Source organism: Oncorhynchus kisutch, linkage group LG23, assembly GCF_002021735.2.
Source record: "Oncorhynchus kisutch isolate 150728-3 linkage group LG23, Okis_V2, whole genome shotgun sequence".
Taxonomy (NCBI): Eukaryota; Metazoa; Chordata; class Actinopteri; order Salmoniformes; family Salmonidae; genus Oncorhynchus; species Oncorhynchus kisutch.
Window position 1 is genome coordinate 14,560,501 of NC_034196.2, and position 127,935 is coordinate 14,688,435.

At 43.2% G+C, this 127,935-nt stretch overlaps 7 protein-coding genes across 23 annotated transcripts in view; 6 read left to right on the forward strand and 1 right to left on the reverse strand.

Annotated features, from left to right (window-relative positions):
* The first annotated feature begins 871 nt into the window (after positions 1-871).
* gnaz (guanine nucleotide binding protein (G protein), alpha z polypeptide) lies at positions 872-42,254 on the forward strand. Of its 3 annotated transcripts, XM_031802397.1 has the most exons (4): positions 888-1,146; positions 9,371-9,476; positions 27,510-28,953; positions 40,231-42,254. In XM_031802397.1, the coding sequence occupies exons 3-4, from the start codon at positions 28,231-28,233 to the stop codon at positions 40,573-40,575; spliced, it is 1,068 nt and encodes a 355-aa protein (XP_031658257.1). In that variant the 5' UTR covers positions 888-1,146; positions 9,371-9,476; positions 27,510-28,230; the 3' UTR covers positions 40,576-42,254. The 3 variants fall into 3 exon arrangements, with proteins under 3 accessions (XP_031658255.1, XP_031658257.1, XP_031658256.1); XM_031802395.1 differs by lacking the exon at positions 9,371-9,476 and having other exon boundaries at positions 872-1,146; XM_031802396.1 differs by lacking the exons at positions 888-1,146; positions 9,371-9,476 and adding an exon at positions 27,193-27,305.
* An 8,957-nt stretch (positions 42,255-51,211) lies between these two features.
* On the forward strand, positions 51,212-56,152 carry rab36 (RAB36, member RAS oncogene family). The gene is made up of 11 exons (XM_020458169.2): positions 51,212-51,787; positions 52,311-52,430; positions 53,368-53,453; positions 53,573-53,647; positions 53,746-53,847; positions 53,971-54,035; positions 54,285-54,336; positions 54,441-54,522; positions 54,710-54,800; positions 55,228-55,344; positions 55,548-56,152. Exons 2-11 carry the CDS (start codon positions 52,353-52,355, stop codon positions 55,607-55,609), a joined length of 810 nt encoding a protein of 269 aa, XP_020313758.1. The 5' UTR covers positions 51,212-51,787; positions 52,311-52,352; the 3' UTR covers positions 55,610-56,152.
* A 1,395-nt stretch (positions 56,153-57,547) lies between these two features.
* On the forward strand, positions 57,548-85,972 carry depdc5 (DEP domain containing 5, GATOR1 subcomplex subunit). Of its 14 annotated transcripts, XM_020458450.2 has the most exons (43): positions 57,580-58,043; positions 58,330-58,394; positions 58,502-58,589; positions 58,676-58,722; positions 58,880-58,965; positions 59,069-59,152; positions 59,266-59,315; positions 59,439-59,508; positions 59,634-59,712; positions 59,889-59,950; positions 60,295-60,364; positions 60,462-60,534; positions 60,699-60,802; positions 60,910-60,984; positions 61,096-61,230; positions 62,884-62,945; positions 64,390-64,463; positions 64,649-64,718; positions 64,813-64,849; positions 64,948-65,065; positions 65,160-65,392; positions 65,543-65,743; positions 68,764-68,899; positions 68,996-69,099; positions 69,255-69,314; positions 70,677-70,860; positions 71,319-71,479; positions 71,708-71,828; positions 71,930-72,097; positions 73,240-73,477; positions 73,653-73,786; positions 73,911-74,010; positions 74,559-74,621; positions 78,194-78,324; positions 78,450-78,530; positions 78,692-78,824; positions 78,946-79,054; positions 79,426-79,665; positions 82,300-82,469; positions 82,795-82,966; positions 84,708-84,768; positions 85,120-85,202; positions 85,367-85,972. In XM_020458450.2, exons 2-43 carry the CDS (start codon positions 58,340-58,342, stop codon positions 85,663-85,665), a joined length of 4,821 nt encoding a protein of 1,606 aa, XP_020314039.1. In that variant the 5' UTR covers positions 57,580-58,043; positions 58,330-58,339; the 3' UTR covers positions 85,666-85,972. The 14 variants fall into 14 exon arrangements, 13 of the variants coding, with proteins under 13 accessions (XP_020314044.1, XP_031658264.1, XP_020314039.1 ...); XM_020458452.2 differs by having other exon boundaries at positions 57,580-58,394; positions 70,704-70,860; XM_020458449.2 differs by having other exon boundaries at positions 57,581-58,394.
* A 3,810-nt stretch (positions 85,973-89,782) lies between these two features.
* On the forward strand, positions 89,783-93,012 carry ywhah (tyrosine 3-monooxygenase/tryptophan 5-monooxygenase activation protein, eta polypeptide). The gene is made up of 2 exons (XM_020457752.2): positions 89,783-90,261; positions 91,492-93,012. The coding sequence occupies exons 1-2, from the start codon at positions 90,175-90,177 to the stop codon at positions 92,143-92,145; spliced, it is 741 nt and encodes a 246-aa protein (XP_020313341.1). The 5' UTR covers positions 89,783-90,174; the 3' UTR covers positions 92,146-93,012.
* A 5,488-nt stretch (positions 93,013-98,500) lies between these two features.
* On the forward strand, positions 98,501-110,447 carry slc5a1 (solute carrier family 5 member 1). Of its 2 annotated transcripts, XR_004204957.1 has the most exons (15): positions 98,501-98,722; positions 99,933-100,004; positions 100,557-100,661; positions 102,136-102,195; positions 102,319-102,423; positions 103,252-103,357; positions 105,253-105,333; positions 105,780-105,991; positions 106,661-106,904; positions 107,911-108,061; positions 108,206-108,374; positions 108,776-108,991; positions 109,142-109,256; positions 109,366-109,642; positions 109,779-110,447. XR_004204957.1 is itself a non-coding variant. In XM_031802406.1 (14 exons), the coding sequence occupies exons 1-14, from the start codon at positions 98,591-98,593 to the stop codon at positions 109,578-109,580; spliced, it is 1,983 nt and encodes a 660-aa protein (XP_031658266.1). In that variant the 5' UTR covers positions 98,501-98,590; the 3' UTR covers positions 109,581-110,447. The 2 variants fall into 2 exon arrangements, 1 of the variants encoding a protein (XP_031658266.1); XM_031802406.1 differs by having other exon boundaries at positions 109,366-110,447.
* Positions 110,448-113,111: 2,664 nt separating this feature from the next.
* rnf208 (ring finger protein 208) lies at positions 113,112-123,288 on the forward strand. Its single transcript, XM_020458159.2, has 2 exons — positions 113,112-114,182; positions 120,918-123,288. Exon 2 carries the CDS (start codon positions 122,092-122,094, stop codon positions 122,881-122,883), a length of 792 nt encoding a protein of 263 aa, XP_020313748.1. The 5' UTR covers positions 113,112-114,182; positions 120,918-122,091; the 3' UTR covers positions 122,884-123,288.
* A 1,972-nt stretch (positions 123,289-125,260) lies between these two features.
* si:dkey-106l3.7 (uncharacterized) overlaps positions 125,261-127,935 on the reverse strand; it is a 12,023-nt gene continuing 9,348 nt past the window's right edge. The window contains exon 6 of the mRNA XM_020457616.2: positions 125,261-127,140. Within this exon, the coding sequence (XP_020313205.2) occupies positions 127,056-127,140 (85 nt within the window). The 3' untranslated portion in view covers positions 125,261-127,055. The remainder of the gene's footprint in view (positions 127,141-127,935) is intronic.

Below are 127,935 nucleotides of genomic sequence, written 5' to 3' on the forward strand. Positions count from 1 at the left end.
TATTGATAGCATGGTATAGGTGTTCTAATTACAGTTCTCATTTCCTCACTACATCCCCAGCAATCTGATACTGGGTTTATTTCCCCTAGCCAGGGGTATGTGTGTGGCGGGAGGAGGCTCCTTACACACAACCCTTATTGATGGATGTGCAGTTAGCCTCATGCAGCGGCTTAAGCACTATAACCTGTATGTATATGTGTGTGTGTGTGTGTTACCTTATTATGGGTATAAACAGGCCACAAAAGGCCCGTTTTTACCAAAGATAGATGAGAGCTGAGGAGAACAGGAAGCCCTACCCTTTCACATCGCATAGTAGGTAGAATTTTTTATTTGTCAGCATATCTATTTGTTCTTGGTTAGAGCCAATAGCAGTAAAGGAAGTGGTCCCTCTGTCACAGAAACAGTTGGCACGGAAACAGCACATTACACCATTATCCAATCCCCCTCCCAGCCCCATATCATCATCACTCCTCTCCCTCCCTTCCTCTCCTCTCTTCTCCTCTTCCCACTCTCTTGCTCTCTCTCTCTATCATGCATGCTATTTCAGCCATCAATGAAATCACAACCAATCTTGCTGTTGACTTGTCATAGACCAGAGAAATAGAATAAGCAGGGCTGTTATACATTGAAACACACACATACGCTGTCCTTTCCATTGCTTCTCATAGGGGTCTCTGTCTGTTTCCCCTTCTCATTGCATGCAGCAGACAGCTTCTATTGTATCCTGTTTTTGTCACAGCCCAGTGTTCTGTTTAGCTTGGTGCCCTTTTACCTCTTTCTCTGTTTCTCTCATGATTTAATCCTGTCCATTTTCCCCTTCTCTCTCTATCCCCCGCTGACTCCTCCCTTCATTTCTCTCTCCCTCCACTCTCTGACACACTCAAACACGCACGCACGCACACATACACACACACCCTCCTCCCCCACCGCTGCAGTGTCTCAACTGCCTTGGAGCAAACAAGAGAGGAAATAGAACACAGACAATAATAAGAAAGGCGAGAAAGAGGGGAATAGAAAGAGAGAGAGAGAGAGAGGGTGTGAAAGACAGGAGAATGTTGGACTAAGGGTGGAGTGCACACAGCCGTTCTCTTCCAGCAAGTGTTTGTCTGCAGTATCCCTGGTGAATGGATGCTGGACGGTGAAACGGTAAGCCTGCCTGCTTTATTTTCTCACACACCCTTTTTTCTGTTATCACTGCTATGTTGGCCTCCTTTGGGCCACCTTTGTTTTTCTGGGGGGGGGGGGGGGGGGTGAGGAATTGCTATGTGACTGTATTCATAATACGGAGGAACAGAACATTTTTCCTCTCCGCTGAGCTCAGGATGGTGATGTTCTGAGATGGAGCCAAGGCAAGGCTGCTTCTCCTGTCCCCTCCTCCACCCTGCCTGCTCTCTATGTAGACCTAGACATGTACAAGGAGAGCTGGTGTCTGCCTGTCTGTGGTGCACATCTCCTCCTTGATACATCCTTGATACATATGGTTGTCTGTAATGTTGGGTTTACGTGAAATGGGAAGGATACCTCAAAGGTGTATGTGTGTATGCTCTGTCCATCCCAGTGACCATGAAAGAGAGAGAAGACAGCCAGTAAAAGCACTGTCACGTAGGAGCTGCTGTATGGCTCTCATGACTGCCTTAGTTAGACAGTGAATGTGACACTGCGGTGGGAGGAGCACACACCCCGTGGAGCGTTGCTCTGCAGGCAGGCACTGGACTGGACATTGGCTTCACATCGGCATTTAGCAGCACTCCGCCTGCCAGCCCACATCAACAATAACATCAGCACTTCGATCGATAACCGTTTTGACCCAGGATGGGTGTGTGTGGAGGTGTATTTGTGATGTGTGTGCATGAGTGTGATTCTGACAAAGTGAGAGAGTGTGTGTGTTCGCTGCTCTCCATCGGCCACAGCACTGAGGGTCATTTGTTTTATTTTAAAAATCCCTCATATCTCTAATGAGGCATTACCGTGGCTTGTGGAGAGGGGTCAGAGTCAGCAGTGCAGTGCCAGGAGTCTGTCTGTGTGTGTTTGTGTGTATGTGTGAGTGAGAGAGAGAGAGTGATAACCTGCGCAGGGAGGGGTCGAGGGGCTAGGGGGTTTAACAGCGGGGAGGCAGATGAGGTTGATGCAGTGGAGAAAGAGAGAGAGAGAGAAATGGGGAAAGAGAGAGAGAGAAAAGGAGAGAGAACAAGATTGGGAAACAGGAGGAAAACAGGACAAGAGAGGAGAGATGGAGAGAATGTAATGAGAAACATTGAGGGGACAGGGCTGTTTAGCTGAGTGTCACCGGAGATGATGGATGATGCAGACTAAAGAACTGGCTGCGTGCGATAGTCCGAAAGAATGAAGTGAAACAGCCAACAGACATCTAAAAATGGAGGCACAAATAGTGGAAGAAAATCGCACAATGCTTTGGGATCTCTGGAGGAAGACAGATCAAATCAAATCAAATGTTATTAGCCACATGCGCCCAATACAACAGGTGTAGACCTTACAGTGAAATGCTTACTTACGAGCCCCTAACCAACAATGTAGTTTAAAAATTCAAAAATAATAAGAAATATGAATAAGAAATAAATGTAACAAGTAATTAAAGAGCAGCAGTAAAATATCAATAGCGAGACTATATACAGGGGGAACCGGTACAGAGTCAATGTGATGAGGTACCGGTTAGTCGAGGTAATTGAGGTAACATGCACATGTAGGTACAGTTATTAAAGTGACTATGCAAAGATGATAACAGGGAGTAGCAGCGGTGTAAAGGGGGGGATAGCCATTTGATTAGATGTTCAGGAGTCTTATAGCTTCGGGGTAGAATCTTTTTAGAAGCCTCTTGGAACTAGACTCAGCGCTCCGGTATCTCTTGCCGTGCGGTAGCAGAGAGAACAGTCTATGACTACGGTGGCTGGAGTCCTTGACAATTTTCAGGGCCTTCCTCTGACACCGCCTGGTATAGAGGTCCTGGATGGCAGGAAGCTTGGCCCCAGTGTTGTACTGGGCCGTTCACACTACCCTCGGAAGTGCCTTGCGGTCGGAGGCTGAGCAAATGCCATACAGGCAGTGATGCAACCAGTCTCGATGGTGCTCTTTGAGGATCTGGGGACCCACCCCAAATCTTTTCAGTCTCCTGAGGGGGAATAGGTTTTGTTGTGCTCTCTTCATGACTGTCTTGGTGTGCTTGAACCATGTTGGTGATGTGGACACCAAGGAACTTGAAGCTTTCAACCGGCTCCACTGCAGCCCTGTCGATGGGAATGGGAGCATGCTTGATCCTCTTTTTCCTGTAGTCCACAATCATCTCCTTTGTCTTGATCACATTGAGGGAGAGGTTGTTCTCCTGGCACCATATGGCCAGGTCTCTGACCTCCTCCCTATAGGCTGTCTCGTCGTTGTTGGTGATCAGGTTGTATCATCGGCAAACTTAATGATGGTGTTGGAGTCGTATCTGGCCGTGCAGTCATGAATGAACAGGGAGTACAGGAGGGGAGGGAGCACGCACCCCTGAGGGGCCCCTGTGTTGAGAATCAGCGTGGTGGATGTGTTGTAACCTGCCCTTACCACCTGGAGGTGGCCCGTCAGGAAGTCCAGGATCCAGTTGCAGAGGGAGGAGTTTAGTCCCAGGGTACTTATCTTATTGATGAGCTTTGTGAGCGCTATGGTGTTGAATGCTGAGCTGTAGTCAATGAATAGCATTCTCACATACTGAAGGTGTTCATTTTGTCAAGGTGGGAAAGGGCAGTGTGAAGTGCAATAGAGATGGCATATCTGTGGATCTGTTAGGTCGGTATGCAAATTTGAGTGGTCCTTTTGTTCGATTATTCCGTCAATATATATCCAAAATGTCCATTTATTTGGCGCGTTTGATCCAGAAAAACACCGGTTCCAACTTGCGCAACGTGACTACAAAATATCTCAAAAGTTACCTGTAAACTTTGCCATAACATTTCAAACTACTTTTGTAATACAACTTTAGGTATTTTTTAACGTAAATAATCGATAAAATTGAAGACGGGAAAACAAACTGTAGCATGCTTTCTAGTCACATGCCTCTATCTAACAGTACACTTCAAGTGACCCACGTTCAAGATGGCCGTACTTCTTTATTACACAAAGGAATAACCTCAACCAATTTCTAAAGACTGTTGACATCCAGTGGAAGCTATAGTAACTGCAAGAAGGTCCCTTAGAAATCTGGATTCCCAGTGAAATACCATTGAAAAGAGAGTGACCTCAAAAAAATAACATCTGAATGGTTTGTCCTTGGGGTTTTGCATGCGAAATAAGTTCTGTTATACTCACAGACATGATTCAAACAGTTTTAGAAACTTCAGAGTATATCCAAATATACTAATAATGTGCATATCTTATCTTCTGGGGATGAGTAGCAGGCAGTTGAATTTGGGCATGCATTCCATCCGGACGTGAAAATACTGCCCCCTATCACCAAGAAGTTAAAGGTCTTACATCGGCTTCGGAGAGCTTGATCACACAGTCTTCTGGAACAGCTGGTGCTCTCATGCATGTTTCAGTGTTATTTGCTTCGAAGCGAGCATAGAAGTAGTTTAGCTCGTCTGGTATGCTCGTGTCGCTGGGTATCTTTTGGCTGTGCTTCCCTTTGTAGTCTGTAATGGTTTGCAAGCCCTGCCACATCCGACGAGCGTCAGAGACAGTGTAGTGCATTTTGATCTTAGTCCTGTATTGGTGCTTTGCCTGTTTGATGGTTCGCCGGAGGGCATAGCGGGATTTCTTATAAGCTTCCGGGTTAGAGTCCCGCTCCTTGAAAGTGGCAGTTCTTGCCTTTATCTCAGTGTGGATGTTGCCTGTAATCCATGGCTTCTGGTTGGGTACGGACAGTCACTGTGGGGATGACGTGATTGATGCACTTGTTGATGAAGCCAATGACTGATGTGGTGTACTCTTCAATGCCATCAGAGGAATCCCGGAAAATATTCCAGTCTGTGCTAGCAAAACAGTCCCGTAGCTTAGCATCTGCTTCATCTGACCCCTTTTTTATTGATTGAGTCACTGTTGCTTCCTGCTTTAATTTTAGCTTGTAAGCAGAAATCTTAAGGATAGAATTATGATCAGATTTGCCAAGTGGAAGGCGAGGGAGAGCTTTGTATGCATCTCTGTGTGTGGAGTGAAGGTGGTCCACATATTTTTTCTCTTTGGTTGCACATTTAACATGATGATAGAAATTTGGTAAGACCGATTTAAGTTCCCCTGCATTAAAGTCCCCGGCCACTAGGAGCGCCGCCTCTGAGTGAGTGGTTTCCTGTTTGCTTATGGCAGAATACAGCTCATTGAGTGCGGTCTTAGTGCCAGCATCAGTCTGTGGTGGTATGTAGAGAGCTACGAAAAATACAGATGAAAACTCATTAGGTAGATTGTGTGGTCTTCAGCTTATCATGAGATACTCTACCTCAGGTGAGCAAATCCTTCGAAATTTACAAAAATACATAGTCCGCCGCCCCTTGTCTTAAAAGATGCCGCTGTTCTATCCTGCCGATACAGCATATAACCAGATAGCTGTATGTTGATAATGTTGTCGTTCAGCCATGACTCTGTGAAGCATATAAGATTATAGTTTTGAATGTCCCGTTGGTAGTTTAATCAAATCAAGCCAAGTCAATATGGAACATTTCAAGAACTTTGAACGTTTCTTCTTTGAATGTTGCAGTCGCAACAACCATCAAGAGCTATGATGAGACTGGCTCTCATGAGGACTGAAACAGGAAAGGAAGACCCACAGTTACCTCTGCTGCAGAGGATAAGTTCATTAGAGTTACCAGCCTCAGAAAATGCAAGCCAAATAAATGCTTCACAGAGTTCAAGTAACAGACACATCTCAACATCAACTGTTCAGAGGATACTGTGTTAATTAGGCCTTCATGGTCAAATTGCTGCAAAGAAACCACTACTAAAGAACACTAATAAAAAGAGACTCGCTTGGGCCAAGAAACATGAGCAATGGACATTAGACTGGTGGAAATCTGTCCTTTGGTCTGATGAGTTAAAATTTGAGATTTTTGGTTCCAACAGCTATGTCTTTGTAAGACGCAGAGTAGGTGAACGGATGATCTCCGCATGTGTGGTTGCCACCGTGAAGCATGGAGGAGGAGGTGGGATGGTGTGGGGGTGCTTAGCTTTATTTAGAATTCAAGGCACACTTAACCAGCATGGCTACCACAGCATTTTGCAGCGATCCCATCTGGTTTTCGCTTAGTGGGACTATCATTTGTTTGTCAACAGGACAATGACACAACACACCTCTAGGCTGTGTAAGGGCTATTTGACCATGAAGGAGAGTGATGGAATGCTGTATCGGATGACCTGGCCTCCACAATCACCTGACCTCAACCCAATTGAGATTGTTCGGGATGAGTTGGACCGCAGAGTGAAGGAAAAGCAGCCAACAAGTGCTCAGCCTATGTGGGAACTCCTTTAAGACCGTTGCAAAAGCCTTCCAGGTGAAGCTGGTTGAGAGAATGCCAAGAGTGTGCAAAGCTGTCATCAAGGCAAAGCGTGCCTACTTTGAAGAATATAAATATTTGTTTAACAGTTTTTTAGTTTCTACATGATTCCGTATTTGTTATTATATAGTTTTGAGGTCTTCTAATATTCTACAATGTAGAAAATAGTAAGAATAAAGAAAAACCCTTGAATGGGTAGGTGTCCAAACTTTTGACTAGTAGTGTATGTCTAGTGTAGATATTCAGATATTCATGTTAAATCTAAATGGCTATCATATGGCTATCACATACTTTCTTACACATTGAAGTTGAAACTATCATAAGGTTCAGTTTACACGTAGAAGGTACTAGAACACACAGAAGGACCGGGTAGGGTAAAAATTAGACGTGGACCAAGCAAACGTAATAACGTCAGGTCAGACATTTCACATAGTTAAAAATCTTTGTGTGCTTTACGTTATGGAGGTATGTCAACAATTTAAACTGGTAACTCTACAGAGAAGAAATGTGACCCATAGTGATGTCACTTCTTGGAAGGTTGGTGCAACCATGTCAGACACAGCTCCTTCTGCACTATGGGAGATGTCCACCAAAGACAGAACCACATGCCTAATCAGTCCTACAGTACATCATATCACCTCAAACAAAAACCTCATGTAGCCTAGGACCCAGCATTCTGTGTCTGTATTTTCTGTTACGCAATAATAAGTATATCTCAGGAAATAACTACCGGACCACAGGTCAGAGATCTGAAAAATATTTCCTCACATATCCCATTTTCCCATTTCTATTTGCAGATTTGCTTTTCAAGCTAACAGCCTAGATGACACTCTAATATGATGTAGCTTGATAACCCATGCAATTAGAGTGGGATTGAAGCCTGAAGTTGGACTGAGAGGAGAGGGAATTGGAAAGGGCAGTAATGGGACTTAACACAAAGTCAGAGGTCTCTGGTAACCTTGGCTGTAAGAATGGATGACAGGGATGATATCACAGTAAATCACATCCCTTCATTGAGCGCTCTCTAAGGTTTTGCTGACACAAATTGGTTAAACTCACACACTCACATGATGCCATTGCCCATGTGGTGTCATACAAGACACAAACTAATATAATTGCCATATTGGTCTACAATATATCACATACTTGGAATTTGGGCACAGCAGTACTAGCATAGCACAACACATTTCTGCCATTTTGAATGGGGCTTTTAATAACATGCCAGTAAAGTTCCCCAAAGAACATATCCAGTAGGAAAAACAATGGTTAAGTTCATTTTGACCCCTCCTAAACCTTCTGTAAGGTTGCCTCTGCCCCTCCATTGTGAGACATAATGGCTTGGGACAGCTGTAGCTTTATAGTGACAGTGGCCGGTTTGTCTCTATGTTTTTTGGTCTGAGAAGGACAATGGGGTTGTATCATATGCTTCCCTCATCTATGCCCTTGTAGGTTAGAAGACTTGGCTGACTTTACCACTTAAATTGATTATATTATAGTACGGGGAAATGATACAATATGTCCCTCTCCTCTTACACTTAAGAACAATGATTTATGTGGACACATTTAATGTTATACTGTATCATATTACTCTAGGCCTGCAGGTTGTGGGAATATTCACCAAACCGGCCTCTATGAAATTGTTCTGCTAATTCCTTTAGCAATTGGATAACTCTGATAACCTACTCTGGAATGCAGTAAACACAGAAATAACGACTACTGTGAACCCTTTTTTGAGCAGGATATACCTTTATTATTTGTTATTCTGCTAGGTCCAATACTGTGCCAAGCCTCTTGTGACCCATCATGCTGACTGGCTTCCTAGATTTCTGACTGTCAACTGGACTGAACCAAATTAGGGTGGGGCTTTGTCTGTTTGTAGTAACGTTACAGTAAGTAAGGATTAGGTTATCGTTAAGTTTTATGTGAATCTACAGAAATGAATTTCTCTTTCTCTCCTTCCCTCCTTTCTTTCTCCCTCTCTAATCTGTGCTGGCGCTCAGAACTACGACCCTGTGTGTGTGCCTGAGGACGATGGGCCCTCTTCCCAGCACTAATTACTGAGGGCAGAGCAAAGGAACTAACAGAGCATCTTTGTGTTCCATTCCTCACACATAACATCAGTCATATGATAGAGTACAAGGAGGAGGTGGTGGAGGAGGAGTGGTGGAGGAGGGGAGGAGGTAGTGGAGGAGGGGAGAAGAAGGAGGTGGTGGAGGAGGGGAGAAAGAGGTGGTGAAGGAGATGAGGAGGTAGTGGAGGAGGTGGTGGAGGAGGGGAGAAAGAGGTGGTGGAGAAGAGGAGGAGGTAGTGGAGGAGGTGGTGGAGGATGGGAAGAGTGGAGGAAGAGGGGAGGTGGTGGTGGAGAAGGAGGAGGTGATGGAGGAGGGGAGGAGTGGAGGAAGAGGGGAGGAGGTGTTGGAGGTGGTGGCGGAGGAGGAGGAGGTGGTGGAGGAGGTGGAGGAGGTGGTGGAGGAGGTGTTGGAGGTGGTGGCAGAGGAGGAGGAGGTGATGGAGGAGGGGGGGAGTGGGGGAGGAGGAGGGAAGGAGATGGTGGTGGAGGAGGGGAGGAGGTGGTGGAGGAGGAGGTGATGATGGGGAAGAGGTGGTGGAGGAGGGGAGGAGATGGTGGTGGAGGAGGAGGAGGTGGTGGAGATGGTGCTGGTGGAGGAGTAGAAGGTGGTAAAGGTGGTGGAGGGGAGGATGTGCTGGAGGAGAAGAAGGAGGAGGAGGAGGAAGGGAGGTATGGGGGATGCTCTGGACTGAAGGACCATTGGGGGTGTTGGAGAGGGTTTGAGAGGTGACAGTTTTTGAGTGTGTGTGTTTGAGTATGTGTATGTGTATGTGGGTGGGTACACTATGTTTGTGTGTGCTGTGACCATACCTGCTACTGGCTTTAGGTCAGGAACCTCGACAGCACATCCAAAGTGTCCCAGAACAACACATGAAGCCTGCATACTGATGGAAGGTGGCAAGTCTGCAAGGACACCACTGTCTGCAGGTCTAGTAAGTTTTAAGTTTTAAGTCTAGTAAGTTTTAAGTAGTAAGTATTAAGTTGATGTGGAGGTCATGGGCCAACAGAAGTCTGTAACTGTGTGTATGTTTGTGTGTGTGCACACGTGCATGTGTATAGATACCCTTGAACACTACGTTAAATTGGATAATGACATATCATTCTTTGTCTGCATCAGAATTTAAAAAAACATCAAGGTTTGGAGGAAACAAAGTATGTCAGATTGCCTTGTCTTATGACTGATAGCCTTGTCTTATGACTGATAGCCTTGTCTTATGACTGATAGCATCTGCTGTCAGCATGATCTATGGAAGTACTTATGGATACATTTGACTGAGGGCTTATCCACTGTGGAATAATACGCTTTTTGTGAGTTGGTGTATATGGTGCAAAGTTTCCCTGTATCTTAACATGCCATAAATTTGATTTATACATATCTGATACTGTAACGGCTTTCCTCTTCCTCTTCTGAGGAGGAGTAGCAAGGATCAGACCAATACGCAGCGTGGTAAGTGTTCATCTTGGTTTTTAATAAGAACACTGAACATAACAATAAACGACAACGTGAAAAAACAAAACCGAAACAGTTCCGTGTGGAAACAAACACTGACACGGAAAATAATCCCCCACAACTCAAAAGTGAAACCAGGCTACCTAAGTATGGTTCTCAATCAGGGACAACGATTGACAGCTGCCTCTGATTGAGAACCATACCAGGCCAAACACAGAAATCCCAAAACATAGAAAAAGGAACATAGACAACCCACCCAACTCACGCCCTGACCATACTAAAACAAAGACATAACAACAGAACTAAGGTCAGAACGTGACAGATACTGCTCGTCACTAACCTATACTGCACATTGATTGTAGTCTTTTCCATAGTCTTGCTTGCCAGACTCGTGACGCGGCAGCTGTGTGGAGAGACTGCCCTACACTGACCAGTATTCTTTCAATACGGCACCCATATTGATGACCCTGTTGCTATACTGGTGTTTCCTATTGCAGTGTATTCCAGCTAAGTTTCCTCATCCTGACCCAATGATGAAAGCACCAACTGCAGGATGTTAACTAACAGTCAGTGGCTTACAGCAGACACAAAATGGCTGTTCACCCACAGTTTCCCTTCTGTTCCAAGAAAACAGCCTCCACTGGTCGTGAGAAAAATATAACTGTGTTTGTGCCTGTGTTAGTGGAAAGATAAGTAGCCTGAGCCTTGTCCTGAAATATGATTATGTTAAATAAGAATACTATCAACTGGTATTGAGCAGGTTGAAGAGTGAATAAGCTACAAAGCAGCCTGACTGAGTGTTTGCTTTGTCACTCAAATAACTATCCCAGTTTTGTTTCACAGACATTGAGACACACACACACACACACACAAGTAAGTGGACAGACAGACATAGATACAGGCACATATAGACAGACACAACACACGCACACACAGATTGCTGGACTTGCTCCACCTTCTACCATCCTTTCCCTTGAGTGGGCTGGCTCACGGCTCTGTCTGTGCACAAATGTGCCATTGTCAGCGCCGGCTGGCCTTGTGACTCAGTGTGACCCGCTCCATCGGCGGGACGGGAAGGCAGAGGGGCACAGGCAGGCGCTGAGGCGAGGCACACCAAACACAGTCCCTTATCACATAGGATCTGCTAGTAACTACACTGAGCCCCCACCACTACCCTGCTCCCAACCCTCTCTACAGCCCACTGTTTTGGAGGGATGAAAAATGAACACTGCCTTTCATTGTTTACCATGATGTAGGAACAGTGTACCCATGTGACCTACTTGTTGTGTGTATGTACTGTCATGTATGTGTAACTGATAGATGCACACACAGACCCGAGTAAGACTAGCTGTCAACATTGGTGTCGGTTAATGGGGATCCTAATCAATCAAAACCTAGTATCTGCCTCCCACCCAGGGCCAGAAAGCGAGAGAGTGAGTGTACCAAATCATGAACAAACACAATGGTCAAGGCCAGATCTTCAGTCTAAATTTTAAGTGGTCCATGCACAAATGTTCTCAAACAACTGAATGATTGTCGGGGTTAAAAACCAAAACATTTATCAAATCATTCAGTTAAATAACTATTATTACGGCTCCTGGGGATATGTGTGGCGCAAAAGCCCCCAGCATGCAGTGGGTGTTTTGAGAGAAGCTGAGCCAGAGTACTGGCTGAGGAAGCATTCCTTTATACTGTGTGCTTTCTGTGTGTGTGTCCATATTTGGGATGTGTGGGGTGAGGCAAGGACAACAAAAGTATTTTTTGTATTCTTAGTTTAAGACATGGGTTTGGTAACACTTTATTTGAATGTTTCATCCCAATCCCTACATAAGATAATCATGAACACGGTTTAGTTATACTTGAATTGTAAGTCTAACAACAGTTCATGACAACAGTATATCACATTGTTAGTCTGTGCGGTAAACATGTTCTGACAGAACAAGTGTCATTTCAGCAATAGCCATATTCCCTCCATGATGTTATCCCTGGTAATAAAGAGTAATTGTGAAGTTGGCCAGAAGTCCTACCCCAGCAGCCTCAATAGCCATATTCCCTCCATGATGTTATCCCTGGTAATAAAGAGTAATTGTGAAGTTGGCCAGAAGTCCTACCCCAGCAGCCTCAATAGCCATATTCCCTCCATGATGTTATCCCTGGTAATAAAGAGTAATTGTGAAGTTGGCCAGAAGTCCTACCCCAGCAGCCTCAATAGGGGAGTAAATGCTCTCACTATGACCCAATCCCACACATCCTACACCCAGCTCCCAGAACATGGGAGGACGCCTGGGATTTCCTGAGGCCAATTAAAAGTTCTGGCACGAGTCAGGAGACAACAGAAAGAAACTTATGGGCGACCTCTGATGTACCCCAGAAGGTTTAGGAAATGAATGATTATAATACATTTATTGAACTTGGGCCCAGATATGGTTACAGCACTGATTAATTTATCCATATAGGATCTAAGGAGGCTGCCAGAGACCCCTCCCCTCACCTCATCTGACAGGAATCCTGGGTCATTCTGGGGGGACTTTGTCAGATGACACATCTTGGGGCAGTAACACACACTCCCCCCTCTCTCCCCCTAATCACTGTCATACAAACACACACCCCCTCTCCCCCCGTAATCACTGTCATACAAACACTCCCCCCCTCTCCCCCTAATCACTGTCATACACCCCCCCCCTCTCCCCCTAATGACTATCATACACACACACACCCTCTCTCCCCCTAATCACTGTCATGTACACCCTCTCCCCCTAATCACTGTCATGTACACCCTCTCCCCCTAATCACTGTCATGTACACCCTCTCCCCCTAATCACTGTCATGTACACCCTCTCCCCTAATCACTGTCATGTACACCCTCCCCCTAATCACTGTCATGTACACCCTCTCCCCCTAATCAATGACATGTACACCCTCTCCCCCTAATCACTGTCATGTACACCCTCCCCCTAATCACTGTCATGTACACCCTCTCCCCCTAATCAATGTCATGTACACCCTCTCCCCCTAATCACTGTCATGTACACCCTCTCCCCCTAATCACTGTCATGCAACTCTCCCCTCTCTCTCCCCATAATCACTGTTATGTACACCCCCCCCCCCCCTAATCACTGTCATGTACACCCCCCCCCCCCCTAATCACTGTCATGTACACCCTCTCCCCATAATCACTGTCATGCACTCTCCCCCCCTAATCACTGTCATGTACACTCTCACCCCTAATCACTGTCATGTACACCCTCTCCCCCTAATCACTGTCATACACTCTCTCCCCCTAATCACTGTCATGTACACTCTCCCCCTAATCACTGTCATGTACACTCCCCCCTCTCACTCCCCCTAATCACTGTCATACACTCTCTCGCTAATCACTGTCATGTACACCCTCCCCCCCTAATCACTGTCATGTACACTCTCCCCCCCTAATCACTGTCATACACTCTCTCCCCCTAATCACTGTCATATACTCTCCCCCCTCTCACTCCCCCTTATCACTGTCATACACTCTCCCCTCCTAGTCACTGTCATACACTCTCCCCCCCTAATCACTGTCATACACTCTCCCCCCCTAATCACTGTCATGTACACTCCCCCCTCTCACTCCCCCTAATCACCGTCATACACAAACTCCCCTCTCTCTATCATGTACACTCCCTTCTCTCTCCCCCTAATCACTGTCATGTACACTCCCCCTAATCACTGTCATACACACACTCCCCTCTCTCTGTCATGTACACTCCCCTCTCTCTCCCCCTAATCACTGTCATGTGGAGAGCGAACGCAGACCCAGTTTGATGTTGGACTCATTTGGGGCTCTTTGAGAATTCACTGGTGCTCTAAATGTACAGTCTAGTCAAATGAAGTATTCTATCTGTACATATTCTGGGTGTCTGACAGTTGCACTAATGTCTGATAATGTGCTCTGATACTGTATATAGAGGCCTGTTTAGAGGCCTGTTTCTAACGGGTTGATCTATTTTAGCAGCATTTCATTCCTCAAGGATAAACGACATTGAGGACGTCAGGATTGTGAACTGGGATCAGATCTGGGTTATTATGGGAAACCCAGAGCTAGTAGGGAACCAACTAACCAGCATATTGAAGCAACAACTCTATTCAGGCCAACCTCTCAATCTTGCATAATGCAACACAAAGTGCTGAGTCCTGAAGATCACTCAGTCTGCGACCTACATCTACTATGGCTCTGACGTAGGATGGTATGAGTGAGCTCACCGGCAGTGACTCACTACAGCGATACAGGACATTTTTTAGGTTGAAACATTTGCCTCAAGCATGCAAAGCATTCTCATGAAATGTCCATGTTTATTGAACATGTGAAGCCAGTCATAATTTTTGGAGGCAGGAGGACATTGTGCTGTCTGTTTGTGATGGAAGGTTGTAGTGGAGTGACATTGATCTTTTTCTCTGCTGCCTGAGGGATATTATATTGACTTTCTGGTTGTTCGAGTTTTTTGAAGGCAGCCTGCTGGTATCTGCGTTTTGGTATATGTGTTTTGGTATGTGTGTTTTGCCTCATTTTAAAGCTATATTTTAACATACTTTTTGAGTGAGCATTTCCACTTTATTGGATCAAATTCAATACACTTTGAATTATTATACAATCCAACACTAATGAAACCAAAGTTGAATTACGCCTCAGAACATGTAGGGTGGTCATGGGTCATTTCTCCACCAGCTCTTAACCAAATACTGTAAATCAATCATCTCCAGTTACTGAATTGCAGGCTATGCATCGATAATTAGTCATTTCTCAGTGTTCCAGTAACAGCGAGTTTATCTTTGAAAGTTTTCACCACAATCTCAATCTCAGTACTTTTCACTCTGAATCAGTTATTATTTTGTGACTTGGTCTTATTTTCTTATAGCTACAGATCAAATCAATTTTCGGGTTTTGCTCCCTCTAAATTCCCAAGATCCAGCACAGCTCCTAATCTGTTATTAAACTGTAGTGAGGTTAACCCCCCAAATATTGAATATTAATCATACCAGCATTATGTTCTTAATAATCTAGACCTTTTGTACCTTTAAAGGGATACTGCGAGATTCTGGCAATTAAGCCATTCTCTATTTCTCAAGAGGCAGATGAACTTGTGGATACCATTTGTATGTCTCTGTCTGCAGTATGGAGGAAGCTGGAGGTAGTTTCGCGAGCCAATGCTAGCGCAATGAATGGAAGTCTACAGGTACGGTAGCATATGCTAGATTAGGCCTGCCTATAGATTTCCAGTCACGCACAAACGCTAGTTAGCATTAGCTCGTGAAACTACCACTTACAGTACTTCTGCACTAAACATGATAGGGGGTGATGCAACAATGTAGGTCCAAATGTAGGTCCTGCCTTGGTTGCGATTACTTGCCTGTGCTCGCATCGCCCAACGGACCCCCGCCCATTTTGCTTCTCTTCCATTGAAAATGAATGGCTTTCTGTAGTTTCATCGCCCACCTTGTATTCTATTAATACGTACCATAACTTCCTTCATTCTGCACACAGAGACATACACATGGTATCCACAAGTTCATCTGACTCTGGGTAAGTAGAACAAATATTACAGAAACAATAACAAAGCATTTCCCACCTGTTTCAGTAACAAGCTGAGGGGTGGGTCTGGAGAAATGTAATCACTCTCAAATTCATAGACAGAGTTATGGACGCAAGGACTGGCAAACCATGATTGAACCATGTTTTGAGGCTATATAGTGTTTGTTTACAGTCACATTGATTACAAACATTGGAGTAAGACAAGTTCATGTTTTGGGTTCTGATGGGGTACGACAGTTGAACTATGCTCATTTGGCATTTGTAAGTACTATTCTTCACAAATAAATTCCCATTAATTTATAAGTCCAAAAATGGATGTAGCAACTGCAGATTGCCCCTTTAAACACAAATAGTGACCACCCACTTAAAGGTGTTTTTCCCCACCCCGGCTCTAGAACTAAGACCACTGCTTGGTAAGGTCAGTGGGATTTGTGTAAGTAATACAGATGTAGGATCTTAACCTGTTGCACTAGAACTTTCCTGCAATGCAGGAAATGTAAAACCTGTAGTGTATTTGAGGTTTTAAAAAGCTTCTGAAGTTTGGAATTTCCACTTTGAAATGTCAGACTTGATTTTCCCTTACAAAAAATGTATCAACCCTTCTGTCTTTCTCTAAACTCTATATGTATCTTCCTTTGCCTCCCTGTCCCAGAGTGCTTTGCTCTGAACTGGAGTTATCAGGAACAATTAACTGGCTGATTTAAGTCATGTGTACTGTCTCAATCAGTCAGACGTCACAGTGCGCCTCAGAATCCCTAGCTTGTTGCGGAGAAAGATAGAAAACTTGTGTCTTCAATCCAAAAAATAAATGCTCTATAGACCAGAAAATTCCAGGGCCCTGCTTTTTCAAAGTAATTGAACAACATATACTTTATGTGCCTCTGATTTATCGGAACAAAAGGCCTGTGTTGGCTAAAATGAAGGCCCAGATCCATCTCATGGGAAATGTATTGATTTAAAAATTTTTATTGCATTACTAGTTTGTTGACAATGGTAACATTGGTCAGTTGGTTGGTCACAAGGCTGGCAAGCCATCATCTCCGTGTCCTTTACGGGTGTTAAACATTTAAAATAAATTGGGATCGTTAACAACTAGGAAAAAAACGTTTTTTGATGGGGTTTTACACAAAATGTAAATCAGAGTACAGGGAGGTACTGTGAGACCCAAACCATTGCTGGCAGTAGCACAGGCCCCCAACAACAGACATTAGACAGGTAATCACAGTGCTGATTACAGAAATGATTGCAGTTCAAATGCAGCCATTGTCATTGGTAGAGGATGTCGGCTTCAAAGCCCTGATGGCATATCTAGAACCAGACTGCAAGATGCCATGTCGAAAAAAACTGACGGCCCGGATGGAGAAAGTCCTCTTCTGGCTGTGCCGGGTGGAGATTATAACAGTACATGGCCAAGATGTTCAAACGTTCATAGATGACCTGCAGGGTCAAATAATAATAATCACAGTGGTTGTAGAGGGTGCAACAGGTCAGCACGTCAGGAGTAAATGTCAGTTGGCTTTTCATAGCTGATCATTCAGAGTTAGAGACAGCAGGTGTGGTAGAGACAGAGTTGAAAACAGCAGGTCCGCGATAAGGTAGCGCACATCCAGTGAACAGGTCAGGGTTCCATAGCCGCAGGCAGAACAGTTGAAACTGGAGCAGCAGCACGACCAGGTGGACTGGGGACAGCAAGGAGTCATCAGGCCAGGTAGTCCTGAGGCATGGTCCTTAGGCTCAGGTCCACTGAGAGAAGAGAAAGAAAGAGAGAGCGAAAGAAAGAAAGAGAGAGAGAGAATTAGAGGAAGCATACTTAAATTCACACAGGACACCGGACAAGACAGGAGAAATACTCCAGATATAACAGACTGACCCTAGCCCCCCCAACACAAACTATTGCAGCATAATTACTGGAGGCTGAGACAGGAGGGGTACCATGTACTAACCACTTAGAACATGGAGGAGAGGCACACAGAAGAGAACGTAAAAACGGCATTAACCACTATCGTTGCTGAGTGGGAGGGGGTCTAATTCAATCACTTTATTCAATATGGAAACAATCTGATTGGCATCTTACTTTTAGTTTGACGATGACGACAAAGAATAGATTTAAGGACATGTTAAGCTGATTGGATCTCATTTCTAAGTCTAAGTCTAAAGGCCGTTTGGACAGCCTCACGCACACCAACATGTATCTGTCTAAATGATCACGAGTCCCATCAGGTCAGCTCTTCTCACTCCCAACTTTCTGTTCCCGTAATGTCGTTCACCAAGCCAAGCCTACTCACAACCTATTTAGGTTGCGCTGATTTTCTTGTTATGGTATTTTAGTATTTTATTAGGATCCCCATTAGCTGTTGTAAAAGCAGCAGCTACTCTTCCTGGGATCCACACAAAATATGGAACATTAATAGACAACAACAGCTGAAGGACAGAACTACATAAAAACGTTTTTTAAAAGGCACATGTAGCCTACATATCAATACATACACACAAACTATCTAGGTTAAATAGAGGAGAGGCGTTGTGCCGCGAGGTGTTGCTTTATCTGTTTTTTGAAACCAGGTTTGCTGTTTATTTGAGCAATATGCATGGAGTTCCATGCAATAATGGCTCTACATAATACTGTACGCTTTCTTTCTTGTTCTGGTTTGGGGACTGTGAAAAGACCCCTGGTGGCATGTCTGGTGGGGTAAGTGTGTGTGTTAGAGCTGTGTGTAAGTTGACTATGCAAACAATTTGGTATTTTCAACACATTAATGTTTCTTATAAAAAGAAGAAGTGATGCAGTCAGCCTCTCCTCAACTCTTAGCCAAGAGAGACTGGCATGCATAGTATTCATATCATCCCTCTGATTACAATGAAGAACAAAACGTGCTGCTCTGTTCTGGGCCAGCGGCAGCTTAACTAGGTCTTTCCTTGCAGCACTCGACCACACGACTGGACAATAATCAAGATAAGACTAAACTAGAGCCTGCAGAACTTGCTTTGTGGAGTGTGGTGTCAAAAAAGCAGAGCATCTCTTTATTATGGACAGACCTCTCCCCATCTATACAACCATTGAATCTATGTGTTTTGACCATGACAGTTTATAATCTAAGGTAATGCCAAGTAACTTAGTCTACTGTTTTGTCTTTGGCTATGCCAGATTAAGTGATATGACATGCTATTCTATAAAATCCTTTCTCTGTAATTGATATTACCTGATTGAGGTAATTATGTAAATGTAATTAACTAGAAAGTCGGGCCACCACGAAAGAGTGTTTATAGAGCTGTTATCTTCCGAATAAACACCGAAAAACCTAGTAATATTTTACATCAATAGCAGTCAATATTAATCAACACCTTATTTCAGTCTCATCTGAACATCGTAGAATTCTTGGTTATCTTCACAAACAAGTTGAATCAGCAATACAAAATTGGGTTTAATTATTTATTTACTAAATACCTAACTAATCACACCGAATTACATATACACAGAATGAATCATACCTTGATTACAAATTATGTCATAAAGGAAAACGTCCCTTACGGACGGAACAGATATGACAGCTGGTTACACAAAGAAAAGGGGGTTGGGTTTGAGTGAAAGAGCGGGAAAACTGAGGAACAAAGGGAGAAGCTCTGCTATCGTAAATACAGTATCTTATGCATTCTAAATTACCGCCCATTTGGAAAAGGAAAATGCAATAAATATTTACTCTGAGCTGCGCTTCGGTAGGTTGGTCGTAGATGCTGGCCGTGTTGGCCAACAGAGATCTTCCTGTCCTCGGAAGAATGTCACTGGTGGTAAATTGGATTACGTTGTAGTATCGCCGTTGTGTGTTAGACTGGATCCGTCGTCCGTCCTTTCCTAGCCCACGTTTACAGCTGCTGCTGCTCACTCAACGGCTAGGATGTCTCACTTCTGTAGTGAATAAGAGTTCAAAGTTTATACCATTCACAACCAAAGCTCACGCTGAGGTTGGCTTAGTTTTGTAGTTGACATGTTAGTCCTTTTCAACTTATGGACCGTCGTCCTATCGTCCTCGGAACAGATAGTTACATTTTCGTCAAGGGCTTATATAGTGGAGGTAGAGAAGGGTGTGTTTCATAGTTTATAACCCATGTCTCTTCACAGGGGCGGGCCACTGATTGAGCAGAGCTCTAACTTGATGAAAACCCAAATCTCTCATTTGGAAGCTAAAATTACATTTAATCTTTTCACAAATAGTGTCATATTTAAACATTTAAATTGCACAACAATTGCATGTGAATCTGATAACTAGAATGTGTAGACTTTCCCAGATACAGTTTATGTCGTACTGTCATCAGTCATAATGTCTCAGATGTCAACCGAACTGAAATCATATTCATTAAGTACCACCGCATATTTTCAACTGGTTCTATTACCGAAATACAGTATGGTTCCTTTCCCCCACTTGTTTGATGTTCCCAGACTCTCTATTTTTAACAAAGGCTATTCAAGAGTCCTTCAGTAGAGTCAGAGAGAGAGGGAAGGGAGAAAGGTATTTATGGGGGGGTCATAAACCTTACCCACAGGCCAATGTCATGACACTACTCAACTTGCTCAACAGCCATACCATTCATTACCAGATTCAGCTGAGGTCTAGAACTTAGGGAATGATTTGTACCAAATACAATGCTCTGAGTTTTAGAGATGTTCAGGAACAGTTTACTACTGGCCATCCATTCCAAAACAGACTGCAACTCTTTAAGGGTTTCAGTGATTTCATTAGGTGTGGTTGCTGATGTGTACATCAGCATACACGGACACACATGCTTTGTTTAATGCCAGTGGCAGGTCAATGGTAAAAATAGAAAAGAGTAGAGGGCCTAGAGAGCTGCCCTGCAGTACACCACACTTTACATGTTTGACATTAGAGAAGCTTCTATTTAAGAAAACCCTTTGAGTTCTATTTGATAGATTGCCGTATCGTCGATTCAGAGCTGAGGTCGAAAAGCCATAACACAAGTTTGTTCAACAATAGGTTATGGTCAATAATATCAAAGGCTGCAATGAAATCTAACAGTACAGCTCCCACAATTTTCTTATTATCAATTTCTTTCAACCAATCATCAGTCATTTGTGTCAGTACAATACATTTTGAGTGCCCTTCTCTATAAGCATGCTGAAAGTCTGTTAATTTGTTTACAGAGAAATAGTATTGTATTTGGTCAAACAGTTCTTTCCTATATTTTGCTAAGAGCTGGTAGCAAGCTTATAGGTCTGCTATTAGAAAGAGTAAAGGCTGCTTTACCACCCTTTGGTAGCGGAATTACTTTGGCTTCCCTCCAGGCCTGAGGACAAAGACTTTCTTCTAGGATCAGATAAAAGATATGACATATATAAGAGTGGCTATAGAGTCAGCTACAATCCTCAGTAGCTTTCCATTGAAGTTGTCAATGCCAGGAAGTTGGTCATTATTGTTCGTTAACAATATTTTTGTTGGTTGAAAACAGTGGAGGCTGCTGATGGGAGGACGGTTCATAATATTGGGTGGATTGGAGTCTATGGAATGGTATCAACCATATGGAAACCACATCGTTGATGTGTTTGATCCCATTCCATTGTCTCCATTTCAGCCATTATTACGAGCCGTCCTCCCCTCAGCAGCCTTCACTGGTTGAAAACACTATAGGCTAATGTGTCACACAACTCAACTGTCTTCATGTCTACTGGGGAAGCTAGGTCAGGGAGGGTAACTGTAACTGACTGACTATTTAGTCTGGTGTCCTCAGTACCCTCAGTCTGCCAGGCTGCTCTGCTACCACAGGAACCCCAGCCTCCAGCAGGTAGTAAACCCCCTACCCTCCCTCTCTCCAAAAACCACTGTCCCTGTCCCTGCACTGTCATGGACCATTGGGTAAATGGAACATTAGAAACATAAGCGTGTGCAAAACGATCCCTATTTCACAGTTTACTGTCTGTGAGGTTCACGGAGGACCGTTGAGAGAGAGAGATGGGAGAGAGAAAGGGAGTGAGAAAGAGAGTGTGAGAGAAAAAGAGAGAGAGGAGGGAGAGGGAATAGAGGAAGAGGGGAGAGGGGGGAAGTAACCTCAGCATGATGCAAAGTAACCAGTGACTGTGATTGTTGGGAAGAGGCCTGGGGTGTTCATGTGTGTTCATGTGGTATGCGCGTGTGAGGAGGGGGGCATGCATGTGTGTGTGTGTAGACATGAGTGAAGAGGGACTGGGGCATATCGCACAATGCAACTGCTGGTGAGATGCTTTACGTAACAACGGTATTCATCAATAAGACAGAGATGCCATTGTGCTTTTTGTCAGGACTTACATAATCTATTTATTGCCAGAGCCAGGCCTGTTCAGTGGCAGGAGAGATGGAGCAGTGGCATACAAGGTAGGCATGGTAACCCTGGGCCTGGGGGAGCTGCTGCATGCTCTCGGAACAACTAGTATGCAGAGTTTATCATATCTAAAACAACACACCTCTTCAGGTGTATTTTTGATTTTGAAAATCATACTCCTTTTACCTGTATTTCTACTTGATTATTTATGTTTATTTCAACACATGTCAAGCTGGCTGTTGTGTCACAAACCTTTGGACAATGGACAGTACAATATTTTTACTCTACTTTGAACACCTAACATGATCCCTCTTCAAATACAAAACATGAACACACACACCTGTTCACCTCATTTTTAAACCATTGGTAGTTAACAAAAACCATACTCATCACACACTCCGCTCTGAAAACATAATGACCTGAGAACAACATTACTCCTCTGTCTAGCAACTCTATCATCACTAAACATGACATGAGCACAAAAACAGCACCTGCCTGTTCCTCAATTCTTAAATTGTCTGGCTTTCATTGTCTCGCTCTACAATCTGTATGTGCCTCTCGATTAATTATATTTAATTCAGCCCAGCCCATCGGATAAAGGAAGGCTAGCAGACTGACCCCATTGCAACCTCTTTCATAGTCCTTTTTTATTTATTAGGAAAAGATCATGTCCACACTACATGTGAAAAAGAGTGGTGATGTGTGGATAGTCCTGGTATCATATAACGTTACTGAACAAAAATATAAACACAACATGCAACAATTTGTTACAGTTCATATCAGGAAATCAGCCAATTGAAATAAATAAATTAGGTCCTAATCTATGGATTTCACATGACTGGGAATACAGATATGCATCTGTTGGTCACAGAAAATGGGCCTCACAATTGGCCTCGGGACCTCGTCGCGGTATTTCTGTGCATTCAAACTGCCATTGTTAAAATGCAATTGTGTTCGTTGTCCGTAGCTTATGCCTGCCCATACCATAGCCCCACCGCCACCATGGGGCACTCTGTTCACAACGTTGACGTCAGCAAACCGCTCGCCCACACAAAGCAATACACGTGGTCTGGTCTGCGGGTTGTGAGGCCAGCTGGACGTACTACCAAATTCTCTAAAACAATGTTGGAGGTGGCTTATGGTAGAGAAATTAACATCAAATTCTCAAGCAATAGCTCTGGTGGACAATCCTGCAGTCAGCATGCCAATTGCACACTCCCTCAAAACTTGACACACATGTAGCATTGTGTTGTGTGACAAAACTGCACATTTTAGAGTGGCCTTTGATTTTCCCCTGCACAAGGTGCACCTGTGTAATGATCATGCTGTTTAATCAGCTTCTTGATATGCCACACCTGTCAGGTGGATTATCTTGGCAAAGGACAAATGCTCACCGACAGGGACGCAAACACATTTGTGCACAACATTTGCGAGAAATAATATCTTTGTGCGTATGGAACATTTTTGGGATATTTTATTTCAGCTCATGAAACATGAGACCAACACTTTACACATTGCGTTTTTATGTTTGTTCAGTATCTATCCACTGTACATTAGGACATGGGACACAAATAACACAATTGCTTCAAGAACATCATACATAACATTTTTGATTTCCATTTGAACACATGCTGATGCAATGTCATGCATGTGTAGGTTTTACACAATTTGCACATAATGTACATTTGAACTAATTGTTCATGAAGGTACTAAAGGCCTGTGCGTGCATTCTGTGTTCATGAAGGTACTAAAGGCCTGTGCGTGCATTCTGTGTTCATGAAGGTACTAAAGGCCTGTGCGTGCATTCTGTGTTCATGAAGGTACTAAAGGCCTGTGCGTGCATTCTGTGTTCATGAAGGTACTAAAGGCCTGTGCGTGCATTCTGTGTTCATGAAGGTACTAAAGGCCTGTGCGTGCATTCTGTCCGTTAACCAGGAATGTTCTATTTCCCTCTGAGGATTACCATCACCTCCCAATCTAAAATGATTAACTTTGTTCTGATGGCAAATTGGTGTTTTCCACTATCATGACAGAAATAGCCCATTACACTACCGTGACAGTAGTACATCTGCTCATTTCTAATAATGATTAGATATTGTAATTGTTCGCGGCATGGTCGAATTAGAAATAGGAGAGGAAGCCATTGGTGTCGTGTGCAACAAGTAGTGAAGGAGAGGCGAGAGAGTGACAGAGCTGGTCTCACCCTGACTATCACATTACCTCAGTGCTCATTAAACATGAGCCTGGCCTGGCCTCTCTCCATGGCCCCTTCCGCGCTCCCTCTTCCTCCTCTCGCGTACTCTTCAAAGGGACACGCCCTCACTACGTCACACAACGCCATTATTCTCCACATCACAACTACTGTCCTTGATTCAGTGAACTGGTGAAGTGTGCTCTGGGTAACCAGGTTTAAAGTGCATCCAGTTACACGGTTTCAAAAAGTACGGTTTCATTTGGACACAAAAAGGGTGGGGTATTGTAGTTGCCTGAAATAATATTTGTGAAGTGATACTAACCCCATAATGCCCCCCTCTCACTTGGCACGTGCCTTACGAGAAAGAGTGCAAGCAGTTCTGTAGTTTCGTAAGCAGCGGAGGCGCTCCACTGTGCCCATTATACCTGACTATCTGCAGTGTTCAGAGTGGAAGGCCTGCCGAACGACCTCGGGCCTTATCTTGCCCCTGGTGTTTGTGCTTCCACACTAACATAATACATACCTTGTCATGCCATCGAGTCAGTGGCCTACATGTAGAATTAACTGGTCAACTGAACAACGGAAACAAGCCAAAATGCAGAGACAGGGAGTAAAGTGATACTTGAACTGATCAAAATAATTTGCCCATTGGTGTGTTTCAGCTTTGATCATTTAGCTCAGTTGCATGTTTGCCTTTAAATGCTTGCAAAAGTGTAATGTTAACACCAAAAGACAAATACCATGCTAGTTCGCCATTCAACTAATACCTAAACCGTCAATCTATCTAATCTAATGGAACAAATAAACCCACCATTAAGTGTACGACAGTCTGTACATTCAGAGAGGGAAATGGGTAATATCATTCACAAGAGTCTGCGTTAAATGTGGGGATATTGTTGCGTAATCATGAAGAAATACACATCCCACCACCTCCTCAGCAATTATCTAAAGAAGCATTACCTCTGAGGCAGTATGGCAATGCTGAAGAACGCTGAAATTGCACATTGAAATGAGCTCATGCACCGTTCGTTGTAATAACTCCTTTTATGGCCTCTGAAAATCAGTGATGTGCAGCTTTCTAACTGGTTTGGCTGGCTCCGCCATTTTGAAAGCTTGGGCAATCAGGTGCCTGAGGCAGAAGAATAATACTGCCTTTCCTGTTTGCGTTGTGTGGTGCTTCTGCTGTGTCAGACAGTCCTCCGAGTCTTTCTAAGAGTGGATCTCACTAACTTTGGGGAATGCTCTCTCTCTCTCGGTCTCTCTCTCTCTGTCTCTCCTCGTCTGTCTGTCTCCCTCTCTCTGTGTGTGACAGGTCTGAAGAGTGTAGTCTGGCCAACAAAACTAGGCCACAGCGTGATTTCACATTTGTTACACAACCAATAGCATACGGTCTGTCCTGTCACAATGTGCATCTATTTATCAGAGTCCTAGAGTCCCAGAGTCCGAGCTCAGAATGCAGTCCATTCAATGTAATATACAGTCAGGTCCAAAATGATTGGCACCCCTTGGTTCTGATTAGCAAAAAAGACTGTATAAAATAAATTATACAAATACTGAGCTACACTGAGTGTACAAAACATTAGGAACACCTGCTCTTTCCATGACCTAGACTGACCAGGTGAATCCTTGAGAAAGCCTTGATCCCTTATTGATGTCACTTCAATCAGTGTAGATGAAGGGGAGGAGACAGGTTAAAGAAGGATTTTTAAGCCTTGAGACAATTGAGACATGGATTTTATTTGAGTGCCATTCCGAGGGTGAATGGGCAAGACAAAATATTTAAGCGTATTTAAGTGGGGTATGTGTGTCAAGAACTGCACCGCTGCTGGGTTTTTCACTCTCAACAGTTTCCTGTGTGTATCAAGAAGGGTCTATCACCCAAAGGACATTCAGCCAACTTGACAGAACTGTGGAAAACATTAGGAATGGTTTCCTAATATTAAGTTGCACCCCATTTTGCCCTCGGAACAGCCTCAATTAGTCGGGGCAGGGACTCTACAAAGTGTTGAAAGTGTTCCACAGGGATGCTGGCCCATGTTGACTCCAATGCTTCCCACAGTTATGTCAAATTGGCTGGATGTCCTTTGGGTGGTGGAGCATTCTTGATACACACAGGAAACTGTTGAGTGTGAAAAACTCAGCAGCATTGCAGTTCTTAACACAAACCGGTGCACCTGGCACCTACTACCATACCCGTTCAAAGGCACTTACATCTTTTGTCTTTCCCATTCACCCTCTGAATGGCACACATACACAATCCATGCCTCAATTGTCTTAAGGCTTAAAAATCCTTACTTAACAGGTCTCCTCCCCTTCATCTACACTGAGTGAAGTGGATTTAATAAGTGACATCAATAAGGGATCATAGCTGTCACCTGGGTCAGTCTAAGTCATGGAAAGAGCAAATGTTCCTTGTGTTTGGTTCACTCAGTGTCGTTATTATTTATTTGATACAGTATTTTTTTGCTCATCTTTATCAAGGGCGCCAAACATTTTGTGCCAGACTACCTGCAGTATTCCAACACATTAAATGCAGTGTATTCACACGGTGATTATATGACGTAAGAAAATGTTAATCATTCATAAAAATTCACATGGAGGAAAATGTTTTCAGCATTTTTGTAGACAGTATTTTTGTAAGGCAATCTGTTTGTTTTCTGCTTAATATCCAAAGCTGCGATTTTTTTTTCCTGACAGTTTTGAACCATGCACCTGCAGGATCACAAATTGGAGGTTGAGGCAGAGATCAGGCTTTGCAGTGGAATGAACTAGTGAGAGGCACCTGTCGGCTTGAGGCAGTTATTTTCCACTGTGATAGTAAATAAACAGCACACATGACATCAGCTTGCAGAGCCTTAGGTAGACAGGAGAGCGGGAGAGTCCAGGGGCGAAGTGAGGGGAGAGCGGCTAGGGGGAGAGACATTCATCTTGCATGTGTTTCCGTTTCACACCCTGGATATCTTTTGGGTTTGCTTTTGTGTGTGGGGATGCGTGTTTGTGTGTATGTGTGTGTGTGTTTTCTTGTGTATGACTCAGCTCAGACTAGGTCTATGGTAACACAGGGCTGCAGATGGAGATAGGAGAAATGCCTGTTAGAAAGAAACAGTAAAGAGGAAGTGAGCACTGGGAGGGACAGTATGGCGACACAGCTGAGGATCTGAGATACAGGTCTGGGCTTTGACCAAGAGAACGGGTGCTGTGTGCTCCACATGCATTGTAGTGGAAATACACTGTCAGTTTTGGGGGTATGATATTTTGTGTCCCTTGTGTGTGTCTCTCTCTACATGTTTGTTTGAGTGTGTATTTTAGTATCTGCATTTTGTGTGTTTTGTGAGACAGAAATGAAGCAGCTCAACTCCACTTCTCGGTTTCCTCTCGGGCTCCTATGCTCTGATTCATCATGACTGTGTTCATTGATCATGTCTCTCCTCTCCCTCTTTTGTTGGCAGAAACGGGGACCTTCAGTTTCCTGAGACGCACCACTGCGAGGAGGAAACGGAGCAGAATATAGCCCAGAGAGGAGGCAGACAAGGCGTGAAGGACTGCCCTGGATGACTGCTGTCACCAAGATAGGGAGCGGTGACATGAGAGCCATGAGGGAGGAGAGCGAGGGGGATTTGCTGCACCTACACATCATCCCCGAACACTGTCTTCACTAACACCTCCATCCCCATTCCTGCTCCGTAAGTTTCCTCAGGGGGTGACCCCTGATATGACCCCCAGCACCTGTGGAATTAGGCAGTCCAACCCAAGCCCCAGCTCCAGGCTCTATGTGGGCATCCCACCATGTCCTGGTAGAGCTCTGTGCCAACGCCAGTCCCAAATCCTGGGATGAACCCACAGAGGACCAACGCACAGCCTCTAGATCACGAGGAGAATGAAATATTCCTGAGTCATTCCTGCTCTATGGTTCTCGTTTCCCTCTGTTTGCTCTGAGTGGAAGGTGTCTCTCTTGCTTCCCATCAAGCCCCTGCAGCTTTGAAGATTCCAACGTAATCCTATTCCTGCTCTGACATCCATCCCTCTCTTCGTTACTCTCTTATCTCTGTTCCTTTTGATCTTCCAGATTATTTTAGTTTGACCCCCCATACGCACCCCCTTTTGCCACCCGACACGTTCTCCTCTGTGATCACCACGTTTTCCTCGGTGTTCACCGCGTGGCAGACGACCATGGGTTGCCGGCAGAGTTCGGAGGAGAAGGAGGCGGCGCGGCGCTCCCGGCGGATCGACCGCCACCTGCGTTCGGAGAGCCAGCGGCAGCGGCGCGAGATCAAGCTCCTTCTGCTGGGCACCAGCAACTCTGGCAAGAGCACCATCGTCAAGCAGATGAAGATCATCCACAGTGGAGGCTTCAATCTGGACGCCTGCAAGGAGTACAAGCCCCTCATCCTTTACAACGCCATCGACTCGCTCACACGCATCATCCGTGCCCTGGCCACGCTCAAGATCGACTTCCACAACCCCGACCGTGCCTATGACGCCGTGCAGCTCTTCGCCCTAACCGGTCCGGCCGAGAGCAAAGGGGAGATCACAGAGGAGCTGCAGGGGGTCATGAAGCGCCTGTGGGCCGACTCAGGCGTGCAGGAGTGCTTCTGCCGCTCCAACGAGTACCACCTGGAGGATAACACTGCCTACTATCTGAACGACCTGGACCGCATCTCCTCCAACGAGTTCATCCCCACCGTGGAGGACATCCTGTGCTCCCGCGACATGACCACGGGCATCGTGGAGAACAAGTTCACCTTCAAGGAGCTCACCTTCAAGATGGTGGACGTGGGGGGGCAGCGCTCGGAGAGGAAGAAGTGGATCCATTGCTTTGAGGGCGTGACCGCCATCATTTTCTGTGTGGAGCTAAGTGGCTATGACCTCAAGCTATACGAGGACAACCAGACGGTAAGGGAAGCCATTGGGCAACACATGCAACATTAGCCATTACACAACCAGCCAGTTCCTGTCCACACTCTGTCATCACACCCTTGGGGCCTGCTGTTAGATATGGCACTGTGGTGTTCTCCTTTTCACACTTCTCAGGGTGCATTACATCTAGGGCCACACTACTCATTTCTGCAGAGTTTAATAGACATCATGTGACTTAAAATGGCAGGGGCCCAAGTTGACCTCTAGCATGTGTCCTCAACATGTTGGAGTTAAAAACAGGTAAATGATCAAGTGACAAACCCTATCTAACCCTTCAAAGAGGAATATACTGTATCTGACATTCTGTGTGGATATGATAGCTTTACCCCATGAAAGCATGAAAAGGGAAGACTATTCCTAGATAGAGGGCTAAAAGTTTATTTATTTTTAGTTGTATTTATTTGCACAAAAAAAGGGCTACCTTTTGTGAGAAGCATTAGGAGCAGATAACACATGCAAGAGCACGAGCCTGATGTTATCTCTGCTACGTCAACACTACTCTATACCGCTCTTTACAACCTTCTGCATTTCCTGCATCTAAGGATGACAGACCACAGAGTGAAGGAATAGCAGCCAACAATTCCTCAGCATATGTGGTAACTCCTTCAAGACTGTTGGAAAAACATTCCAGGTGAAGCTGGTTGAGAGAATGACAAGCGTGTGCAAAGCTGTCATCAAGGCTATTTGAAGAATCACTTTTCTGGTGACTACATAATTCCATATGTGTTATTTCATAGGTTTGATGTCTTCACTATTATTCTACAATGTAGAAAATAGTAAAAATAAAGAAAAACCCTTGAATAAGTAGATGTTCCAAAACTTTTGACCGGTAGTGTATATACCTTCCTGTGGCCTGATAATTCACATATAACATAAATAAGACCAGATATATTAGGCACTCGCTGATTTAGTACATGAAATCAATTATTTTACATTTTAGTCATCTTATCCAGAGCGACTCACAGGCTCAATTGCCTTGATCAAGGGCAGATTTTTCACCCACTCTGCCCCGGGATTCAAACCAGCGTCGTTTTAGTTACTGGCCCAACGCTCTTAAAGCTACCGGCTGCCCTTTTTAGCGAGTTATAAATACCTTCTTGAGAGGATAATGCAGTTAGGTGTAAATTGAGTTCATAGTGTAAGGTGTGAGGGTGTACCTGTGAGAATTAGCAGCTTGCGATGGCACTGTTCAGCAGTAGGACGTCACAGGTGCACGAACAATTGACTGAGAGGGGGGTGAAGAGAGAGAAGGAGAGGAAGTGAGGAATGGAGAAGGAAAAAAGGGGATTGTTTGGAGGAAATCAGAGGCCCCACCCTTTTCCTCCCCTTGTCTGGACATTATTTCTGAACTCCGGGTGTGGTTGGCAGCCACGGCTGATTTGGGCCCTTATTAGTGAAATGTCTGTTGGAACAGTTTCCACAGCTTTCCCCATTATTGCAAGAGGCTTTTTCAACCCAAAGTGGTATGAAGGTTTGAGTGATGACCATGAATAATATTTCATTGATAATTAGATGCTATGTAATAGGCCTACACAGTGGCCTACACAGTGGCCTACACAGTGGCCTACACAGTGGCCTACACAGTGGCCTACACAGTGGCCTACACAGTGGCCTACACAGTGGCCTACACAGTGGCCTACACAGTGGCCTACACAGTGGCCTACACAGTGGCCTACACAGTGGCCTACACAGTGGCCTACACAGTGGCCTAGTGCCCCAATCAGCGTCATATGAAGTATTCTGTTTATAGAAACATTTGTTTCTGGTGCAAACTAAGTTCTGGTGTATTTCAAGGCTTCAAGCACATACTATGTTAGAAATGACAAAAACAGCTCTAAAAGTATTAGTGTCTGACTCAATGTAGTATTATGTCTCAATCTGTCTCATAAATCCTCGGAGGAAGAGGAGAATGCATCTGAAGACAGGGAGACAGGCAGGGAGTCAGAGAGGGAATCAGAGAGGCATGGAGGGAGAGAGGGAATCAGAGAGGCATGGAGTCAGAGAAGGAATCAGAGAGGCAGGGAGTCAGAGAGGGAATCAGAGAGGCCGGGAGTCAGAGATGGAATCAGAGAGGCATGGAGTCAGAGAAGGAATCAGAGAGGCAGGGAGTCAGAGAGGGAATCAGAGAGGCAGGGAGTCAGAGAGGGAATCAGGGAGGCATGGAGTTAGAGAAGGAATCAGAGAGGCAGGGAGTCAGAGAGGGAATCAGAGAGGCCGGGAGTCAGAGATGGAATCAGAGAGGCATGGAGTCAGAGAGGGAATCAGAGAGGCAGGGAGTCAGAGAGGGAATCAGGGAGGCATGGAGTCAGAGAAGGAATCAGAGGCATGGAGTCAGAGAGGGAATCAGAGAGGCCGGGAGTCAGATGGAATCAGAGAGGCATGGAGTCAGAGAAGGAATCAGAGAGGCATGGAGTCAGAGAGGGAATCAGAGAGGCATGGAGTCAGAGATGAAATCAGAGAGGCAGGGAATCAGAGAGGGAATCATAGAGACAGGGAGTCCGAGAGGGAATCAGAGAGGCAGGGAATCAGAGAGGCAGGGAGTCAGAGAGGGGATCAGAGAGGCATGGAGTCAGAGAGGGAATCAGAGAGGCATGGAGTCAGAGAGGGAATCAGAGAGTCAGAAAGGGAATCAGGGATTCAGAGAGGGAATCAGGGATTCAGAGAGGGAATCAGAGAGGCATGGAGTCAGAAAGGGAATCAGAGAGGCAGGGAGTCAGAGAGGGAATCTGAGAGGCAGGGAGTCAGAGAGGGAATCAGAGAGGCAGGGAGTCAGAGAGGGAATCAGAGAGGCAGGGAGGGAGACATGGAGAAAGGGGCTGTGGTGAGCCTCTGAATTAGATTACTCAATGAGCTCTCAACTTGATGCCACTCAGTCTCAAATGGAGTTCTCTCTCTCCTCTCTCTCTCTCTCTCGACTCTCATGCATGACAACAGAAAGGGGGGGGGGTCAGAGAGGGCCTGAATAATTGAGTCTTAAACATTAATATATTTTAGGTACTCTTTTTTTGTGTGTATCCTTGATGGACTGTCTGAGACAAGAGGGGATATCTGAGGCCCTGACACTATCTCTAGGCAGTTTACTGATTCCATTTTTTTGTTGTCAGTGTATGTTTTATGGTTTAGGTTTTGGGACTGTTACTAATCAAAAGAGATGAGTTGAGGTTGAAAGACCATGGCAAATAGAATGGGACTGATAATTACTTTCACATACATTTCAAATGAAGTATTCAGATATTTTTTATTTTAAAAGTAGTTGAATATTGGAATGTACTTGGAAAGTATTGGCATGTATTTGAAAATGCTCAAATACACTCCCATGCATTTAATTCAGGTATTTGAAAATAGTATTTGAAAATACTTTCAAAGAGTAGGCTATTTTATACAACAAATAATCAAATACACATGTATTTGAAACCCGGACTGATTAAGTGAGAGATAGGGAAAGGGAAGGACACAAAGGAGCAAGATAAAGCTTCCTAGAGAGTGTAGCAGAACTGGGAGAAGAGTGCTGAGGTTTCTACACTGAGAAAAAGCTCTGGATCTAGAATGACTTAATTAATGGAGATCGTACGGCCCTATAGTACAACCTCCATAACTCACTAACCACAGTCATCATTCAGCCATGCTCTATAACAAAATGGACTCAGTTGCAATGGTGGCCTTAAACTTAAACTCTTAAATCTGTTTTAACATGCGCAATTTGATGTTAAATGTAAAATGTAAAAAAATACAGGAGTCTAGGGGAACACATTGGAATATTCTAGAACACTGGGAACCTCAGATTATGATATACTAACATGGAATAGAAGGCTGAATGACATCACCACCTGAGAAACCAGCAGGAAATGAATGGGCAGAATCAAGAGTACTGTAACCATAGAACTTGGAAAAGAGACTCGGCTCTCTCTTATTCCATCATATGGAGTGTAGTACTGGATCACTGGTAGGACATGCTACACAGGGTTTTTAGAGAGGATGGCTGTCTTTGTGAGGAAAAATTAAAGTCTTGCAATTCTTTCCCCACCCACCCATTCCCTGATGCATTTTTCCTGTCCCATCCCTGTCTTCATAATGAATTGGTTGCCATGGCTTCAGTTGCCTAGTAACAGACCAGTCAAATGCTCCTAATAATCCTGGGCTGTTGACAGTGAGCTGTGACTTAGGGAGGGTGTGTGTGCGCGTGCATCCACGTGTGTGTTCTGCCTGCGTGCGTGCGTGTACTGTAAGCTAATAAATGTTTATATGCGGTAGTGTGTACTGTGTGTATGTGAGGAGAAAACAAAGTACAAGTGATTTCTGGTTGGAGTGGTGTACAGTGGACATACATTTCACAGAGCTGCTACAGTGACATGTGATTGCATTCTAAGCCCCATAGACATAGTAGAGGTGTTAAATTAAAGTGTCCCGTGACTCCAGAGGATCCAAAATAGGACCACACGTTCTACACTTCTAAAATCTCCTAACAAGCGTAAGCATACTTTCTCACGCTGTTAATACGAAAGTCATAATTGACAAAGTTAAACTAATAGAATTTCATGTTAATGAATGGGGAATTGTGTCTAATTGGAAACTGGGTTTCACAGCAGATAGGATGACAGAGTAGGACCATTCTTGGGTTAGCTACTGAAACACTGACCAACTATGAGGTGTTTAAACAGAATTTAACATCAGAGTTTAAGATCTCAATAATGCTCTTGTGGCAACGAGCAGGTGTCCACATACTTTTGGTCATGCACTGTATGTTATGAATTCTAGCTAGGTGTTAGGGTTAAGGGGTAGGGTTAAGTCTTTGAGTTAGGTTAAGGGTTAAAGTTAGGGTTAGGGAAGGGTTAGCTAACATGTTAAGTGGTTGCAAAGTAGCTAAAAAGTAGTAAGTAGTTGAAAAATGGCTAATTAGCAAAAATGCTAAAGTTTTCCGTGATGAGATTCGAACTCGCAACATTTAGGTTGCTAGACATTGCGTTATACGACCACCCATCCACCCCGACCAACCACTGCCTTAACTAACCACATGCCTTATGTTACCATACCAGACATAACACATCATACTAATTTGGGTGTCCTGAATTTACATTTGCTATGTTAAGTCTAGTCTATGAGACCAGGCTGCTGTGAGAGTAAAGCATAAATCATAGTCCACAGACACTGAGACGCGACAGTCTGGCGTCCCATTGTGACATGGCACTCAGACCACCATCGAATGTGCATCTTGCAGTAAACCAACCTCGACTCTGGAACGCATACTCTATTAATTTGAATGTGTTGGCAAGTTGGAGAAATTGCTTGAGCTGCGCTGAGAATTTGAAAAGTTTGAAAGCCAACGGTGGAATATTCTAGAACACTGGCGTGTGTAGGCATACACGTTTTGGACTATGATAGACACTTTCGACTTTAGGGTCCATGAGGAATGTATACATTGTAAATCACAATTGTTATGGTATGGGGGTGTATTGGGGAAATCCATCACAGTAAAATGTTGAATCCATTCAAATGAATCATGGAAGCTTCTTGAATTGAATTTATCCTGGAATGAAATGTTGTTTATAGGCTGCACATTTAATTGAATCTTGCAGAGCCCAGAGATTGAAGGAGGCTGCAGTGAGCAGCAGCACAGCGTACAGACACAGAGAGAGGAGAGAGGGGTGGGGTGGAGTAACAAGCACTAAAGACAGCTACAGAGCATCGGGTGAAAAAATGTGAGGTAATGCCAGCTCAAAATATTCAGGTAGCATTACAAAGCAGGGAGAGAGCGATACCTTGATTCAAATAAACGTGTAGTGTGTATAGAGATACCTATTTTTGAGGCTCTGGCAATTATAATGAAAAATAATAATGGAATACGTTGTGTATGATATTCTTGAGGCAATTGTATTATTTGTGTCCCATGCCTTAATGTACAGTGGATATACAGTACCAGCCAAAAGTTTGGACACACCTACTCATTCAAGGGTTTTTCTTTATAAAGGGTGGCTACTTTGAAGAATCTAAAATCTATTCTGATTTGTTTAACACTTTTTTGGTTCCTACATGATTCCTTGTGTTATTTTGTTATTTGTATTTTTATCATATGTGTTATTTCATAGTTTAGATGTCTTCACTATTATCCTACAATGTAGAAAATAGTTTTTTTTAAATAGAGAAAAATATAAACTCAACATGTAAAGTGTTGGTCCCATGTTCCATGAGCTGAAATAAAAGATCCCAGACAGTTTCCATACGCACAAAAAGCGGATTTCTCTCATTGTTTACATCCCTGTTTTTGAGCATTTCTCCTTTGACAAGATAATCCATCCACCTGACAGGCCTGGCATATCAAGAAGTTGATTAAATGGCATGATCCTTACACAGGTGCACCTTGTGCTGGGAACAATAAAAGGCCACTCTAAAATGTGCAGTTTTGTCACACAACACAATGCCACAGATGTCTCAAGTTTTTAGGGAATCCATAGATTAGGGCCTAATGAATTTATTTCAATTGATTGATTTCCGAACTGTAACTCAGTAAAATCATTGAAATTGTTGCATGCTGAGTTTATTTGTTTCTTCAGTATATAAGGTAGTGCCATTCGAATCAAACCTTAATTTAATCATGTAGGGGTGGCTCCTCACTCACTCCAGAGATTTGTATTTACTTGAAACAAAGCATTAACACAGGATTGAACCTCCTCATTAATACTTCATCTTAATTAAGGCCTGTGTGTCTAGAGTGCTCAGGGAGAGGGGGGGGCTCTGCCGGTTGGCCACGGGGTGGGATGGTTAGGGGGGCTCTGCCCATAGGCCACGGGGAGGGATGGTGTGTTCAGGGTCTAGGGGAGGGGGATCTTCCTGCTGTGTGCTGCTACCCTAGTATCTACTCCTCTTTCCCCTCTTCCCTCCTCTCTCCCTCTGTAACTCTAACGATGACGGAGTGAACAGGTAAGGAGTGTAGAGAGTCCCAAAGCACAGTGGGTGGGCTGCTGCCTTCCTCTCCACGCAGCAGGGTTCTGGTGTAGACACCCTGAGAACAAATGGAGGGGGAGCCTCTGGCTCTGACCTTATTTAGTGTACACTGCTTAGGGTCCTAAGCTCAGTCCCTAAGGATGCCTACTTATGCCAGAGAAAAGAGGCTTGCGTCTCGCGCCACAGCACCGGATCCATAACAAGTCTGTATATTCATATGATTGGTTCCTAGAACTTATATAGAACATATAATTTACAGTATACAAATGAGTTAATTTGCCTAGTCCCGTGTTTAACATTACAAAACACTACATATTGTACGCAACAACAAATAAGTGTGGATGGTTTATAGTTCAAGTAAATGAGACAACAGTGACTTTATAACTTTACAACCCTCTTGTTGTTAAATGTTTAATTGCACTTGCCCACCTATTGCTCTCTCTCCTCCTATCGCTCTCTCTTTCTCTCTCTCCTTCAATCTCTCTCTGAGCATATCTTGTGATTTGCTCAGAGCACCATGATGTTTTGTGTAACCTTTTAAACAGCCGTCCAGTCTTCAAACTGAACTCCTCACTCAGTCACAAGCTACTGGATTCACACCACATGCCTGCAGCCTCCCATATCTCTCTCTATTACACACACACACACACACACACACACACACACACACACACACACACACACACACACACACACACACACACACACACACACACACACACACACACACACACACACACACACACACACACACACACACACACTCTTGCAGTATGTCTAGTATTAATCATTTTAGTACCGGGGACTTTTAATGGAATATGAAATCTATCAGGCCACAGATTTTTGTTAATCTCATAGATATTGTACATCTTGGGAAAAGCCTCATGCATGACAGAGCTCTACTTGCTGCATCTGTACTGATGTCAGTCAGACTGTTCTTTTCACATTTGGCTTCATCAACTGCCCAGCACTCCCCTATGCTCAAACTATGATTCACTGCATGACCAACAACTGTTTCCTTGTTCTTCTTTGATATATAACAACTCCTCTCCCCAGTAATATATGAATATATATTTCAGTATGACAGTGATTTAGGGAGCTGTTAACTTTTTACACGCATGGGAATTGGCCTACTGTATATGGATAGGGCTAAATTGAAATGTTTCTTACAAAAGAAATATGAAAAGCACATGCATAACCATGGTAGCAATTGAAAGGGAACAGTTTGGAGATTATGGGGAAATTATTAGACCAAAGGTCAGGACACAACAGTTGACCTGACACAAGACTGATTGTGTACAGGTTTGGATAGATTTTAGCCATGTTTTCAATGTAAATGTAAAAGTACAATAATCAGTGCAGCTTCTCAAGTCCATTGGCATTGCATTCCAGTATATTGTAGCTCTAACAGAGAAGGCCAATTTTACTGTGTTGAAAAGGGACAACACAATCCCCTCTAGTTACTGCTTGTTATCCTGGAGGTGCTTTCCTTGAGCATGATATACCGGCATAGGGTTGGAGGGGCAAGACCATGCAGGATCTTAAAGACAAGGCGTGCATCTACATTCTGCTTAAAGCTATCCAGACTAAATAAATTATGTTTGTAAATGATATGACAATGGTGGTAACTGTTTGGTTTGTTATCAAAAATCTTAAGTGTTTGTTTGTAGAGTGATTCAATTGGTTTCAGGATAGTAACTCCTGCTTGTGACCAGCATGTGAGGCAACAACTCAGATGTGAGATATATAGCATGCATATATAGTTTGGTGGCCTCCAGAGGAAGGAAAGGTCTTGACCGTGTTAACCACCTTCATAAAACTTCATAAAAATGACAAGGGTTTGAGTGAGAGGACTAACTGAGGTCTCCAAGTGGCCACACTCCTCTCCAAAGTGTGCACAGTCCCTGAGTCATTTCAATGCACTTGTATGACACAAAGAAGAGTCTTCAACTATAAGGTGCTTTTTTGAGCTCTCCTAACTGTGCCTCTGAGGAACTAGAGCAAGCACACTTGTCATTGTTTTGTTTGGAACACAGACCTGTATCCTCACCATCACACAATTACTGTTGTTGTTTACACAATCCAAAAACGGCCCAATATTAATTAGCAATCTGGGTCAGGTGAGCATAATTTGAAAGCTTGTTCTCCTGCCAACATGACTAGCTAAATTCTAAAATACGATGTTATAGTGTTAGGCTTTCACAAGGCAATTCAGAGAAACGGAACGTAATTCTGATGCGCATAGAAAGGAGTCATGAGTGCATTCAGGTGCACGTTCTGAGAAATTTTTTCTTCAAAACAGACAATCATAGGCTCATTGTGTTCAGAACAACCCAGGCTATGAAACCATTTCATGTTGTAACTGTATATCAAACAAAGTGATCATAAACATTGACACTGTATATGACATTAGTTTCATGATATGGAAATGTCAAGTGCACATTTGGACTCATGGGTGTTTGGCTTGCTTGTATGACTGCGATCTGGACTCAGGGGTAGACATAACATAGTAAACGAAAATCCAGGACACTCAAATCAGTATGATATGTTACGTTTGGTATGGTATGTATTAATTTGTGGATGTCTATCATCCATTTGGTATGATATGTTACAAATTCCAATTCGTATGATAGAGTATGTAGCTAAAAAGTAGTAAGTAGTTGTAAGGTTACAAAAATGCTGAAGCTCTCTGTAATGAGATTGGAACACACAACCTTTGGGTTGTTAGACGTTCATGTTTTTCTTCTTAAGTTAAATTCTGTCTTATGTAGCCATACCAAACATAACATATCATACTAATTTCAGTGTCCCGGATATTTGTTTATGTCTAATGTGAGACTAGCCTGTTGTATGACATCAAAGCAGTAGTTATTATAATCTTTAACGTCTCATTAATTTACAGCATTTCCCTCACTCAGATGACAAAAATGTCCAAAAGTTGCTCAATTAGCGGGAGTGATGGGGCAACTTGTCTCGTGTGGCGCTCATGTTCAGAACAGCTGTCAGACAAAATCCTACAGCGCTGTGAAGTGCAGAGCATGAGCTCTGATGTAATGTATAGCATGCTACTGTACAGCCACTGCGTTCCAATTTAGGCGCTTATCAGGGCCCAAATCTGCCATTTTCAACACGTATATGGGTACAAGTGTAAAGGTCTACGGTCCTCTTTGGTTTTTCATTTTGTATTTCATGTGTTTTAGAGGTTTGAAACACAAACCTTCACAACAGATTGCATTTTTGGGAGCATGTGATCTTGACAGTTATGACTGTGGCCCTCATGGCTACACATTTGAACAGAACTGGCTCCCATTCATGAATTTGGAAAACATCCTAGGAGGAAAATAACATTTATCCTAGGGGTTTGGATAATACACAGCTGACATCTCCGAGGCAACACAAACAAATGGGCCTTGGTCTGGTAGCAGAAAACTAAGAACCACAAGATTGTATATTGTTTAATTTAATATGCCTCCAAAAACACAATCTTGCAATCATAGAGAGAAAACAGGCAGTGAAGTTGTGTTTTGGGCAAAGCCAATGTCAGGCAGGCTATGCTTTTGCTCCCATGGCTAAAGCTCAAAAGTAGAGTAAATATGTCATCCCTGGGATGGGCTTAAGAGATGTACTCAACCTATCAAGTTTATTCTGTCGCTTAGTCCATCTGTGCACACTGAGAATTGTTCCTGTTCATGGTTATGTTCAGTGTAAAATACCATGGAAATTCCCTGAAACGTATTTAAAATCAACGGTATTACATTTCATACTCATTTCACCCATTTGTCTTGCGTCAGAGAGGGCAAGGCTATCTGTACATCTGTACATCATCTGACCTCAAAAACAAGACTTTGATGTGTTATTTAACTGTACACAGTTCCAGTAACTCATTTAGTGCTCATCATGTGGGCAGTAACAGTTCTCTACTCATGCTAAGCTTGAAGTGAGAGAGAGAAAAGACCTGCTCTGTTTGTTTCCGGGTTGAGAGTTCAAGTGCAGGTCTCCAGCCCATGTTTACACAACACATGAACCACACCTTTGGCTGCTCGAGTGGAGATTTTTAATCTACACTACAGGGTCAAATTGTGTTCTCATTTTCAATTCGTTTTTTGGAAACATATTTTATTTTTGGGAAGATTTAGCAGTTCCAGCAAATCATACTCACAATCACTAAAAATGACTAATTTAACGTCATCTTCAGCTTTAGCCCAACGTCAGCCTCTTTCTCTTACATGTCAATAGGGTGTGTCTCACGTGAGGGAACAACAATTTTCTCATGAATGCCTCTTCTCTCTCCCTTTCCATCCCTCCTCTCTACAGAGTCGTATGGCAGAGAGCCTGCGTCTGTTTGACTCCATCTGCAACAACAACTGGTTCACCAACACCTCACTCATCCTCTTCCTCAACAAGAAGGACCTGTTGGCCGAGAAGATCAAGCGCATCCCTCTGACTGTGTGCTTCGCCGACTACAGAGGTCAGAACACCTACGAGGAAGCGGCAGTCTACGTGCAGCGGCAGTTCGAGGACCTCAACCGCAACAAGGAGACCAAGGAGATTTACTCGCACTTCACCTGCGCCACAGACACCAGCAACATCCAGTTTGTGTTCGACGCCGTCACGGACGTGATCATCCAGAACAATCTCAAGTACATTGGGCTGTGCTAGGACTGGGGATAGGGTGGGGAGGGGAGAGAGGGCTGCATGGCAGCAGTAGACCCATTCGCTACCAGGCCCGTTACACACAAAGCCTGTCTGTCAGTCTCTATGAGGAAGTGTAGGAAAGAGAGAACCTGCAAGGTGGAGCAAGGGGGTTGGGATTGTCAGAGACGGCTATAGGATCAACTGATCTGCTTGAAATATTAGAGTTGAGGGTCAAAGGTCAAGATGGGATTTACCCAAGGTCAGCATAAATGTGTTTGCACTGAATATATGAGTATGTAGAGACACACACACACACACACACATGCTTATGTTTGCTCACACACAAGGACTTGGGATCAACTGTCAAGCACTTGTTTGGCGTGGAAACAATGGAAACTGAAGACAACCCCTACCCTCTGCCTGCCAAACCTGGTATTGAACAGGAGTTCTTGACTGGCAGTTTCAGAGTTACGTTTGTCATTTTAGGTTGTTTGATTTGCCTCAGTCAATTAATGCTGCTTTGCGAAAATCAATAAATTCCTGTGGATTTTCCCCTAGAAAGCTTTTACCTGGCAAGGTATAGGGAGATGGTGAGTCACAGGTGTCCTGGGAAAATAGTTGGAGGACATGACTTATGTCACAGGGTTTCTATCCAAAGGAGAAAACTGCCACAGTTGAAAGCTGAAGTAAAGGGTATTTTCTACACACACTGTATCTCATTTCTTGAGGGCTAAATGGCTCTTTAAGGTTATCTGTTGTCCCTCTTCATTTTGTTTTCTGTTTTTTTTTGTTTAAAAAAAATGTATGTTTGTCAAACCTGCCCCTTAGAGCAGGTCTCTGACCTGCCAGGAGAGTGTTACACTCCATAGAGTGGGATGGTGTTCTCTAAGATCATTCCAGTTTCCAGCAACAAAGACATCAAAAACAGTGCCAATTTTAGTGTAAATAAAAACAGATCCCATCAATAAATGTTGGTTTTATTGACAGAAACATTAAAACATGCATGATTTTGTTAATTGGGATATTGATCATTTTTTTTATTTTGGATTTGTTTTCTGTTATTTTAGGTTTAACTAATATATTCCCTGAAATATATATACAAGTCAAACACTGTGTACGATTGTACAGCTGTTGTCTAAGAGGAATTTATTGAAAAGAGTACTATAAATTGAGATTATGATGAAGATGGTGACGATGATGACGCCAATGGCAAGCTCATTACAAACCCAGCATGAGATGATAGAGTGGGTCGGGGGGGGGGGGGGGGTTAAAGGGAAAAAAGTTTGAAGACTGCAAAAAATATGAATGCGAAAAAACAAACGCTTCAGTTTAAGCCTCCTTGCGCTATCTACATGGTAATTGTTATACAGTGGGTATGATGTGTAAATATACTGTAAGGTTCACTCTGTTAAAACAATAAATAAAAGGTTGAGCTGGAATACTGTAAGTGAGAGAGAGAGAATGTGAGAGTGAGAGAAAGAGAGAATGTGTGTGAGAGAGAGAGAGAATGTGAGAGAGAGAGAGAGAGAGAGAGAGAGAGAAAGCCCTGCTCTACTTCTCTCCTCCAACCCTCACCTTTTCAGCGAAGAGGAAACAACTCAGCTAAGGGCTTCAGGCTTGACTTTACAGGATGTTCACTTCAACAAAAAACAACCAATTTAGCCAAACAATAAAAATAATAAATAAAATGAATTATGCAAATTTTGGTTGTGCAGAGAATGTGTTTTTGGGTGGTGGTCATGGGTAGGATGGGAGTACAGGGACATACAGTACACACTACTATGTTTCAGATCTTTATGAGAACAGGCTCCACACCATGCTGATGAAGCACTGGTATTATGTTTTGCTGTCTCATATGCCTTTAATTCAAATCTAACACCACACCCCCCCAAACAAACAAAAATATTTTCAAATTTTTGAGTGGGACATGCTGTTCCTAAGCCATCTCTCTCTCTCTCTCTCCTAAATCACAATTAAAAGAGCCTGTTCTTATCTGAGCTACCATTCTACACTACAAGGGAGGGACAAATAACTAATACACAATTAGAGTAGGCAATTAAGTTACGAGTAAATTGTTGCAGCAGAGATTTGACAGGGTGGCAGAGGTGGTTGGGATAGCCACAAATTCAACTCAGAGCACAAACCCTGATTGACCCCCTTCCTACTGCTAATGGTTCCACGGGTCATTGTTTGGCCAGCCACAGCGCCTGCTTCTTATGGCTGGTTTACAGTCTGTTTATCGACATGTCTGTAGACAATTGTCGTAGCGACATCATGAACAATTCCATTGTCTTCCGACATCAAACTTGTCATTGTTATTATGAAAGGCCAGTTTAACGACACGTCTGTAGACAATTACAATGCGATAAGTGTCGCTGGTCAAAACAACATTTCATTTATACTCTGGTGAAATGTTTGTAAATTGTGACTGTCAGTTTCCTTGTAGCACTGACATGAAAAAAAGTCTCTGCGACTGTCGCAACGTCCATTGTCGTGGTTACCGGACTGCCACAGTTCTAAAATGATCAGATAGAATGAGCTACTTTTATTTCGTCACACTGTGGCCGTAAGGGATTTTCTGTAAGCTCTCCATTACCTTGCAAATAATAATGTTGTTGGGTTTACTTTCTTGTAATAATGAACAAAAATATGTTAAAGTTAAGACATTGTCAGCTACCCTCTGGTCATTATTTGAACTGGTTAGCCAGCTAGCTAACTAGTATTTAATAACGAACCAAAACATTGTTTAAAAAATTGCTTTTAGTTGCCTGGCTTGATGATTGGTTGACATTTACCAAATTCATTTTTTAAAACAGATGGGTTTATTGGTGTTAAAATAGAGAAATTATGCTATCTGGAGCACCTGACTGCTTATACTTTTTCATAACGTTCATAAATTTGGTGTCGGACGACAATAGAATGTTCATGATGTCGCTACGACAATTGTCTACATGTCGAGAGACGGACTGTAAACCAGCCATTTAACTTTTTTCATGTCAGTGCTACAAGGAAACTGATAGTTGCAGCGACAATCTACAGTCATTCCACCGGAGTATAAATTAAATATTGTTTTGACCAGCAACACTTGTCACATTCTAATTGTCTATAAACATGTCGTTAGACCAAGTATTAACCGGCGATCACATAACATGTATAGCAGCAGAATCGATGCATTATTGCTTCATGAAGTAAGCTCACATGGAATGATAGAAGTTTCTGAAAAATTTAAATAATTTCTCTTCCAGCTCATCAAATAACAATGCATTAAAATGTGTTAAAATGCAATGCATTTTAGTCAATAATGTATCAAGTTTCAAGTGTAATTATTAGTTGTATGTGCAGGATACGCATGGCAGGCGTCGTACAATGAAATGCTCACTTGCAGATTCCTTCTCAAACAAATCAAAAATAAAATAACATTTTATTAGTCACATGCTCTGAATACAACAGGTGTAGATCTTACAGTGAAATGCTTACTTATACGCCCCTAACCAACAATGCAGTTGAAAAAAATATGAATAAGAAATAAAAGTTACTAGTAGTTAAAGAGCAGCAGTAAGATAACAATAGCGAGACTATATACAGGGGGTACCGGTACGATAGCACCTTCATCTGACACCGCCTGGTATAGTCCTGGATGACAGGAAGCTTGGCCCCAGTGATGTACTGGGCCTTACGCACTACCTTCTGTAGTGCCTTGCGGTCGGAGGACGAGCAGTTGCCATACCAGGCAGTGATGCAACCAGTCGGAATGCCTTCGATGGTGAAGCTTTAGAAACTTTTGAGGATCTGATGACCCATGCCAAATATTTTCAGTCTGAGGGGGAATAGGTTTTGTCGTGCCCTCTTCACGACTGTCTTGGTGTGCTTGGACCATGTTAGTTTGTTGGTGATGTGGACACCAAAGAACTTGAAGCTCTCAACCTGCTCCACTGCAGCCCCGTCAATGAGAATGCGGACATGCTCAGTTCTCCTTTTCCTGTAGTCTGTAGTCCACAATCATCTTCCACAATCATCTTCGTTGTCTTCGTGATCAAGACAACGAAGATGATTGTGGACTACAGGAAAAGGAGAACTGAGCATGTCCGCATTCTCATTGACGGGGCTGCAGTGTGATCAAGACAACGAAGATGATTGTGGACTACAGGAAAAGGAGAACTGAGCATGTCCGCATTCTCATTGACGGGGCTGCAGTGGAGCAGGTTGAGAGCTTCAAGTTCTTTGGTGTCCACATCACCAACAAACTAACATGGCACACCAAGACAGTCGTGAAGAGGGCACGACAAAACCTATTCCCCCTCAGACTGAAAATATTTGGCATGGGTCATCAGATCCTCAAAAGTTTCTAAAGCTTCACCATCGAAGGCATTCCGACTGGTTGCATCACTGCCTGGTATGGCAACTGCTCGAGAGGTTGTTGCCCTGGCACCACATGGCCAGGTCTCTGACCTCCTCCCTATAGGCTGTCTCATCGTTGTCGGTGATCAGGCTTACCACTGTTGTGTCATCATCAAACTTAATGATAGTTTTGGAGTCGTGCCTGGTCATGCAGTCATGGGTGAACAGGGAGTATAGGAGGGGACTGAGCACGCATCCCTGACAGGCCCCTGTGTTGAGGATCAGTGTGGCGAATGTGTTGTTACCTACCCTTACCACCTGAGGGTGGCCCGTCAGGAAGTCCAGGATCCAGTTGCAGAGGGAGGTGTTTAGTTCCAGGGTCCATAGCTTATTGATGAGCTTTGAGGGCACTATGGTGTTGAACGCTGAGCTGTAGTCAATTAATAGCATTCTCACATAGGTGTTCCTTTTGTAAAGGTGGGAAAGGGCAGTGTGGAGTGCATCATCTGTGGATCTGTTAGGGCGGTATGCAAATTGGAGTGGGTCTAGGGTTTCTGGGATAATGGTGTTGATGTGAGCCAGGACCAGCATTTCAAAGCACTTCATGGCTACAGACATGAGCGCTACAGGTCGGTAGTTATTTAGGCAAGTTACCTTGGTGTTCTTGAACACAGGCACTATGGTGGTCTGCTTAAAACATGTTGGTATTACAGACTCAGACAGGGAGAGGTTGAAAACGTCAGTGAAGACACTTGCCAGTTGGTCACTGCATGCTCGCAGTACATGTCCTGGTAATCCGTCTGGCCCTGCGGCCTTGTGAATGTTGACCTGTTTAAAGGTCATACTCACATTGGCTGTGGAGAGTGTGATCACCCTGTTGTCCGGAACAGCTGGTGCTGTCATGCATGTTTCAGTGTTATTTACCTCGAAGCGAGCATAGAAGTAGTTTAGCTCGTCTGGTAGGCTTGTGTCACTGGGCAGCTCTTGGCTGTGCTTCCCTTTGTAGTCTGTAATGGTTTGCAAGCCCTGCCACATCCAACGAGCATCGGAGCCGGTGTAGTACGATCTTAGTCCTGTATTGACACTTTGCCTGTTTAATGGTTCCCCGGAGGGCATAGCAGGATATCTTATAAGCTTCCGGGTTAGAGTCCCGCTCTACTCTTTAGCTCAGTGCGGATGTTGCCTGTAATCCATGGCTTCTGGTTGGGGTATGTATGTACGGTCACTGTGGGGACGACGTCATCGATGCACTTATTGAGGAAGCCAGTGACTGATGTGGTGCACTCATCAATGCCATAGGAAGAATCCTGGAACATATTCCAGTCTATGCTAGCAAAACAGTCTTGTAGCTTAGCATCAGCTTCATCTGACCACATTTTGATTGACCGAGTCACTGGTGCCTCCTGCTTTAATCTTTGCTTGTAAGCAGGAATCAGGAGGATAGAATTATGGTCAGATTTGCCAAATGGAAGGCGAGGGAGAGCTTTGTATGTGCCTCTGTGTGTGGAGTAAAGGTGGTCTAGAGTTTTTTCCTCTCTGGTTACAAATTTAACATGCTGATAGAAATTTGGTAAGACCGTTATGTTTCACTGCATTAAAATCCCCGGCCACTAGGAGTGCCGCTTCTGGGTGAGCGTTTTCCTGTTTGCTTATGGAGGAATAGAGCTCATTGAGTGTGGTCTTAGTGCCAGCATCAGTCTGTGGTAGTATTTAGACAGCTACGAAAAATACAGATGAAAACTCTCTAGGTAGATAGTGTGGTCTACAGCTTATCATGAGATACTTTACCTCAGGCGGGCAAAACCTTAAGACTTCCTTAGATATCGTGCACCAGCTATTGTTTACATAAAGGCATAGTCCGCCACCCCTCGTCTTACCAGACGCCGCTGTTGTATCCTGCCGATACAGTGTATCAACATACAGCTGGCTGATTATAATGTCGCCGTTCAGCCACGACTCAGTGAAGCATAAGATTTTACAGTTTTTAATGTCCCATTGGTATTTTAACCTTCCCCGTAGGTCATCAATTTCATTTTCCAATGATTGCACGTTAGCTAGAAGAGCGGAAGGCAGGGGGGTTTATTCGATCGCCTACGAATTCTCAGAAAGCAGCCCGACCCCCGTCCTCTTTTTCTCCGACGTCTCTTCAAGCAAATGACGGAGATTTGTTCCTGTTCCTGGGAAAGCAGTACGGCATTCACGTTGGACTCGTCGGACTCGTTAAAGTTAAAAAAAAATATTCTGCCAGTTCGTGTTGAGTAATCGCTGTCCAGAAGTTATTTTCAGTCATAAGAGACGGTAGCAGCAACATTAGAAACAATGCAAAAAAACGAACATAAAAACACAATCGATTAGGAACACATAAAACGTCAGCCATCTTCTCCGGCACCGTCACTGATTGCAACAACAATAAGACAACAATAAGAAATAAAAAAAGATATGAATACAAACATAAAATAAATGGCTCAGTTGAACAGAATAAACATTTTAGCATAAGTATAATACAGGAAGGAACAATTTATAGTATTTACACGTGTATTGGGGAAGGGGGGGGATGGGGGCCAGTGATCAATGGGGGCCAGTGATCAATATAATAAGAGTCTGGTTACAGCAGTTGTGATGTGTGTGTAGCATGAATGTATATGTGTGTGTGTGTGTATATGTCTGTGTCGGTGTGTGCATGTGTGAGTGCATGTGTGCTCAGGTGCGTAGAATCAGAGCAGTTGGTCAGTCCAGTCCAATCCAAGTGTTCCACCATCTGATGGCTTGTAGATAGAAACCGCCTCGGAGCCTGTTGGCATCACACCTCATTCTCCGATACCGTCTGCCCGACGGTAAGGGAGTGAACAGCTCGTGGCTGGGGTGTGTAGGGTCTTTGATAATGCTGCGTGCCTTCCTCAGGCACCCGTTTCGAGTAGATGTCCTGGGTGGGTGGGAGCACGATATATATCCATCCCTAATTTCTACATCTCAAATTATGCTGATTGAGCTATGCAGCTCTGAGGGGGAGGATGCTCAGTCTGACCCTCAGCAGATGACCAGAAATTACTATTCCAGACTGGGGACTGGACAGTGGCTGTAAGAATCTGATTCCTTCATCTCAACCCTGACCTAATGACCCTGTAGCCGCACATGGTTTTAACCTTGTTGAGATCAAAGCCTCATCTATAGAGAGAGAGAGAGAGAGAGTCTCCATCAATACTCCTATTTTGTGAGTATGGCTATGGAGGAATAGTAATAGTGGCCATTTGTTTGAGTTTTAGATGTGGACTCCAATCAAGTTGTAGAAACCTGTGGTAAATTCAATTGATTGGACATGATTTGGAAAGGCACAACCTGTCTATTTAAGGTCCCACAATTGACAGTGGATGTCAGTTTAAAAAAAGACAGTGGATGTCAGAGTGTCGAAGGCACAGATCTGGGGAAGGGTAACAATACATTTCTGCAGCATTGAAGGTCCCCAATAACAAAGTGGTCTCCATCATTCTTAAATGGAAGAAGTTTTGAAGAAGCTTCCTAGAGCGGGCCACCCGGCCAAACTGAGCAATCAGGTGAGAAGGGCCTTGGTCAGGGAGGTGACCAAGAACCCGATGGTCCAGCCAAAGCCCAGACATGAACCCATTCTAACAGCTCTGGAGAGACCTGATAATAGCTGTGCAGCAACGCTCCCCATCCAACCAGACAGAGTTTGAGTGGATCTGCAGAGAAGAATTGTAGAAACTCCCCAAATACAGATGTGCCAAGCTTGTAGCATCATATCGAAAAAGACTCAAGGTTGCAATCACTGCCAAAGGTTCTTCAACAAAGTACTGATAAAGGGTCTGAATACTTACGTAAATGTTGTTTCAGTTTTCTATTTTGTATAAATGAGCAAAAATGTCTAAAAACACGTTTTTGCTTGTTATTATGGGGTATGGTGTGTAGATTGAGGGGAAGTTTTTAAAAAAAATAAAAAATTTAGTAGAAGGCTGTAACGTAACAAAATGTGGAGAAAGTGAAGGGGTCTGAATACTTTCCGAATGCACTTTTTATTTCAGGATGTGTATATTCCTTGGTAGCAGGTAACCTAGTGGTTAAGTACATTGGGCCAATAACCAAAACGTCGCTGGTTCAAATCCCCAAGCTGACTAGTTGAAAATCTGTTGATGTGCTGTTGAGCCAGGCACTTAACCCCAATTGTTCCTGTTAGTTGCTCTGGATAAGAGTGTCTGCTAAATGACTCAAATGTAACCCAGAAAATATTCTGAATTTATTTACACATCACAGTTTTGAAAACATAGCTTGTCCCCCCAAAAAAGTGGTCTCTTGGTACAACTTACCCCATGTATTGGATAAGTTAAGCTGCCTACAAATGTATTGAATGAAATATTACCACAACCTTTTTTAAAGCATGTGTACCTTTATTTCCCAAACACAATTGAATACTATCACAATAGCTTTTTTTGTTGTCTTTTAAGCATTTAAAACATATTTAACATAGACTTAACACCTAACAAAGACTTTGTACTATTTTTTTTTACACTTTTAACATAGGCTAGGCCCTGTTGTTACCTCATATCCCAGCAACAAGTCTGAGAAGAAAACACTTCAATTTGATCAACTTGCTATTGGCTCAACCATTGGCTCAACTTACACAAGGGCAAACATTTTGACTATATTAGCCCACACAACTACAAGGATGCACTTTTATTCTAGGTTCAGGACCTCATATTGAAGCTTAAACAGACCAACACAAAACATTTATTTGACTTGGTGGAAATCTTTTTTTTTTTTTTTTTCACCTTGACTTGCTTACCACTTTTTCCATGTGGTTTCTTCCTTCACAGACTCCATGAAATGACGGCCTCTTCCTAAACATTTGGTCAAATTCCAAATTTTCGGTATGATTTCCTAGAAACAAGGGTGGCTCAACTTACCTGTTTGGCTCAACTTACCCCACTCTCCCCTACAGAAAACATTAGAGTTACTGGATGATAGGAGAGGTGGTTATGGGTGTATAATTGAAAGTGTATGGAGAACAGACAGACAGGACCGTCAATGTTCAATATTATCCATCCATCAAGGAATTTTTTACATTTTAAACTCAATATGTCTTACAGTAGATCCCATTGCAAAGGCAAGAACCACTGTGGTATCCACAGCAGACTGACCATCTATAGTATGAATGTTCACAATGTTGTTGGTGGGCAAAGTGGAAACAATGCGGAACATTGTATTAAATTATAACATTTGAGAGTCTAGAGCAATGTTTCTGGAGCATGCTTTGTGTTTCCACCAGAAATGCTCTTAAGGCATCTACTGGTGTTGAAGAGCAAATGGCTTCATATCTTTTATATGCTTTGTATCTTGTTGTTGGAACTCCATGGGATCACAACTAGATTTATATAGATTTCTGTGCAATTTGCAGCTTATGACAGACACCTCAAAAGGCTCTGTGCTCAAATGATCACAGTAAAGTGCAGTAGAAATAGAAAACGACTGAAAATGCCATTTGCCAACAGAGGTGTTGAACATACACAATATTTGCATGAAACAAACACAATAACAGGCCCGAGTTCTATGCTGAAAAGCAGAGGGGACACATGAATGTCGATTGAAAAGTCATCTTCCAGACGGTGTGATATTGTCCTCTACTAAATTGCCTATCTGCCACCTGTCTGTCCTGTCTCTGTCACTGATAGACCCAAATGGCCTTGCAACAGGATAGCATTAACATTGGGGAGGTGAGAGGTGCAATTAAGCCTCATACACTGCCTTACAGTCCATCATTATTGATCAGTGATGAAATGGAATTACACCTTGGGTGAAAGGGAGCTATTGTCCCACATGCATTTGGTTAGTGGACATGAGGACATTACTTGGCACTGACAACACTTTGGCACAGATCCTGATAAGGCTCCAGGCCTGGGACCTACTTGACAGTTGGACAATCCTTTATAATAATAAGATAGGAAGATAATGTAGGTAGTAAGTGGGGTAAAATCAAACCTGTTTTGCATGACACAGCCAGCAGTATGCATGGGTGGCTCTGTATCTAGACCTCTGCTGCCTCCCAGTGGCGAGAATGGAACTTGCAGCAGTTCACGGCATACTGAGAAGACACCTGTCTGAGAACAGAGGTGGGATATTATTTAATAAATGTATGTAACATTGCCCACCCCCCACCAGCCAGATAATTGCCTACCTGTGCCCACTTAGAAAAAGTGCTTAGCAGTGAGTGGCCTCTACATGTCTCCCCACTGAGACTCTTCCAGCTGATGAGCCAATACATTCTTAATGAGAGGGAAATTAAACCTCTCAGAGCTATGGATCATTTCAATGATTGGTCTTATTAACTGCCTTCTCACAGACAGTTTCATCTGCAGTCACCTGGAGGTCCAAAACGATCAATTACATGTTTCTCTGTGTCGTTTTGAGAGCTTGTGTGTTCAAACATGCTGACGAGAGAAGAGGGAGAGAAAGAGAGACCATTATTCTTACTACAGGAAGTGCATAATACTAGCAACAAAATCAAACACATACAGGAATTCGTATCAATGCGAATAGATGGAATAGACTGCAGCTAGCTGCACACGGCCCTTGTTTTCACAGGAGCAGCATACCCGCTTTGACCTAACGTAATTTAGAATTCTACATGATTCCAGCTACTGGAACATCCAAAACATGTTTGTTAGAATGGCCACATTCCACTCGATACATGTGACATGTTAATAGCCAAACAATCGTTGAATTTTCGCGTTTCTGCTTGGCTGCCATGCTTTTATCACATGACAAATATCCCCGTAGGGCACTGAAAGGTAGTTGTCATGGAGATGAGGGGTAGATCTGATGCTTGCAGCTCGAGATTCAAGTGAACGATTTTTTTTAGCAGCAACGACGGAACAGTTGACAAGAATCCGTGAGTAGTTTACACATCATTATTGATTTCAATGTACACGGTACTATGTTGCGGATACTTTCATTGGCCAAATGTTGCCATCTCATTGCGTCCTGCTATATTGTAGCGTAGCCACTTTGTGTTCTAGAATATAGAAGAGTAAACAGTCATCATAGCTAGTTTCCACCGCAGTACTTGCACACACAAGTCTAGATTCTCCACACTTCATAGTATTTTTTATTTATTATCACTGTCGCTGAACATACCTTTTTTGTTCATCCGAGAAATGTTATCGTTGAGTCATCTTCAGAGCTTTATGTAGGCTATCTAAATATTATATGGACACTGGAGTTTAAACCTTAGGCCGCTGAAGCCTAATTTGTGCACGGCCTACATAATAATGAATGTGAATCCCCTTCCCTAAAACACTCCAGTATGGTTATTCACACATCATACTGCAGTGTTTTAGAGAAGGGGGTGCACCCTTCACAGGAGCCTGCACACTTAATATAGCTAATCAGTACATTGCCCTGGTCATGGCCAGGATTCTAGTTCACAGGCAGACCACCCACACAGCCTTACCAAAATGCAGGAGATGAGGAACGGGATGATGCACTTCCCACCACCTGTGAGCAGAGACCGGGTCATATCCAAGTTCCCAAAGGTACCTGAGCACACACCAGCAGCCTGCTACCAGCCTGCTACTAGCCTGCTAGCCATCTGGATCAACTCAAACCTACCATAATGTTTTAGTGGCTCTGGTGTACCGTTTGTTAAAAGTCACAAGTGCTGTCATTCAAAACAGGTTGGAATGGAGGGGTCAAAAGTATGTGGTTGATGTTATTGAAACCGTGTGACATCCACACAGGGGCTTACAGTTGTCTGAGTGTGTGTGATCACAGGGCTGGCTATTTCTGAAAACAGCACTAATAAAGTTAATGTTGTCTACTAACCTACTGTACCCAATGAAGCCTCTCTGTCAGCTGTTGCTGAGTAGGCCCAACTCATAAGTTCAAACAGCATGCAGTGACACCTAAACTCTCCCTGGTCAGGACAGTATTCTGAGTAGATAATATAGGACCACAATAGAAACAAATGTATTGACTTTTTTTGTATATGTATCCTCGACAATGTATCTGTTGCCTGATGTTAACATTTGATGTATTTTAAATAGTCTCGTCAAATAAGTAGTGAAGATGTAAATTGCCAGGGCTGTAAAAGCTTCAAAGGATGTTGTACACATACTGTGTTCCTAATACGCAAGGATTTAGCTATTTCCCCCACAGTCTCCTGGTGCCGTTTCAAAAGTAGATTAAATTAAAAGTTCAGGGGAGTTTGAGTGACATTTTTCAAGCCTGGATATGAGAAGAGCTTTTACAGTAATGTCAGCAGGAATCACTGGAACAGCAAGACTTTGTAGACAGCTGGTATTTTCATGACACACCATTAAAAATGCCTTCAGTCTGTCATAACAAAATAAACATCAGTGCTGCATTATTGTTTTCATTACAGATACCAAACAATGCACTTAAACTCTTCTGTGTGATTGTACATCAGAGAGTGATGTCTGTTATTAACGTTGAAGCGACTGTTGTTTCCAGTGTTATACTCCACAGGCCTGTCTGCAGATTAAGGAGGATTGGGATGCCAAGGCTGCCTGCAAAGAAAGAACTGACAGGCATCAGGGGTGAGTTGCCTGGTTAGATGTATTGATTGATTAATGTCTGACTGATTCACTTATTGATTGGTATTGGATTTATCTGGAAAAGCAACACTGGATTTAGCTGTTCTATATTTCCTTTGAAGATGGGACAGACTGAAGATGTCCAAAGCAGTGGTTGTTGGTGACCTTAATGTGGGCAAGACCTGCCTAATAAACCGGTAAAGTATTCGGCTTGCGACCTGGCTGCTATATCATCTTCCTTTTAGGTGGTAAACAGCCTTCTAACATGTTTGTGTATTCTGTTCTGCATTTTCAGGTTCTGCAAAGATGTATTTGACAGAGACTACAAGGCTACCATAGGAGTGGACTTTGAGATTGAGAGGTTTGAGCTCTCAGGAGCTCCATTCTCCCTTCAGATGTGAGTGAGGGTCATGCTCTGGTTTGTTTGAATATGTGCTTTATTATTTTATTAGAAACTTGTGATTCTTTACTTGTATTCAAATGTGATTCCCCCCCCCCCCCTTCTCCTTCTCTTACATAGCTGGGACACAGCTGGCCAGGAAAAATTCAAATGCATCGCTTCAGCATACTACAGAGGAGCTCAGGGTAAGATAGAGACAGCCAATGAGATGCCTTTGGCTGCGTTTACACAGGTAGCCAGATTCTGATCTTTTTTTCACTAGTTTCACAGCTCTGAAAAAATCTGATATGATTGGTCAAAATACTAATTAGTAAAAAAAAAAAAAAAAAAAAAGATCGGATTTTTACTGCCTGTGTAAAGGCAGCCATTGTAGACTAGGGAAACCCTGAGGAGTTCACTGTTGCTGTATCCAAGCCTCTGTGTTTTTATTACAGTGATAATCACAGTATTTGACATGGCAGACATTAAGAGCTTGGAGCACTCATGGTAGGTTTATTTAATAGAATATGAAATCAAGAGAGAGCACAAAGATAAATCTGAACAATCAAAGTAAAATGTCCTCTCAAATGAAATGTCTCTATCTCTCACAGGCAGTGGTTAGATGAGGCCATGAGGGAGAATGAACCTGGCTCCTGTTCTGTTTTCCTGGTCGGAACCAAGAGTGACCTACTTGTGAGTGCACAAACATGTACATGGTTCTTGGCAGATAGATAGATATTGTAGATGGGCACACATAGGTGTATAATATGCTTCCCCCCCCACATCCGTAATGAAGAACCATATCCATTAGCTCTGTCTTTTGGCTCCTTTCTATGCTTTCAAATACAATTAATTAATCTTTTCTCTCTCTGTGCCCAAGGCTCCAGAGGAGCGCCAGAGGACTGAGAGAGACGCCATCAAGATAGCAACTAAAATGAAAGCTGAGTTTTGGTCTGTTTCGGCCAAGACAGGTACAGACCGGAGCAAAAACCCCTATTATAACATGACACCAGGACTTCATTGCGATGTTCAGGTTGACGATAGCATATCAAATGTTATTGGTCACATACACATGATTAGCAGATGTTTATGCGAGTGTAGCGAGATGCTTGTGCTTCTAGTTCCAATAGTGCAGTAATATCTAACAAGTAATCTAACAATCCCCCAACAATGACCTAATATACACAATAATAGCTGTGGTTTTAGAGACCACAGGATAATTACATAGAGATGGTCTCCAGGTGTGCAATGTGCTTATTGTGTAATCAGTGGTTAAGCTGTTTCACTGTATGGAGTGTGTCTGGGCCATGTGCAATCAATGCAGCTGCTGGTCTTGTTACTGTAAATAAGCATTTTGATGATATGATAATGACACTCACTATCGGTGTGACTGTGTAGGGGAGAACGTGCAGGGGTTCTTCTTCCGGGTGGCATCTCTGGCCTTTGAAGACTCTGTACTGAAGGACATGGAGAAAGGGATCACCTCCACTCGAATAGGAGGAGGAGACAGCATTAGTAAGAGACAACTCAAAGGACAACAGAGGGGTTTGGGTCAGAGAGTGTAGGTGGAGGGAAATATATAGAGAGGAGAATAGTGATTGTATATTTAAAGCTTTGGGAATAAATATGTTGTCAGTTGCTTATCTCTCAGATAGACTTGAATTGAGGTTGGAAATGACAATACTCTGTATTTATGTTCTTGGTATCTTTCCCTTTAGAATCTGACAGAGCCAACCTGGAGGAGCCCCAGTCCAGAGCAGTGAATACGAATTGCTGCTGAGAAAAGAGAAGAGGACTTGAAGTAGGAGTCAAGAGAAGGAAGGAGAGTGAGATGTGTAGAAAGATGTTGAAATAGTGGATTTTAAAAGTGGAAAGAGCTGTGACTGACATGTGCCTCTTTTTCTCAGTCTTCACTGGTATCATTCATACGTGGACACACACGTGTCTACAGCCTTTATAATCATCATTTAGTACTGCCATTTTGGGATGTAATGTATCAACTTCCTTGATTTTAACCCGGTCATCAATGACCTTTATTATATGCATTGTAAAGTATTTTATGAATTCAGTATTTTGTCGAATTTAGGAAATTAGGGTGCATTTCAGACTCATTTGTAGAAGTGGTTTGATAGTTTATGTAATATACTGTATTATCATTATGTATTGTGTAGCCCTAACATTCTGCAGATACATTTACAATAATTTGATTGCGTATTTTTGTTATTACTGCTAACCTCGTTCCTAGGCTGAATTGTTTCTGCACAGAGACAGAGCTGGATGGTGATGACATTACCCCTAATCAAAATAAAGTTTCATATTTTTGTATGGGTCTTCATGACATCTAAATATCTCAGTTCCTTTCACTGGATGACTCTAACTTAGTGAAGTGCTACAGAGCTAGTTACTGACCGAGTTCACAACTGACCAAAAACAGTGACAAAACAATTCAGCAAGAAAGAACAGTTAGCCACTGCATTTACACAAACAGTAAATTCAAGAAATACAAATGCATGAACTTAAAGAATCACCTCAATGGAGGACAGGTTCGATAAGCTACAACATTGTGTAACATGATACAGTGCCTTGCGAAAGTATTCGGCCCCCTTGAACTTTGCGACCTTTTGCCACATTTCAGGCTTCAAACATAAAGCTAAAAAAATAAAATAAATAAAACTATTTTTTTTGTGAAGAATCAACAACAAGTGGGACACAATCATGAAGTGGAACGACATTTATTGGATATTTCAAACTTTTTTAACAAATCAAAAACTGAAAAATTTGACGTGCAAAATTATTCAGCCCCCTTAAGTTAATACTTTGTAGCGCCACCTTTTGCTGCGATTACAGCTGTAAATCGCTTGGGGTATGTCTCTATCAGTTTTGCACATTGAGAGACTGAAATTGTATGTTTAATTTAGTGCAATTATACTCATTTGCCATGGGGCAGAGAGGAAATATGCAGTTTTACAGCAAATTTCCTGCAATTCTACATATTATACCATAGGGTGGAGAGAGTGACTAACAAATCAATGGGGGCTCTAATTCGACCTTGATTACTACAAGTTTAGATAGCTGGCTAATTTACCAATCTATAAATGTTTAGCTGCCATGGGCTAATTGAGTGACTATCAGTGACTGACACAAGAGAAAAGAGAAAAACTTTTGACGCACAAACAAATGTCAAAATTACATATTGTGTATTCTACTATTCTACCTCGCAACAGTAAATTGAGTCCCCATCCCTGGCCAATGGAGACTAGAGTCACAGAGGAAGTGAAAGCGATAACTGTCCAAAATCTGTCTTCTCCAGAAAGTGGCGTAATTGTGGCGTTTTTTTTATGGAGGTCTATGAGAGTGTCGAATTTGGTTAACAAAAAAATGAATGGCTTATTTGCTACTTGTGGCTTATTTGACCAAATAGAAGTTTCCTAATGATTAGGTTGTTACGAGCGTATTGATATAAGACATTGTCTAGAATGGTCTTGCCTCCTCTATACTGCCTTCCATTGTTGAAGAAACGTATTTCCATTGTTAGAGCGAACACTAGAATATGTGGTTAATATAAATAATCCGTGCTAAAGTGCACGGGAATTCAAATTAAGCACACCAACAGTGTGCTCGTAAATTCATTATGGAGTGCCAGAGAGCGGGTGTTCGTAAATCCAGAGCGTTGTCAGATTGTCCGTTGGTAAATTCGGAGCATTCAGAGCGCATACTGGACACTAGTCGAGGAGTAGGGTTGATCCGAGCGTTCTAACCTCACAATGGCAATCAAGCTAACATTGGCTTGCTAGCTACTTCAAGACACAAATGAGAGAATAATTCACTCTGACCATTTTACTCTCCCGTGCAGAAGTGGTTTAGGCTGTTTCATGTTATACAGAGCGTTGGTGACTGTAACTGTGCTGCTGACAACAATTTAATAACGTTTTTTTGCCGACGTTTACCGACACCGGTCTTATTCAACCGGTGTTGAGCGTTCGAACGCACTCCCAGTAGCCAGTACCATTTGGTACTCTGTATTGCGAACACCCAATCAGCTAGCGTCAACAACTGACAAGAAACCAATCGTTGAATGACTTTATAATCTGTGGGCGGTTATACTCCATGTTTTGCAGGAAGTTGAACCCTCGCTGTGCAGTAAAAACAACAATATACGACACGTCTAATTTCAATAACGTTTAACCTATTTTTCATATTAATGCGTTGTAAAGGCAAGTCTGACCTTCATCCAACTTTTGTGTGCATTGTCTCACGTTGTGTTTCCAGGTAGATGTGAGCTTTTAGCAAGTTACAAGTTAGCTGTAGCAGCTAACGTTAGCCACCATCACGAGACCGTCAAGTCAGTGGTGTCCCATGCGTGGAGCTCTGTGTTACTAAAAGGGTGTTATTTGTGTCTACAAAACTTCTCGTTTCTTCGGATTGATATAGAGTTGGGTGTAACCGAAAGGTTATATAACATGTGTTCTTGGTAACATGCATTCGGTGTGCCTTCTTTAGCTTGTTCATCATGAAGAATAAAACATACAAACTTGTGGTGCACAAGAAAGGCTTTGGAGGCAGTGGTGAGTGAATTCCTTTCAGTGACGGTGTAAAACGGTTCACAGTGTTTTATCATGTGTTGGGTGAAATTAATGCTGTTTTGTCGTTGACAATAACCCCTCATACACAGATGATGAGCTTGTGGTGAACCCCAAGGTGTTCCCTCAAGTTTCCCTTGGGGACATAATTGAGATTGCACACCCCACAGATGAATACAGGTGAGGATGCATGTCAAGAAGTTATCTTTTGCCTGGGTCTATATGTTGGTCCAAAGTTATGATAGATTCTCCTCATTTTCCAACAGCCCTCTCTTGCTGCAGGTGAAGAGTCTCAAAGAAGACCTCCAGAAAGGTCAGAAAGCATGACGAATTTCCTCCAGATTTAGAGGAAGCCCCTATAGAACCTAGCTAGTGAACTGATCAATATCCCATTTGATTGTAAATGACATGCACAAGGAACGCTCATCAGTAAATCTGCCTAAATACAATGCATTCATCCTCTCCTCCAGAGACAATCAGTGTGGACCAGACGGTGGCGCAAGCCTTCAAACTCCGGGCATACCAGGATGTCGTTGTAAACATTGTGGATCCAAAGGTGTTTTTTCTATTAATCATATTTCCAATAGTATTTGATTGAATTACAGTATTCAAGCTGATTTTTAAAGGGAGCTCATGCTGTATATGGATTTCTGTGTTAGGATGTAACTCTGGACCTCGTAGAGCTCACGTTCAAAGACCAATACATTGGAAGGGGAGACATGTGGCGACTGAAGAAGAGTCTGGTGAGAGGGAGTCTGTTTGAATACCTCTGTATATGCTGTTGGTGTTTTGTTAAGGTAGCCTACTTCTTGAATCTGTGCCTATTAGAACTTCATTAACATTCTATTTATCTTAGGTGAGTACCTGTGCTTATGTGACCCAGAAAGTGGAATTTGCAGGGATCAGGTATGCAATACCATTCTTAACATATTAATAATAATAAATATGTTATTTCATGTGTAAATATGTTTTTATGTTATTATGTCCCTTACTGTCCCTTACGTTGTATCCTGTCTCTGTTACCCTCAGAGCCCAGGCCAGTGAGTTATGGGTGAAAGGAGAGAAGGTCACCTGTGGCTACATCAGTGAAGACACCAGGGTAAGCAATGTCACTTTCAAAAGTAACTGTCTATTAAGATATTGCAGGACACTGTATGTAGTTACTAAATATGTTCTCCAGTCTCCCTACGATAGTGCCTTTCATATTTGTGGTGTTTAATGCAGGTGGTGTTCAGGTCGACCTCTGCCATGGTGTACATCTTCATCCAGATGAGCTGCGAAATGTGGGACTTTGATATCTATGGTTAGTTTCTCTTCTATCCCAGGTTATCAGGTGTTGGTATTGTTGAGTGTGTGAGATTGAGGCTGTGTTTCTTCTGTCTTGAGTGAGTGAGTGGGTGGTTTACTGAGATTGGCATTGAGCAGTGAGCCCTGTAGTTTGTCAATGAGGAGGAAAATAAAGTTTTCATTTGTTTTCAGGGGATCTCTACTTTGAGAAAGCAGTCAGTGGTTTTTTGTCTGATCTTTTTGCCAAATGGAAGGTTTGTGACTTATGTTCTGTGTTACACTTGCAATGCTTAAACCATTAATTAAACTTAATCAACACATTTCTAGGCATTAAACCAGGAGTGGGCAACTCCAGTCCTCAAGGGCCTGTTTGGTGTCACACTTGTTCTCCATCCCTAGCAAACACAGCTGATTAATACAATTGCATTTTAAACTGAAGATCATGGTTAGGTGATTATTGGAGTTGGGTGTGTTAGCTGGGACTGGGGCAAAACTGTGACACCAATCAGGCCCCCGAGGACTGGAATTGCCCACCCCTGCATTAAACAATGCAGTTCTAAAGGTATTTATCCTAGTGAGATTTTGTTGACTTTTTCAGGAGAGGTATTGCAGCCATGAAGTGACAGTGGTGCTTTTCTCACGCACTTTCTACAACGCTAAAACCTTGGGTGAGCCCTTTTATTTCTGTTTTCATGAGACATCAGGAATATCACATGCTAGCTATTATTAGATTAAATGTTCTGTTTTTCTTCCCACCTTCTGTAGAGGAGTTTCCTGAGATATTGAGAGGTTCCATCAGACAGGACCACGAGGGCCGTTTCTATGAAGATTTCTATAGGTTTACTGTCTTCCAGCCTCATTGTCTATTTCAATTATATTTCCACAATGTCCGTTTTTGTATGTCTACTTATTTCTAGTTTTAGTTACCAGTTGGAACTTTTTTCCTCATCTGTCAACGGTCTGACTGACTCATGGTGTTTCTCTTGTGTTGTGTCTTTGTAGGGTAGTGGCTCAGACTGAGAGACGTGATGAGTGGACCTCTCTACTGGTCACCATCAAGAAGCTCTTCATCCAGTATCCTGTCTTGGTGCGGCTAAAAGAAGCAGGTAATGAATCAGACACAACTTTGTACATTTAATGTCATGAGCAGGGCACTTGAACGTTAACATATTATGTATGTTTACTTGTGTACATGTGGTTATTTTTGTGATAGTTGGTTTCCCCTCCGGCCATAACTCTACTGCTGCTCAGGGGAATTACCTTGAGGCCATTAACCTGTCTTTCAACGGTGAGTGCGTCATCTACTCATTATTTTGTGTGATTCTCAGTGTTCATATTGAGCCACATATTATCTTGTCTCCTTATGACTTTCAAAAATACGGTCCTGTGCCTTTTACAGTCTTTGACAAGCACTATATCAACCGCAACTTTGACCGCACCGGTCAGATGTCTGTGGTCATCACCCCGGGGGTGGGCGTGTTTGAAGTGGACCGACTGCTCATGATCCTAACCAAGCAGCGCATGATTGACAATGGTAGGTAGTTATAACAACAGTAATAGGATGAACAGTCATATGCAAAGTATTCAGATCCCTTCACTTTTTCCACTCTTCGCTACGTTACAGCCTTATTTTAATCCTCAGCAATCTACACACAATACCCCATAATGACCAAGTGAAAACAGGTTTTGAAATGTTTTGCTAATTTATACGACGAAAAAAAACAACACACAAACGTATTTACATAAGTATTTAGACCCTTTGCTATGCTACTCGAAATTGAGCTCAGGTGCATCCTGTTTCCATTGATCATCCTTGAGATGTTTCTACAACTTGATTGGAGTCCATCTGTGGTAAATTTAATTGATTGGACATGATTTGGGAAGGCACACACCTGTCTATATAAGGTCACACAATTGACAGTGCATGTCAGAGCAAAAACTAAGCTCCGAGACAGGATTGTGTCTAGGCTCAGGTACCAAAACATTTCTGCAGCATTGAAGGTCCCCAAGAACACATTGGCCTCCATCATTCTTAAACCACTAAGACTCTTCCTATAGCTGGCCGGCTGGCTAAACTGTGCAATCAGAGGAGAAGGGCCTTGGTCAGGGAGGTGACAATGAACCCGATGGTCACTCTGACAGAGCTCCAGAGTTCTTCTGTGGCGATGGGAGAACCTTCCCGAAGGACAACCATCTCTGAAACCCTCCACCAATCAGGCCTTTATGGTAGGGTGGCCAGACGGAAGCCACTCCTCAGTAAAAGGCACATGACAGCCCGCTTGGAGTTTGCCAAAAGGCACCTAAAGGACTCTCAGACCGTAAGAAACAAGATTCTCCGGTCTGATGAAACCAAGATTCAACTCTTTGGCCTGAATGCCAAGCGTCACGTCTGGAGGAAACCTGACACCATCCCCACAGTGAAGCATAGTGGTGGCACTATCAGGCTGTGGGGGTGTTTTTCAGAGGCAGGGACTGAGAGACTAGTCAGGATCGAGGCAAAGATGAAATGAGCAAATTACAGAGATCCTTGTTGAAAACCTGCTCCAGAGTGCTCAGGACCTTAGAATGGGCTGAAGGTTCACCTTCCAACAGGATAATGACCCTAAGCGCACAGCCAAGACAATGCAGGAGTGGCTTTAGGACAAGTTTCTGAATGTCCTTGAGTGGCCCAGCCAGTGGCCGGACTTGAACCTGATCAAACATCTCTGGAGAGACCCGAAAATAGCTGTGCAGCGACGCTCCCCAACCAACCTGACAGAGCTTGAGAGGGTCTGCAGAGAAGAATGGGAGAAACTCCCCAAATAAAGGTGTGCCTGGCTTGTAGCGTCATACCCAAGAAGATTCGTTGCTGTAATTGATGCCAAAGGTGCTTCCATAACGTACTGAGTAAAGGGTCTGACTACTTATGTAAATGGTATATTTCTGTTTTTTATTTATTTTTTATAAATTTGTGAAAATGTATAAAAACCTGCTTTTGCTTTGTCATTATGGGATATTGGGTGTAGATTAATGAAAGAAAAAAAATGTAATCAATTTTAGAACAAGGCTGTAACCTAACAAAATGTGGAATGAGTCAAGGGGTCTGAATACTTTCCGAAAGCACTGTACATTGTTGATGCTCATAAATGATTTGCTATTAGGTGATAGAACTAAAGTGATTTTTCTGACATTTGTTTTCCTTTGCCAGGTATCGGTGTAGACTTGGTGTGTATGGGAGAGCAGCCACTTCATGCAGTGCCTCTATTTAAGGTGAGATGGACTGAACCCAAATATAAGCTCAGAGGTTAAAGTTCTCCTCCACTGCAACGGATTTCTGTAATATGGATGACGCATGAGGGTTTTAGTAAACAATTGTATTTTCTATTATTATTATTATTATTATTATTATTTATTATTTATTTTTAAAGCTCCAGCCACACTTGAACATCTAAAACTAGAAAGTTTGGAGAAATTATAATGGCCCTATGAAATTATAATGGCCCTATATGTTTTCAAATAATTGCCATTTTTCTTGCCCGCAAGTCAATTCTGACAAAGAAATCTGTCGTAAAAAAATCTGTGCGACCCTCCCAATGTTGCCCTCGAGCCAAAAAGTTTGCCTGAGATGGACTTACGTTTCAGTCATGGATAAAAAAAAATCTTGAAACCCTGGAAATGCCTCAAGCCTCATTATTACCAAATGATTTGGACTCGAGTCGATGTGCAGCAGACCTGTTTTAACGGCTTTGTGGAAGGGGAACAAATAGTTACTTTGGCGGTGACCTCATCTATTTGAAAACAGATCCTCAAAAATGACTACTTTTTAAAACGATTTAAATACAGATCTCAGAAAGTGACTACTTTTAAAAAAAATAAGCAGAAGGCAGTTTTGGGATATTTAGTTTCCTTTCAAAACATAATAGCCATATTTTGTTACTTTTAGCATTCTCATTAACACTTAACATTAAACTGTCCTTGTGCCTGTTTTAATAAAAATCTCATTACTTTTTGAGCAACATTTTATTAGCATGCATAATACTTTGGTCAATGCATTTGAATTGCATTGCAATGAGCTGAGTTTTGTAACTACTGTACACAAGGCATAGTTACTGTTCCTTATTCCAATTATGTAATAACTCCATTATTATAAAGCAGTTTCCAAAGTCCTATATAACAACTTCGCTTTTTTAATAATCACTAAGTTACTACACATGTATAAGAACTTGATGTCAAGTGTTACTGTATTACCTTACTAATTTACCTTTGTCAATCATTTTGAAGCTGCTAAAATGGTCTACTCTAATGTTGAGGTGATTCCATGTCCGCCATGTATTTAATTCAAGACTGTAGGCTATATCTATGAGCCATCCGAACCATGTGTTTTATTATATTCAGACTAATTCAACTAACTGTTGTAGTTTTCAAATAACTTTGAAACTTTAAAATATGATTTGGTTTTCTGAGACCTGTATTTGAATATCAAAGAAAATACCTGCCTTTTAGTTGAAACTGTATATAAATTATATTTGACTTTGAGTATTTGAAGAGTTGGTATTTTCAAATAAACTACAAAATATAACTATTTTCTTCCCGGGTTTGATGTGCAGATACAGAATGTCTGTTATTGCTACCGTTTTCTGAGGTATGATTTTGTACTATATGTCACCGTCTTTGTATTGGATTATTACTGTATTTTCCCTGTGATGTTGACAAGCTGCACAACAGGACAGTGCCTGGAGACTCACGACTGGGTGATGACTACAACCTGCCCCACTGGATCAACCACAGGTAAGACCAGACACAGCTTCTGGATAGAGATGGAGGAGGACAGAGGAAGGGTAATATGGATAAGCGAGGTTAATATATTTCAGGATGGGAGACTGTTGAATATTCCTGGTGAAGAAATGAATGGGTTTTAGAGAAAGGAAGGGATGTTTTTCTAATGTTATCTCTTTCTGTTACCATGACCACAGCTTTTACACATCCAAAAGCCAGAACTCCTGCAGCTGCTTCACTCCTCGCATCAAGCTGGCAGGACGCAAGGTACATATATAGACCTAATCCAGATGCAGCCAATATTTTGACTTTTAGCTTACAGCTCACCTGTCATTTATTTTCTCCATTTGTTTACTTTTAGCTCCATGCAGAAAAATTCAAGAACAACAAAGAGCACAGTAAGAGAGGATGTGTTTATTGATTAAACCCCCCTGCGATGAACTATCATTCCCTTTTCTTCTCTAACAAACGGTGCCTCTTCTTCATTGCCTCTCAGCTCTTGGGGCTCCGAAGGACGAGAACAGCCTTCCCATCCAGGTGGACTACGATGCCCATGATGCACAGGTGTTCAGACTCCCCGGGCCGTCCCGAGCCCAGAGGAGCACCAACTTCAGGTGCCGCTCAAACACAACCACATATTTATTGCACACTTCCAATAAATAGAGTTAAGAGTAAGGATAGGAGTAACTCAGTGTGACGGTCTTCTAGGGTGGTCCGAGAGAGGGAAGTGAGTGGAAGGAGAAGCTGGGGGTCTGCGGATGTGAGTGGTGTTCTAGGGGGCGGTGTGTCCCCCCCTGTCCGCTCTTGTGGGCCTGACGAGCAGCGGAGCCTGGCCTCTGATGACAGCCTGGGCAGGGTGTCCAACATCCTGCTGATCCCCCGTCTGCCCCCAGCCCAGTACGGAGAGGTCAGCAGCTCCCTGGGCTACACCAGCACCAGAGGTACCAGGAATAAACCCCTTGTATGAGTGATTAGTGTGATGTTTAATCGTGAGGGTGTGGTTTCGATTCATGTGCTGAGTAGCCATAAGTGTTTATTTCAACTGTGCTAATGTCTCTGTCTGTCTCTCTGTGTCTCTCTCTCTCTCTCAGAGTTGTTGGAGAAGATGATGGAATCTCAGCGGGACTCCAGTGCTCCGGGGAGGTTCACTGTGGGGAGTGCTGAGTCCACCCTCCATGTGCGCCCAGGGGGCTACACCCCTCAGAGGGCCCTCATTAACCCCTTTGCCCCCTCACGCATGCCCATGAAGCTCACCTCCAACCGCAGGCGCTGGATGCACACCTTCCCTGTGGGTGAGGACACAAACACACACACACCATCATCCACTTAGAATTAAACACAGACTCAAACCCGCTAGTTGAAACTTTTTCTGTGTCTCAGAATCCGCATCAGCCAATTAAAATCTTTCACGTAGTTCTCATGATAGAATGCTGAATGTTAGCTTTTCCCTTAAAATAACATGGCACATTTAGCTCTGTTCTGTTCCAGCTGGGCATGATTGTTTTCTGTAATTCTGCATCGACCAATTACAAATGTTGACGTAGTTGGATGTGATATAATTTTTGTCATAAGAGTGTCCTTAACAGAGGTCAAACGGCAACATCTGCTAATCAAACACGCAAAATGTCAACTGGATGATTAGCTCACAGTGTAGCGAGCCTGGCTCCTGGTCATTTTAGCTGTTTGCGGCAAGTTCGAATCCCGGGTGAGAGACAGTATGTTTTTCCTTTGAAATGTAGATTTATTGTGTGTTGCGAAGGGAAGTGCATCCAACACATTGAAAATGAAGATTAAGAATACATTTAATAAGGAGCTGTATCTTTCTTCAGCCTTGTAGACAAGCTCTGCTAATAATCAAGTGCATTATTTGAATCGAGCATCGAGGACCAGCAGTGAAATGTTTTGTCCTTTAGCAAAAAAGCTTGGATGTGAGGGAGCCTCGAACCCGCGGTTACTGTACCCTGCAAATTCACTGTTTAGCAGCGTATGCCACCTGGCAGTGATTGTAGTGGAGGTACATGACAGCTATTTGACAAGACCATGAGGCTCTTTGATGGACGATAAACTCAAATGTTGTATAGACCGCCTTGATCTTTTTCCCGTAAAAGCATATAAATGTCTGTAAAACGGATAAGGAAAAATGTGGGGTTTTGTCATATTAAATTTTATTCTAACGTTAGTATCTACAGTGGGGCAAAAAAAGTATTTAGCCAGCCACCAATTGTGCAAGTTCTCCCACTTAAAAAGATGAGGCCTGTAATTTTCATCATAGGTACACATCACAGGCAAAATGAGAAAAAAAAATCCCGAAAATCACATTGTAGGATTTTTAATGGATTTATTTGCAAATTATGGTGGAAAATAAACTTTTGTTATTGACCAAATACTTATCTCAATACTTTGTTATATACCATTTGTTGGCAATGACAGAGGTCAAACGTTTTCTGTAAGTCTTCTATAGTTTCTTGGTCTTCATAGGTTACTTGACACTTGGTATTCATCGGCTACTTGACACTTGGTCTTCATAGGTTACTTGAGTGTCACGGTTTTCACACACTGTTGCTGGTATTTTGGCCCATTCCTCCATGCAGATCTCCTCTAGAGCAGTGATGTTTTGGGGCTGTTGCTGGGCAACACGGACAAACTCCCTCCAAAGATTTTCTATGGGGTTGAGATCTGGAGACTGGCTAGGCCACTCCAGGACCTTGAAATGCTTCTTACGAAGCCACTCCTTTGTTGCCTGGGTGGTGTGTTTGGGATCATTGTCATGCTGAAAGACCCAGCCACGTTTCATCTTCAATGCCCTTGCTGATGGAAGGAGGTTTTCACTCAAAATCTCACGATACATGGCCCAATTCATTCTTTCCTTTACACGGATCAGTCGTCCTGGTCCCTTTGCAGAAAAACAGCCCCAAAGCATGATGTCTCCACCCCCATGCTTCACAGTAGGTATGGTGTTCTTTGGATGCAACTCGGCATTCTTTGTCCTCCAAACACGACGAGTTGAGTTTTTACCAAAAAGTTATATTTTGGTTTCATCTGACCGTATGACATTCTCCCAATCTTCTTCTGGATCATCCAAATGCTCTCTAGCAAAAATCAGACTGTCCTGGACATGTACTGGCTTAAGCAGGAGGACACGTCTGTCACTGCAGGATTTGAGTCCCTGGCGGCGTAGTGTGTTACTGATGGTAGGCTTTGTTACTTTGGTCCTAGCTCTCTGCAGGTCATTCACTAGGTCCCCCCGTGTGGTTCTGGGATTTTTGCTCACCGTTCTTGTGATCATTTTGACCCCACGGGGTGAGATCTTATGTGGAGCCCCAGATCGAGGGAGATTATCAGTGGTCTTGTATGTCTTCCATTTCATCATAATTGCTCCCACAGTTGATTTCTTCAAACCAAGCTGCTTACCTATTGCAGATTCAGTCTTCCCAGCCTGGTGCAGGTCTACAATTTTGTTTCTGGTGTCCTTTGATAGCTCTTTGGTCTTGGCCATAGTGGAGTTTGGAGTGTGACTGTTTGAGGTTGTGGACAGGTGTCTTTTATACTGATAACAAGTTCAAACAGGTGCCATTAATACAGGTAATGAGTGGAGGACAGAGGAGCCTCTTAAAGAAGAAGTTACAGGTCTGTGAGAGCCAGAAATCTTGCTTGTTTGTAGGTGGCCAAATACTTATTTTCCACCATAATTTGCAAATAAATTCATTAAAAATCCTTCAATGTGATTTTCTGGATTTTTTTCTTCATATTGTCTGTCATAGTTGAAGTGTACCTATGATGAAAATTACAGGCCTCTCATCTTTTTAAGTGGGAGAACTTGCACAATTGGTGGCTGACTAAATACTTTTTTGCCCCACTGTAAGTCAAGGATGTATCATGAAATATTGACACACTACACTTATGACCGACCAAGTGAAACAAAAGTCACATTTGGAGGTTTCAAGTATCTCTGGTGGCCAAGTTAAGCTATTTTAAGAAATGCCGTTAGGTTGGTGGATATATAGTCTAAGATCTTTGATAGGCTGATGTGGAATTTGTTACAGGAAATAATCACTGCCACCTGGTTAGGTTAGCATAGGGCTAAATGTGCGAGGTTATGTAATGGGAACAGCTAACATGTAGCATTTCAGCACGTCCAACTACATTGACGATTCTAATTGGTTGATGCTCATTTTGAAACAAAAATACAAAATAGAAGTATCAGTGTACCACAAGCACAGGGCAGTCATGATGCTACAGGTACAATGCGTACGTTCTAGTACAGGACATCTTTCATGAGGAACGTAATTAATGTGTCATGGATGTGTTCCAGGTCCGTCAGGAGAGGCCATCCAGATCCACCACCAGACTAGACAGAACATGGCTGAATTGCAGGGCAGCGAGCAGAGAGACCCCGCCCACACCTCCGCCGAGCTCCTGGAACTGGCCTATCACGAGGCTACTGGCAGGTTAGACACGCCCCAGGGGGAAGGTCATGCCTCTTTCTTTAAATGTAATTATAGTTGTCTATTGATTATTTCCCCCCCTGTGGACTGTGTGTTCAGACGGACAGCCTCAGAGAGACGACAGGCAGGAGAAAATGGGCTGTACTCCAGCGGAGGGATGGAGGAGTATACTCATGGCAGCCCAGCCAGCAGCAACAGCACTGGTACACACACACACACACACACACACGCTAGTGCATCTGACTCACTATATAAGCATTGTATACATCACACACAAACCCTGCCAACTATCTTTTCTCTTAATGTTGTATGATTGATGGTCACGCTGTTGGTTTTAATGCTGACAATGTTTGTGCAGGAACACCGGTAAACCGTGGCTCCTCGTTGGAGGACTTTTCCTCTGGCAGTCCGGATCCAAGTGAGTCTGTGCTGCCCTAAGAAAGAAAACACGCTCACTACACAGACACACTTGACACAGTCACACACGTCATGTACACAATATCCTATCAGTTTGGTTGTGAATATTGCCTGACAGCCGAACTGATAATTGGAATAAGCCCTCACATGATGAAATGAGAGCTTATTCAGCTGAACCCCTGATTGGCTGAATCCTCCGTTCGGTGTCTGTCTGTGAGGGAAAGACTAGGGTTCATAAAGGGTCACACGTTTTTGGGTCATGCATTTACCCCCCCTCTCTCTAACGTCCTTCTCTCTACCTCTGAGTATCTCTCACTTCCATTCTTTATCTTCCAGCTTCTCTAGCTCTTTCTCCATTTTCTCCCTCAGGCTTTTACACCTCTCCTCAATGTATCTCCTATCTTTTACTCTATCATACATAATAATATTAGAGTCTCTGCTCTCAAGTGTATGTGCTTAATTAGCCTCTTCCAGGTATGTGTGTGTGTGTGTGTGTGTGTGTGTGTGTGTGTGTGTGTGACTCCTGACTGTCTGCATGGGTGGCCGGTGGCCTAGCGGTTAAGAGCGTTGGACCAGTAACCGAAAGGTTCGAGTCCCCGAGCTGACTAGGTGACAAATATGTCTGTGCCCTTGAGCAAGGCACTTAACCCTAATTGCTCTGGATAAGAGTGTCTGCTAAATGACAAATGTAAACGCATGAGTTTCTGTCCATTTTTCTGTGGCATGTGTAGTGTGTTTGTTTTGCATGTACTGTGTGTGTGTATATATAACATATATGTGTGTGTGTTTGTATGAGCCATATATGCATGCATGTTGTAATCACACTGCTGATGAGATCACTGCTTATCACATGCTTATCACATCATCACAGATTGCCAGGTCGATTGTCACAGAGCCTCAATCTCCTGCATGTGTTGATCAGAGCTCCACTTCTGTCAGTGACACTGGAATCATCATCATCAGGTGTAATGAAGGCAATGAGAATAACCCTCTGCTCTTTTTTTCCTTCCCCCTCTTTTCTCTCTCTCTTTCTCTACTTTTTATTTTTGTTTGTTTCTGTCTGTCGTTGGCTGTGTTTTTCCCGCGCCACTCTTTTTATCATTCCAACCTGTATCTTTGTTCTACACTTTCCCCTCCTACTTTATCAACCACCTCTGCACACCTTCCTTTCATTCCAAATGTATTTCTCTCTTTTGCTTGTCCTTTTCCTATTTCCTTACCTCCTCCTCATCCACAAAATGCACCCTGTTGGGTGGTATGTGTGTTTTCCACGGGGCACTTGTTTGTTTGTGTCTGTCTCTGTATGTATGTATGGTATTTTTGTCTGGTTGGCTCCGTGTGTGTGGCGGGGGTTCCCCTGAAGCCCTGCTGCTGTCTGCCCCCCCGACAGTGCCTAGCTTCTGTTGCACGGTGGGGGTAGACTGGAAGTCTCTGACCACACCCGCCTGTCTGCCTCTCACCACTGACTACTTCCCTGAATGGCAGACCCTGCAGAACGACTACACTGAGGGCTGCTACGACCTGCTGCCACACACTGACCTGGAGAGGTACAGGAAACATGTTTGTTTTACTATCCTTGTGGGAGCCAAACAATTGATTCCCATTCAAAATCCTATTTTCCCTAACCTCAAACCTATCCCCTAACTGTAAGCCTAATTGGAACCCTAATCCTAAAATAGCCTTTTCCTTGTGGGGACTGGTGAAATGTCCCCACTTGTCCAAATGTTCTACTGGTCAAAACAAGGATAGTAAAACCAAAAATACACACAGACACGCTGTAGAACGACTACACTGAGGGCTTGTACAACATGCTGCTACACACTAACCTGGAGGGGTAGAAAATGTAACACGGGGAGTACACACCTCACGTAGTATACAAAATGACTACTGCAACACTGACTGACTGCATGGTCTACTGAGAAATATATAGCAACTAATTGATCAACAGGTACATGCAGCCGTTTCAGATGCTCCACCCCTCTCACCCTGTCTCTCTCTGTCTCAGGCGGGATGATGAGGCCCCGGTGATGAGTGCCCCTCGGGTGTTTGAGGAGTTTATCTGTCAGCGGCTGATGCAGGGCTACCAGATCATTGTCCAACCTAACAAAAGGAAACCCCAGCCTGCTGTGGCCCCGCCCCTCAGCAGTAGTCCACTCTACACCAGAGGTGTTCTATACTGTCTCTGTCCGGGCGTGTGGCTCAGCTCTGACACAGTTACCTAATAACACCACAGTCACAGTTAGCTACTGACTGACACTGTTAACTTAGAGAGGCTAATGAGTCTGTTATACGGCATATTGACTTGCATAATTTAATCATTTGGTAAATTACAGTAATCTCAGTTTGGACCAAGTGCAGTCATGTACCCTCTGTCTCTCTCTTCCTCCTTCTCAGGGCTGGTCTCTCGACGCAGGCCAGAAGAGGAGGAGAGTCTGTACTGGCTCAGTATGGGCCGTACCTTCCATAAAGTCTGCCTGAAGGATAAAATCATCACTGTTACCCGCTACCTTCCGAAGTAAGTCTCCAGCCTTACATTAGATCCATACTCCCAGCTAATCATCACACTGTACTGTTTGCATGTCACTCACCTGTAGTGTGTGTGTGTGTGTGTGTCAGGTACCCGTATGAGTCGGCCCAGATCCAGTACACCTACAGTCTGTGTCCCCCTCACTCTGACGCCCACTTCCTGTCCTGCTGGGTGGAGTTTGGTCACGAGAGACTGGAGGAGTACAAGTGGAACTACCTGGACCAGTACATCTGCTCTGCTGGCTCTGAGGACTTCAGGTACCTATGCTCAGCAAACACACAGTTACATACGGAGCCATGTTCAGCCCCAGGGAAGGCTTTAACACATTAATTTGGACCCCTTTCTGTTGTAAAAGAGTTTGCCATAGCCAGCACTGAGTGTACAGAGTCAACTATACTGAACAGAAATATAAATGCAACATAAGGTAATCAGTCAATTGAAATAAAGGCCCTAATTAGGCCCTAATCTATAGATTTCACATGACTGGGCAGGGGTGCAGCCATGTTTGGGCCTGGCAGGGCTTGGGCCACCCACTTGGGAGCCAGGCTCACCCACAGGGGAGAAATACAGACATAAATACTCCTCAGTTTTATCAGCTGTCCGGGTGGCTGGTCTCAGATGATCCCACAGGTTATGAAACTGGATGTGAAGGTCCTGGGGTGGTGTGGTTACACGTGGTCTGCAGTTGTGAGGCTGGTTGGACGTACTGCCAAATTCTCAAACGATGTTGGAAGCAGCTTGTGGTAGAGAAATTAACATTCAATTATCTGACAACAGCTCTGGTGGACTTTCCTGCAGTCGGCATGCCAATTGCACTCTCCCTCAAAACTTAAGTAATCTGTGGAATTGTGTTTGACAAAACTGCACATTTTAGAGTGGTGTTTTAATGTCCCCAGCACAAGGTGCAGCTGTGTAATGAGCATGCTGTTTAATCATCTTCTTGATATGCTTGGCATAGGACAAATGCTCATTAACAGGAATGTAAACTAATTTGTGCACAACATTTGAGAGTTAAGATTTCAGTGTGTATGGAACATTTCTGGGATTTTTTATTTCACCTCGTGAAACATGTAACCAACACGAGTGGCGCAGCAGTCAAAGGGACTGCATCTTAGTCCTTGAGGTGTCACTACAGACACCCTGGTTCGATTCCAGGCTGTATCACATCTGGCCATGATTGGGAGTCCCATAGGGCGGCGCACAATTGGCCCAGCGCTGTCCGGGTTTGCCCGGGGTAGGCCGTCATTGTAAATAAGATTTTGTACTTAACTGGCTTGCCTAGTTAAATAAAGGTTAAATGTAAAAAATAAAATGTACGTGTTGCATTTATATTTTTGTTCAGTGTGTATGTATGTCACACTTCCAAATAACTCTTATTTCTACCGGCCGTGTGCCATAGTTTGATAGACTCTCTGAAGTTCTGGCGGACCCGCTTCCTGCTGCTGCCGGCCGGGGGGGCTAGACGTGTGGCGGACGGGGAGGGGCACTGGGACGTTTACGGGGAGGGAGTGGGCACGGTGGCGGGCAGAGAGGGCATGACGGGCACCGGGGACTGGGCCCTGCTGGATGGCTTCATCCGCTTCCTGGAGGGACTCAACCGCATCCGCAGACGCCACCGCTCTGACAGGATCATCAGGGTAACACCCTAAAACACTGTCTTACTCATTTCAGAAGACTAAAAAAACTGCAGTCTTGCAAACCCAGCTAAGAGAGAAACTGACTGCCAGGAACAATGATCCTATGCCAATGTTGTTGTCTTGAGCTGTTTTAAGCTTCCTGTCGTACTGTCTTCCCCTCTCATTCTGTCTGTAGAAAGGACCGGCGATGAAGGGTTTGCAGGTGACTGGTCCTCTCTCTGCCTACCCTCCGGAGCCTGTAGCGCCCCCTCTGGGCAAGAAAGGCACCTCCGCTTTATCAGCTCTCCTGGAGTTGGAGCAGAATCAAAAGTGAGTGTAGTTGTCCTGTGTGTCCTTTCAATGGAACCTTGTGTGTTTCCAAATCATTAGAAGCACAGGGTATCTGACATTGATGCTACCGTTCTTACAATGAGGATGCATTTCCTGTCTGCAGGACTCTAGAGGAGCAGCAACAACAGGGGAAACCCTCAGCTGCCACCAGTGAGTCTTCCACTGTCACCATGACCACTACATATGTGGACAGCCCTCGCAAGGTGGGTGTCTTTGTGTGGTTTTGGGAAGGAACACAATGATCAAGGGCTTTCTGTCTTGGGTAAAAGGGAGCTACATTTTTGGCCTGGGTAAAAGGGATCTCAATTTCTGGCCTGGGTAAAAGGGATCTCAATTTCTGGCTTGGGTAAAAGGGATCTCAATTTCTGGCTTGGGTAAAAGGGATCTCAATTTCTGGCTTGGGTAAAAGGGATCTCAATTTCTGGCCTGGGTAAAAGGGAGCTCAATTTCTGGCCTGGGTAAAAGGGAGCTCAATTTCTGGCCTGGGTAAAAGGGAGCTCAATATCTGTCTTTGGTTAAAGGGAGCTCAATTGGGGCGTTTTGGTTGAGGGCATTTTTTGTTGTTGGTGTGTATGGAATGTTGGTTTGCCGTTTTATAGGGGTTTATCTTTGCTTCCTTATTATGGGGTTTCGTTTCGCTTTGCTTTTGTTTCCTTCTCTCCTTCCCCAACTTTCTGTCCTTGCCTTCTTTTCCTGTTGATGGACTTTGGGTTTTTCGTCCTGTGGTGTATCCCTCTTCCTATGCTAACAGGATGCTGCCTTCATTTTGGATTTTATACGTAGCCCTCGTTCCTCCTACATCTATCACACACAGGTCAGTAACTAGGGGCACTGGATGCCGCTGCATCTGTTAGAGTAGAAGTGTGTGTGTTGTCCTGTTTCAAGTTTTAATGTCACATGCACAAGTACAGTGAAATGCCGTTCTTGCAAACTCAAAACCCAACTTTGCAATAATCAATAACAATGTAAAACTTGAAGAAAAAAAAGGAGAAATAAGAATAAGCGATATGAAATGCACAAAGTAGTAAGCCTACTATATACAGTACCAGTCACAAGTTTGGACACACCTACTCGTTCAAGGGTTTTTCTTTTCTTTTCCTATTTTCTACATTGTAGAATAATAGTGAAGTCATCAAAGCTATGAAATAACACATATGGAATCATGTAGTAACCAAAAAAATATATATTATGAAAAAACCTGGAATAAGTAGGTGTGTCCAAACTTTTGACTGGTACTGTACATTAAATATTAAAAAGTCCAATGACATGTTTACAGTGCATTCGGAAAGTATTCAGACCCCTTGACTTTTTATACATTGTAAGTTACAGCCTCATTCTGAAATGGATTAAATTGTTTATTTTCCCCCATCAATTAACACACAATAGCCCATACTGACAAAGCAAAAACATTTAAAAAAAATCTTTGCAAATTGGGGGAAAAAAGACATTTACTTTAGTATTCAGACCCTTTACTCAGTACTTTCTTGAAGCAACTTTGGCAGCGATTACAGCCTTGAGTCTTCTTGGGTATGGAGCTACAAGCTTGGCACACCTGTTTTTGGGGAGTTTCTCCCATTCTTCTCTGCAGATCTTCTCAAACTCTGTCAGGTTGGATGGGGAGTGTCGCTGCACAGCTATTTTCAGGGGTCTCCAGAGATGTTCGATCGATCGGGTTCAAGCCCGGGCTCCGACTAGTCCACTCAATGACATTCAGAGACTTGTCCCCAAGCCACTCCTTTGTCTTGGATGTATGCTTAGGGTGAACCTTTGCCCCAGTCTGAGGTCCTGAGCGCTCTGGAACAGGTTTTCATCAAATCAAATGTTAAGTCACCTGTGCCAAATCTAATAGGTGTAGACCTTACAGTGAAATGCTTACTTACAAGGCCTTAACCAACAATGCAGTTCAAGAAATAAGAGTTAAGAAAATATTTAATAAATAAAGTAAAAATATATAAAATTAAGATATTTACATAACATTAACGAGGCTATATATAGGATGTACCGGTACCAAGTCAATGTGTGGGGGTACAGGTTAGTCGAGGTAATTTGTTAAGTGATTATGTATAGATAATAAACAGCGAGAGGGGGCGGGGGCGGGGGCATGATGGTGTTGATGTGAGCCATGACCAGCCTTTCAAAGCACTTCATGGCTACCGACGTGAGCGCTACGGGGCAGTAATCATTTAGGCAGATTACCTTTGCTTTCTTGGGCACAGGGACTATGGTGGTCTGTTTGAAACATGTAGGTATTACAGACTCGGTTAGGGAGAGGTTGAAAATGTCAGTGAAGACACTTGCCAATTGGTTTGCGCATGTTTTGAGTATACATCCTGGTAATCCGTCTGGCCCCGCAGCTTTGAATGTTGAAAGGTCTAGCTCACATCGGCTACGGAGAGCGTTTTCACATAGCCGTCTGGAATAGCTGGTGCTCTCATGCATGCTTAAGTGTTACTTGCCTCTTTGCGAGCAAAAAGGCATTTAGCTTGTCTGGTTGGCTCACTTCACTGGGCAGCTCGCGGCTAGGTTTCCCTTTTGTAGTCATAATAGTTTTCAAGCCCAGCCACATCCAACGAGCGTCAGAGCCGGTGTAGTAGGATTCAATCTTAATCCTGTATTGACGCTTTGCCTGTTTGATGGTTCATCTGAGGGCATAGCGGGATTTCTTATAAGCATCCGGATTAGTGTCCCGCTCCTTGAAAGCGGCAGCTTTAGCGGCAGGATGTTGCCTGTAATCAAGGATCCCCCTGTACTTTGCTCCTTTCATCTTTGCCTCGATCCTGACTAGTCTCCCAGTCCCTGCAGCTGAAAAAGATCCCCACAGCATGATGCTGCCACCATCATGCTTCACCGTAGGGACGGTGTCAGGTTTCCTCCAGATGTGACTCTTGGCATTCAGGCCAAAGAGTTGAATCTTGGTTTCATCAGACCAGAGAATTTTGTCTCTCATGGTCTGAGAGTCCTTCAGGTGTGTTTTGGTAAACTCCTCCTCCTGCCTTTTACTGAGATGTGGCTTCCGTCTGGCCAGTCTACCATATAGTCCTGATTGGTGGAGTGTTGCCATAAACAATTAATGAACATGCACCTGTGGAACGGTCGCTAAGACACTAACAGCTTACAGACGGTAGGCAATTATGGTCATAGTTATGAAAACTGTGTTCTGGAAGGTTCTCCCATCTCCACAGAGGAGCTCTGAGCTCCAGAGTGACCATCGGGTTCTTGGTCACCTCCCTGACGAAGGCCCGTCTCCCCAGATTACTCAGTTTGGCTGGGCGGCCAGCTCTAGGAAGAGTCTTAGTGCTTCCAAACTTCTTCCATTTAAAAATGATGGCGGCCACTGTGTTCTTGGGGACTTCCAATACTGCAGAATGTTTTGGTACCCTTCCCCAGATCTGTACCTCGACACAATCCTGTCTCAGAGATCTATGGACAATTCCTTCCACCTTAAGGCTTGGTTTTTGCTCTGGCATGCACTGTCAACTGTGGGAGCTTATATAGACAGCTGTGTGTCTTTCCAAATAATGTCCAATCAATTGAATTTACCACAGGTGGACTCCATCTCAAGGATGTTCAATGGAAACAGGATGCACCTGAGCTCAATTTTGAGTCTCATAGCAAAGGGTCTGAATACGTAGGTAAATAACATATTTCTGTGTTTTGTTTTTAATACATTTGCAAAAATGTCTAAAATCCTGTTTTTGCTTCGTCATTATGGGTTATTGTTTGTAGCTTGATGAGGGAAAAAAATATTTAACCAATTTTAAAATAAGGCTGTAACATAACAAAATGTGAAATAATTCAAGTGGCCTGAATGCACTGTACATGTGCAGTGATACTGGAGTGATGAAGGTAGATATGTATTGGGGTAAGGGGACTAGGCATCAGGATAATAGATAAACAGAGTAGCAGCAGACATGTGAGTGGGTGTGCGGGTTTGTAGAGTCAGTGTAAATGTATGTGCATATTATGTGTGTGTGAGCAAATGATGGAGTGGGTGTGTGTGTTGGAATGACAGTGTGTAAGTTTATGTAGGGCCCTGTGAGTGTGCACATACATAGGTCAATAAAGATACAAGGTAAACTCAGTCCTTGTAGCTATTTTGTTAACTTGCATCCTGCACTGTCCTTCCGGCATGAAATCTGCATGTCTGCATGTGTCTACCATAGACACATCATTGTTGTTTGTGAAGAGACCACACATTACACTAGTACCTGGCGATTTAAGCCAAGTCAACCAAGGTAATGTATCTCAGATGCGAGTTATCCTCTTCAGTATCTAACTATCATGAGACCAGAGGTGATTGATATGTAATGTAATGAAATACATAGAATGCAGCATAGTGACTGCCTGAGATTGACTTCATTCTAACCTTTGGTGATTGGCCTGTAGGTTTCTACAGATCCTGCTGAAGGAGGGGCCACAGACAAAGGTGGTCAGGTAGGGGCTGGGGTGGTGGCGACCGGTGGGGCTGCAGCCCAGGCAACAGGGGATACAGGACCCAGCTTAGCCACAGAAACCAGGTGAGGAAAGAAATATTGTTTTTCAGATGTATAGTGTTCAAAATCATGTTTCTAATTGGAAAGTGTTATGTTAACGATGATGACATTAGTCATAGTTAACCAGACTTATGTCTGTGAGTTTACAGTGGACAGTCTGGTACTGGAGCCTTATGTTTGTCCTCATCCTCCACCCTGATGGAAATACTAGAGGCCATCAAACACCCCACGTAAGACCCTGTGTGTGTTTTGTCCCCACAACGATGGTAAAACATGTGTGTGTTGGCGTGCACCACAACACATACCTCAAGTGTTTTAGTTGTGGTTTGTTGTTGTCCCTGCAGTTAGATGGGTGTGTTTGAGCTACTGTTCTGTTATGTGATATATATAGAACAGGTGTGCAGCTTCTACCTGAGCAGAAGGGCCTGCCCCCTAACTGCTTCATCAGTGCTGAGATCGTCCATTGGCTGGTCAACAACGTAGAGGGTGTGGCCACACAAGGCATGGCTGTCGACATCATGCAGGTAGGTATATGTTTAACTGGTTTTGTTAAAGCATGTGCCGGATACACACTGTATGTAGTGAAGCCAGCATTTGTGTGTTTGTGTTTTTAACAGTATTGCTGTGTCCCCTGTGTTTCTGTAGAAGATGCTGGATGAGGGCCTGGTTACCCATGCATCGGGGGATGCCATGAGGACCTTTGTCTATGGCTTCTACTTCTACAGGATAGTGGCAGAGAAAGACGGTGAGCGAGGTTAGAGCGACACGTAGTCTGCACAAAGCTAATCTGAAAACGTATCGTTTTAAAAACGTTGGTTTGCTCTCCTAGGACAAGGTAGTCCTCCATGCTGCCCACCAGACATGGGGTCAATTCCATTTCAATTCCAGCCAATTCAAGTGCACTGAAATTCCAATTATTTTTGCTTTTCAATGCAGCAAATTTGGAATTTGGTTTACTTTCTGAATAGTAATAGAATTGACCCCAACCCTGCCTGCTCCACACACTGACTTCTTTCCAGTCATTGATTCTCAGTCATGCCGATATTGATTGTTCTCATTTCGAGAACAACTAACCAGACTCAATAATAACCATACATCTATCTCCCCATCTCTACTGTACTCCAGGCCCTACATCCCAGCTGCCCCCTCCTGTGGCACAGGGCTGGTCAACGGCAGCCCTGGAGGACTTTGCCCTGTTTCAGAGGAAGTGGTTTGAGGTGGCTTTCGTCCTGGAGGAGCGTCGAACTTGTGACCTCCCGGCCTTCCTTCTGCCCTGGCTGCCCAGCCGGCCCGCCTCCTATGCAAGTAGGCACAGCTCCTTCAGCCGCAGCTTTGGAGGACGCAGCCAGGCCGCAGCACTGCTAGGTACACACAGGCTGCTCCTCCCCCAGAGCTGAGCCTCAGCCCACCCACCTCAACCCCACCCCAAAATGGGCATCTCCCCCCACAATCAGAATGAGCATGCCTCCCCCGTCCCTTCCAGTCAGACACACGCCCTGGAACAGGCCCTCAGGGGTTTGGGAGGGAGGGTCCCATAGCAGGTGTCACACAGAGCCACCAGACAAGATTCCTGCATGCCTCTGTATGCAAATATGAAGTGGTGCTAACTTGGTCATCAGATTGGGACATGGTTGGTTGAGATCCAGTTAGACATTTTTCCATTAACTTGGTTTGTATTGTTGACAATAAGTTCCCAAAAATCATTAGCAACTTGTTAAAAGCTGATCTCTAACTTACCATTCCATAACTGAGGAGCTACTATTCTATTTGATTGAGGCATTCAGGGAATTTACAAACATCCATCAAAACCATCAAACTCCCACTAATTTATTCTTAGGTTTGAATAATTGGCCTATGATTCATTATATACTAATGGCAATTTGACTCATTAAGTACTTTCCATGACTTGAATTTCTCACCATCACAATGTTGCTCTCACATCATTGAATCAATGACTTGCCATCTGAACTAATAATTATCCTGGTGACATTGTTCCTTCTGTGTGACACAAGGCATTGGACCTCAGTACCCATCCCCCATACGGGCAGCAACAGGGCTGCATGTGATTGCTGGTGATCTATCTACTCCAGCTTGCAGAGCTTGGGTTGGTGGCACACCTAAACCTCTTCCCATTCTCATCCCAACCCCCTCTGCCTCCAATTGGAGCTTGAATTGGCATGTCAGTATGTAAAGTACAGTACATATTACATCTAATGGTAGTACTCGTGCCACTGTTGACTGATTTGAAAACAACTCCATCCAATCAGATCGTTGATGGATGTGATTTGCATCTACTTCTTCCAATTTGAGAAGTAATCGGTGTGGTAGTTCTCCTTTCCGTCCAATTAGAGAACTAGTTGGTGTGGTAGTGTTTAGTGCATGCTGTGGTAGCAGTGGCTGTGTACAGTAGTGCAGTGGTGTGCAGTGCACTGTCCTCTTTGCTTTCTGTCTCTATACTGTTTAATGCGTTTCATCTATAAAATGTTGTGAGAATGTTCATGCGTTTAGGGATTCTTGACCAATCCTTCTTTCTCTGTCTCACTGGGATTTTTCTAACTGTGATTTGATGCTGTGTATGCTGCCACTTGATGCTGTTTATGCTGCCACTTGATGCTGTGTATGCTGCCACTTGATGCTGTTTATGCTGCCACTTGATGCTGTTTATGCTGCCACTTGATGCTGTTTATGCTGCCACTTTCGTAATGATAAATACTCATTTATTCTGGAAGAATATAACTTCTAAATGACTCATGCTTAGTTAAACTGTCATACCCCATGAGAACCAAAAATATAAGCTTGTTTTACTCTGTTTGTAAATGTGTAAAAACACTGTATAGACTTTTGTATATCTTGGATGGTCAACCATTGCATCCATAGCTCTATCTATTCATTTGAGAGTGGTTACATTTCCCCAGGCTCATCCCTCAGCTTTTTCCAAAGCAGGGTGACCTCTTTGTAATTGTTTCAACTAAGGATTGCTCCTTTAAATTACTGATGAGTTTGGAATTGATTTCTGGTTTATATAAACCAGCTTATTGCCATGAAAATGTCTTAACACGGGGAGAGAAACACCTCCAACTGTAGGCTATGCCCCGATCTGCTCAGAAAACAGATATGGTCATTATACCCAACATTGCTGAAAACATAAATGTTAAACTTTTCTCCCATAAAATCTGGTTTATTTGGACACATTTCTGTGAGATTACGAGTTGTGAATCATAATTCAGTACCTTTTTAAAATAAAGTCATTTATACATAAACTCAATGGTTCCTCTCCAGGAAATCATGAAACAATGACACTAAAATCTAGCTGTAGAAATAATTTATTGTATGCGTATGTTTGTCATGATGACCATGTTTGTGTTGTCTCCAGTGATTAACGGTGTACTGGTCATTTAAAACCTATAGGCCTATTTAAAAATTAAAAAAAACACTCACCTTTTCAGAATTAAATAACCATATGGACAAACAAATCATGATTTCTAAAGAAGTGTGATGTGATTTGGAGTAGCATTCTAAATGTATGCATCATTAGCACATAATCAGTACAGAACAGGTTTGGGGTCAATTCCATTTAAATTTCAGTCAATTCAGAAGGTAAAACAAATTCCAAATTGTCCTAACTGAAAGGTGTTGAAGAGAAATTGAATTGGAATTTCAGTGTACTTCCTGAATTGACATGGAATTGACCCCAACCCTGGAGAGAACTTCTGAGCATAAGAGGTATTTCAGGGCAAGAGAGGATGCTATGGTTGAATATTGTGGCTTCACTGACTTTCGATAACTTACTAACATTCTTTGTGACGTTTCTAACTCCATCACAAACATTTGTGCCGTATACTCCAACAACTCTCACCCTCTTAATCTCATAATATCCATGTAAATGTCCTCTTCCTGCCTGTCCATCTCTACAACCATCTCTCCCTTTGGGCCTGATCTCTGGGCCTGTCCCTCTACTCCCTTGCTCTCTCTCCCCTCCCTCCTTGTCTCTCTCCTCAGCTGCCACTGTACCAGAGCAGAAGACAGCCACCTTGGATGTGGACGTTAACAATCGTAGCGACCGCACCGAGTGGTGCAGCTGCTATTACCATGGCAACTTCTCCCTCAACGCTGCCTTCGAGGTCAAGCTGCACTGGATGGCCGTCACTGCAGCTGTTCTCTTTGAGATGGTAAGACAAAGACAGCCAGAGGGGGAATGTCCATTGACTCACTAGAGACACTCAGACAGCCACCTTGGACCTACTGACACATTTCTTGATGTTGCCACAGATATGTAGTAAACGTCTGAATTAAATATTTCAGGATGTCATACAAGGCATGCCAGCTAATAATTAAACCATAAGGTCTCAAAACAGCTCACTAATTCCCGACATCACAACACTACACATGACATTATGCTTGCTTGGACGAGAGAGTTTGACAACAAGACCCATCTTTATCTTGACTCTCCACCATGTCTATCTTGGACTCTCCACCATACTCCCATCTCGACAGGTCCAAGGCTGGCACAGAAAGGCTGCCTCCTGTGGGTTCCTGTTGGTGCCCGTCCTGGAGGTGCCCTTTGCTCTACCCTCCTACCTATATGGTGACCCGCTGCGGGCCCAGCTCTTCATCCCTCTCCACATCCACCGTCTGCTGAGGGACGGCAGCGACAACCTGTTTGAGGGTGAGGAAACACTAGGAGCTTTTTACACCACTGTCATTGTACAGTCGTGGCCAAAACTTTGAGAATGACACAAATATTAATTTTTACAAAGTCTGCTGCGTCAGTTTGTATGATGGAAATTTGCATATACTCCAGAATGTTATGAAGAGTGATCAGATGAATTGCAATTAATTGCAAAGTCCCTCTTTGCCATGCAAATGAACTGAATCCCCCAAAAACATTTCCACTGCATTTCAGCCCTGCTACAAAAGGACCAGCTGACATCATGTCAGTGATTATCTCGTTAACACAGGTGTGAGTGTTGACGAGGAGGCTGGAGATCACTCTGTCATGCTGATTGAGTTCGAATAACAGACTGGAAACTTCAAAAGGAGGGTGGTGCTTGGAATCATTGTTCTTCCTCTGTCATCCATGGTTACCTGCAAGGAAACACGTGCCGTCATCATTGCTTTGCACAAAAAGGGCTTCACAGGCAAGGATATTGCTGCCAGTAATATTGCACCTAAATCAACCATTTATCGGATCATCAAGAACTTCAAGGAGAGCAGTTCAATTGTTGTGAAGAAGGCTTCAGGGCACCCAAGAAAGTCCAGCAAGCGCCAGGACCGTCTCCTAAAGTTGATTCAGATGCGGGATCGGGGCACCACCAGTACAGAGCTTGCTCAGGAATGGCAGCAGGCAAGAGGAGTGAGTGCATCTGCACGCACAGTGAGGCGAAGACTTTTGGAGGATGGCCTTGTGTCAAGAAGGGCAGCAAAGAAGCCACTTCTCTCCAGGAAAAACATCAGGGGCAGACTGATATTCTGCAAAAGGTACAGGGATTGGACTGCTGAGGACTGGGGTAAAGTCATTTTCTCTGATGAATCCCCTTTCCGATTGAAAAAAAGCTTGTTCGGAGAAGACAAGGTGAGCGCTACCATCAGTCCTGTGTCATGCCAACAGTAAAGCATCCTGATACCAATCATGTGTGGGGTTGCTTCTCAGCCAAGGAGTGGGCTCACTCACAATTTTGCCTAAGAATACAGCCATGAATATAGAATGGTACCAACACATCCTCCGGGAGCAACTTCTCCCAACCATCCAGGAACAGTTTGGTGGCGAACAATGCCTTTTCCGGCATGATGGAGCACTTTTCCATAAGGCAAAAGTGATAACTAAGTGGCTCGGGGAACAAAACATCGATATTTTGGGTCCATGGCCAGGAAACTCCCCAGACCGTAATCCCATTGAGAACTTGTGGTCAATCCTCAAGAGGCGGGTGGACAAACAAAAAACAACTAATTCTGACAAACTCCAAGCATTGATTATGCAAGAATGGTTTGCCATCAATCAGGATGTGGCCCAGAAGTTAATTGACAGCATGCCAGGGTGGATTGCAGAGGTCTTGAAAAAGAAGGGTCAACACTGTAAATATTGACTCTTTGCATCAACTTCATGTAATTGTCAATAAAAGCCTTTGACACTTGTGAAATGCTTGTAATTATACTTCAGTATTCCATTGTAACATCTGACAAAAATATCTAAAGACACTGAAGCAGCAAACTTTGTGAAAATTTTATATTTGTGTCATTCTCAAAACTTTTGGCCACGACTATACACAATTTGTCTCCATTTTATAGAGCACCTGTCTTTAACATAGATTGTAAGTAAATGTACAGGGGCATAAGCATAAACAACTTATTGGGTGTTGCCTGGTGTTCATGCTTGTCAATATTATTCCCCTGTGATAATTGTTTGACAGGGTTTGAACCAGAGACGTATTGGGATAGAATGCAGCTCTTTCAGGAAGCCATACTATACCGGTAGGTGATTCTCTATACATAGTTTAGAGGCCAGCAGGTAGCTTAGCGGTTAGAGCGTTGGGCCAGTAACCCGAAAGGTTGCATGTTCGAATACCCGAGCCGACAAGGTGAAAAACCATTGCGCAAGCCTCTTAATCCTAATTTGCTCCAGGGGCGACGCACTACTATGACTGACCCTGTAAAACTACACATTTCACTCCACCTATCTGGTGTGTGACAGTGAAACTTTTTTGTTGTTCTCTGTAAACATGGGATGGAGATGTCTATAAATAAACTCTGAGGCACTATATGTGATGCAAAGGGCTTTAGGTATTTCTCCAAAGATTCTCTCACTTAACCTCTCTCGCTCAGATTCGGTTTTGTCCAAGACAAGTTTTCTGCCTCTGCTTTCAACTTCCCGTCAGAGAACAAACCCCAATACATCCACGTAACAGGTAGGCACATATTAACACAAAGATGAGCATAATTTCTAATTCTGTCACACATTTTTTTTCAATATGCCCTTTGATATTGCTAACACCCTCCCTCACAGTACTATTCTCCTGCCCCTCTTTCTCTCTTTTTGTCCTCCCTGCTCCCCTTCTACCTCCCTCTCTAGGCACAGTGTTCCTCCAGCTGCCCTACTCCAAGAGGAAGTACTCTAGCGGGCAGCAGCGGAGGAGGAGGAATTCAACAGCATCAGCCAGTCAGGGCCTGTTTGGCTCGGAAGAGCTGGTGGGTTACTACTGGGCCTACAATACCATGCTGACCAAGGCTTGGAGGACGGGTGTGCTTGGGGATGAGAAGCTGGCTGACCGCCTGCTCAGAGACTTCACTGACTTCTGCGCCAACAAAGACAAGAGGCTGGTGAACTTTTGGGAAAGCTGCCAGGAGAAAATGAACGCTAGTGCTCCATGAAGACGAGATGGAGAGGTGAAACTGAGAAAGAGAGACAGACAAATCTATTGAAATGGGAATGCAGTGGCTGCAGTGTTGAGGTTTTTGGGAAGAATTCTCCTCAACAACACCTTGTATAAGTGTGCTATGTCCCATCTGTGACAGGACTTGTGCTTTGCATCTAGGTCAAGGTGGCAGGTCAAGTGCTATGACAGTTAACATGAAGACTATGCATGAGGAGCAGAGACTGCTTCCTCTGATCCTGCTACTAAGCTGCTACTTTTTCTTCACATCAAGTGAATAATAAATCAAACTAATCTGAACCTGGTATACGCCTCTACATCAAGTCACATTTTATTGGTCACATACACATATTTAGCAGATGTTATTGAATAAAATACAGTAGAATAGAATACAGTATTTACATATGAGATGAGTAAAGCAGTATGTAAACTTTATTTAAACATTATTAAAGTGACTAGTGTTCCATTATTAAAGTGGCCGGTAATTCCAAGTCTGTACAGTTGAAGTTGGAAGTTTACATACACTTAGGTTGGAGTCATTCAAATTTTTCAACCACTGCACAAATGTCTTGTTAACAAACTATAGTTTTGGCAAGTCGGTTAGGACATCTACTTTGTGCATGACACAAGTAATTTTCCCAACAATTATTTACAGACAGATTATTTCACTGTGTCACAATTCCAGTGGGTCAGAAGTTTACATACACTGAGTTGACTGCCTTTAAACAGCTTGGGAAATTCCAGAAAATGATGTCATGGCTTTAGAAGCTTCTGATAGGCTAATTGACATAATTTGAATCAATTGGAGGTGTACCTGTGGAAGCATTTCAAGGCCTACCTTTGAACTCAGTGCCTCTTTGCTTGACATCATGGGAAAGTCAAAAGAAATTGTAGACCTCCAAGTCTGGTTCATCCTTGGGAGCAATTTCCAAACGACTGAAGGTACCACATTCATCTGAACAAACAATAGTATGCAAGCATAAACACCATGGGACCACACAACCGTCATACCACTCAGGAAAGAGATGCGTTCTGTCTCCTAGAGATGAACGTACTTTGGTGTGAAAAGTGCCTTGTGAAGATGCTGGAGGAAACCGGTACAAAAGTATTGATATCCACAGTAAAACGAGTCCTATATCGACATAACCTGAAAGGCCGCTCAGCGAGGAAGAAGTTACTGCTCCAAAACCGCCAATAAAAAGCCAGACTACGGTACTTTTTGGAGAAATGTCCTCTGGTCTGATGAAACTGTTTGGCCATAATGATCATTGTAATGTTTGGAGGAAAAAGCGGGAGGCTTGCAAGCCGAAGAACACCATCCCAACCGTGAAGCACAGGGCTGGCAGCATCATGTTGTGGGGGTGCTTTGCTGCAGGAGGAACTGGTGCCCTTCGCAAAATAGATGACATCATGAGGTAGGAAAATGATGTGGATATATTGGAGCAAGATCTCAAGACATCAGTCAGGAAGTTAAAGCTTGGTTTCAAATGGGTCTTCCAAATGGAAAATGACCCCAAGCATACTTCATAAAGTTGTGGCAAAATGGCTTAAGGACAACAAAGTCAAGGTATTGGAGTGGCCATCACAAAGCCCTGACCTCAATCATATAGAAAATTTGTGGGCAGAACTGAAAAAGCGTGTGCGAGCAAGGAGGCCTACAAACCTGACTCTGTTACACCAGCTCTGTCAGGAGGAATGGGCCAAAATTCACCCAACTTATTGTGGGAAGTTTGTGAAAGGCTACCTGAAAAGTTTGTCCCAAGTTAACAATTTAAAGGCAACGCTACCAGATACACTCCATTAGCATGTAAACTTCTGACCCACTGGGAATGTGATGAAAGATTTAAAAGCTGAAATAAATCATTCTTTCTACTATTATTCTGACATTTTACATTCTTGAAATAAAGTGGTGGTCCTAACTGACCTAAGACAGGGAATTCTTACTAGGACAAAATGTCAGGAATTGTGAAAAAAACAGAGTTTAAATGTAGTTGGCTAAGGTGTATGTAAACGTCTGACTTCAACTGTATATAGGGCAGCAGCCTTTAATGTTCAGGGTTGTGTAACCGGGTGGAAGCTGGCTAGTGATGGCTATTTAACAGTTGAGATAGAAGCTGTTTTTCAGTCTCTCGGTCCCTGCTTTGATGCACCTGTACTGACCTCGCCTTCTGGATGATAGCGGGGTGAACAAGCCGTGGCTCGGGTGGCTGATGTCCTTGATGATCTTTTTGGCCTTCCTGTGAGATCGGGTGCTGTTGGTGTCCTGGAGGGCAGGTAGTTTGCGCCCGGTGATGTGTTGAGCAGACTGCACCACCCTCTGGAGAGCCCTGCGGTTGTGGACGGTGCAGTTGCCATACCAGGCAGTGATACTAGTGAAATTTAAAACTTTGAGGAGAATTAATTAGTTGCAGAAATTAATACAAAATAAATATCAAGCGGTTATGGGGTTTGTTCAGGATGTTTTATTGCATGGGGATAATATAATGCTAGTTTCCCTTTTCAGTGACTGGTAGCTGATGTTGGGGAAGCTACTCTGATAATATAGTTTACCAAGCTACCAATTACTTCACACTGGAAGACGTTAAGATACACTAAAGCTACCCTTAAGAAAAATATAGTTTAACTAGTTACTTTGTAAAAGGTTAGGAGACCATTTTCCCTAATCCTTGTCCTAACCTTAACCTAAATTCTCCTAACTTGCTACGAACTGAGATTTTGAGGGAATCTCAGTTAGCTACACCGCTACATGGCAAAAAAGTAAAAAACACTACCTAGATTTGAATTGAGTTCAACTACCACCAAGCTGCTGCAGTCTGCAAATTGTACATAGGCCCACCTACTGGGGAGCCAGGCCCAACCAGTCAGAATGACTTTTTCCCCACAAAAAAGGGGGGGGGGGCTTTATTTCAGACTCCTCCGTTTCTCCGGGTGGCTGGTGTCAGATGATCCCACAGGTGAAAAAGCCAGATGTGGAGGTCCTGGGCTGGCGTGGTTACACGTGGTCTGTGGTTGTGAGGCCGGTTGGATTTACTGACAAATTCTCTAAAACGACTGCTTATGGTAGAGAAATTAACATTCAATTTTCTGGCAGCAGCTTAGGTGGACATTCCTGCAGTCAGCATGCCAATTGCAAAAATGTAGACATCTGTGACACGTGACAAAACAGCACATTATAGAGCTGCCTTTTATTGTACCCAGCACAAGGTGCACCTGTGTAATGTTTCAATTTTTAACTAGGCAAGTCAGTTAAGAATAAATTCTTATTTACAAAGCCCAAACCAGGACAACGCTGGGCCAATTGTGCGCTGCCCTATGGGACTCCCAATCACGGCCAGATGTGATACAGCCTGGAATCAAACCAGGGTCTGTAGGGATGCCTCTAGCACTGAGATGCAGTGTCTTAAACCGCTGCGCCACTCAGGAGCCCATGATCTTGCTGTTTAATCTGCTTCTTGATATGCCATACCTGTCAGGTAGGTAGATTATCTTGGCAAATGAGAAATCCTCACTAACGGAAATACGTTTTTTTGTGTGTATGTAAAATTTCTGCAATCTTTTTATTTCAGCTCATGAAACATAGGACCAACACTTTACCTGTTGCATTTATATTTTAGTTACATTTAGCTCACGACTCCCCAACACTGCTGCTAGCTAGATGTTCTGCTACATTCTTGGAATAATATCACATCCCAGATCATATACAGAAGTGTGTCACACACTCCTCCTGCCCAGTTACCGGGAAGAGATGATGCAACGCTGGAATAGGGAGTGATTTTCTTTTAGGGATGAGGGGAGAGAACACTTGTCAGCAACACAGAGGTCTTCTGCACCTTTCAGTGTCATGTTTTGTACATTACAGCGGTTGGCATAAATGCTATCATGGCTTTGGGACTGGGTAGATGTAAGGAAAGGCACTACTTATGTCCTATATGTTCACATCTCCATCCTACTATGCTTGGAACCATTACTTGTATGCCATATGTGAGGTCACGCTAGCTGCAACCCTACACGCACGCGCTCTCAGTTGCTGCAACCGATGCAGTACGTTGCACTGCGCAAGTGCACGCCTGCAGCGTACGTTTCTATTTTTAGAAAGTGACGTCATCTTGAAATATCAGCAGCAGCCTTCACCCCCCGCCCCGGATAGACAGGACTCTTGGAACAGCACTCCATGTCGATAGCAGTGGGAGGCCGCAGTAGCTAGTTAGCCACCGGTTGTTGAGATAGAGTCTGTTAGGGGTTGGAGCGAGGACTTGGAGGGGAGCCACTGATTATCTTAATTGTAATTTGCGCCTCGGCAGCATTAAAAAGCGTATTGTTTCACCATTGTTTAGCTAGTATTGTACGTGGGTTTTTAGAGATAATCCGCAGTGACATTTGATGTGCTGTGTGTATCGTAGGACGTCATCGGGAAAATACACATTGCTTTCGAATACACCTAGCTATCGTCAATAGCTTCCCGTATCTTGGAACTGACTGCCCGACCGTCGGCACATCAACAGCAACAATGGCAGATAGAGAGCAACTGATCCAGAGAGCCCGTATGGCTGAGCAGGCGGAGCGGTACGATGACATGGCCTCAGCGATGAAACAGGTAGACATCATTTTGCATAATGTGCAATGCAGCTCACTTGGAAGAATGGCCAAATGTGACAGTAATTCATATCAGTTTGTAACAAAGGTAATCTATTATTACATGATTCACTAGTCAGACAATGTAGCCTCTTGCTAACTAGCTAACTAACTATAGTAACTGGGATTATTGTCTTAATCTAATAAATAATTTCCAGAATTCTGTGCAATATCATAAATCAATGTGAAACCTGGTGCACACAATACCAAGGTTGGCTATTTTGCCTTCTGTTGCTATGTTATTTTGCCATATATTTTTTAGAAGTGAATGTGGTAGCTAAAGAGCTAGCTGAGCTAACAATGAAACTGGTGGTGGTCTGGTTTCGTGGCTACGGCTTGTCTATGATGCAGTAGTAGCAGCACTAGCCTAGAGGCTGAACAGGGACACACGTTGGGTGCGTTCGTTCACTACAGCACTTTGGGCCGATTTAATAAAACTAGATATTCCAAGCTTGAAACTGGGTTTACCTTTCCTGTAATAGACTAATATACAGAATAGTCGTCAAATGTATGCCAGACAGAGGTACAATTTCTTAAATTACGAACAAATATGATGCAGGAAGTTTATAGACGACCAGGTTTTGCTCCTTTAACGCACCCGCAAACTTGTCTGCAAGGGTGGAAATGGCTGCAGTTTGATGGATCGACGATGATGGATACATATACTGCTTATGACTTAAATGTAGCCTGTTTCTCAAAAGGCACAAGACAAGCACCTTTATTTAAAAAAATAGGGTTTTATATTCACAGTTAAGAATCAAGCACAGCTTCAGCCACAGGGGCAGCGGCAGGGTAGCCTAGTGGTTAGAGCGTTGGGCTAGTGACCGGAAGGTTGCAAGTTCAAACCCCCGAGCTGACAAGGTACAAATCTGTCGTTCTGCCCTTGAACAGGCAGTTAACCCACTGTTCCTAGGCCGTCATTGAAAATAAGAATTTGTTCTTAACTGACTTGCCTGGTTAAATAAAGGTAAAATATAAAAACAAATACAGCACAGTCTAGGCTTTCTCCAGCTAGGCATGTATGCACCCTGCAACGTCACACCTTTGTCATTGGTCAATTTATAGAGCTTTTATTCAGGATAGGAATGTTAGGTCAATGGTAAAAATAAAAAAAAATTATGGGAGGTTTATGATACGGTAGCATTTTCACATCCTGACACCATTCTTTGCAACACTTCTATGTCTTCACCAGGTGACTGAGCTGAGTGAGCCTCTGAGTAACGACGACCGCAACCTGCTCTCCGTGGCCTACAAGAACGTGGTGGGGGCCCGGCGGTCCTCCTGGCGCGTCACCTCCAGCATCGAGCAGAGGGCCATGGCCGACGGCAATGACAAGAAGCTGGAGCTGGTGAAGGCCTACCGGGAGACCATCGAGAAGGAGCTGGAGACGGTCTGCCAGGACGTGCTCAACCTGCTCGACCAGTTCCTCATCAAGAGCTGCGGAGAAGACCAGCTGGAGAGCAAGGTGTTCTACCTGAAGATGAAGGGCGACTACTACCGCTACCTGGCCGAGGTGGCCACGGCCGAGAAGAAGACCTCCGCCGTGGAGTCCTCCGAGGGAGCCTACAAGGAGGCCTACGAGATCAGCAAGAGCATGGCGGCCACCCACCCCATCCGCCTAGGTCTGGCCCTCAACTTCTCTGTGTTCTACTACGAGATCCAAAACGCCCCCGAGGAGGCCTGCAAGCTGGCCAAGGAGGCCTTTGATGAGGCCATCGGACACCTGGACAATCTGAACGAGGACTCCTATAAGGACTCCACCCTCATCATGCAACTGCTGCGGGACAACCTGACCCTGTGGACCAGCGACCAGCAGGACAGCGAGGGGGGAGAGGCCCAACCCTGAGACCACCTCCTCCTAACCCCTGATAGTCTTTAGCTAGAGTTAGCCACTCCCCTTCCCACTGCCCCCCCCCCCCCCCACACACATTCTTTACTAGTTTCAGATCTTTTGTTCTCTAATCTCTTCCTCATCGCTCGCCTCTTTGTCTCTTTGTGCCATTATCATGCTCAATTAAGGCCTCATCAGGAATAATCTGTTCTCTAGTGGCCTGTTGTTTTTGTCCTACATTCTCACCTCTTCCCTTGCTGCATTCACCCTCTCATACTGTCCTCCTCAACTCTCTCCCTCTTTTCTGTCCTCCAAGGCTTTCTGTCCCTGGCCCACTTCCTGTGCGCTAGGTGGTATTTTTTCTGCTTCGATCCATTCCATCCCCTCCCTTCCATAGTTGCTGATAATTAACTGACTAGTTGGTATTCAAGTGACATTTCCACAGGATGTTCTCGTGAGGACAATTTAGTATCGATCATGAGTGGATGTCTGTAATTCTAATTAGGGAAAATGTATTTCATTACGTTACACAGCATAGTGGAAATGTTACTATTGACCAGAATGTGGTTGTGATCTCCTCCTTGACTTGAACCCTTTCTATGCCCCTTGTCACTGTAAGATGTCTGTCTGTCTGTTCCTCCTCTCTATTTCCTGTCTGTTGCCCTTTCCACTCTGCCCTCTGATCTCTGTGTGCATTGCTAGCCCCTGTGAATGTGTGTGCCAGCAATCATACCATTTTGAAATGTCCACCTTTTGAAGGTTGATGGGACAGTGTCTGGAGTTTTCAGTTGTGCAAGTACATTTGTTTATTATTATGAATAATGTGTGGTCATTAAAAGAATGCCATTAAAACATTACCTACCCTGGGAACTTGTGGGTTTATACCCTGTTCTGTGTGAATGCTTGGATGAACAGCATGCGCATCAGTCGCCATGAGTGAATCTGTGGCCCTGCGGTCATGAGCTATTTGGTCATGATGTTTCCTGCTGTACGTGTATTTAATTATTCAGATTAGCTCTGTATTACACACACACGCACACACACATTTAGTTTACTGTGCAGGATTGTATTGTGTTTTTTGTGAGAATGTTCTCATTGTATTCCTCCCCCTGATGGACAAAGTCAGAATGGGGTCTTGGTGCAGTATACATTTCCAATGAATTAGCTGCACACTTCTATTGAAGTGAAATGGACAGTAGGTTAGTAGTAGGTGTAATATGACCCATTTTAGTTTTCTGTTGCAAATGTTTTTGATTCTATATGCCCAATTGAACACCACCCTGGCTTGTTTTACCACTTTTTTTAAAAACATATTTTTTTAACCTTCCTGGCTCTTTGTTGTGCTGCATTTGACCATGTTAAGCTCCAGACCCGATACTTGCCTGGTGGTTGTTTCTGGTACTTTTACCCTCCCGACTACAGGGTCCATAATAACGTAACAGCCCCATTTAAAGGGAATTTTTTTTTTTGCAATCTTTTGACTTTATCATTGATTTATAGGTCTATGCTGAGACTGGTAAAACAAACATCCCACTACAAAGAATACAAGGATGAAAGAAGTAGAAAATAATCATGTTCTATCAATTAAATTGTCAGTCTTTTATATTGGTACAGGCTTATCTTGATCATCTCAGGGAGGAGTGAGGTTGGCCATAGTTCAGGCTTTGAAATTGCTGAGATAGAAGCTCAGGGTCAGGGAAGAAGCATCAGGTGATGATGATATATGAGCATTCAAGGGTGGGGAGTAAAATGTAATCCGTTACATGTAAGGGATTACAAAAAAATGGGTAACTGTAATCCATTACGTTACCAGAAAAAATATTGTAATCAGATTGCACAACTGAGCAAGAGGACAAGTACAATAGAGTGTCTAGTTTGAGAAACAAGATGCCTCACAAGTCCTCAACTAGCAGCTTCATTAAGTAGTCCCCGCAAAACACCAGTCTCAACGTCAACAGTTAAAGAGGCGACTCTGGGATGCTGGCCTTCTAGGCAGAGTTGCAAAGAAAAAGCCATATCTCAGACTGGCCAATAAAAAGAAAAGATCAAGATGGGCAAAATTAACACAGACACTGGACAGAGGAACTCTGCCTAGAAAGCCAGCATCCTGGAGTTGCCTTTTCACTGTTGAGATTGGTGTTTTGAGGGTACTATTTTGTGAGGTGTCTGTTTCTGAAACTAGACACTAATGTACTTGCCTTCTTGCTCTGTTGTGCACCTGGGCCTCCCACTCCTCTTTCTATTCTGTTTAGAGCCAGTTTGCACTGTTCTGTGAAGGGAGTAGTACACAGCGTTGTACCAGATCTTCAGTTTCTTGGCAATTTCTTGCATGGAATAGCCTTCATTTCTCAGGACAAGAGTAGACATGAGTTTCAGAAGAAAGTTATTTGTTTCTGGCCATTTTGAGCCTGTAATCGAACCCACAAATGCTGATGCTCCAGATACTCAACTAGTCTAAAGAAGGCCCGTTTTATTGCTTCTTTAATCAGGACAACATTTTTCAGCTGGGCTAACATAATTGCAAAAGGGTTTTCTAATGCTCAATAAGCCTTTTAAAATGATCAACTTGGATTAGCTAACACAACGTGCCATTGAAACACAGGAGTGATGGTTGCTGATAATGGGCCTCTGTACGCCTATGTAGATATTCCATAAAAAAATCTGCCGTTTCCAGCTACAATAGTCATTTACAACATTAACAATGTCTACACTGTATTTCAGATACATTTGATGTTATTTTAATGGACAAAAAATGTGCTATTCTTTAAGAAACTAGGACATTTCTAACTGACCCTAAACTTTTGAACGGTAGTGTATATCTAATTTATAACGTTGTTAAAACAAACATTTTGAAATCATGTGTCCTTGCATCTATAGCTCTGTCTATTCATCTCAGAGTGGCTACATTTCTCCAGGCCCATCCTGGCTTTTTACCAAAGCAGAGGCGGGGCGACTGTTTTATTATTGTTTCATTTGTGGATTTACCCTTTAAACAGCTGCATATGATCAAGATATCAAATAGGCATTAACAAAAAGTTCAACAATAGGCCTGTAGCAAATGCAGCATATGGCATACATTTTTCACATGTTAATAGCACTTTTCAGTAGTGCTTAAAGCATGCCACTCCATAAGCGCAGCATTTATTTTTCAACTCGAATCAATGAGTCCAATCAGTCTTCCATGACAACAAAATCATAAATAACAGATGAATAAATCCTTAGTTTTGGGGATATACTCAGGTAAAACAACTTGGCTAATCTATATATACCATATTTCCAAGTCCTATTCTTGAAGATGAAGGGGTATAACATTTATTGGAATGACTGGAATTCTGATAGACTTTGGTTTTTAATGTAAAGATATAATTTAATTGTATTATTATATGTAGTAGAAAGCGATGGGTTTGAAGAAGCCTACATAACCAACCCATAAAGTAATTTAACATCCATATATGGCCAGCTATGTAAACTTTAACGTTTATTTATCCTGCAATAGATGTTCAATTGCCTCTTAAGGGGAAAGTAATCTAAAAATAACTTTATGTAATCAGATTACATTACTGAGTTTGGGTAATCCAAAAATGACGTTACTGATTACAGTTTTGGACAGGTAACTAGTAACTCTTAACGGATTACATTGAAAAAGTAACCTACCCAACCCTTGGAGCAGTACAAGGGTAAGATCATACAGTGACATTGTAAATGTTATATACCTGTAGAGACTAATGGCTGATGTAAATGTATGTGAACAAGATTGTTCGAAGCTGTGATGAGAGAGATTAATACCATTTTATGGATAGCCCCTTATCACACGCACACTCAAGTCTTCACCAGCAACCTGAAGAGGAATGGAGGAGGGGCAGAGTAATCATTAACCCACTATCTGTGTGTTTACTCTGTGAGTGAGGTCGTTTTGTGAAGAAAGTACCTTTTTGATTGACTGTTACCTTGATTCAGAATTTGTTTCCTTGTGGAAATAAGTCTTAATATTGACAGAAGAGTTCATGGACTGGGCTTACAGTCAACAGCCATGTCCATTAACATACATTTAATGCTAGTTACTATATTACTATATTTCCCCATGAAACATTATAGCCAATAAACCCTTCCTAATGGTTGTGTTCTATCAAAAACCCAATATATTGTTTTCCCTGTATGCTCTTTGGTGTGCTCCTTCTCCTAGGAGTCCACAATTCACCTGCTGCTACAGCACTTTCACAGTTGATGTATCTACCTACAGTAGTCACCTACTTTCAGAGTTTTATCAATCAGCCGTTTCCATTAGGACTAGGGTTAGTGTAGTTCTGAAAGTGGAGTGGCTTACAAGTTGTCTTTTATAGGATTTTTTTTTCCTTCTAAGTATTTTCGGTTCAGAAGTAGAAACAATCAGAAGTAGAAACAATAACAAAGCTACTGCCTGCCTGCCACTGTTTTGGTAAAAAGCATTTTTTGGAGAAATGCAACCATTCTCAAATTCCTAGACAGAGCTATGGATGCAAGGACTGACCAACCATGATATCAAAATGATCGTTTTTATGCTATATTGTGTTTATTCACAAACATTAGAGTAAAACAAGCTTATATTTGGGGTTCTGATAGGGTACAACAGTTGAACTAAGCTCATGAGGCATAAGTTACTGTACATTCTTCAAGAATCAATGGGTACATATAATTAATTTATAAGTCCAAAAATGGATGTAGCAACTGTTGATTTCCCTTTCAATTACCCTTTGTTTGCCATAAAGCACATTCTTTGCATTGTCTCAAACATACTATTAACCAACACACCAGTGGTGGTTCGTGCCGTTTAAGATGAGGGACAACAATCTTTTTTTATGAGCATGGCCTTATTTCTACTACAGCAGATTGGATGACTGTCATTCATATACAATTAACCCAGCTCAAATGTAACATCGACAGATTTAGGCTACTACATGATAGTTGAATTTTACCTATACACATCATGAGCTTGCTACAACCTAGCCTATGAATGAAAGCTTACAATGTAGGAGCACAGGTCGAGAGAAATTTGAGTTATCAAGGTGACAGACATTGACACATTCGACACTGCCTTGCACACTCTTGTTGCCTCTAGCTGATCTAGTGTGTAATCATTTGTCCAACAGTTGCAAACAAGATTTTTCTATAGGACACATTCAGGTACATTTCTCATATTTTGTTCCTTTTGCTTCCGTTTAAGATATGTTTTTATAACAGAATCGTCAGAATGAATACACCCCTGATCACACGCAAACAGAGTTCACTTTCATTGCAGCCACATACAAACAGCATGATCCTTTTGATCATTGTAGAATTTCTTCTCGCATCTACGCACTCCCCTCTTCTCACCTTTTCCCTGCGCTTGTAGACTTCCGTGCACAACACATCAGCTGTCTGTGACCAGAAACCAAACCTTCACATCATAACCACTAACCGCTACACACACCCTACATCGTTGTCACCATATTAAATAACGTCATAGTCAACATAGCTACTAGAACTAAGGTGTTAGTAAACTCGCTACGATCATGCATTACAGTGTACAGTCAGCAAGGAGTTTAGCAGTTACACTGGCGGGCAATAAATTAATAAAACCAAAAGCTTACCTTGACTTCGAAGAGTTCCAGTGTTGAATAGCAATAGCCAGCTAGCTACCATAGCCAGCAAGCTAACATAGTATTCATCTCTGTTTGAGCAGGGTGTTTGAGTAGGCTAAACTAGCTAGGTAAGTGAAAATGAAAAAAATACAAAATCTCGCTCTTTCTCTCTCTCTCTTGCTTCTCATTCATTTTTGAATAAATGAATTTGTTCAAAACTGTTGAACTATTGTTTTTCTATCTCCTTGAGTCAACTACTTACCACATTTTATGAACTTCAGTGCTAGCTAGCTATAGCTTATGCTTTCAGTACTAGATTCATTCTCTGATTCTTTGATTGGGTGGACAACATGTCAGTTCATGCTGCATAATTACTATGTAAGTCTATGGAAGGGGGTGAGAACCATGAGCCTCCTAGGTTTTGTATTGAAGTCAATGTAACCAGAGGAGGATGGAAAGTATCTGTCCTCCGGCTACACCATGGTGCTACCCTACAGAGTGATGTTGCGGCTACTGTAGACCTTCATTGCAAGTGCAGTGTGTTTTAATCAATTATTTGGTGATGTGAATATAGTTAGTATAGTGTCATCTAAAAAATGATAACTTTATAAATGTTTCACTATTTACATTTTTCTGAATTTCACTGTTGAGGACAGTCCTCCCCTTTCTCCTCTGAGGAGCCTCCACTGGTCCACACGCACACATACATGCGTGCTCACATGCACACACATACCTATCTGTGGGGTCAGTAGTACATAAGTAGCATTGCAGGTGACAGGGGAGTCAGTAGCACAGCAGTAAAGGAGAGAGGCTTCTACAATACACCTGTCCTCTGGTCACCTCTGCAGCTCAGAACAGACAAAATGACACAGGATTATTTTGGGTTCTCCTTAGTTAGAAGTGTGCCTAATAATGGCACAGTGGCAGTCAACAACCCGGCGGATATCTCCGTGATTGTGATCTACTTTGTGGTTGTCCTGGCAGTCGGAGTATGGGTGAGTTCCTTAATCTTTCCATTGACACATTGACACTAAAACAACTCTGTGTCTGTGAATAGTTAATCCCTCAGAAAGGAACAGAGAGCATGTTTTAGTTGAATCTGGAAAAAAGTTGTTTTCTCTATTCTGAATACGATTTTTTTTAAATAAAAAATAGAAGCATCTTCATAGTGTTTCGATGAGTTTCCTTCTGAGTGATAATATGTCCTTATATTTACAAACAGAAAATATGAATTATGATATTCTACACTCAAGTAACCTATGAAGACCAAGTGTCAAGTAGCCGATGAATACCAAGTGTCAAGTAACCTATGAAGACCAAGTGTCAAGTAGCCTATGAATACCAAGTGTTAAGTAGCCTATGAATACCAAGTGTTAAGTAGCCTATGAATACCAAGTGTTAAGTAGCCTATGAATACCAAGTGTTAAGTAGCCTATGAATACCCAGTGTCAAGTAGCCTATGAATACCAAGTGTTAAGTAGCCTATGAATACCAAGTGTTAAGTAGCCTATGAATACCCAGTGTCAAGTAGCCTATGAATACCAAGTGTTAAGTAGCCTATGAATACCAAGTGTTAAGTAACCTATGAATACCCAGTGTCAAGTAGCCTATGAATACCAAGTGTTAAGTAGCCTATGAATACCAAGTGTTAAGTAGCCTATGAATACCAAGTGCACTGACATCTCATTGAAGTACCTGGATTGCTTCAATTTATGCCCAGCTGAAAAATGTATAATATTGACAGACATTTATAGAACAAGTCACCAAGTACGTTTGAATTAAATTGCTAAGGAATACATTTGCATTTGTCATATTGTTTCAGATGTGTGGAGAGTCGATACAGTACTAACTACACACCCACTGGGCACAGACGTCAAACTAACATCTATTCCTCATTGGTTCAACGTACATGTAGTTTCATTGAAATGATGTGGAAACAACTTTGATTCAACCAGTGTGTGCTCAGTGGTTAGTGCTGATTGATGATTGACCCAAACAATGTTTACAAGATGTAGTAAACCATCAGTGTGAAACTAACAGACTCCTATTAAACACCATATAAACAAAAATTTATATTGACCATGTATATATAACTAAAAAAGGTGCAAATTACCGTATCATGTAACAAGGTTATTGATCAACATGATCCCTGATACATGAATATGGTATCTCAAAACAACTCAATTAACCAGTCTCTCTTTGCAGGCTATGGTGAGCACAAACCGAGCCACCGTAGGTGGATTCTTCCTGGCAGGAAGAAGCATGGTGTGGTGGCCAGTGAGTATAAGTCTTCTCTCAGGACAGTCTATTACATATTATAAACTGGGTGGTTTGAGCCCTGAATGCTGATACATTATTACGTTCAAAGGCATCGAACTCGCTCTAATTTACTGGCCACTGTTTATGACAGTGGCACATATTTGGAAAGACACACCCTGTTCCCCTGAACTATCCTAATCCGTGCCTGTATTCCATGGAAGTGTCCAGCTCATACTTAAATCAAGGTCATAATCTTTTATCTTGATGTGTTGGAAGCCCATAAATCATATGCCCTTCATTTGAGACGGCTCCTAATGACTCAATAATGACTGATGCTGATTGTACCAGTACACGTGAGGTGTCTAACTTAATTGCATTTCCCTTCTATGGACCATGTACTTGGCAACCTTTGCCCCATTATCTTACATGGTACACCTGTTGTTGTTGTTGTAAATGTTCCTTTATGAATGAAGTTCTTCTTAATGACCTTCCATATCCAAAAACTGTGAGAGAATATCATTACATTCTGTATAAATTGATCATGAACATTCCTCTGTCCTTCCTCTCCAGATTGGGGCATCCCTCTTTGCGAGCAACATTGGCAGTGGGCATTTTGTTGGCATCGCAGGGACTGCGGCTGCAGGTGGACTTGCCATTGGCGGATTCGAATGGAATGTGAGTGGCAATGTCTAATGTAAATAAATACCATGATAACCTCTCACGCAAACATCATCATAACCTCTGAAATGTACCTGATATTATCACTCATCTCATCTCTATCTCTATTATCATCTCATCTCTATCTCTGTTATCATCTCATCTCTATCTCTGTTATCATCTCATCTCTACATCTGTTATCATCTCATCTCTATCTCTGTTATCATCTCTATCTATGTAATCATCTCATCTCAATCTCTATTATCATCTCATCTCTATCTATGTTATCATCTCATCTCTATCTCTGTAATAATCTCATCTCTATCTCTATTATCATCTCATCTCTATCTCTGTTATAATCTCATTTCTATCTCTATTATCATCTCATCTCCATCTATGTAATCATCTCATCTCAATCTCTATTATCATCTCTTCTCAATCTCTGTTATCATCTCATCTCTATCTCTGTAGTCATCTCATCTCAATCTCTATTATCATCTCTTCTCTATCTCTATTATCATTATCTCATCTCTATCTCTATTATCATCTCTATCTCTATTATAATCTCATCTCTATCTCTGTTATCATCTCTATCTATGTAATCATCTCATCTCAATCTCTATTATCATCTCATCTCTATCTATGTTATCATCTCATCTCTATCTCTGTAATAATCTCATCTCTATCTCTATTATCATCTCATCTCTATCTCTGTTATAATCTCATTTCTATCTCTATTATCATCTCATCTCCATCTATGTAATCATCTCATCTCAATCTCTATTATCATCTCTTCTCAATCTCTGTTATCATCTCATCTCTATCTCTGTAGTCATCTCATCTCAATCTCTATTATCATCTCTTCTCTATCTCTATTATCATTATCTCATCTCTATCTCTATTATCATCTCTATCTCTATTATAATCTCATCTCTATCTCTATTGTCATTTAATCTGTCTATGTTATCAACTCATCTCTATCTCTGTTATCATCTAATCTCTATCTCTATAATCATCTAATCTCATCTCTATTATCATCTCATGTCTATCTCTGTTATCATCTCATCTCATCTCATCTCGATCTCTGTTATCGTCTCATCTTTATCTCTATTATCATCGCATCTCTATCTCTATTATCATCTAATCTCTATCTCTATAATCATCTAATCTCATGTCTATCTCTGTTATCATCTCTATCTCTGTTATCATCTCTATCTCTGTTATCATCTCTATCTCTGTTATCATATCATCTCTATCTCTATTATCATCTCATCTCTATTTCTATTGCACTCTGCAATTATTTGTATAATAGGTGCTCTTTTTTATACACGTTTATGATCTATATTGAGTCTGATAAGCGTGTAGGTTAAATGTCACTATATGATCGATACTAGAGAACAGCAGTGGGCGAAAGCAGTAACACGTCTAGTAAAAGATAAATCTGTCATTTCATGAATTCCCCATCTGAACCCTTAGGATGTGTGTTTTTCAGGCCCTTGTGGTGGTGATCATTCTTGGATGGCTCTTTGTTCCCATTTACATCAAAGCTGGGGTGAGAACAAACTTTTCTGCTATTACAGTGTAATTACCATTATACCATGCCATTTCGTACAATTCTGTAGCATATAATCTAGTGCTATTCCACAATGTAATCATGTCGACTGGATTTGTTTAGGTGGTGACCATGCCAGAGTACTTGAGGAAGAGGTTCGGAGGCCAGCGCATCCGCATCTATCTCTCAGTGCTCTCACTCTTCCTCTATGTCTTCACTAAGATCTCAGTGAGTCACTCATATCACTGTTCATTGTATATTACTGTTGAAAACAAGGTACACTGTATATATACACTACCGTTCAAATTTTGGGGTCACTTAGAAATGTTCTTGTTTTTGAAAGAAAAGATAATTATATGTCCATTTAAACAACAGTTTTGCGGGTAATATTTAATGAAGCTGCCAGTTGAGGACTTGTGAGATGTCTGTTTCTCAAACTAGACAATCTAATGTACTTGTCCTCTTGCTCAGTTGTGCACCGGGGCCTCCCACTCCTCATTCTATTCTGGTTAGGGCCAGTTTGTGCTGTTCTGTGAAGGGAATAGTACACAGCGTTGTACCAGATCTTCAGTTTCTTGGCAATTTCTCGCATGGAATAGCCTTCATTTCTCAGGACAAGAATAGAGTTTCAGAAGAAAGTTATTTGTTTCTGGCCATTTTGAGCCTGTAATCGAACCCACAAATGCTGATGCCCCAGATACTCAACTAGTCTAAAGAAGGCCAGTTTTATTGCTTGTTTCAGCAAGGGGCAACAAAGTTTCATCACGTTGTTAAAAGTCCATGTTAATTTATGTACGTAGAAACAGACTCAACTTCAAGAATGTTCGGCCATCTGGTCTTCAGTCAGCTGTTCGTTTATGACAGTTATTATATTGAATTTTTTCTTCATCCAAAATCGTGTGCTAGCCCTATAGAAGCCCTTCCTTTGTCATTAATCCCCTCTCTCTCTATCTCTCTTTCTCTCTCTCTCTCTCTCCCTCTCTCTCTCTCTTTCTCTCTGTCTCTCTCTCTCTCTCTCTCTCTCTCTCTCTTTCAATCTCTCTTTCTCTCTCTCAGGCAGATATGTTTTCTGGAGCCATCTTTATTAACCAGGCTCTGGGGCTGAATATCTACCTTGCTGTGATTCTCCTGCTAAGTATCACGGCTCTATACACCGTCACAGGTATATCAATACATACTCTCAACTTATACACTACACAACTGTATGTAGCAGTGATATACACTGAGTGTACAAAACATGCTCTTTCAATGACATAGACTGACCAGGTGAAAGCTATGATTCCCTTATTGATGTCACTTGTTAAATCCACCAATCAGTGTAGATGAAAGGGAGGAGACAGGTTAAAGAAGGATTTTTAAGCCTTGAGACATGGATTTTTATTTTACCTTTATTTAACTAGGCAAGTCAGTTAAGAACAAATTCTTATTTTCAATGACGGCCTAGGAACAGTGGGTTAACTGCCTGTTCAGGGGCAGAATGACAGATTTGTCAGCTCGGGGGTTTGAACTTGCAACCTTCCAGTTACTAGTCCAATGCTATAACCACTAGGCTACCCTGCCGCCCCATTGTGTGTGTGTGCCATTCAGAGGGTGAATGGGCAAGACAAAATATTTACGTGCCTTTGAGCGGAGTAGGGTAGTAGGTGCCAGGTGCACCAGCTTAAGTGTGTGTCAAGAACTGCAACGCTGCTGGGTTTTTCACGTTCAACAGATTCCTGTGTGTATCAAGAATGGTCTACCACCCAAAGGACATCCAGCCAACTTGACCAAACTGTGGGAAGCATTGGAGCATCACTGTAGAATGCTTTCCACACCTTGTAGAGTCCATGCCACATCGAATTGAGGCTGTTCTGAGGGCAAAAGGGGGTGCATCTCAGTATTAGGAAGGTGTTCCTAATGTTTTGTACACTTAGTGTATAGCAGCGATATATAACTAATTCACTGAGAGGAGCCCTATATCGACTATGTCCATTTAAACCAATATGGAGTTCTTATCTGTAACCATGACAGAGTGGAGTAAAGTCCATCCTGTATCGTTGTATTTGAGTCTTAATAGCAGACTATGTCTGACAGCACAAATGCCTTCCTCCAAGGCTGTTTATGTCCTGTACCACATGGGTAATTACCCATACTCCCTGATAAAACCTTGTTGTTCACCTCTGTAATGATGCATTCATTCCTGGATTTTAGTTCACTGACAGGCCTTCAGCAAGGTCAGTGATGCAACACTGTCTCTGTATAAGATTGGGTTTCCATAATACTCATATAAACATGTAATGTAGATTAGTCTAGACTGTCTACTGAGTGGCACAGCAGTTTAAGACACTGCATCTCAGTGCTAGAGGCATCCCTACAGACCCGGGTTCAATTCCAGGCTGTATCACAACAAACTGTGATTGAGAGTCCAATAGGGCGGAGCACAATTGGCCCAGCGTTGTCCGGGTTACGGTTTGGCCGTCATTGTAAATTGCCTCGTTAAATATAAAATAAAAGTCTCTGTATAGGATTAGGTTTGCATAATGCTCAACTAAACATGTAGTGGAGTATAGGTTTTGTAAATATCATACATGAAGGTGAGTTAACTGCTGAAAATAGAGTGACTCACAGCATCAAATACTCTGACACATACGTGACACACCGATGCTTTCGAGGTGCAGTCAACAGCAAAAGTTGAGTGCACTGTTATTCTTTGCTAGGGCTTGATTTTCAGTCTGTAAGGCAGCCCCGCGCAAATGTATGTAGGCCACCGTATCTTCTTTATTACCATTGTGCTCAAATGAATATCAATGACCTACATGTATATTCATATACCGTACACAACTACTGAGGGGAGTTATAGAGTCTATGTGATAGACAAACATCAAACGAACAACTGGACCACTAACAGGCTATCCCTTTTGACCAAGGGCAATCATTAAAGTAAAAAATAAACATCACGTCTACAGTGTAAATGAGTACTACAGTGGTTTTCCACAGCTTAGTCATTGACTGTAACCCTGTATAAGTAATGAGCAGGATTGTGTTGTGCTGACTCTCACCATGTGCACTCTGCTTCAGGTGGACTGGCTGCAGTGATCTACACAGACACATTGCAGACCATCATCATGGTCGTGGGATCTTTCATCCTCATGGGTTATGGTAAGGTATTTATTCATTCTCATGGATTATGGTAATGTATTTATTAATCCTTATGGGTTATGGTAATGTATTTATTCACCCTCATGGGTTATGGTAATGTATTTATTCACCCTCATGGGTTATGGTAATGTATTTATTCACCCTCATGGGTTATGGTAATGTATTTATTCACCCTCATGGGTTATGGTAATGTATTTATTCACCCTCATGGGTTATGGTAATGTATTTATTCACCCTCATGGGTTATGGGTTCATTGCCTCTTTTCCTTTTCCTATAACTCTATATCTCTTCTTTGTCCTCCCTTCTTTATTCCCTTCCTCCAATGCATTCCTTTTTCTCCTTCCCCCTTTCTACAGAGTATCATTTCCTTGATTTATTCTCTTCTTCCAATTCCTCCAACCTCTCTCATCCCTCTTTCCCAACCCTCTTCGGTCTGTCTCCTCAGCCTTCAATGAGGTGGGAGGTTATGAGAACTTCCAGACGCGCTACATGGAGGCCATACCCACTCTGACTGGGGTCAACATCAGTGAGAGCTGCTACACCCCTCGGCCTGACTCCTTCCACATCTTCAGGGACGCGGTGACAGGGGACCTGCCCTGGCCAGGCCTGGTGTTTGGCCTCACTGTCCAGGCCACCTGGTACTGGTGCACTGATCAGGTAGCCTCCGTAGGGAATGAATAAGTCTAACACCCTCCCTCAGTTACATGCACACGCACACACACTAATGTGTGTATCATTACCATGGCCATTCTTTCCAGCCAGCTCTCAGCTTGTCTTAGCTTAAGTGGCTGCCTTATGAAGAGAAGCATGCTTTTAGTTAGACCCAAATGCACTTCCTTCCCACAGACTTAAATAAGACTAAAAGCCGGGAACACAGAGGTGACTGTGAAAAAAGAACAGGATATTGACTTACACAATCACACACACGAGCGAGCACTCACTCACACACGTTAAATACGCAAGTTGAAACAGTTTATTCGATTAGTAGAACTCAAAGCTTAAGTTTCTCTAATTCATATATGATAGCGCCATGCCTTCTTCTGTGATCAGCAATTTGGGTCACGTTCGGAAAGGGAAACATTTCCTTTGATGAATATTTCCGCTAGAAAAGCTGCATACACATTTGTGCCTGTCAGAAGATATGTGGCTGTATGGTGCATGGAAGGAATGACGAGTGCATTGGACTTCAAACCCCTTTCATTGCCCTCTACTCTTGATATTGACATATTCAAGCAATACAGAGGCACCATACTTCTGTTTGACCATGAACACGTAATCCATCACCTCTTCAGTCACTAGAGGGTTGTTATCTCTCCTGTCACCTAGGTGATTGTCCAGCGCTGTCTATCTGCCAAGAATCTTTCCCATGTCAAGGCTGGCTGTATCCTGTGTGGCTACCTGAAGCTGCTGCCCATGTTCCTCATGGTCTTCCCTGGCATGATCAGCCGAATCCTCTACCCAGACGAGGTGGCTTGCGTGGAACCAGAGGAGTGTCTGAGGTACTGTGGGGCCAGTGTTGGCTGCACCAACATTGCTTATCCCAAACTGGTGGTGGACCTCATGCCAAATGGTGGGTAACAGAAGATACTAGTCCATCTAGTAACAATGACAGTCCTAGCACCACTATCAAATGAGATGAAATTGTATTTGTCACGTGTGCCGAATATGACCTCATCGTGAAATGCTTACTTACAAGCCCTTAACCAACAATGTAGTTCAAGAAATGGAGTTAAGAAAATATTTACGAAATAAACTGAGGTAAAAAAAAAAGGTAATATTAAATAACACAATAAAATAACAATTACCGATACTAGCGAGTAGCAGCAGTGTAAAAACAAAGGGGGGGGGGGGGTCAATGTAGATTGTCCAGGTGGCCATTTGATGAATTGTTCAGCAGTCTTATGGCTTGAGGGTAGAAGCTGTTAAGGAGCCTTTTGGACCTAGACTTGGCACTCCAGTACCGCTTGCCGTGCGGTAGTGGAGAGAACAGTCTATGACTTTGACCCCCCCAAAAAAATTAGGACCTTCCGGATAACGAGAAGTTGCCATACAGGAGGTGATGCAACTGGTCAGGATGCTCTCGATGGTGTAGCTAAAGGACTTTTTGAGGATCTGGGGAACCATGCCAAATATTTTCAGCCTCCTGAGGGGGAAAAGGTGGTGTCGTGCCCTCTTCACGACTGTCTTGGTGTGTTTGGACCATGTGAACACCAAGGAACTTGAAACTCTCGACCTGCTCCACTTAAAAAATGTCGATGAGAATGGGGTGTGTTTGGCTGCAGTCCACGATCAGCTCCTTTGTCTTGCTCACGTTGAGGGAGAGGTTGTTGTCCTGGCACTGCACTGCACAGGGACTATGTTACTACAACACTGTTACTACTGCTACAAATAGTGGATTCAATAAGTACTACTCCTTATTCCAGGAAAACAGTTGTTGCTGCCAATATAATCAACCATCACATTCGTTCATCTCTTCATTCCTTCTCTTTTCTCTTTTCTACACCTATCCTAATCTGCCTTCCCTCCATTCCTGTTCTCCTTTGCATCCCCTCCCTCCCTGCCCTCTCCTCCTGCAGGTCTGCGAGGCCTGATGCTGTCGGTGATGATGGCGTCTCTGATGAGCTCCCTGACCTCCATCTTCAACAGTGCCAGCACCCTGTTCACGATGGACATTTACACCAAGATACGCAGCTCCTCCTCCGAGAAGGAACTCATGATCGCTGGGAGGTACAGTAACACACAGCTCAGCCTGCTCGAGTTCTTTGGACTTCACTTGCTTTAATACATGTGTGTATATGCTTGGGTTTGTGTATGTTTGCATTGAGATAAATGGGTAATATTGATATTGATGCATTATTCTTGGCTGTGTAGGGTGTTTATCCTGGTTTTGATCGGGGTGAGTATAGCGTGGATCCCTGTGGTCCAGTCTGCTCAGAGCGGCCAGCTCTTTGACTACATCCAGTCAATCACCAGCTACCTGACTCCGCCCATCGCTGCCACCTTCATGCTCGCCATCTTCTGTAAGCGCGTCAATGAGCCGGTGAGTCTCTAACTTAACAAAAGTCAGTGTGATATAAACTAGTTTCCTTGAGCTACTTGTGGTTTGAACTGGTTTATTTAATCTGTTGCCTAATAAATCAATAAGGTACCTGAGGAGTTTGTGGTATATGGTCAATATACCACAGCTAAGGGCCGTATCCAGGCACTCTGCGTTGCGTCGTGTAATAAATGACAGCCCTTAGCCGTGGTATATTGGCCATATATCACATGCCCCTCGGGCCTTATTGCTTAAGTAGTTTATCTGAACTCTGCTGGCTAGGCTCAAAGGACCCTGGTTACCACTTTCACCATTTACTGCCTTGTTCGTGTTATACGTGATGTTTGTGCAATTGGAAGTGAACCATGAAAATGTGTTGAGTCACAGACCTCCCCCACTTTCAGGGTGTGTTCTATGGCCTTACGATAGGCCTGGCTATTGGCTTAACCAGGATGATCAGTGAGTTTGCCTATGGGACAGGAAGCTGTGTGACCCCCACTAACTGTCCTGAGATCATCTGTGGGGTCCACTACCTCTACTTCTCCATTATTCTGTTCTGTATCTCCTGCCTGCTGATAGTCAGCATCTCCCTCATGACCAAACCCATCGACGACAAACATGTAAGTTACAACTGCCCCCAATAGTCAAACTTATTTAGTTATTCTTCCATCCGTGAATGTTAATTGAATAAAAACGCAGTCTCTCTGCCATCTCTAAATTAATTTCTCCCCATGTGTTTGTCCTGTGCCTCTTCCTCCCTCCATCTGCAGTTACACCGCTTGTGCTGGCAGCTGAGGAACAGCACAGAGGAGAGGGTGGATCTGGAGCTAGACAATTGGAAAGAAGATCAAGAACCTACCTATGTGGATATGGATGATAAGAGAGGTCTCTCTCCAATCTCTATCTGTTACTCCGTGACACACATACAGATTTTATTTCTCACATTTACAACCACACACTGTTTCCTCATCCCTGTGTTTGTGTGTCTGTGCAGAGCCCACCGAGGAGCCAGGCTGTTGTAAGAAGGCAGTGTTGAGCTTCTGTGGCTTGGAGAAATCGACTGCTCCCAAGCTGAGTGCTGAGGAGCAGGCTGAGCTGCAGAGGCAACTCACAGACACCTCAGAGAAACCCATGTGGAGGAACGTGGTCAATGCCAACGCCATCATCCTCCTGTGCGTCTGTGTTTTCTTGCACGGATTCTACGGTTAAACATCTCCTCATACTGGAACCCCCCCTGCCCTGGAGTCTGGACTGTCTAACCATAAACTTGGGTAGTCTCCTCTTTCAACCCTGAAATCCCCCCTGACTCACAGGCCCACAATGCACTGTGAATTGCCACCTCTCTTACACTCCCTCCCTCTATCCATCATCTGTACTGGTGTCTGGACTGTCTAACCATAAACTTGGGTAGTCTCCTCTTTCAACCCTGAAATCCCCCCTGACTCACAGGCCCACAATGCACTGTGAATTGCCACCTCTCTTACACTCCCTCCCTCTATCCATCATCTGTACAGGTCGCTCTTAACCTCTTAACTCTGTAATCTCCACACCCCCGCAACGTGGTCAATGCTACGAACACCTTACCTAGCTCCATACCTGAACAGGCCTAGGCCCTCTAACTGGGAGTCACAACGCTCCTTTGTTTGGTGTGCTTTGCTTTGTGGACTTTAAATGTATGTACATGTATGTTGAATGTGTAATGAAGATCATGACGATGATGAAGAGGATAATGATGATGATGATACTGATGATGGTGCTGATGATGGATCTGAATAGAACTCGGTGTCCACTGGTATCCAATGTTCACTTTGAACTTTCTGCCCTTCATGAAGTTACTATGGTTTGGTATATTAACCAGGTGGGGCTGCAGTAGGAATAAACTTGCATAATTTAAGATTTGAAAGAGTATCATTACCAAGATAACACTGTACAGCCAGTGGATTTTTAAAGCATTGACACATCAAATGTTGTTGGCAATGAGAGGAAAAAGGCCAATACAACACATATACTTATTGAACTCGTATGACACGTATCTGGTAGCTTTCTTTTACTGCATTAATAAAGTATTCAACCTTAGTTCGACAAACGTTGAGAACTACCCGATTTTTCAGAGATGAGGGATGGACTCACAAACTCACTATCACACATTCAATCTCTGACGGACTACGGTGAATGGGGCCTGGCGATCAAAGGTTCAAAGTGGTGCCATATTTCCTCTTGCTATTTCGCTTTGCTATGTGTTAATGAATGATATCTCAAAGATGGAAGGAGCAGTATATTTCCTCATGGTACTGGAGTAATAACCCACTCCATGCACAAGCACACACATCCGAGCCATGCTTCTCTGTACTGCCCCCTGCCTGTCATAACAGTAAATGCATCTGGAGGACCAAGAATGTAAAATATCACAGTCACATGGGGTGCTTTACGCTCTATTCGTGGAAGGGCTCTCTATTCAATCCGCATCGCGGAAGTTCCTTTTAACAGCGTTTATTGAAATGTAAAGGAAATGTTCCCGCATTAGCACAGGCTGCATTCACAGTAAACCGTTGCATATGTCAGTTCAATCAGAAATTACCTTTACATTTCTATCACACAACCTGAAACGCTTCAACTGTACAGATTGAATAGAGCCCTAAGTATACCTGTTACAAGTAGTGTCCCCTAACCCTAGAATGGTATTCGGGTTGTTCCATGTCATTTCAGCAAGCCATGACACCCACCAGAGCAGATTGTTCTGAAATGGTTTCTGTAGTTAGAAACCGATTATTTTGTTGAAAGACAATTTGAACTCTATGGATTGCACCCAAATTGGCCATTTTAATTTATAGGATTCATACAATTCTCCGCTGTTCTGGTGCACTGGCTACGACGCTGTGAACAGCGTGAAGCGAACCCGTGCGCGTGAGCAGATACTGTGTGTGACTGTGTGAGAGCCAAGTCTTGCATCTCGCTCATCTCAACATCTCCGGTGCTGCTGAGTTTACCTTTAAGACATGAGGATTCCAAATAAATGCTCAAAAGCCACCAACGGACGCCTCAAACCCCACACCAAGCCCACCCCAATGCCCAGTAGGACTAAACAGTTTCAGTTTTCTATGTCTGACAAGTAGTACGACGCTGCGGCCTGGAGTATTTCTTCATACTATGTAATGTATTGCCAGTGAATCTGGTAATGTTTATTAACCCCTATTCAGAGAAATTAGCAATTGAAGTCACTTGCCTTATATTGCATCTAACTCTAACCCTAGAATGGTATTAGAATGTCCTACAGCTGTAATAATGAGCGCAACCCTAACCCTTCAACGTCAAGTGTGCTATAGTGAGGTTTTCGATTGAATCCTGCCGCAACTGTAAATGTCCCTCTAACACACTGCCATCTTATAAGCATCTGTCTCTCGTCTCAAAACATCCACATATGAATTGTATTCTTTTTGCACACAATCTCTCTCTCTCTCCCTCTCCCTCTCTCTCTCTCTCTCTGACATGAAGTGGATTTCCTGCAAACATCCTTATTTCATCATCATAACAGTAATAACATAATAATAATAACAATTCTAATAATAACATAACATCATCATAAAGATAACCTCATTTGTTTTTCAGACTGTTCAAGGGATACATCGGGATTTTGTCAATTAAACTCTTTATCTACTTCCCCAGAATATACTTCCCTAGTGGATGCCATTGTTATGTCTCTGCGTGCAGTTTGAAGGAAGTTGCTAACTCGCGGCATAACTGGAAGTCTATGGTAACTGCTAGCATGCTAGTAGATACCATAGACTTCAAGTCATTGTGCAAACGGTAGCATTGGCTCGCGAAACTACCTCTAACTTCCTTCATACTGGATGCAGAGACATAAAAATGGTATCCATGAGTTTATCTGACTCTGGGGGAAACTGTATCTAGCTCATACAATACATGTGTGTATAGAGAGAGAGATATTTCTTTCTCTGTTACAGCCAAAGTATAAAGAATCAAGCAACTTCAATGGAATGTTTTCTCAATGCGTGGGTTATGCAGAGGCACACACAGATATTCTTTCATAGATCATCTTTTCAATCCGAGTTGAGGATTATTTATAGGTCAACATGCAGGCCTGTGGAGATGGGAAACTGATTCAAATCCGCGTTACGTAATGCTAGTCTGTGACAGCTGAGGCTGTGGCATGACGGCCAGACAGGGACACTGCTTTTAAGTGTCTGCCACTTTGTGTTTATGAAAGCGAGCTGATGACATGAATATCCCATGTTTCTGTGATACTGCGTTTCAGTGAAATCTCACCACGAGTATTCAACATTTCTATGTTGTTTTGAAAAATGCAGTGGTGGTCATGTGGTCTGTTTTCCCAATATGAACTGTGTGGCTCATTATATGTATGTTGGCCTGTAATGTGATGCAGTATGATTAATGGGTGTTGTGCTGTTAAATATTCCATATTTGAATGCATTTGTTTATTGGATTTATGTTTAGTGCTGCACTCTGCAGATCAGATCTATTTGTTTGCAGCTTCCTGTATTTCCTGTGTGCCTGGCCTGTGTACTGAGAATATGTTTTTGTTTGTGTGTGATGGATTAATATTGTATATGGAGTATGATTCAGTGCTCTCTGCACATAGCCTCCATCTTTCAGTAGGTGGTGTGAGTGAGTGTAGGGTAGAAGGGGGGTGGGTTTTCAGGGCCCTCATTGGCTGAAATATTTTCACTGGCAACTAGAAAACGTGATCCAGCCTGCAGAGGCACTGCAGCGGAGACTGCAGAGAGAGAGAGAGGGAGGGAGGAAGAGAGAGCAAGATAAGAGAGAGAGCAAGGAGAGAGAGAGCAAGAGAGGGGGAGGAGAAAACATGCAATAGAAATTGTCAGGTCCAGAGACAGAGATCGAGAGAGAGAGAGAGAGAGAGAGAGAGAAAGAGAGGGAGAGAGAGAGAGCCACATACATATGGTAAGGGAGACAGAAACAGAGAACAAGCGTGTGTGTGTGTATGCGTGAGCCAGTGTGTGAGTGTGTGCACAGAGGCGCATTGACAGCAGCGGAGAAGGAGCAAGGCTAACAAACGGCAGCCGTGAGAGAAAAGGAGCACAGTGACGCCACTGGGGAAGAGATAACGACTGAGTGGAAGAAAAGAAGAGAGGATGAAAGAAAGACATCAGTGAAGACCTGAGGCTCTGAGACCAGAGAGAGAGAGAGAGAGAGAGAGGAGAGGAAGATACCCAGAGAGGCATCACAGGAGCACACGTAATTACACAACCTATTTGGCTGGCTGACTGACAGGCAGAGAGAAAGAGACAGGAGGAGGGATGGAGAGGGAGCTGCTAGAAACTGCTGCTCGGCCACACCGCAGACGACAGGGTGAGAGGGAGAGAGTTTGAAGGACGAAGGGAACCGACAGAGGAGAAGAAGAGTCTCACCAGTCTCTGTCCTCCATCACTGTGACTAAAGGAAGGAGTGACGCATCCATTCTTCGACAGCTCAGCCTCCATCTTACCTTCCCTTCCTCCCTCCACCTCCATCGTTTGTGTTCTCAGGGTCTCACAGACAGGAATGATCACCTTGCCTCCGTCGCTCCTCTCCTCCTCCTTCTCCTCCTCTTCCTCTGCCCCTCTGGCAAAACACCTTCTGTTCTACTCTCAGACGAACTGAGACCAATGGGCCATGTCATCAGCTTCACACGCACATGGAAGCTTTACCCTGTAACAAGACTACTGTCACCTCACAGCACAGTAATATCCAAAACCAACAACAACAACACACAGCAAGGTGGTAAGAGAACTGGGAGACGATATGTTACGACAGGACTAAACAACAACACAGGTAAAAGGCTTGATCAAGGATGCATCAATGTGTTCGTGTACACCGAAAGGGGGCTCTGTGGAATATTTGTGCATGTGCGTTCCATATTGGGTGTGTGCCAATGTATGTGCTGGTGTGTGTGTGTGTGTCTGTGTGTGTTTGTCCAGATGTCAGATCTTACCTTGATCACTCTTTTGTCGCTGAGAATTTTCCTGCTGCATCAGGAATTAGAATGAGCCTCGTAAGTCCCTGATAAAGAGCAGTTATCTTTCTCTCGATGCGGGGACAGTCGAGTCATTTGGATAAGGGCTTGCTATCAAAATCATTTTCTTTCTCCCTCGCTCAAACGCTAGGCCTAGGTCCTATTACTGCAACATTCAAATGTACAAACATGTATTTGAAATGCAGCAAAATTGAGTTCAATTAAGGTCTTGAGGTTAGGGCCACATATAGGTGGTCTACTGTGTCGCCGTGGGTTCGATTCTGGCCCACGCCCTACTGGCACAACTAACTCAATCCCCTAGATTGACTTGATATATTCACACATTTCAAATGGACAGTCCAGGGATATTTTAACCCCGATCTTGAATAGAAATGACGTTACCAGACCCTTTTGGATAACATAAATAGGAAACTAATAAAATAATAACAATAGGCTACACCAACATTAGTTTCCATTCATACAAAGAGTCTGGTAAATTGCCACGATAGATTTTCTGTGGTAAACGAGGAAACACTTTATCATTATTATACAGAATTCTTGTCAAATAGATGAATTGCCCCTAGTTTGTTAAAAAGGACTACGTTGTTTCCGATTACAATACCAGCCAGAGGGCGGAATATCTCAATTTACTTTGGTTGCAAGCAGGACTAAGGAAACACCGTCATCATATTTTAGGCAGCGGTAGAGGTGGCCAATAATTGTTGCAATTGAGATCAGCTGTGCAGGTGAATTTAGAGCGTATTGATGAGACATCAGCTGGCGATAATCTAGTGCCATCGACGGTTGCAATAGGCCCCTTGTTAGTTGATTATATTCCAATAGGCTACATTCTGTAGGCTAAGCCTATCATTGTCACATAATGAAAGATGTGAAAATGGATAATATGCTACTGTGTTTACCTGTCAGGGTTGATGAGCTGATTTGGTCCATCAGTTGATTGACAGATGTAGCACGACGGTAGAACGATACACTTTCCTCCAGTGTGGATGCTCGTCCCACCCTTTATACTTAGGCTGTGTATTATTTGTCAACATAGTTCTGGTCTTTGGTGTGGATTGAAAGCCTGTATTGTGTGGCTTTAATATGTTATTTCGTGAAGCTGTCAAGATGTTAATGCATTTGAGCCTACCCAAAGATGACTTTGTTGAGCTGAGACACTTCTTTGATGTGTAAATTATCAGACTATTTGTTTTACTTCTTGAAAACATTGAAATGAATGTAATTAACGTGTGGGCCCAATGTAGACTCAGGCTGGCCACGATATCGCCCAGCACTCGCGAGGCTCGGAGTGCGCTGCTTAGACCACTGCTCTATGGCAGTTCACTAAGAATGCTATGAATACTGATGATCCATAGGCATGTCATTTTTTATCATTTAGTTTTAAGACTTCCCCAAATTAACGCCTAAACTGTTAACCTTTGAGTTGTTTCTGTTTCAACCCTGTAACCAAGAGGAATCAACCCTGTAACCACCCTGAATTAATGCGTCAAAAATAGACGTTCATCCATGAGTCAAAGGGCCAGATTCAAACCCACACCAACTCTGGCATATGTGTGCCAGGGTCAGTGGCTGTAACCACTGGACCACACAGGCACTGAGAAAACCATTCATTTATTCTGCCTATTGCTTGCCTTCAACATATAATAAGACAATTGATCTAAAGAAAATAATTTTCCCAAATGAAAAATGCATCTACCCCCTACAAAAATGTTAATTTATGATAATCCACATAATAGTTAACACGAGTCGCGCTGTTGCCTGCACGTAGCCTACATAAGGTAAAGTGTAGTTACAGTGTGCACTGTATACAAACACCACTTCCAGCTTCCCCTCTGGCGGCGATTCTAACCACTTCTTCAGATATTCAAATCCTCCTGCTGCAGAATTATTCTCCTCCTGCGGCAAAAGGGTGTCAAATTAAAATCCTACAGCTGTAGTACCGTGTCTTTGTTGCAGATGAGAGGCTTGTTGCATCACAATCCTCCATTCCTTGGACACATGCCCGCGCCCAGACATACACACAGACGTATGCATAAGCTACACACACTCATGCACGCACACACACACAAGCACACACACACACCTGGTGGGGGGTCCGATTCAGTCCACAGATATTCCATTGTCAGTTGACTGCAGGGGAAAGAGTATCTTAAGGCTACCTTTGGGGTATCATATCCCCAGAGGTCATGACATATGACAGATCTCTGGGAGGGGAGGGGCATGGACCTGGCTGGAACTGCCTGTTCTGTAGCTGTCAACAGCACTGAGGGATCTCCATATTGACCATGCACTGTGCTGGTGCTGACTGCAGTCCGAGTGCTGTTTCCTGCTACCATGCTGTGATTGCATAACTGCTGCTGCCACTGTCGCACCACTCCCACACGCTGCCACCACGCTAAACCTGCTCCTTCCTTCTCACTGAGGCAAGCTCCCCAAATACACACATGCTCATCAGTTACAGATCTCCATCTACACCCCTCCTCATCGCAGCAACAGTGTCTGTGTCTGCTTCTCCCTGAGCTGAGGTATAAGTTTCCACAAAAATCTATCAGCTTAATCAATCGAGCCACTGGGATATTGATTTGTATGTGGCTCGACGTGTCCCTCATAAGTCCTTCATGAGGCTGTGTGTCAAGAGGGGCCATTATCGTTATAGTTTTTCTGCTGGTGTCGACACCAACAAGCTCTGTGGCCTGCCATGTTGCCATAGAGAGAGAGAGAGAGAGAGAGAGAGAGAGAGAGAGAGAGAGGCGAGAAGAGAGAGAGGGAGCACAAAGAGTAGTTGGCTGTAATGAATTGTGGAGAAAATGGCTGACGTCTGCTTTGAATTTTTTATTTATTCATTTGTATTTTTAAACTTTATTTAACTAGGCAAGTCAGTTAAGAACACATACTTATTCACAATGACGGCCTAGGAACAGTGAGTTAACTGCCTTGTTCAGGGGCAGAACAACAGATTTTTACCTTGTCAGCTCAGGGATACGATATAGCAACCTTTTGGTTACTGGCCTAACGCCCTAACCACTAGGCTACCTGCTGCCCCCCTCCTGAATGGAAGGAGTTGAATTCTTTAACCTCCCCCCTCCCCCCTCACACATACACTAACATAATCACCCCTCATATCTCCTCATTCAATCTCAACAGGATTATGTATAAAGAATAGAGCAGAATGCACATCAACATTCTAGTCAGAATTCAGAAAACAGATTTCTTACAAGTAGATGGATTTACACATTGACAACATTGAATGTACACATCTGAATACCACTTTATGGTAGCACAGCGCAGACATTAAAATGATAACGACCAACATCTAATGATTTAAAAAACAACCATGCGGAATAGAATCCTATCATAATCAGCATTATATAGGCCTATACTAATCAACGACAACATTAAGCGGTGCTTTATGGAATTCACAGGCATTTAGAGTATAGCACTTTATGCAGATTCACTGCGGTCAACAGGGACACATCTGGGGATTTGTCCACAGCCAACTCTAAGGTCATTATACCATTTATGTAATCATAATACATTATAACCACCACACGGTAGAGCAGAGCAGCACACACCTTTTATCAGCCAAGACAGAGCTGTGGATACTAATCAGAACATAGTCAACATTCTCTGTGTACTGTTGCTGGGTGTGTTATAGAGGCACAGGTACCAGTCAACCAGTCATTCTGCCTGGTCCAGTTCAGGTCACCTGGCTGAGGGTGAAGGTGTGTGTCATGGAGATGCAGAGAGAGCCTGCTGATAGTGTCTGACTCAGTCAGAACATCGTGTCCTTCTCCTGCTCCCTGCACTGCACAGGTGGAATGCAGCCAGAAGGCAGTGTGAGGGAGACAGCTGGACTCAGCAGTTTAGGTGTGTGTGTAGGAAAATGGAGGGAGGTAGGAATGGGGGAGTGGAAGATGGTAGGGATGTTCTGGGTGTTTTTTGTTGTTGTTGGTAATGTTTGTTTCTGCATTGGTTCTGTTTTTCAGGAATTTCCAAAATAATCTAGAATATTTTTAAAAACAGACCAGCACACATAAACAATCACACAAGCATGCGTGGCGAAATGCCAATGGATGTGAATAATCCAGACGACATGTACAGTTGGTATAGAAAGTCATCACCCATTTTCAAAATGTTCTCCTTTTGTTGCCTTACAGACTGAAATGAAAACACATAAAATTAAACTTCTTCCGGCTTTATTTACACACAGTAACCCACAATATCCAAGTAAAAATATACAGTATATATATTTTATTAAAAGTAAAACCGTAAAATACCCTATTAGGATAAGTGAACACCCCCCTGAGTTAAAACCGGGTGGAACCAGCTTTTGCTTGAATTATAGCCATGAGTCTCTATGAATACGTCTCTACTAACTTTGTTCACCTAGGCTGTGTAATATTTGCCCATTCTTCCTTGCAGAATTGTTCAACCTCAGTCGAATTGCATGGTGACCGCTCATGGACTGCACTCTTCAAGTCATCCCACAGATTCTGGATGGGATTTAGGTCGGGGCTCTCACTAGGCCACTCGAGGACATTCACCTTCTTGTCCTTCAGTCACTGTATGGTTGCTTTGGCAGTGTGCTTTGTGTCAATGCCATGTTGAAACGTGAACCATCTTCACGACCATGAGCAGTCGCCATGCAATTCGACTGAGGTTGAACAATTCTGCAAGGAAGAATGGGCAAATATTACACAGTCTAGGTGAACAAAGTTAGTAGAGACGTATTCAGAGAGACTCATGGCTGTAATTCAAGCAAAATCTGGTTCCACCCAGTATTAACTCAGGGGGGTGTTCACTTATCCTAATAGGGTATTTTACGGTTTTACTTTTAATACATTTTCAGAGTAAAAAACAAAAAAAACTATTCTCACTTGGATATTGTGGATTACAGCCGGAATAAGTCTGATTTGATGTGTTTTCATTTCAGGTTGTAAGGCAACAAAAGGTGAACATTTTGAAAGGGGGTCATGACTTTCTATACTAACTGTATTCTTGAATCTGTAATGAGTCCATGGAAGATGAGACTATAAGTAGTCTGGTTTATTAGCGCTTAATAGCATCTCTGCACGCATGTTAGTCTGTCTATTCAATTTGTGTGTGTCCTAAAATGTTATGGATGGCGTATGTGATTGGGAAGTACAGAATAAGGGTGAGAGTGTTCTTGGTGTTAGTGTGTGTGTACGTATGTATGTAGGAATGTGTGTGTTGTGTGTCTCTCCTCTCGCCAGAGTGCTGCTATCGCCATCTCTCCGGCTCTCCCTTTTCTCCCTTGTTTGTTTGTGCTGACAGGGTCAAATGTTCAGCACATGATTTCATTAGTTTAATTCCTGGGCAGGCAGGCTGACTACTGGGCAGGGCTGCAGACAAACAGACAGACAGACAGACAGACAGAGAGACAGACAGACAGACAGACAGAGAGAGGCCTGGTATCTTAACAACATAGGCCTGACTGACTAATGTAGGGTACAGCTGATATTAGCCTCTTACATAACTGAAGAGGGGCGTCTATCACAAGGCACTAACGTCACGCCTCAGCAGGAGGCCTCCTTCGTCATCAGCTTCCATTTTTACATCACTGTCGCCAAATGAGATGTTCATTTGGCATGATTCATTTCCGAGGGTGTGTTGCTGTGAGGCTCTTCGGACAGTCGGCCTGAATGTTGCTCCTCCAACATCATAAGACAGCTCCCTTGTCTCTGACTGACATGATTACATACTGTACATACAGTACCTCAGGTGTCTGGTATGTGTGTGGTAGCGTGGATGGATGAATGGACACTGAAGGGAATTATGAATACTATTCTACCTCAATGGTGAAAAATATACACTGTAGACATACAGTATTGACTTGAATTAGCCAGGCATCATAAAGGGAGGTTGGGGGCAGGAAACCACAGTAAAACGCATAGAGAAATAGACCATTAATAGTAACTAGGACCGCTGCACTACTCTCTCTCTCCTTCTCTCTTCGTGCATCACGTATAACGAGAGCCTTATGTGGAAGACAAAAGATGTGCAATTTTACTCCTTGTTGTGTTGCCGTGGAAACAGACATAGTATTACATCCAATCATACATTTACACCACCTGCTTAATGAAACCGAGTCACACACCCACATGATAGCGATGATTTTGCTCATCTGCCGCTGACCAAACATGCATCTCTTTCATGCACCATATAGTAGGATGATAACGGGAGTTGATAGGACGCTGAGGAGACTAAAACCACCCAGACTCATCATTCTTGCAGACAACTACAACCACAGTATGCTTTGGTAAAAAATAGAGCCCCTTCTCTACGGTTATTAAGGATTTCAAAGGAGGGTGCTCTATTCTTAATATTTCAGTGTACTCCCTAAAGAGGCATGTCTTAAAATAGAGAGAGTATCCATATCCATCCACATATCGTATCACATCCATCCTATAGTATTGCCATAACATTAGTTCACAATAATACATAGTCATGGCAGATTCATGTGTGATTCATCTTGGTGAGTGGTGTTAACTTATCAAACTCTCCTTCCTCAGGTAACTCAGCCAAAGAGGACTGTGAGGACAACAGTCACACCATCTGACTGTCTGAGGCCACTGCTGTCACTCTGAACCGCTGAGGGACAGACAGACAGACAGAACGTGACGAGGACAAGGTCTCCCTAGAGACCTTTATCAGCTACCCTAGTGGGAGGACTCAGTTTGAGTCAAGCACCCCTTCCTTAGAGGAATTCAGGAGTGGTTTGTTAAGGAGCAGGGGATTTCCATTGCCTCCTAAAAAAAGACCTCTGCCTTATCAGACTCCAGTCAAGGAAGCCAAAGGACACAAAACCATATTTGACCAAGAGGAGAGAGAGAGAGTGAGAGTGGGAGAGAGAGAGAGAGAGAGAGAGAGAGTGGGAGAGAGAGAGAGAGAGAGAGAGAGAGAGGAGGTTCCAGAGTTTCTACAGGTTGTTCTCACACACAAGGCCATTCCACAGCCTCAGAAACAGGAAGGAAGTTCTGGCTTGAGCAGCAACAACCTAGAAACAAGCAAGCCCCGTTTGAGTCAGTTTCCCCTGGCAAGCCACAGGACGCTGTGTGAGACAATACAGAGTGAACTACTACTGAACAGCCTGTGCTGCTTGAGCTCTCCATTTTGAGAGAGTAGAACTCTTCACAACCCTGTTGTGAAAGTGTATCATATTAGTATCTATATATGTACATATAAGATTATTTATTGGTGTTATCACTGAAAACATATCTTTGTGCTGATGTGTTGAGTCCTGTTTGGTGTTCAGCTGTTACTGTGGTTGAATATCCAGTACATATCTTTATTGTATATCTAAGACTGCACAGACTAGTTTTAAGAGGACTAACTACCAGGCTCGGACTGTTATCGCTGTTTATCAGTAGTGTTATCAGAGGACAGTGTTTCTGTGTGATAGGGAAGTCTGTTTCACTGCTCCAGGTTTGAGGGCTCTGGCTTTAGTCCTCAGTCCTTCTGTCCCACATAAAGACTCAGGGTAACAGCACCACAGACGTGGGAGGCCTTCTAATTGAAACAATGGACAGAATCATACGTCCCCATGTCCCCTCTAATGGCTGACTTTGACACCCCCAGTTCACTTCAGAGCCCCACCCCACACCCAACCCAAGCCAGGGGCATTGCCCGCTGAACCACCCACAGCCCCCTCTCTCTAACAAAGACACAGACACACAAATAAGCTTAATGTCCATGTCCTGCCTCAGGCGGCAGCCTGTGACAATCCCCATGGATACCGTCAAGATTATCCAGTCGGAAAAGTTCCCCCGGGAATGCACGGTGCCAGTCACCCAGCCTTGCTTCACCCCTCCCCCACGGGTGGCATGGGATGGAGGGGGAGAGGGAGAGATCATTGTGAACCAGGCGTGCAGTGACCTAGCCCTGGAGATGACCTGCACTGACCTGCCCCCCACCAGACCCATGGTCTCATCTCCACCAGCTCCCATGGGGCGCAGGGAGAGTTACCTGGCCCAGCGCAAAGCCAGCACCGCAGAGATCTGCTACCACCAGTTCCACTACAAGATGGAGGACGTCATAGTCAACCAGTACGTGCTGCGTTCTTCTTCCACCTCCTCCTCCACCTCCTCTTCCTCCTCAGGGCCCGTGATGCCTTGTGAGCCCCTGGACTGCCCCACCTGCGGCCACACCTACAACTTTGCAGGCAAGCGTCCACGCATCCTCTCCTGCCTGCACTCGGTGTGTGAGGAGTGCTTGCAGATCCTCTACGAGTCCTGCCCCAAGTACAAGTTCATCTCGTGCCCAACGTGCAGGCGTGAGACGGTGCTGTTCACTGACTATGGGCTGGCTGCCCTGGCCATCAACACCAGCATCCTGAGCCGGCTGCCCTCTGACCCCAATGGCCCGGTGCAGTGGGGCGGGGAAGCCGACCGGAGCTGCTACCAGACGGTACGCCAGTACTGCCAGTCAGCCTGCACCTGTCAGATCGCCAACCCCCTGTCCTCCTGTGGCATCATGTAGAGACCTAGGCAGGGGCCAAACTGGCATGCCTCCTCTCTTCTCACGTACATACAACCCGCCTCCTCTCTTCTCACATACATACAACCCGCCTCCTCTCTTCTCAAATACATACAACCCGCCTTCTCTCTTCTCACATACATACAACCCCACACAGATGTATCTCTATATTTAATAGCACAGATGGATGCGGTCTGGGTCAAATGGATCGTGAAGGACACTGTCTTGCAGACGAAAACAGGGAAATAGCAAATAAATGTATTTTATGTATGAAGTATGAATCCTATTCCCCGTCTCTTGTTCGGATGTGTTTGTCATTGACATCTCTTTACATGGGAATGCTAAGGGGGAGGCCTATCCCCTCAACCTTGGTCAATAAAGAATAAACAAATGATTTTAAAAAACCCACTGCTGTTTGGTCTGAACTGGCTGTAGATGTTCAGTCATGTAGAGACTATAATATAAGGTTGTTAGGTTGATGATTTAGGATTTAGGATGTTTATACATTTATCTGAAGTCACACCTCGGTCTTGTGGTGAAAGAGGAAAAAGCCCTATAGCTCAGTTCATCATTTAACTAACTCCTCCACGCGTCATTCCCACTGCACTGTTTACTGTCAATAATAAGCGGTACATTGGTAATCGTCTGTGATTCTGTGTAGGTGTAATTGCTATGATGAACTGCCTATACATTTCAACACAGGGTTATTTGGAGTGCTGATGACTCGTCAGTTACGATAAATAAATCGTCCCTTTTCTCATGGAAGATTTTATTTTCCTGGAACTAATCAAGTGCATAACAACTGGGGTAGTCATGATCAGGTGCATAACAACTGGGGTAGTCATGGATCAGGTGCATAACAACTGGGGTAGTCATGGATCAGGTGCATAACAACTGGGGTCGTCATGATCAGGTGCATAACAACTAGGGTAGTCATGATCAGGTGCATAACAACTGGGGTCGTCATGATCAGGTGCATAACAACTGGGGTAGTCATGGATCAGGTGCATAACAACTGGGGTCGTCATGATCAGGTGCATAACAACTAGGGTAGTCATGATCAGGTGCATAACAACTGGGGTCATCATGATCAGGTGCATAACAACTGGGGTCGAGAGTTAGCCATCCCTGAGACCAGGTGAGGTAACTCATATGTCTAAAGTTTAGTAATGATGTTAGACACAGTGGGACTTTTTGTAAAAACATGAAAGAATAGCAATGTATCAACATGAAAACATAGCAATGTATCAACCTATATGTCATCAAAGAGGGTCAACCAACTTTCTGGTAGAGAATGCAGTGGTGAGTACTATTATTGTCGCCAGTAATAAAGCGCAGTGTGCTGTGATAAACTGCATCTAATGGCTTTAATGAGATGGCAGCTGTGTTCATATACTGTAGATGATGTCATCATAGTCTGGGACCAATAGGAATGTCGACTGAACAATCTGCTTTCTACTATTTACCGAGAGGCATGACCCATTTCTTAGTTTTACCTGCATTCAGTACTAACTCAGGTCAATAATGTTTTTCTGTAATACAAGAGGGCAGACTGTAGTTCAGATAGAGCCTGGTCAACTATGGCGGCAATCGCATCTACAACAGTATCATTGGCATACAAGTGCAGGTTGTCAATTTTGGTAATATAAACAGTGAAAAGTACAGGACCCAGAATCGAACCCTGCGGGACACCTTTCGTTATGTCCAGAAAACCTGATTTAACACCATCACATTAAGTTTTATCTGTCAAGTAATTCATAAACCAGTTACATGCAGCCTGGTCTAGGCCAATTGAGGAAAACCTCTAAATTAGCAGTGAGTGATCAACAGTATCGAAGGCCTTTGACAGGTCAATGAAGGGGGCAACACAATGTGGCCTTTTATCCATACAGTTAACCACAAAATGTATAACTAAATAACTAATGGGGCGGCAGGTAGCCTAGCAGTTAAGAATTCCCGGAAAATCTGGCGATGTGCCGTTGAGCAAGGCACTTAACCCTAATTCCTCCTGTATGTCGCTCTGGATAAAAGCATCGGCTAAATGACTAAAATGTAAACGTAAATAACTAGGGATCCTGCAGAGATAGTGCTATGACCTGGTCTAAAACCCTACTGATGTACAATTAGAATACATTTCAAAGATAAAAAAGATCTTAGCTGAGAATCAATCAAGGATTCAAAAATTTTAACTAGGCAAGAAAGTTTATAAATAGAGCGATAATTATTTCGTTCACAAGGGTCACCACCTTTGTGAAGGGGGAGTACATGGGCCGCCTTCCAAACGTTGGGGATAGTACCAGATATAATCATCAGGTTAAAATATGGGTTATTGATTCAGCAATCAGGGGGGCAGAGAGCTGCAGCAAAAATGGATCAAGAATATCAGTCACAGTGTATTTTTTATTTACATCAATCATAAGCAAGGCATCTAGCACATCACAAGTAGTAAATTGTTTAAATGAAAACAAAGATTAACTACACGTTGACGGGTTAAATGTTGAGTCAGCGAGAGGCTGGCAGAGTGAAGAGCAGTCTATTGACTGACCAGGGTAAATTAAACCACCATTTCTCTCAAGTAAAAAGCCTGCCGAGATAAAATGACGATTAAAAGCATCACTTATCCCATTCTTCTCAGTTGTAATGCCAGAGTCAGACAGGACTGATTAGGCAGGGAAGAAGATGAATTTGGATGCTTCAGTGCATTTGCTGTTTTTCAAAATTCTGAGATAGAGCATAAAAAATTGCTTGATTTATACTGAACAAAAATATAAATGCAACATGCAACAATTTAAAAGATTTTACTGAGTTACAGTTCATATAAGGAATTGAAATAAATTCAATAGGCCTGAACCTATGGATTTCACAACTGGGCAGGGGCACAGCCATAGGTGGGACTAGGAGGGCATAGGCCCACCCACTTGGAAGCCAGGTCCCCACAAAAGGTCTTTATTACAGACAGAAATACTCCTCAGCACCCCACCCCCCCTCCCCCTCCTCAGACAATCCTGCAGGTGAAGAAGACGGATGTGGAGGTCCTGGGCTGGCGTGGTTACACGTGGTCTGCGGTTGTGAGGCCAGTTGGATGTACTGCCAAATTCTCTAAAACAATGTTAGAGGTGGCTTATATGGTAGAGAACCGAACATTTACTACATTTTTGAGAAATAAGCTTTTTGTGCTATGGAAGATTTGGGGGATCTTTAAAATTTTTATTTTATTTATTTCAGCTCCTGAAAAATGGGAACAAGACTTTACATGTTGCGTTTATATTTTTGCTCAGTGTAGCTTCGTAATCGAGATAGTACATCTGCTTCTCAGTTGTCCGAAAGATTGTCAAATTGACAGTTGTCTGAAAGATTGCCACCTTTCAGTTTTCCTTGCTTTGGCCCAGGTCTAATTTGACATCATAATGAGCTCAGATAGCTCATAAGAAAACCAACGGTTATATTTATCTTTGCCTCTGAATTGTTCAAAAGGGGTGTGTATATGGAGTGAAAGAATATGGAGGAGACATTTTCTAGAGCCAACTCAGGATCCTGAATACAAGAGAGAGTGGCTAAATCAGATTATAAACTGGGTGGTTCGAGCGCTGAATGCTGATTGGCTGAAAGCCGTGGCATATCAGACAGTATACCACGGGTATGACAAAACATTTATTTTTACTGCTCTAATTACGTTGGTAACCAGTTTATAATAGAAATAAGGCACCTTCGGGGTTTGTAATATATGGCTAATATACCATGGCTAAGGCCTGTATCCAGGCACTCAACGTAGCGTCATACATAAGAACAGCCCTTAGTCGTGGTATATTGACCATAAACCACACCCCCTCGGGCCTTACTGCTTAAACAGATGTCATGTAAAAACCCTTGAGAGGAGAAAACTTTTTAAAATGTATCTTCTTAATTAAACAAGGATTCGTATTTTGCTGTTTGGTATCTTTAAAACATACTGTGGGACAATGATCACTGAGATCACATTAAAATTCCTATTTAACTACTAAGAATTAGACAATAAATATACATGTCAATATCCATATAATGAGATGACTAAATAGATGTGAGTCCTATTCATCCACAGCTTTGTGTAAAAAGTGCTTACAGTATATGTCCTCATTCTCCAAGTCTAAGAGGAGGAATGTTACCAATGACTGTAATGTTGGAACATTCTGCTCTTCTCATTCTGGCACAGCTTTCCTGCTCCTGAACAGCTGTCCCAACCAACGCCCGCTAGCTTTCTTCACGGATGAATTCATCTGTTGGCTTTATGTGAAAGAAAAATCATGCACCAGAACCATTAAAGATTACACTGAAATGAATATTTATGTCTTACAACATAATTCCTTAGATGTACAGCGAGCACTGGTGTACCACACCCCACTCTGCAGCCCCCATTGTGGGGGGGCCCAACAAACACTGGTTGGGGGCCTTTCCCCCCCAGATAGCATATGAACACGTCACAAGCCATAGCAAAATGTTTAGTTTTAAAACTGAAACATTTTCTCTCTGCCTCATGGCAAAATGTGTAGAATAGCAAGAAATTAGCTTTAAAACTACACAATTTTCCCTTAGCCTCTTGGCAAAATGTGCAAAATAGCATGAGATTAGCTATAAAGCTGCACATAATTCTCTCTGCCCCATGGCAAAATGTGTAGAAGTCCTAAAACATATATATATATTTTTTTTTGGGGGGGGGGTTGGGCAGAAAGACCTTGCGAAACTGAGGTAGGCCACTAAACATAAGCCTATGTGTGATTGTAAACAAAGAGGCCATTTGGGATGGGTCAGAGTGAATTATCATGAACAGATGCCTAGGCTAAATATGTGCACTCCACAGCTCCTCAGCACACTCTGCATTATCTATGTAACAGTGCATCATTCCCATTTGGCTGCCATGTTAGAGCAGCCATGGACATTTTATAAGAGCATCATGCCCAGTATGACAACACACACACACACACACACACACACACACACACACACACACACACACACACACACACACACACACACACACACACACACACACACACACACACACACACACACACACACACA

Excerpts from the sequence above, each read along its gene's own strand:
- gnaz (XM_031802395.1), top strand. The coding sequence starts at position 28,231 with ATGGGTTGCCGGCAGAGTTCGGAGGAGAAGGAGGCGGCGCGGCGCTCC. Across the intron at positions 28,954-40,230 it reads TATACGAGGACAACCAGACG|AGTCGTATGGCAGAGAGCCT; the intron begins GTAAGGGAAGCC and ends TCCTCTCTACAG.
- rab36 (XM_020458169.2), top strand. The coding sequence starts at position 52,353 with ATGCAGGAGATGAGGAACGGGATGATGCACTTCCCACCACCTGTGAGC. Across the intron at positions 53,848-53,970 it reads GCTCCATTCTCCCTTCAGAT|CTGGGACACAGCTGGCCAGG; the intron begins GTGAGTGAGGGT and ends TCTCTTACATAG. Across the intron at positions 55,345-55,547 it reads AGGAGGAGGAGACAGCATTA|AATCTGACAGAGCCAACCTG; the intron begins GTAAGAGACAAC and ends CTTTCCCTTTAG.
- depdc5 (XM_020458450.2), top strand. The coding sequence starts at position 58,340 with ATGAAGAATAAAACATACAAACTTGTGGTGCACAAGAAAGGCTTTGGA. Across the intron at positions 58,723-58,879 it reads CAAAGAAGACCTCCAGAAAG|AGACAATCAGTGTGGACCAG; the intron begins GTCAGAAAGCAT and ends CCTCTCCTCCAG. Across the intron at positions 65,066-65,159 it reads CAGAGGAGCACCAACTTCAG|GGTGGTCCGAGAGAGGGAAG; the intron begins GTGCCGCTCAAA and ends ACGGTCTTCTAG.
- ywhah (XM_020457752.2), top strand. The coding sequence starts at position 90,175 with ATGGCAGATAGAGAGCAACTGATCCAGAGAGCCCGTATGGCTGAGCAG. Across the intron at positions 90,262-91,491 it reads TGGCCTCAGCGATGAAACAG|GTGACTGAGCTGAGTGAGCC; the intron begins GTAGACATCATT and ends TGTCTTCACCAG.
- slc5a1 (XM_031802406.1), top strand. The coding sequence starts at position 98,591 with ATGACACAGGATTATTTTGGGTTCTCCTTAGTTAGAAGTGTGCCTAAT. Across the intron at positions 102,424-103,251 it reads ATGTCTTCACTAAGATCTCA|GCAGATATGTTTTCTGGAGC; the intron begins GTGAGTCACTCA and ends TCTCTCTCTCAG. Across the intron at positions 108,375-108,775 it reads GTAAGCGCGTCAATGAGCCG|GGTGTGTTCTATGGCCTTAC; the intron begins GTGAGTCTCTAA and ends CCCCACTTTCAG.
- rnf208 (XM_020458159.2), top strand. The coding sequence starts at position 122,092 with ATGTCCATGTCCTGCCTCAGGCGGCAGCCTGTGACAATCCCCATGGAT.